Source organism: Lacerta agilis, chromosome 2 (assembly GCF_009819535.1).
Source record: "Lacerta agilis isolate rLacAgi1 chromosome 2, rLacAgi1.pri, whole genome shotgun sequence".
NCBI lineage: Eukaryota > Metazoa > Chordata > Lepidosauria > Squamata > Lacertidae > Lacerta > Lacerta agilis.
Genome location: NC_046313.1, coordinates 77,147,914 through 77,269,809, shown reverse-complemented (window position 1 = coordinate 77,269,809; position 121,896 = coordinate 77,147,914). Strand labels below are relative to the sequence as shown.

The window sequence follows — 121,896 nt, the reverse complement described above, 5'->3', positions numbered from 1 at the left end:
TGGAGTGCTCTCGTCCATGGGGTCACAACGAGTTGGACATGACTAAAGAACAATGTGTATTGTTTTAGTGCTTCTTGTTCTGGGATTGTGCAGACAACGATGAGCACATTCGAATAAACAAGTAAACAGTATAAAATAAATGATCGGTCTGGCCCTGCCCAGGGCACCCATTACTCAAATATTTGCCAGGTTTTATCACTTTCTTTCACCTTTCATAGGCAGGTGCATCTTCGCATAAGACCTGGCAGTAAGACTCTCCACCCCCCCCCCCCAGTAACCTTGAAGTTACTTCAAGAGTGCAGAACACTGAGGAAGATTTGTTGTTTTATCTTAAAGGACTAACAGAGTCTTACCACAAGACCCTTGTTGCTTTTGTTGCACCAGGCGACTCTTTGCTCTCCAACAAATGACCAAAGCCAAAACTTTTAGCTAGGTTGGGACCCCCCCTCCCCTCCCCAGGCTACTCAGGCCTTCTTTTTACCCACAACCCCCCCCCCCGACTTTGAGCGAAGCCAGAAGAGGCTTCTCGCTCTTCCCGGCTGTGGGATGGGAGCGGGGAGTGGAAGAAACCTGAACCCAAAAGGCGCCCACCCCCTTTCCCCGCTCCCGCCAGCCTCTGTGCTGCGGCTGCACCTGGCGCCTTGGCAGGCTGGGCACGTTCCTCCCCGCCGGGCCGCACGCCTTCGTCGGCCGGCCCCCAACCGGGGCAGCGCACGAGCCTGGCTCGCGGCGGCGAGGGGGTGTGGAAGACGAGGCGGGCGCCTGTGTGCGGCGAGAGCCGCGGGGACCGCGGTGGCGGGCAGCCCTGTCGGGAGGCGCGCCTCCGCCGCCGCCCTCCTCCTCCTCCCGGCCGGTGCCTCAGGGCGAGATGCAGGCGCCGGAAAGAAAGCGCGCGCGGGAGAGACGGCGAGCAGCTCCCCGCGTCCCCTTCTGAGGGCGCCTCCTTCGCCGTTGTGTAGCGCAGCCGTGCGCCTCAGGGCCCGTCCAAAGCTGCGGAGGCGCTTCTCCTGAGGGGCTGAAAACGGAGATGGAGCCGGAAGGTGAGCTTGGGGTGGCGGGTGGCAGCTTTTGCTACTCGGGGAGCGGGGGGAGAGAGTTGATAAATCTCTCCCTCTCTCCCCCCCCCCTCTCTCCTACCCCTTTTCCAAGGCTCCCTGCTTGCATGTGCTTCTCATCTCCCTGCGCCTCGGGAAAAAAAACTTTCCGTGCAAGTTGGCTTGGGACTGCCAAATCTCACTGCACGGAAGCCAAAGTCCTGCATTGTTCTCTGTCTGCCCCCCTCCTTCAAGACTTTCCTCAAGGTTTGAACGAGGGGGGAGCTCGCTGTCTGGCGGCGGAATGTGCTGGAGTGAATGGGTTTTCTCTTTAAAAACTTCCAACATGCAAGGTTTCGCTGGAAGTGTTAATATCAACCGACTCCCCAGACCTGCGTTTTCCTTGAAACCAGCCTGGATTGCTTGCTAATAAATCCGGCGGCCCACATTTTCACTCGATAGACGCCAAATGGTTTGTTCTGGCTCTGCCTTGGAGGGAAACACCTTGCTGAAAAATGTGGAAGGTTGAAGAAAGGGAGAGGACAGGGGTTTATATATTTTGGCACATGGCACATTGGAAAGGATTGGATTGATGTGCATCTTAATGATGATTGTACCTGTGGTTAGTTTGTTTGTGACATTTTTCAAACAACAATACTGGGAGACCCCTTCCTGATTAAGAATTCAATGTTGGTTAAGACTGTAGTCTTGTAGTCATGCTTCCAGTAGTAGCTTGCCACATATACTTGGAAAGTTCTCAGTGTAACACATGGTGGCAAGTGCCAACCCCTTTTTGCATTAGCACTTGACTGTCAGGTATAGTGGTTTTGAACATGGATCTACTCTCCATTGAGTGGTTTACTCCCTTTTGATAAATGAATTTAAGCTAGTGTCTTGTCACAGTACCTTGCGGTGGCAGATTTCATTAAGCCAGATCCATTGGGTGAATAAGTGCTACCTTTTGGCTTTGTCTGTGTTGAACTCACTGCCTCTCAGTTCCACTGGGTGATTTATTTATTTATTTAAATCCTCCTGACTCTGTTCCTCAACAGAAAGGGCTTCCAGATGAATAAAAGCAAGACAGCCCCTGTTTTCAGATTTACAATTTAAAAGAGAGAGAAAGAGAGAGAGGCATAAAAGGAGAAAACAATGAAGAGGGAGAAGGGGAAAGCAAAATCAGGCACCAGTTGCAGAGTCCTTATAACCAGCTGGGAAGGAAACAGTTCCGGGAGAGGAGGAGCTAATAGGATTTGGTCTCTCAGTTTATCTGATGGAGGTGATGAAATGGTTGCTGGTAGATGACAGCTGAAGGAGAGCTAAAGGCAGCTGCTGGTGTCTCAACAGAGCCAATGGACTTGGTATTATAAGAGCCTGTGCAGCCTCTCCACAACGTTTATAATACAGAAGCCCCAAATGCTTCTAACAGTGAAGATGTTCAATGTCTAGCACAGGGGTAGGCAACCTAAGGCCCGTGGGCCGGATGCGGCTCAGTCGCCTTCTCAATCTGGCCCGTGAACGGTCCGGGAATCAGCGTGTTTTTACATGAGTAGAATGTGTCCTTTTATTTAAAATGCATCTCTGGGTTATTTGCGGGGCATAGGAATTCGTTCATCCCCCCCCCATGTAGTCTGGCCCACCACATGGTCTGAGGGACAGTGGACCAGCCCACGGCTGAAAAAGGTTGCTGACCCCTGGTCTAGCATATGGCTCTGGCTTTGTGTGCTTTTAATGTCTAGCCCTTGATTGTTTAACGTTCTGTTTTTTTTGTTAGGAAGACCATTGTTTTAATGGATTATTTTAATTGGTTAGCCACTCTGAAAGCCTTTTGGATACAGGAAACATAGGAAGTCATTTTATACCATTTGTCTGTATAATTCATTGATTCCTTCAGTGGTTGGTTTAAGCTGGATCTTTCCCAGCCCTGTGCCTGAGGTTGAAGACTGAAGGCTTAAAGGGTGGGATACTAATATAATAAATGTCCAGTTTGAGGTGGGACAACCAGAATAATACATATTGTAAGACATGAGTAACCAAAGCTAAGCACAGTAAAAGAAACTCTGTATACTTATTCAATGGAAAGTTCACTTTTCTTTCTTTTTCTATCACTTCATTAATTGTCTATCATCTGTTTGCTTTTTGGGACAGAGACTTCAATGCTGTGAATAGTTATCTTGGGTGCTGCTCCTATTTTCTTTCTTTCCGCTTACGTTAAACCAACTTCTTCATTGAGGACCTGGATACAAGTCCAAGTTAACAACTGACTGCTGATCTAGCCTGCCAAGATCGTTGTGTGGTAGATTTGGCAGGCTGGAACAGCTGCTGTGTTCAATTATTGTTCAGTGGGAATGTATACCAAGTGCATATTGCATCTTGAGACATCCCAGGAGTGCTTGAAGCAGGTTCTAAAGATTTCACCAGACCTGTGAGGTTAGGGTTACCTTTAAAGGCTTGGACCTGTTATTCTCTTAGAATTGATAAGGTAGAAACTGAACCCATTTCCCCTCTTAAGGGCGCTTGCTAGTTTCTATGTGCATAAAAGATATTTTTTTAAAAACAACAACAACAATGAAAACAACTATTGACATAAAACACACAAGGACAGCCACACAGCCAGCTTGGGGGTCTTTCGGCTACGCAAGGCCCCAGATTTGCACCTGCTGTTCCTCCTCTAGTGTGTGTGTATAGCATATATTAGTTGCCCTTTTAGAAACCTGTTTGAGGTATTGCAGTGAATGTAATGCTATTTTAACTTTTCCTGTTCATAACCACTGGCTTACTGAGGTATCTAGCATATTTAAAAAAGAGCGAAGAAAACTGTTTGAGACACATTTATAGAACATTTGAAACTGTTCATGCAAACCTCATATTTCCCACAGTTTCTATTTCCGAAATGCATGTTGAAGTTCAGTGTCCAGCATATCTCTACCACTTTCGAAAAGAAAAGAGGTGGCCAATTCAAAGTCATTAGGGCCGCTCCCAGCCTCTCTAAAGGTTTGCACTTGTAATGTAATGTAATGGGCTTTTTAAAGGTGTTTTGAGGACGATGTAGAACAGCTGGTGGTTCCCCGTATAAGAACCAAGACTGTTGGGACAGCCTTGTATTTTGGGAACAACCTTTTTTAATATAGAAAAAAAGGTGAGTAAGGGAGGGGGACATGAAAGCTATAAAATTAGGTATCGTGGAGAAAGTAGATAAAGAGAAGCCCCCCCCCCTTCTCCCATAATACTAGAACTTAGTGTCATCCAATAATGGTAAACGTTGGAAGAATCAGGAAATACAAAAGGAAGTACTTCTTCATACATCACATAATAAAACTATGAAATTAACTACCACAAGATATAGTAAAGGCCACCAACCTTGATGGATTTAAAAGGGTTTTAGACAAATTAATAGAAGGCTATCTACAGCCACTAGCTGTGATGGCTGTGTACTTCCTGCAGTTTGCGTTGGGGTGTGCTATGCCCCTGAACACCAGTAACTGGGGAGCACATGGGGAAAGTGCTGTTGTGTTCATGCTTATGGGCTTTCCATAAGGCATCTGGTTGGCCACTGAGAACAAGTTGCTGGACTAGATGGACCCTGGTGGTCTGATCCAGTGGGACTCCTCTTATGTTCTTACGCCACTGATGGGCAGGGCCTGAGGCAAAAAAATGGGCAGAGCAACACATGGAACTCTAGTGTTTGTATAGTAGATTACATCCCAGCCATGCAAAAGTCAAGGGTCTACATACACAGGAATACATACCTCTCCAGCCACCCATTGAAGCAGGGCCTGGAGAAAGAGGCCTATAAGTCTGCATTTGGGTCTCAGGTTACCCAAACCTGATTTACGGTAGGCTTAGAAAGTAAAACAAAACCAACTTGGATCTGTGTTGCTTTTTTCAGTCATCAACATGGAACGGAGGAGCCAACTGGCACTTCATCCCAGGCAGGCCAATGGAGGAGGCCCTCCTGCCTTGCCACTCTCTTGAGTGGGTTCCATTGTGATTCCATCTTGTCTCCCCATTCTGTTTAACATGTATTTAAGGCCAGTAGGTGAGAGGACAGACATAATGTTTAGTGCTGTGGGCAAAATTTCCTTTATTCCCTTTCCTTTGCTTCCCCCTGCATCAGCTCACACCCCACGCCATCTGAAATATGTCTCGTATCTGGGTAAAAGTCAGAGTCAGTAGAATTACTCTGAGCCATGAAATCCACAAAGAAAGAGAGGCTGAGTACCCATCACTGTTTGGCTCCCATGTGCTCCCACCACTGGTGTTTGAAGCTGAATACACATGACATTTGCCACAATCCATATGTATCCTGTAGAGTCTTGATAAGTACTTTTGTTTGATGTACAGTGGTACCTCTGGTTACAAAATTAATTCATTCCGGAGGTCCGTTCTTAAGCTAAAACCATTCTTATCCTGAGGTGTACTTTTGCTAATGGGGCCTCCTGCTGCGTGCGCGCCTCTGATGCGTGATTTCCATTCGCATCCTGAGGCAAAGTTCGCAACCAGGAGCAGCTACTTCTGAGTTAGCAGAGTTCATAACCCGAAGTGTTCGTAACCAGATGCGTTCATAACCAGAGGGACCACTGTATTCCTTTAAGCCACCTTCCATTCAATTTGAAAAAGCAATGTGCACAGTTCAGACAGCCTTTGTACATGGACAGATAACAGCTTTTAAAATAGGTTTTTTGGGGGGTGGGGGGAGTTGCAAGTAATGGGCAGTGGAAACAGCATTGGGTGAAGACACCCCTGCTCCCTCTCTGGTGTGTACAGGAAGTGCTAATGCACTTGAAATTCATGGTGGGGGTGGGGGGGTGATGTCCCCCACTGTGTTTTGAGTTAATTTGTAAATAGTCAGAATGTGGGAAAGAGTGTCCCTCTTCCAACTTTGGCATTCAGCTGTCTATAGTTTTCAAGGGAGAAAAAGGTAACCACTCTCACCATTTCATGCCCAAGCGGAGCAGTGAGTGAGCAATGATTTTCATGTGGGGAGGGTGATGATGGCAGAGACTTCATGGGTTCCATGAAGCCCTGGCCTTAAGGGCACCACTGTGCCCGTGGAATAGAAGTTAGCAACTTCTGGGTTACCTAGTGTACAGTTGCGTTGGAAGCTGGATGCAGCCGAGATGATGGAAGCTGAAAAGCTTAAACAAGTTACGACTTATGGGATTTGAATTCTGGTTATGAAGGTTTGGCTTTCTTAGATCATTCAGGGTCACCGAGGCATTTCTACATTAACTGCGGTGCCTGGATGCTGGTTTTATAGTGGCCAGACGGGCTTTTCCCCATTCCACCTGCTAAAAAGGCTGCAGCCTTTCCTTTACAAGTCAGCTGTGTAGACCACCTCCACAGCCTTAAAGTGGGACTTACACTTTAAAGACTTACATCTTTCATGACTGTTTGAGAGGTTCAGTTTGTGCAGAATGTGGTAGACATCTCCTGACAGGGTTTCGGTACTAGCACCATACAATATTATACTAGCATTCCAGTTTATACCAGCTCCCCATTGTTTCCTAGGGAATAGCTGCTGATGTTTTTGAACTTCAAAGCCATGGACAACTTGTCCCTGTGTTCTTTAAGAACATATGCAGAACCTATAGGGCAATTGTTTCTTGCTCAACAAACCATTCATAGTATAGTTTAGGCTTCTTCTTTTTTTGCTGTCTTTTGTATTGTATTGTATTCTGTTCATTTGTCCGTGTAGCAGGCATGCTGCTCCACTTTGGTGTAATTCCTAAAAAGGCAATAAAATACACAATGATAAAATACACTATAGGAAACAGTTGGTTTCCAGGAGTCATAATGTAAGCACAGTTCAAGTCCCTCTTTTGGCAAAATATAACATCTTGGGGGCTAATTTTTGGGATGTTATGAGCAAACCTGCAATGTCTAAAACTCCTGATCAGCATTTCAGAATTATAAATGTGACAATCTTGCATTGTTACTAACTTTGCTGTTTGGCTTCTTTTGTCTGACAACTCTGTTTTAACATAACTTCCCACGACTGTAAAGGATGGAAACATTTTCTTTTGAAACTGATGAAATGTGAGACTCTGTTTTCAATGGAATGTAGGGATGTACCTTATATCTTAAACTGCAGCTGCACAATATTCCTGGCAAACAAATGCTAACTTTGTATGCATAATAGGAATTCAGTTTTACAGCTATCTTCCATCTTCCATGTATAATGGCTAAAAGAAGTAATAATGTAATCACAAGAACATCTGCTACAGTAAAGGCCCAGTTCCCATTTACAGTGCACATTTTAAAAGCTAGTTAAAAATCTTTGGAAGTAAAGTTTTGTAATATTAATATTTATAGATTAATGAAAATGGCATCACCTTAAATAGCTTGGTTGTTGCAAACTTGATTTGAGCTAGTCCGCCTGTTAAAGGTCTAGGTGACATAAGCAACTTAATTATACCGGCCATAATAGTCATGTTACAGCCCTTTATCAACTTGTAAAGCTCATAGAAAATAAGACTGTAGTCTGAACAAGACTGTTTTGTAAATTATTTATAAATGCTGGCACCATTAACTCAGAGCTCAAATGTGAGGTTCATTGATTTCAACAAAATTTACTTCAGAGTAGCTGATTAGGATCGAGTTCAAAACTGTTCTCTTGCATGCTAAAAGCTGGGGCTGGGACCTAAAGCTATGCCAGGGATGGGGAACAGCTTTTGTCAAATTCATATCCCACCCTTCCAGTGCTCAAAATTCCCCAGGCGCCTGGTGCATTTTGCTACTGATGCTGGTCCAATTGCAACTAGGTAGAGATTTCTGAGTGCCAGATTGGCAACTGACAGCCCCATTGAGCCAGCAGACTCACACTCAACAAAAGATGCACTTCTTGTGTTTCTGTGCTTCTGTGTGAATCATGGACCCTTTGCTGGGCATCATCACATCAAGGAAAGTAAGTGCAGGGGGAGCACAGATATATTTTGAGTGTGCTGCAGCTTTTCCACAGGCCAACCAAATGGAACTCCCAGACCAAAATTTAAAAACCTCTGCCATAGTTAATACCATAGTTAATACCAATATCATTTCCATTTGCACTGTGTGTGTTTCTCCTTCTTGCATGCTGGGACAAGTGAATCATTGTATAAGAGGAAGCTACAGTCTAGCAGACTAGTTGAGATCATAGAAATGTAGAATTGTAGCAATGGAAGTGACACCAAGGGTCTTCTAGTCCAAGCATCTGGCAAATAGACCTTCTGTTGTGGCGACTGTAACCATTTGGCACTCAGCTTATGTACCTGAGTTTCTAAGACTGCACCCTTCCTCCCAAAGGAGCCCAGAGCAGGAAACAACAAATGATAAAACAACAACAACAACAATAGCAACAAATCTTTAAAATAATTCCAATACAGCTGCAGGCTGGGGAAGATTTCAACACAGTAGCCTTGTTTAAAGAGGAAGTTCTGCAAAAAGACAGCAGACATGGCACCTGTGTAATATTGAAGGATGGGGGGGGGATTCCAATGGGTAGGTGCCAAAACACTAAAGGCTTGAACATATGCCCCTCCAGATGCTCCTGAACTACAGCTCCCATAATCCCTGACCATTGGCCATCCTGGCTGGGACTGATGGGAATTGGAGTCTGACAACTGGAGGGCTACAGGTTCCTCACTCTTGCCATAGATACTGGCCCTAATCCCACAAGAGAGAGCAGCACATAGAAACCAGGTTTTGTGTGTGGATTGCCCTGCTAGGTTAGGAACTGCATGTACAGGTCAGGTGTCGTTGTGTGTGCTTTAATGAGATCTATATCCACACTCATATGCATTTCCATCCATTTAGCAATACTGATGAGAACATGCAGTATACCACACCGTGTTGCACATGACTGTTGTTGGAGCAGAGCCAGTTTAAGGTTCTCCACTGAAGAAAATAGGCCAGTTGCATGACACTAAAATATCTGAACTTTTAAACAAAAAGAGCATTTTACATACTTACTGCATGCCTGGACTAAGAAGACGGGTAACTGCATTTACTGTGGTATGTTCAAGCTGCTTTACAGTGGATTGTGCTGCAAACCGCTTGTCACATTAATAATCTTTTAAAAAGTGTTAACACCTAGTTCAGTTTTCTGTCGCTTTGTTGATTAAACTGGATTTTTGATCAACGGTCATGGTTAACTACTGGTTTTGTTTTCATTGTATCACATTTAGTTTTAACGTGGAAACTAACATTTCGCTCAAGAGATAGCAATTTGTGTACACTGATGCTTATAGTTGCTCACCGTGTTTTCCATTATGAAAGTACTTGCCTATTTTTAAAAAAGTTATTTTACCTGATGGGGAAAATGCTTAAAATGCTACGCCATGGTCATATAAAGAAGAGATAACTCATTTTCTTCTTCTTCTTCTCCACTCCTCTCTCTGATTCTTGGTCAGAGTGTTGTTTGAAAATAACATTCTAGGTTTTGTTTGTTTGTTTGTTTACAGTCCCTTTGCTACCTAAGCAAGGCACTGCTGTATATTTGCATTGGCGAATGCAGACCTGAAGCCAAAACTACCACACGTAGCTGCATCTAGTGGTGACTGGAATGGTATGGCTGTGCCAGGTAGTTGCAGCAGACTGGCTGGGTGCCTAACATGATCTCTACCTGCTACTTTTTCCTGAGAGCTCCTCCCTGCAGTTCCCTTTCTACTAGCCAGAATGATCAGACATGCGGTCACTACCTCAACTGAGGGGAAAAGGAACTTAGGAAATTGCAGGAGGAAAATAGCCAAGTAGAGGAAAGGTTAACCTCCCCCTACCCTTTTGGCTGCCGCTTCTCTGCTCTTAAATCACTCTGTGTCATAGGTTAGCAGTGGAGAAGCACAACAGCGTGCTGCTTTGAGTGTAGGTCAGGGGTGGCTGGCATTTACCTCCTTTTAAAAATTCTTTTATTAAAACTTGAAAGAACAAAGAAAAGACAGCATACAGAAATAAACATCAAATATCAAGCTTTTTTTTTTTTTAAAAAAGATAAGAATTAAAAGAAAATAGATAAAGAAGAAGAAAAAGGAGGGCCATATTGCACTGGTCATATGCCACTGGTGGGTTTGGTTAAATATTTGCGCACACTCTCAAATGAACCACATACATCATACGCCAAAGCATGCATGCACGCATTGGAAAAGAAATAAGGATGGCTTCCCTAGACTCCCTCAGGTCTCATCCAGACTTGCCCTTGCCCTGCCGCTTTCCCCCTGAGGAAACCTGATCTTTACCACTGAATTGGAGCAAACGTCAATCAGGTTTTCTCCAGAATGGCATTTGTTTCCTGGGGAAGCAGCGTGGGACAAGTGGAAAACTGCTCAGAGCCATGCTTTCTAGGCATGGGACAAGCACAAGTCTGGATGAGCCCTTAGATGAGAATGGCATGTTTTGTTAAAGTTGTGGCACTGCATTTTACACAGTGTATAAATGTACAGGTGAAACTCAAAAAATTAGAAAATCGTGGAAAAGTTCATTTATGTAAGCAATTGTTTTCATTAGCTACTGGAGTTTAATATATGAGATAGAGTCATGACATGCAAAGCGAGATATGTCAAGCCTTTATTTGTTATATTTGTGATGATTTTGGCATTGAGATGATGAAAACCCCAAAGTTGAGATTGTTAATTTGGGGTTCTCATCAGCTGTACGCCAGAATCATCACAATTATAACAAATAAAGGCTTGACGTATCTCGCTTTGCATGTCATGAGTCTATCTCATATATTAGTTTCACCTTTTAAGTTGAATTACTGAAAGAAATGAACCTTTCCACGATATTCTAATTTTTCGAGTTTCACCTGTATTACTATGGCATGGCAAGACACGCCCCCCCTGAGATGTTTGGGAAAGGGGGATAGAGGGAAAATACTTTCAGTAATATATATATATATATATATGTAATTCTAAATATTTCCCTCTCAAAATTAGGAAGTGCAGGCCACAATGAAGCCTAGTGAAATGGATCATACTGCCTTTAGCGTTCAGGTTTGTTTGAAAAAGCATTAGAAATACAAATGCATACAAGATAGTCTTCCTGCCTATGACAACTCGGGCAGATGCTGCTGAATTCTATTAGCTTCTGTCAGACAGCATGGATTCCATGTGATGCCAAACAAAGGGTTTTTTGTCATTCTCAAAAGTACTGAAATAATCAGGGATATCTCCACTGGCTTTTCCTATAGGCCTTTTTTGAGTAGTGCATTGTGAATTTGTGAAATGTTCACAGTGCAATCCTGCATATGCCTCCTCAGAAGTAATTTCCATTGAGTTCAATGGTTTTTTAATTTATTGAAAAATCTCATGTAAGTAGGTACTGGATAATAGCCTCTGTGTGGGTTTGATGTAATAGTCTCAATTACACCAGTTCAGAATTACAGTGGTACCTCGACTTACGAAATTAATCCGTTCCGAAGGCGCACTTGTAAGTCGAAATCTTCGTAAGTCGAAGGCGCCATCTCGGAATGGGGAAAAAATTTGGAAGTCGAAAAAAGCGCATTCAAATTTTTGTAAGTCGAGGTATTGTGCCGCCGCTTTCCCTTCACAAGTCGAAAATTTCGGAAGCAGCGGCCATTTTTTCGCTTCCGGAGGTCATTCGGAAGTCAAAAAATATGGAAGTCGAGTCGCTCGTAAGTCAAGGTACCACTGTATAAATAAGCTTGGATTCTAGTTACAGGTGGGTAGCCATGTTGGTCTGCCATAGTCGAAACAAAATAGAAAATTCTTTCCAGTAGCACCTCTTGGGTTCCATGATCACTGCAGATGGTGACAGCAGTCACGAAATTAGAAGACGCCTGCTTCTTGGGAGAAAAGCAATGACAAACCTAGACAGCATCTTAAAAAGCAAAGACATCACCTTGCCAACAAAGGTCCGTATTGTTAAAGCTATGGTTTTCCCAGTAGTAATGTACGGAAGTGAGAGCTGGACCATCAAGAAGGCTGATCGCCGAAGAATTGATGCTTTTGAATTATGGTGCTGGAGGAGACTCTTGAGAGTCCCATGGACTGCAAGAAGATCAAACCTATCCATTCTCAAGGAAATCGGCCCTGAGTGCTCACTAGAAGGACAGATCCTGAAGTTGAGGCTCCAGTACTTTGGCCACCTCATGAGAAGAGAAGACTCCCTGGAAAAGACCCTGATGTTGGGAAAGATGGAGGGCACAAGGGGACGACAAAGGATGAGATGGTTGGACAGTATTCTCGAAGCTACTAACATGAGTTTGGCCAAACTGCGGGAGGCAGTGAAGGATAGGCGTGCCTGGCGTGCTTGGCGTGCTCTGGTCCATGGGGTCACGAAGAGTCGGACACGACTGAACGACTGAACAACAACAACAAAGCACCTTAGAGACCAACTCAGTTTTCTATTTTGTTTCGAAGCTTGGAGTCTGTGTGGCTTGCTGCTTATATATGCAACATTTTTTAATGGTAACTGCCAAGTTGTCAGGTGGCAGCATTGTGCACATAAAGAAATGGCAGGTTCAGGTCAGAAAAAGAAAGGTACTATTTCGCACAGCACACAATATATAGTGATGAGCCCTGACCTGGATAGCTTTAATAGGAAACTAGGTAAGTTCATGGAGAATAAGGTAGAATCAATGTTCTGCCTCCAGTGTTGAAGGAGGTACGCCTCTGCATTGCAGTTGTTGAGAATCAGCAAGGGAGGCTGTTGCACTCATATCCCACTTGTGGTCTTCTCATAGGCATCTGGCTGGCCATTGTGAGAGCAGAATGCTTGACCAGATTACTTCAGCAGGACTCCTTTTGCATTCCTTAAATACAGTCGTACCTTGGAAGTTGAAAGGAATCCGTTCCAGAAGTCCATCCGACTTCCAAAATCCGTTCCAGAAGTCCATTTGACTTCCCAGGAAGCTCCAGCAGCCAATCAGAAGCCGTGTAAGCCACATCGGACGTCCGGGTTCCAAAGAACGTTCGCAAACCGGAACACTCACTTCCAGGTTTGCGGCGTTCAGGAGCCAAAACGTTCGACTCACAAGGCGTTCGACTTCTGAGGTACGGCTATATGCTCATTTAATATTTAGAGATGATATTCTATTTCATCAATATTTGTCACATCTCAGTTCCTCAGTGCTTCTGCTACCTTCTCACAAATGTCCATATCCACTCTGAGAGATGTTCTTGTTTAAAGCTTTTGAATCTGTTAACCGTCATATAATAGTCAAAAATCATCTGAAAGAGACAATTGCCTTCAGAATTTAGCCCATCAGTTGCCTGCAGAACTGCTCCACATTCTTTGTGCTAATCAAAAGGAAAATCTTTGGACAAAATATGAGCACTAAAACAGTGGTTGTAAGCTCTCAAATCACTGAGGGGGGAACCTCATGCAGTCATTAGACAATAGCTATTCCATCGAAGATCGTAGTGCCACACTGTGGAATGTAACAAACCACCAGAAAACCTTGGTTACTGCCTTTTGGAATACCTGTGATGTATACTGCCGTAGCATTGTGTTTGATTCCATAATGTTGAAGAAGTAGAAGGACGCAACAGGGAGAGTATTCCTTACTGTTTCACAAGAGTTTATTGCAACCTTTTGGAATACCTGTGATGTACATTGTCATAATATCGTGTTTGATTCCATACTGCTGAAGAAGCCGAAGGGTGAAATAGGGAGATTATATTCCGGAAATCCTTGTTCCTTCTTGTATCATCTCATGGAACTATTACATCCCACGTATTTTGCTCGTGTCTAGTATTCCTATGCATGGAACATTACTGAACTTTATCATCACTCCTCCATGCATTGATTATTTTGTGCCTCTTTCTACACATGTGAAGCAGACCTGTATATATTTTATATTGTAATCCTTGTTTAGCATTTAGTTGAATTTCATACCCCGTTTGATGGTAATGACACAAAATAAGATATTATATTTATGATACTCAGCAGGTTACGTTTGTTGTGGTTTACGCTGTGGAATGTAGACAGCAGTTCATTCCTTACTTTTGGACAAAAGATAAACAAGAGTTGGTTTATTGTGAAATGTAGACTGGAGATATGATAGGACAATAATTTTGAGTGGTCTAATATATAGGCAAATCCCCATTTGCATGGGAGTTGCGTCCTGGGTCATTACACGGGTCAGTAGTTGGTATAAACACCTTCCGTCCGCCCCCCCCACAGTTCTGCCCCTGTTTTGCCCCCTTCTGAGGCTGAAAACAATGTGCATTTTGGCAATTGTGCGTCTGTTGGGTGCATGCAAAATGGTTGCCACCTGTATACACTTCCCTGGAAGTGAGCAGTGTTGAAATCAATAGGAATGACTTCTGAGTATATAAATACTTTCATACATAGCTTTATATGCATGCTGCCTTTCCATAGTTCAGACCGTGCTCAATCTGGCTTACATGAAAAAATACCTAATTGCAAACATAATAGAGCACTCAGAAGTAAACAACCAATAGTCTATCTATACATTAAATAAAGATACAAAAATAATATCAAGAACAACAACAGCCCCGTCTAACACAAACCTCTAAACAATACCGTATTACAATACAGTGGATTACACTGTGAGTTAAGAGTTTTGAAGTGACATTTAACGTTTCTGTATGTAGGAATGAATGGAAAAACATTCTGCTCTGCTTCAGATCTTTTACGGGTAGGAAAAAGCATTTCGTTTGATGACACAGTCTTCAAGGAATTAGAAGAGTAACCTAAAGCTGGCTAAAGCTACTCTGTAGTAAAGTATTGTTAAATATTTTAGGGCCTCATGATTTTTCTTTAATGTGAACATGAATAACTTGATACTTTCAGGCCATATTTTATTTTCTTTTAAAACACTTTATTGGACTGTGATGTATTGGATATTCCTTTGATAGCTTCCATTTAGATAGATGAATGTTCAGTTACAGAAAAAAGTATTTTTATGCCTGACTGAGGCATGAATGAATAAAGTGCTTGTGATTCTGCTGTCTCAGAGCCTTTCATACATATTGCAAAGCTGAATCATGAATGGCTTATAGTGACCTCTGGGATGTGATGCAACTGCAGTTTGATGGCACCATTTGAATCTTTATTTGCTGAATGGATGGGGTCTGTCTGATGCAGAAAAAAGCAGCCTAAAGATTAAAAACTATTAAGCTAGCCGTCTGAACAAGCAGTTGTATCTTGAAACTTTCAACAGCAAATTGCATTATTATTATTATTATTGGTACATGTATAAAGATTCTAAAACACCCCCCCCACTTCAGTTTAAGAGCATTAAGGCATTTACATTCATTCATGGGCTCAAAAGGATGAACACCCTGGCAGCAAACACCTATTCTGCAGTCTTACAACTCATTTACAATGGTTTTTCGTCACTAATCCTCTTCCTTGCAGATTGGAAGAACAGTGAAACTGGGATCAGTGGCGCATCTCAGACTAAATGTTGATTCACACTCTTACATCCTAACCTTCTTATGTCTAACAGCTGGCTTTTGTGTACAAAGGCAAAGCATTTTGAACCAGAAAGTAAATCAGCAAAGTAATTCTTCAGTCATTGTAAAAAATGTCAGACCTGCTGCCGAGCTCTGCTCTGCTTATAAATCTTAAAAGATCTAATTAATTACTTTGAAAGAGGGCCAACCTGTTGTAAGGTCCAGGGTGCTCACCCAGAAATACAGGATTTGCATTCTACTTTAAGTTTTGGACCTGTGTGCCATGTCATTATGATACAAGCACAAACCTCAGAATCTATCTACTGCCTATCCTGCAGAAAAATATTATATATCTATATATCTCAATCACACACACACAGCCATTAAGACAGCACAAAATATCCCCTAAATAACCATGTTCCCATGCCTCTCCATTCTCTACCTACAGAATTTTATTTGTATGCTGCCTTTCCACAGTTCAAAGCATGCTCAAGGTGGCTTACAACATGAAAAACATATATAACTACAACATAAAAGTAGTCATGAACAATAAACAAAACATTTTAAAAATACACAACTAAACTTGATTTTAGTTCTACCTTTTTGACTACTGACTCTGCAGTTGCAGTTTATTATTTATTTATTTATTTATTTATTTATTTATTTATTTATTTATTTATTTATTTATTGTGTTTATACCACATGTTTATTCCAAGGAGCTCCAGGTGGCATACCTAGTCAGCTTGTGAGGTAGTTAGGCTGAGAGTGAGTGACTAGCTCAAGGTCACCCACAGTGAGCTTCATGGCTAAGTGGGGATTTGAATCCTGGTCTCTAAGATCCTTTGTTGTTGTTCAGTCGTTTAGTCGTGTCCGACTCTTCGTGACCCCATGGACCAGAGCATGCCAGGCACTCCTGTCTTCCACTGCCTCCTGCAGTTTGGTCAAACTCATGTTAGTAGCTTTGAGAAACACTGTCCAACCATCTCATCCTCTGTCGTCCCCTTCTCCTTGTGCCCTCAATCTTTCCCAGCATCAGGGTCTTTTCTAGGGAGTCTTCTCTTCTCATGAGGTGGCCAAAGTATTGGAACCTCAGCTTCAGGATCTGTCCTTCCAGTGAGCTCTCAGGGCTGATCTCCTTAAGAATGGATAGGTTTGATCTTCCTGTAGTCCATGGGACTCTCAAGAGTCTCCTCCAGCACCATAATTCAAAGACATCAATTCTTCAGCGATCAGCCTTCTTTATGGTCCAGCTCTCACTTCCATACATCACTACTGGGAAAACCTTAGCTTTAGTCCTAGTTACATGTGAAAGAAGGCTAGCCAGTTCTGGCCAGTCAGCCTTTGTGAAAAAAATTAGCTGTGAAATCATCCTCCTAACACTGATGTTCCTGCAGCTTATCTGGACAAGGCAGGGTGGTAGTGTGAAGGCACGCTGGCAGAGTCAGTCTGGTGCTTTCAACTTCCCCCAAGAGTGTCCTGATCACTCTTAGTCTTAAGTGGTAAACCTCACCAGACTATAGGGGTTCATCACTATTACTATTCTTGAATCTTTCTGTAAGCTGTAAAGACTACAGATATGTACTGACTATTGCAGCAGAGTTTGGGATCAGAAGGTGGAGGCTATGAAATGAAGGCACTGTCTGAAGACCCCTGGCAAGTTGATGATTGTAATTGGTTTGCAAACCACGGTTTGTGTTAATTGTGGTTGTGTAGTATATCTGCAGATCCTGAAGTTGAGACTCCAGTACTTTGGCCACCTCATGAGAAGAGAAGACTCCCTAGAAAAGACCTGATGTTGGGAAAGATGGAGGGCACAAGGAGAAGGGGACGACAGAGGATGAGATGGTTGGACAGTGTTCTCAAAGCTACTAACATGAGTTTGGCCAAACTGTGAGAGGCAGTGAAGGATAGGCGTGTCTGGCGTGCTCTGGTCCATGGGGTCACGAAGAGTCGGACACGACTGAACGACTGAACAACAACAGTATATCTGCATTGTTAGCCAGTGCCAACATACTGTAACACACAGCTGTGGTCAACACTGACCATAGCTGCTGCTTCAGCTTTAGAGAAGATTCTGAAGGTGTAGTAAAATCATAGTTCAATTTGGCAAGCTACGCTTTCCCTCTAAGGGGTGTGTATCTGGAGATGTCAATGAGGAGATCTGCTTGTCAGAGAGGGTACAAAGGTAGATGGCTTTTTCACTTACAGGTATGTCTTGCTTGTGGGCTTCCCGTAGGCATACAGAGGAAAACTCTTCTGTTTCAGTTCTGCAAATTGGCTTGTGACAAATTTCTCTACTATTGAAAAGTAATTGATGGCTTAGATTAAGGTTTCCCATGGAGCATTAACAATCAAGCCATGTTTTAGTCTTACTTTCAGGCTGCTATGGAAACCATTTGATTCTTGTTTCGAACAGAAGTAAGCACAATTTTTAAAACCAGAGCTTCCACTTGTAATGGAGCCAAGGACTGAATTATAATGAGTTCAACAATTTGTACTTTGAAGCTAGCTGTTGTTGTTGTTGTTGTTGTTGTTATGCTTACTTGTTGCTTTACACTTTCTTGCCCTTACCAGGCAATGGAGGCAAAAGATGGCCTTTCAGGTAACCTGCCCCAGAGTTGTTTAGAGATTTACATATAAGTAGTGGGGGTCTGTCACCTAGTTCAGTGGTTAATAGGCAGCCAATGTAGATCCCGTAGCACCAATATGATATGCACCCAATAAAGTGCACCACTTACCACTGGGCCATGGCATTCTGCGCCAGCTGCAACTTCTGGAACATCCATAAGGGAAGCCCCAAATATAGCACATCACAGCAGTCTAAACTTGAGGCTACCAACGTGCCACAGTGGCAAAATTATCCCTTCCTAGGAAAGAGTGCAGTTGGCACACCAGCCATAGCTGGTGATAGGTGCTCTTTGCCATGGAAGCTGCCTCCATGAACAAAGATGGAACAAAGAAGCAACCCTCCTTGCATATTCTAAGTCTATGCAAGTCTTCGTATCATAAAAGGTATTACTGTTACTTTGGAGATCAGGGGCTTATTGTTCATTTTGGCTATGTTGTTGCAACTTCTAAGTTTAGAATGTAGGAATTCTTCATATGGCGGCCATACGCCATGCCAAATCAGTTGATGAAGTTCACCATGGGAGCAGCTGTAACTGTACACAAATGTGCCTTGTCGTGTTACATGACTCCACTTACTTGCTGTTACTTAAATCAGTCATCAGGACCCAGCTAACACACGTTTGATGGATAATAGTACAGCATGACTCTGATGGACCAAGCCACCTGTTCTATCTGTAGTCCAGAATGTGCCAGCAGAAAGTATACGGAATTGTTTTTATTTTGAGATGTGGCTAGCAAAGTAACTTAAACTTACTAGGGACTCATGCTGGAAAAAAAACCCTTACATTAAAATATGGTTGTATTTTGTTATTTAATGCTTTTAGATTTCATATTTTTTCTTGTACATTACTTTTCCTCTAACTTTCCAATTTTGTTTTCATGAAAAGAGATGTTGAAATTGTTGCTGAAAACCACACTGTATTTTAATGGCGCTGTACAAAACTGGAAACTTGGGAACTAGGAAACGATACAAGGAATGAGAACAGCTGTAAAAATATTCAGGAAAACAACAATGGCAGTTGGAAGTGTGCACCTCTTAATATTCAGCCCCCCCCCCACAAAAAGGCTTCCAGATCTTTACAGACAAGTAAGACAATTAGAGTAAGAACAGTTCCCCTTGAATTGGAGGTAGATCACATTGAAGTTAGCGGGACTTACTTCTGAGCAAAAATGCACAGTATTGCACTGTACTGTACTGTACTGTAATTTACACTGTATTACACTGTACTGTAATGAGTTAGTATTTTTTAAAGGTTCCAAGAAGTGACCATGCACTGTTATGCACATAATAATAAACATTGTGAAATTGTTATAGTAAACATTTCTTTCTTTCTTTCAAGTACATTGACACATTGTGCCTCATTCAGATTTATATTTTGCTAAGATTATTTGTTAATAATATTTGCTAATGTTATTCTTAAAGGCAGGAAAACAATATGCACTCACATTGGTTTAAGCAAAATAGTCACAGAGTTATGCTGTTCTTTCATTGTTTTACCATGCTGGGTATGAAAGGAGTTTTCCTATAGCGCTAATTGTTCATTCTGCTTTCTCTCCCTTCCTCCCTGTTCCATATCTTGCTCAGCTTGTTTTGCTGGGCCAGACAGCAAGGAGAGGTCACACTTAAATAGATTAGCAAAGGACACAGAGAGATAAAACCTTGTCTGAACTATTGGAATAGACAATACTTTCCATGATGTGCTTGTTAAATGGATTGAGAAACAGTGAAAGGGTTCTTAATAAAGCAGCATATTAACCTGGCATAGTTCCCCTTTGATCTCTCTGTTGCAATAATTCAGCACTGGGATGCTAAAATAAATTTGTTGAGAGTAATGCACACAATTAAGAACAAGAACGATAGAAATAAAAGTAATTATAGACATTGGGCATATTTGTAAAATGAAGGAAGGTCTTGCCAATCTACCTCAGTAGTACTGAAACCTGTGCCTGGCTAAGGAAGGATGGGGAAGTGATATTTGTATCACTGTGCTAATCAGTGGAGGGAGGTGGGATAGAGTATCCTAGAACAGGAGTTCTCTCAAACTGATCTGTCAACTTCATTCAAGTGGTCCATGCGGCATGTCTGTGGATTTGTGTTTGCAGATGGGAGAGGACACATCCATCACACTTAATATTCATATTGATTTTAATTGCTTTTTTATTTCTTCTTTTATTTTTTTGTATTGTATTGTATCATGATGTGAATTCTATGGAATTACAGTTCAAGTAGTCCATGGGAGAAAGTTTGGGAACATTGCCCTCGCCTTTACCTGATCCAGGGTTTCCCTTGCCTTTCTTCCACCATGGGAGAGTTGGCAGGTTAGCCCAAATCATTTTGTGATTAAAGATGGTGATATGGATATTTGACTGTGCTAATGTAGCTGACAGGACTATCTGTGTAGCTCCAGACAAAAGTTCATTCTGTTTGTTCTGAAGATACCTTAAAATGAGATATGGAGTGCAGTTGATAAGACCATTGTAGTCTTTCAAGATCTTGTTTAATAACAGTAAATTTGCATTCAGTTTCACAGTATTGTTTTTCAATGCACAGGTTAACTTTTCTAGAGGAGATTGCTCTCTTCCTAAAGCATTGGGTTCATATTTTGGGAGAATTGGGCAGCAAGGAGATACTGACAACAAATGATTTGAACATGTCTATCAGCGTTGACAAGTGTAATTCATTAGAGAGAGAGACAGAGAGACAGAGAGTAGAGTACTCTTTTGTGAAGTTGTACACTTTGAATCCAAGTGTACATAACTAGTCTGAAACGCTAGCCACGATATAGAGTTCTGTGCTCATGGGGGCTTCCTGTTCTTGTCTGTGAAAAGGAAAATTTCATTGTGCTCATTTGGAAACTTCTTTCTTTCAGAAGTGCCATTTAAATTCTACTTAAAATAAATAAATAAATGGTGATATGGTACAAAAGCTTATACAAAGGCAAAGTGGCGTGGGAGTCATGTAAAAGAGTGTGGTCGACTAATGAAATTTCTTAAAGCGCTCAATATGAATACTTAAAGTCCTTTGAAACATAAGTGATGTTAAAGACCACTTTTGTGGTTCTTCCAAAAAAAAAAAAAAAAGCAACTGGTTTTGGGGAAAATTCAGCAGTATGTCATGGCCTTGATGTTTAGAAGCTTTGTATTACTATGCTTTTATAAGGACATAGAAGAGTTAACATTTTTTCTTCAACCAACATAGTGGTACCATTAGGAAAAACAGAGTAGTACAGCCTGTTTTTCAGTTCTTTTTTCCACTTGTTCTTTAATTATAGGCTTGATATGGACCTTACAGTTTAGATGGCATAGTAGGTGTTTTTTTTAAAAGAGGAAGTGATAAAGTGTTGTGCTTTCTATCAGGCTACACACCCCACTGTTCCACTTGGGGAAAAAAAGTCAGTTGAGAACTTCAAACAAATGAACAACAACAGCAAAAACCTCATTTTGAGAGAAGATCATGGGTTCCCTGTTCTGCAGAGCTAAGTTAATAAGAGAATGCAGTTTTGCTAATGAATAACAGTTCCGAGTCTGGAAGAGCTGGTGTTCGACACCATGGAAATATAACTTAGTTTTTGTTCACGAGAGGCTGTTCCTGGAGAGCTGCAGCTGTGACATGTATTCCTTCAACCTGGATTGCAGATAGCATGCTTTTTCTTTGCGACAGCTGATCCAAAGGACTCTGGCTGGTAAGATTGTGGTGGGAAGAGGGTTTGAGGAGGGGGTATAATGGCTGCGAGCTAAAGGGATAAAATAATTCCTGTTTTACTTTACCACTTTGCATGGCTGCTATTACACCAGGCTCAGTTTTGAAACCCTAAACCCCTCTGCACTTGCTAGTCCTCTTTGCTGCAGTCTTTCAGGGAGCCCAGGTGGTAGTGAGGTTTGCTTTGGCTCCTGCAGTGGTTAGGTCAGCCTGCTAGATGAAAAAACAACAACAACAAAACGTGCCTGTCCTCCTCAATAACCATCTTCTGCCAGCTGGTGCTCTGCAGGAAATTCCGAATTGTTAATTTTGTTAGGGATATTTGTTTTCCACACTGCCAGTTTGACTTACTCCAGGGCTGGCGAGCATTGCTCTAGGCACTGTGACAGCCAAGGAAATCCTAGAAGAGAATTAAGACATAAAAAAAAAATGCACGTAGAGATTGAGAACAGAGAAGCAGTTCTTCTTTTAAAATGTGCTGTCTAGATTTCATCTTGTATTAATCAGCCGTCCTTTAAAAAAAAAAAAAACTTGCTTGAAGACCATGTATTTCTCATGTCAGCTGAGAAGGGATTTGTATTATGGTGGTGAATGTCTATACAAATCTTCTTTAAACTGCTGGCATGTGTGTTGATCCTTAAACACTGCTTCTAAAGTCTGCAGCTCATACGGGAACTGCTTCTTTTAAAGCTGGTTATGGGAGAATGGAGGGCTTCTTTTCCTCTTATATTCCTCCCCTGCACAGAACAGAAGATGGCAGCCTTAAGAGACCGCAATTGAACACATTGGGAACTTCTGGGGGCATGCCACCTTAGCTGATATTAGCGGTCAGGATATATTAAATGATTGCTGCTGGTTGGGTCTACTGATTTCTTTGCTAAATATCTCTATGGACTGGTATAGCAAGGCAGGTGACTTTCAACCCCTTTTTAGTGGCTCCCCTGCCAGGAAACCCATGCATGTTGCTGCAGATTTAGGACACACACTTTGTTCACTTGGGCCAGTCCTCAGTATTGTATTGCATGAACTGACAGTGTGCATGAGAGCACTCCCAGTACTACATCTTCTTACATATTTCAGCTGCATATTTCACAAAGGAAAGACTGGTATTGATAGACGATCCTGTCCTTCCTCCGAGAGCTCAGGATGACACACGTGGCTCTCTCCTCACGCCGATTTTGTCCTTACGCCAACTGTGTGAGGGGGATACGGCTAAGAGTTGGAATGGGTGGCCTTAGTTAAGTGTCATGGCTGAGAGGGAATTTGAACCCAGGGTTTCCTTGTCCTAATCCAACACGTTTTCAGCTACAACTCACTGGTTCTAAAATTAGTTAGCGTTGGTCATTTGATAACTGTACGGATGGATGTGAGGGAAGTACGGGGGAAAGGGGATCGTTTCTTCTGGGAAGATTATCAGGCGTTACTGCTAAGCTGCTGAGGCACCAAGGCTTCCCTGAAATTGCCATTTAAAAACCACTGACTTGAGATGAATGCAGAAGCGCTATTTTCTGTATTCCTAATTGCAGCCATTTTGAGAAATCCACTACAATTAATGTTGAAAACGACAGGGTTGGATCACAAGCAGCTTACCGTAGGTTTGCAAACAACTTATGGTTCAGTTGGTGTTGCGTCTGAAGAAAGGAAATGCTCCTGATTAACTGGCTATGGCACATAGAGAAGGATGGAGTGGCATTACACTAGCATCCCCTTCTCTTAAAGGGCTCAGCCTTTGCTTTACGGGGCAGGAGAAATAAAAACCTTTTGAGAATAAGTTCAAAAACTACTTGGGACATGGGTATCTGTGTTGCTCATCACCAGTCATACCACAGGCTTCAACCAATAGACTGTGATAAATGTGGCTCACGCGGTAACAACAGAACTAATAATGCTCATAGGTTCAGTGGGAACTTTAGTGAGCAGTCATGATTTATCGTTTGACGGAGGCTGAACCTGAGAAGAAAATTGGGGGGGGGGGGGATTCAAGATTGTGCTATGGCACTTGTTTTATCAGCTCAAGCATTTCAGGTTGGTGGATGGAACAATACATCCTCTCTCTGCATGCTGTTCTGAGGTTTTCCCGACACCCCCCCCCCAGCCAATCTTGGGAGGCCTGCAGGGGGAGGACAGCGGAGAAGCCCTGTTACCCTCATGGAAATCATTGTGTGGACTTCTGCCAACAGAACTTGTTAGTTGAACCCCGCCCTTTGTCAAGCAATTGAACGATCACCAAGATCCCTTGAATTTCTGAATAGTAAATAACAGTAAAATCATTGTTTTCATATAACAACTTTTTGTTGATTTCAATTTTATGAATTATTTCTTCCTTGGTTTTCTACCTGTGGACACACAAAAGCAGCTTATGGCTTTTAAAAAATAAAGTTAAACTTGAAACACAAAGTACAACAATGGCTTTCCAAAAACCTCTCACTGAAGTGACATTTGGGGCATGGTCTCCATCTGTTAAAACTTTTCAAAGATGTCATAGGGAGACTTTATAAGTTATATTTTAGTTATTAAAGTTTGAAATTAACATGTACAAATGCAATGTCTGAATCCAACAAATAGATGTATTTCACTTACCATGATGCTGGGACTTTTCCCAGTTGCTTATACTCTTGATACTTGATAGAGAACACAAGTTTCCCATTGCTTAATGTGCAAAGTAGCCCATAGAGAGCAAAGAGAGTTCTCAACTAGTATGCAAGTAAATTTTCTGAAGTAGTTTCACATAATTTCCTTGGTCTGAATAGGCTACGGTTGAATCTACACACATATAAAAAATGCTGTGAAAATGCTTTTTAAAAAAAGTTTTGAAAAATACATTGAATTTTGCATAGCTCAGTTTCGCCATCGAGTATAGCATTATATATTGCACTTTAAAACACATTTAAAACGTTTTATTTGTAGATGTATGGCTGAGTGCTATGACTACCAACCAAAATGACTTATACCATGTTTAGATATTTGCCATCTTCATAAAGAATGACATTATACAATCCATATGTCATAATAGTGCCTGGAAATTTTGAAAGTATACGGCTTTAGCCCATGAAGTTGTCTTCTTCTGCAACATCTACTTCAATGCCTTCCATATGGCTCTCCCTTAATAAATTATTGTTGGTTTCTGTCTAATACTTGTTTCAAATGGTGAGAATTACTACTTTTTCATTGATGTGGGATATCCAGTCTTTACTGCTATATGTTGTTAGGGAACATTGATTCAATTATCCCAGTTTAATATTTATATGCACTTAATTTAATTTGTGGCTAAACTTTTGTGGGGCTAAACAGTTTTGGAGACCACCCTTGTTTCACATGCTAGCACCTCAGTGAAAAGGACAGCTAGTTTGTATGTGTATCAGCCAGAAATTTAAGTGTCCAGAGTGGACATTGACAATATAATACCAGATACAAATTAGAATTACAAACAAGTTAATAGCTCATTACTACCAAAGGTAGTTTGGCCAAACTGCGAGAGGCAGTGAAGGATAGGCGTGCCTGGCGTGCTCTGGTCCATGGGGTCACGAAGAGTCGGACACGACTGAACAACAACAACCAAAGGTAGGATTTTAAGTATCTATACTCTGTTTCCATCCATATAGTTTAGGCATAGAATTCAGTCCAAGGAATGTTCATTTACCATTTATAGTGGTATAGTTTTTTCAGATTTTTTTTGCATGCTGCCACATGACATTGTCATTATTCAGCTAGTATTCTGGATTAATGTACCCCCTAAAATGCATTTTCTTCTACCACAAATTTTTTTTGGCTTGGTCATCTACTGTGTATGGAGTTTGTCTAACAATCAGTTCAGGTAGATTTTCTCTTAACTGTAATTACCGGTAAGAGCCCGAGAGCAGTCTAAGCAATTGCATGTCTCCTTCCTATTTCATGCAAAATCTATCTTAGTGCAATTAAACACACAATTTAGCAGTAACATAAAAATTGTTTTGGGTTAGACTTAGATCTATCTGGCTATAGGTGAAAACTGTATCCCAATAAAGTCATTGGTGACATTCTTATCAATTTCAAAGGTTCAGGACTATGCCTGGTCAACAATAGAACTATGCTGCCAAAAATGCTTTCTGCAATGCAATTCTGCATCAATCCACCAGATGACACTTGATGATTAAGGTTGGGAAAAAAAATTTCCGCTGACAATTGGATTCCTCCTCCCCATACATTTTCCACATTGCCTTTGCAATTTTAAACACGTGCGTTATAAAATGCAGATGTTTCGCATTTTGATCTTTCACTGTATGCCACTAATTTAGAAAAAGAGAATCTGTTACGTGTTTACTGCTGTTTAATTGGAAGGCTTAGTGATGGAAGCCGAACATTGCTCGGATATCTTTCTTATAATTGGTAATGAATGAGTTGCATCTGGGAGGAAGAACATGAAGTTACTAGCACTGCTGACCGAGGCAGATGGAGCAAGCCAAGTTGCTAGCTTACCTCTTTCAAGACTTTTCAGTCAAGCATTAGCATCCCTCATGTTGCATGGTATATGAATTTTGTCATGCTGGGCTTTGCCTTTTCTCTTCTGACAGTGAACGTAGGAGCATAGGAATCTGCCTTATACTGAGTCCTGCCATTGCTCCATCTAGCTCAGAATTGTCTGCACTGACTGGCAATGGCTCTTGACAGGGAATCTTCCCTAGCCCCACCTGGAGACAGCGGCCATAGCTAGCTGCTTGGGTGCCCAGGGTGGTGTGCACGCTCTGCACCTTGGAGCAGAACAAGCTACCCATGGGGCAGGGCGAGCCAGGGCAGGGTTCACTGCGCGGAGCCTCCAAGGAGTCCGCTTTAGGCCAGCTGAGGGGGAGGCGGTGGGCAGATACAAGCCACACACTGCTATTCTGGGCAGTGCAGAGCCTGCAGGTGCCACGATAAGTGCCATCCCCCCATGGTGTGGTACCCAGTGTGCCCCACCCCCCTAGCCATGCCTCTGCCTGGAGATGGCGGTGATTGGACCCGGGACCTTTTGCATGCAAAGCAGATGCTGTCCTACTGAGCTATGGCCCTTCCCTTGTCTAGTCCTGTTGTCTATCTCCACAACCAGTATGTTGCTGGAATTGTCTGAATGTGGATGGTGCTCTTGTAGCCTTCGTGGCAGTAGTCACCTAAATTGATTCAGTTATGATACTTATTTTCAGGCTTTGGTGCTTGTCGCTATTGCAACATGTACTGGTAATGAATTTATGTAATGTGCTGAAGAACTTTTTACTCTGTGCTTTTTCACAAACGCTTAATATACTTTGAACTAAAATTGGAACTTTGAAAAAAACACTGGTATGTTTTAGACATCTAGCTGTTGCATCGACCAGTTATATACATACGGAAGTATGTTGCCCTCTAGTGGTTTGTTCAACAATGAAATGTTATCTAGCACAACTTTTTCAGCTAAAGATTTATTGTAACTGTGGGACCTTGTCATAGACACAGCAGCCCTGGTATTTATTTCCATGCAGGCCACTGAAAATTTAGCAGGCCCCTATGATTTATAAACAGTTTTGTGCTCCTGTTCCAATCTCTTGTAGAGCTGCAGTAGCAGTGTTAAGAAATCCATATTACAAAGCCCCCTTTCCTTCCAGAAACACACAATTTGTCACAATCATCCTATAGAACTGAGAATATTTTGGGGTAGATAAAGGCACGTAAAGGATGGTGTTGTCATTTTCTTCTTTTTGTAAAAAGAGGTTATTGCCTTGAATTTTCCTTGTCCCATTTTCCTGGCTCATCAAAGATTGATGAAAGTTCTCTCCCTGCCCCCCCCTTAACCTCATGCTTGCAGTGTTCATAAATTACATAGCAAACCAGGCAGTTCAGTCTGATCTCTAGTGGATTTGCACAAAACGTGCCTATCCTCCTTTTCATGCTTTCATGTTTCAAACTCTACTTATCCTACTTTCTTGCAGTTCATTCAGCCAATACTAAATGGACTTTCTAAAGAAAACATTTTAAAGTTTAATGTACAATGCTCCTTTCATTGGCTCTTTAATGTTGGGTTCTTTTTTATTTTTAGCCACCATTATTTATAGAGATCACAGAATATACAAAATGCTTCATATACATTTTCTCTGTAATCGTTACTGTATAAAGAGTGCCAGTATTATTTTCCCCATAATATCCTGAAGAGAATATGGTTTGCATCCTAGTGTGTTTCTGGCAGAGGAAAAATTTAAACTGAGGAGTTGTCAGGTCCTGCTTTTAGCCAGCTTTCATTCATTGATTCTACAAATCATCTTGCTAGTGGCCAGCACAGTATGGCTTCCCTGGGTGCCCACACTTCAATTAAAGCACAGGAGAGGACATAATTAAGTCCCTCCTCAGCATGAGCAGCCAGGGAGGCTGCATAGTGCTGGGAAAATGTTTACTAGAAAGAAAAATTCATACACCACCCTTCACAACTTCTTAACGATATGTTAAGATCAAAATCTTGTACCCATTGGAATTCTCAAGAAATTCTAAAGTGCCCCAAGAATGAAGCAGCAAAAACGGAGGCCTGTTTTGCAGTGGAAGACAACTTTCTGGAAATAGGAAGGCAGATTTTTGGCACAGCACTAAATGATGTGATCCTGGAATTGCAAGTCTGGGAAAAGATCCAATGGATTATTTTGTCTTAATTCCCCACTCTGAAGCAGGACTTCTAAATGCCTGAAGCACCCCTGTTTAGATGTGTTGTGAGCTCACTGCTGCAGCCCCACTAAAGCACATCATAGTATCCCAGCCTGGAAGTTAACAGAGCATGGATAAGTGAAGTTGGTGTTCACTTCCATCATTCAACATGGCTCACACAAAGCCAGTATTATAAAATCAGTAACACCAATAAAAAGCAAAGCAACAACAGCAAAAACAGTGAAATGCCAATCAAATCCTATCTGAAACAAATTGGTTTTATGCACCTCTGGAAGGTGATGAAGGAAGAGCAAGTTTGATCCCCCCCCCGGGAGCTTGTTCTAAAGCTTCAGGGCCATGAGCCTTATTTCCTGTGGATAATGTCCTAGTTTCATGCAGTAAAAGAACTCTGAGCAGGACCCATTGTGCAAACCACAGATAGAGCAAGGGTTCATTCCAGGAGAAGCAGTCCCAAGTTGTGACGGACTTTAAGAATGAGAAGCTTGAATGAAGCCTGGAAGTGAATAGGCAGCAAGGCTGTAGCTGCGGAACTGGTGGAACGTGTTTTTGCCTCTCTGTATGTGCCACGGAGAAATTGGCAGCATTTCCACCAGCAGCAACTAATGAATCAATTTCAAGGGAAACTTTGTCTAACGGGCATCACCTCTGTTTCAGCTTTACCCAACTTCATCCACTCGGCCAATTTACAGGCACAACTTTCTAACAGAGACAGGTGTTCCTTGATGCGTAGTTATGGCAGGTGCCAGGCAAGCTTACCAGGAGAGCGTATTCCACATGCAAGGAGCCACCTCAAGCAACGGATGCTGAAGGGCAGAGTGGACAAAGTTGTGTGTCATGTGGCCTGCCTTGCACCCTTTAAATTAGCTTGATGCCCTCAAAGGTTCCCTACTTCAGGTGTAGGGTCTGCAGAAAGCCTTTTCCTGCATAAGAGCTCCATGCCACTGTCATCACATTTAAAAGATTCATAAGCTGAGATAAAACAGAGTCTTGTGGCGCCTTAAAGACTAAACAAATGTGTTATGGCATAAGCTTTTATGGACTCAAGCCTACTTCATTAGACCAACACCATGCACAGCAGCATGACTTCATAGACTTGAGATCTCTTGAAGGCAAATAGTACACAGGATAATAATAACTTTCTAAATGTGTTGATGGTTGATTGGTTCATCTAACAAAGGAATTTTCCCTACTCTTTCATGCAGCAAGCATCACATCTAAACTGACCCATAATTTTACTGAAGTATATTTTTTTGCTCAGTTGCCAGCAATGCATTGTAGCCTGTAGGCTGAACAAAATGAAGCAAGACCATTGGTTTTAACACTTCATTTGGCTTTTTTTCCTTTGTCTCCTTTGATGTTGGATTGAATTTGGAACGTTCAGTTTTAATACCAGTTTGACACACACACCCCTGATGTGTATTTTGTGAAATTAGGAAAGTTATAAGATGCACCATAATATCGTACCTTTCTTGAACACTGATAGATCTCAATGAAATACGACTCAATAAACATTTTTATTTTATTTTATGTAGACATTCTAGATATAAATGTGTCCATTTCTGTGATACAATGTGCTGTTAGAAGCAAACCATTTTATCTAATTGGAAGGCACTCCTCCAGATGTAAAACAAAATAGTTGAGGATCCAACTTTTGGTAGGTTAACTGATGGAGGGGGGAATATATTGATGTCAGTGTGTATGTGGTTCTGAATTAGTTTTGACAACCAGTCACCCTACAAAAGGCTGCTCACTTGTGATCTCTTTCTGTCTCAGAAATTCTTTCTCGCTTTATATATATTACCACACAGAAATGAGAGGCTGTGCTGGGATCTTTGATTCTCTCTTTCCAGCTAGTCGGCATTTCTGCTTTGTGAGTGAGATTCTTTTGATCTTAATACTCCTAGAATGCAGAGCTGTTATATTAAGGCTGCACAGAAAAATAAGGTGTGTTGAAATAGTTTCAAAGTGAGACATCACATGACCTAGTCTTGGTTTCATGCAAGGGTAATTTTAGACCAACGATTCTTTAAACGTATTGACGCACACAAACTGTTATTTAGAGCTCCACTTAATGTAGACCTTGTCGTCTGGTATGTCTGCTCACTACACACGCCACATTTCTGAACAGGGTTTGCACAGCTTCAGTGTTCTTTATAGCTCTGGAACTCCACTGGTTTTAAGTAAATATGTAGCTGTACAATTAATGAGGTGTAAGATTCAAAACACAGCTCATTATCTTTTGTGTAGATAATTCATCTTAGTTCATCATATCTAAATTCTCTAGATACAATGCTTTAAAATGGTGTGGAGATGATAGTTTATGCAGGAAAATTGGAGCTACTTCTCCTATCCCTCAGAGATGTTGAGGTGGTAACCCCAATCAAGCACTGTTAGCTTTGTAACGTGTTTTGGGAAGAGAACCTTGCTGTGCCAAATATTCTCAGTTTTTAGGTTAAGGATAGCTGTCTTAGCAGAGTAGAAATACTTGCAGAAAATCACTGTGTCTGAATATTCACCCTCCTCCAGTGTTGCTTGGTGCCATTGGTTTCCCCAGTCTTCCCTTTTCACTGCTGGATTACTCCCAATCTGGGATCATACAGTGAGCAGGATAACATCACAATTCAGCCAAAAAGACTTTGGAATGCAATAACCACACAGGCCTGGTTCACACATAACACTGAGCCAAACCATGGCTTTGCGCTAACAAGTCAACGGGCAGCCTCCCAGAGAAGATTTCATGGCTGCATTCCTTTCCCCTGGTCATTTTGCTCTTGCGCTGTGCTGAGTTAAGATGTGCTTTGGCTAAGCGTGTCACCTGTGAGTTAGCTCTTTGCAGAGAAACTGTGAGCTTTCACAAAGGCTTGATCACAGTGACTGTGCTTTCCTCTCCAGGAGCCTACACATTTGCCCATTCGTGCTAAGCCATGGTTTGGCTTTGAGCTATGTGCGAACAAGGGGCAAGTGAAACCCACTGATACCAAGAACAAGTCTGGGCAATGTAATTGAAAACTCTAACTGCAGGGAATACAAAAAAAAGTGATTAGAAAAACGGAGGCATTTCTTTACCCTGCTGAAATTTGTGAATAGTTTTGGCTTACTATAATTCCTATCCAAATTTGTAATACTAGCTCCTTCTCCTTGACTAATACAATTCACTAGAGTGCTGAAACTGACCAATTCCAAAGCAGCTCTTCATCTGGCCAATTCCTTTCTTAAGGACTGTGAAAGAAATAGAGCTGCATTGCCTCTTTTTTCTTTTCCAGTGCACATTGTGTGGATATGTTGACGACTGCACATCCTTAACATGCTGAACTTAGTTTATTTATTAATGTGCAATTCTTTTAAAAGTGATGTTGCATGCCTTTGGTAGGAAGCTCCACTCAACAGCCAAGCTGCCACTTTCTGCAATAACTGCAGCTTTCATACCAATCTTAAAGGCAGCCCTGCACAGAGCACATTACAGTAGTCTAATTTTGAGGTTATGTCCAGGAATGGCCATACCTGCCACACTAGCAGAAGCACAGAAAGCGTTCTTTAAACCATGGTAGTCGCTTCTGTCTCTTGCAGCAAAGATGGATCCAGGAACACCATTCAGAACAGACATTCTTCCAGATTTCTAGACCTGGGAACCACCCACCAACTCACAATACCTCAATTTTTCCTGGATTCAGCCTCACCGCGTTATCTCTCATCCAGCCCACCACTGTGTTCAGGCACCAACTCAGGGCTTGCACTGCCTCATCTGCCTCAGATGAAACAGAGCAATGCAGCTAATTTAAAACAAGCTTCTCAAACTTATTTTAAACCTACACTGGCTATTTTGGGGTTGTGGGCTACTGAAGAGGACAGAGTTTGTCATCCTGGGACAGTCTCACCAAAATACAGTTGTACCTCTGGTTGCGAACACGATCCGTTCCGGTGTGCCGTTCACACCCCGAAAAGTCTGCAACCAGAGCGGCGCTTTTGTGCGTACGTGAAGCGTGATAGAGCGCTTCTGCGCATGCACGAACCGCGCAGAACGCTTCTGTGCGTGCGCCGCGTTCTTAACCCAAAAAAAGCAACATGAAGTGTTCGCAAGAAGAGGTATGACTGTAATGCTATTGCAACAGCCATGAAATCTTCTCTGGGATGCTGTTGGAATTCCATCTTTCAGACTATAGTCCATCACACCAAACATCAGAACCGAAAATGACAGTTCTTCAGTGCCATCTGCAACTCTCTGAAAAGCTGTCTACCCTTAATATCTGCCACTGTGTGCTTTTGTGTCACAGCTTTAGGTAGTAATGGCACTGATTCCAGTACCCTTTTAGTGACATAATCAATCTTCAGTTCACTCCCATAGGGTGTTATTGATATGACAGGCTTATATAAGTGTTGTCAAAGAATATGGGAAAGGTTTTCCCCACAGGATTGTGTAGGGCAGTAGGCCTCTTAGAGGCACCTGCGCCACCTAGAATGGTTTTAGATTTGCATGGCACAAAGCCTGCTTTTTTGACAGATCTTTGAAAGAGGGTAATATTATGGGGAAGTTTTTGGGGTTTTTTTGCATTTTGATATGTACAGCACAAAAGCTTTCCCCCACGGTAGCACCCCATGCATAAGTGGTGGCATTTAAAAGTATTTTGTCAAGCATGTCAGCCCAAAAACATGCAGTTTTCCCTTTAATCTGGAGTAAAGCCACAGGGAGGAACCTTCCAGGGGCATTTATTGGGGGATGTAGCATTTGAGCTTTTCCTTTGAAAGGTCAAAAATTGCTGGGAGTTCCAATATAAATGTAATGAATGAAGTTAGACTAACTTGGTATAAGACAACTTCATATGTTTAAAAGATCCAAAAGCCTAAATGAAGAAGGGTGAGGTTTCACTATATGGTGCCTTCCATTCCTTCACTAGGACACTGCAGATAAGATTCTTTCTAAGAACTTCCTTTCTCTTACAAGCTCACAGTCCATGATGGCAAATATTTTCGAGATGATGCTACAAATGCTTTTTTAGCTAGCGTGTTTATAATATATATTTTTAATTTAAAAATATTCAGAGGTGTTATATGAATTTTTTATCCATCCATAGATTTCAGGAGTAGCCTTGAATTCAAGCTCTCACCTCGTAGCCATTGGTGATATCGGTGACAAGCAATTACATGACAAGGCAAGGGCATGGGCTGTTGTGAAAGAGACACAGGGCTATGCCACTCATCTGTGCCCAGCATGGAAACTAGACTGGACTGCATGAGAAGGGATACCCCCTACTCTGTGTCCAGCATGGAAATAAAGTGGGCTGCTGGATGAGGGTCAGAACTCTTCTCCCAGCCCCCTGCAGACTGGTAAAATATTTCATAGGCTAGTAACTTTTGTAGACTCATTTAGAAGATGGGCTTAGACCTCTTTGTGTGTGCGTGTCTCCATCCCACCCCTGTGTAGTCAGTGTGTGCAAAGCCCAATAACCAAGTTGATGTGTGCATGAAGATCTTCAATGCAAAGTTTTCAATCGTAACGTGAATAGTTTGAGTTGTCTTTTAATGGAAACACTGATTCGCTCCCATCTTGACTCATGATGCCAAGTATTCTGCTTTTTGTACCATGTGTGGACTGTTAAATGAACAGTGTTCACTGAATTCTCCTTTAGAAAAGAGCACCCCAAGAACACAATTGTAGCATTTCAAATACTAAAACACATTCTCAGTTTTAATTCATCTCAGTTCTGTCTAACCCTGCAACAAGTTCGCTCTCTACCAACACTGATATTTTCATCAAAATGTTATAACTGGCTGGCACAAAGACTTCTCTGTGGAAATGCAAATAAAGCACTTTTCAGGTGTCCTAGTTCTCGATGGCACTAGAGATCAGCAGCTGCTTTAAGGACCTTCTTCCTGTGTTTCTATGGCAACTCCATATGCATTTAAAAATAAATAAATTCAGCTTCATAGCGAAACAATTGAAATCTAAATCAAATGCAGGTCTGATCCTACCGGTAGTAGTAATAGTAAAATGCATTTTCTTCCCCTCTTTCACAGCCCCCATTCAGCCTCCCTTCAAAGCTTGTCTCTGTTCAGAAGCAGCATTTGTCACCAGAGAAGCCCCCTCCCCTTTCCACATTTATTTCCATGGTAACCCTTTTAAGGCATTCTGCAGCCTGAAAACTACTTTTGCTCTTTCATCATGCAAGCTGGCATTGTGAAGGGCTCAGTGTATTCCTCCAGCTCCTGAATGAATATCAGAATAAGCAGCATTTTGGATGGACTGTTTGTTTTTTGAAAATGTGGACCCTAATGAAGGAACTGAGAGGCAACCTTCCTATGACCTAGTTGTCAGCACATTGCTTGCAAAGGGGGAAAAAAAACCTTCTTTAATTGATTAATTGATTAACTTTGTGGGTAGGTGTTATTGGAATGATCGTTCTGTGAAATCAACAGGGCAATTCCCTGAATCCAGTTCAAGGAAAAAATGGGCAGATGGCTGGATGTTCTATGCTGGTGAATTGCGGGTAAGCTCTCATGCTGTGATCAACTGCAAATCTCATTTTTTTTCTTGTATACTCTTTAATGTATATCCAAGATTTGTTTAGAAAATGGTGTCTTAATAGGGTCTCATGTTACAAATCTGTCTTTTAATGTTTCCCCTCCCAAAAAAGATACATTTAGTTGTATTTGCCATCTCAGATTTTGTGTGCACAAAATGACATTTGATGCTATACAGTACATCTTTTTTTGCTGCTCTTCCTGCTTTAATGACCTGGGTTGACTTTATTATTATTATTTTTTTTAAGGAAATTAAGAAGCTTTTCTTCAAACACTTTTAACATTTTTATTAAATGCAAAAAAATGCAAATGGTGAAATTCATACAATTTCATACGCTGAATTTTCATCATATTTAAAACACATTTTGTTTCCTGTTAGTCTTTCTGCATCACAAAGTGATGTGTCAGCAGTCTTATTTTTAAAATATATATACCTTTGTTTGTTTGAAAGCATGAACTGACACCAACTGGTTCCCTGATGGGTGTTTTATACCTGTTTTTATCTGTTAATAGTATTTCATTTTGTGAAACTGGGACAATGTGTGGTCGACTTTCGTTACGGCAATAAAAACCTACCTTAAAAATGTGAAGTACATAATGATTGGAGAATCACCATGACAACATGGTTTCCATTTCACGTTTTCTTACTATGCTGTGGAAACCTTTACACATGCCTTTTTAAACAGATAAAAGTAATGGCAGTGCATAATATAAGAACACTATTCTGTCCTTAGCATAATGCTTACAAACTCATTATTGAATGTTAAGCTGTATCGTTCTATACACATCTTCATGTAATCTACCCACTTCATTCATTCCCCCTCCTTTGTATACTTGAATTGTTCTATTATTACAACTGCACGCCAGCATGTGCAAATAGAGCTATTCCTGATTTTGTATATGCTGAGAACGAAGGCGGTGTCTCTATTTAGATGAATAAACACACATAATGAAAAATAACTTTACTGTATTAGAAAAGGGCTTCTGCCAACATGAGTGAAGATGCTGAAATGCTATGCTTGGGCAACCTTCCTCAAAATACTCCTGTTAGTTTCTGTGGTTTGCCTTCTGGATTGCTATGCTCAAAGTACGGTATCAGATCCCTCCGGAGGTGATTCCACTGCCCTCGATGCTTCTACTCTGTATCCTTGAAGCTTGACCTTTCCTTCTCTGCATTCCCTGTTTCCATTCAGCATGGCTTCCTGCGATGGAATTAGAGCATTCTTTTAGAACGTGCTTTTGTGTCTATAAATATGTGTATAGGTTTTTTATTTTATCATTATTTATTCAACCGTACACATTTGCTCCATTTGGCATAGAGACAAAAAAAAGGTATATGTACCATTAAAGGCATATTGATATATCCCTGATAGCCTAACCAATCTCTGGACTTCTGAGAACAGCACAGGATTTCTGGGGACAGCTTAGGAGAAAGTTATAATAACAGCTGCATGATTGAGCCATTAAGAATATAAAGCGTGAGGTTTGATGGTTTTGCACCAGAGATGTTATGGCATCATAGACAGATGGCTTGGATGACTATTTTAAATTGGGGTGTCAGAAATGTTTCTAGATGTGCCATTCCCTAGAGTCTTAATTCCCTAGAGGAATAAAAAAAGAATTGCTGCATCTGCAACTGAATTTGTTGTTATGGAAATGATAGTGAGTTTATTACTATACTTTCCTATTAGGAGGGAGGACATGCAAATTGCAGAGACAGAGTTTTGACCCTCAGCAGCTACTAATCATCCTTGCTGGTTCCTAGCAAAACTTTAAAAGTTTCTACAATCTTTCTCTCTCTCTAAATAATGCTAGGGATTTCTTAAATACCGAAACAGAGCCCTAATTTCCATCCCATGAACAGAATGGAATTCTGTTCGCATAATCAAGCATTTCCGACTCTCCCTTCCCTTTGCAGATCTTTACACTTCTTGGAAATTCATTTCTGAGGGTTGGGGGAACCCCTGTAGAAGAATGATATGTGGCTGGGAAAACTGCCAAAAACTGGAAACCCCCTTGCTTGAATTGAAACGCCTTCTGTTCATACAAGAACACATTTTGGCTCAAAGTTCAAAATACATAGGTGCTAAAACTAATGAATTGGTTATGAGTGCTTGGAATTCAGCTGGTGTTGCCTTTGCACAAATATATGACTGGTAGATTGCTATCAGAGCAATCAGTCATAGTAAATACCAGGGGTAGGCAACCTAAAGCCCGTGGGCCGGATGCGGACCAATCGTCTTCTCAATCCGGCCCACAGACAGTCCAGGAATCAGCACGTTTTTACATGAGTAGAATGTGTGCTTTTATTTAAAATGCACCTCTGGGTTATTTGTGGGGCATAGGAATTCATTCACCCCCCCCCCCTCAAAAAATATAGTACGGCCCACCACATGGTCTGAGGGACGGTGGACCGGCCCATGGCTGAAGAAGGTTGCTGACCCCTGGTAAACACCCATGTTCCTATGCAAAGCTCATTCAAACAAACATTTCAGGTCAAGTTTGTACAGTACTGCTCAGATTGCACGCAAGAGGTCTTACCAATAATTTTATATAGTGCTTCGACAGTACTTCAACAGAATTTAGACCTCCAGCTTTGACTTACTGGTGGAAGATCCAGCATAAGTTTGAATTACTGATAGAGCAGCAGCATAAAGTTGACTCTTCACTCCTTGCTGCCCCTTTAGAGAAGAAGAGTTTGGATTTGATATCCCGCTTTTCACTACCCGAAGGAGTCTCAAAGCGGCTAACATTCTCCTTTCCCTTCCTCCCCCACAACAAACACTCTGTGAGGTGAGTGGGGCTGAGAGACTTCAGAGAAGTGTGACTAGCCCAAGGTCACCCAGCAGCTGCATGTGGAGGAGTGGAGACACGAACCCGGTTCCCCAGATTACGAGTCTACCACTCTTAACCACTACACCACACTGGCTCTCATATCTTGGTGCTTGGTGTTGCTACCTAATTGTGACTCTGTATTTCAAGACCCAGGGAACTACATATGTAGTGTTTGCTAGAATGGTACCTCAGATTTGACTATGGCACATTTGCTAAAAGCTATTTCAACTTTGTGGAAAGCGGAGAAACCTCACCTGTAATTGCTTGAATATCTCAATAATTGGAGAAGAGATTTCTCAGGCCCCTTCCCAATGAATTTTTTTAAATACTAGAAATGCAATGTGCTAGCACAAGTCCTCAGGTTATACAGAATCCAGATGACATTCTCTAACTTACTATATTTATTGCAGAGGTAGCAAAGCATCTTTCTCAGCTAGTGCTTTGTTTGTAAATTGTACCTTCCCATACTTGGACAGCAAGCAAAGTAGACATGCTTTCCTGCCAGTTAGAGAACACTTTAGGTGCATATGTGGATGGAGTTGAAGCTTTGATCCTCATTAGTGCAGTAGTTTGCAATGAGATTCTGTGTCAAGTAATCAGTAGAAATGTCAGAGAATTCATTTTAAAGACAAGCATTGACTAAATAATGGTCAATAATGGATTCATTCAGATCCTTTTCTTGACAGTGTTTATGTTTTTCCAGCACCATTTCTCTTCCCCTCACTAAACCAATCAAGGATCTCAGAAATGAGCAAGAGGACATCACATTGCTATAGTAGCAAATCCTCAGTATATTTTTGCTATATACTGTTGTTACTGAGGGCATATGAAGCTGCATCGCTCCCATTGTAAAGGAGAAGAATATTTTCCTGAATTGCTGAACCAAATTGCTCAACATATTCCATTGCCAAGAGGGGCTATGAACCCATCCTTGCAGTGTAGCATAGGAAGACTGAGAGTGGTGCTCATTTGCCTTCTTCCTTCCCTCTCCCACAGCAAGCACTTTCACCTCACCTCTGTGTGTTTGTCCAGAGGGTGAAACCTTCTCCCATTGTATGAGGAAAGGAAAGGAAAGGAAAGGAAAGGAAAGGAAAGGAAAGGAAAGGAAAGGAAAGGAAAGGAAGAAGGCAAGACACCTCACAATTGCTGAGGCAACTGGGCATGCTGCATTTCACATGCTGCACTGTAAGGAGGGGGGGGGAGTTCATTGTCTTTCACAGTGCTCAAAAGTCATGGGAATATAATGCAGTTGCTTCAGCTAGAAGGTGGGCCATTTTTGCAGGATGAGAGAGAGCTTTGCTGAACATCCATGTGAACATCAGTTTTGGCTCAGGTCAACTATTTTGGTAAACCCAACCTCTTCACATTTTAAAGGAGCTATCTAGGAAGGCTTTTTAGTAAACTACAGCTCTTGGTGTGTCTTGCAAGAGCTGCTTTTGAATCTGTGAATTATTTAGGCTATGCGTGTTTAACTGAATTACATAGCACAGATGTGCCATTCTCTGCTCGCCTTGGAAAGATGCCTTTGTCAGATTGATGCTTCACTGATCTTGGAGGCAAATATTGCTCAGTTGCTATTTACATGGTGTTGTTTTGCTGCCGCCTTTGTTATATTAGATTTGTTAGAGCTGTTTTAGTTGTTTTGAATCTGTTTGTTGTCTTGTTGTTGGAGCGCTGACAGTCTCGGGCATATGTACACTATTCTCTGCTGACTTGTTTCTTGTCTGCATTGGCACCATCATAGTGGTGGTGGGGCTGGCACATCCCTTTGATGAGGAACTAGACGAATGGGACAAGAGATTTGTACCATCCTTTTAGCACAGAAAACTCATCATTTAGAAATACTCTTTACTGAATATATGTAACAAGTGGAGCAGCCCTACATATTTCCCAGAAGAACGTGTAAGCGACTGAAAGATAACTGATGTATCCACATTTCCCTTTGCCTGGAATGGGCCTGGTGATGCCACGTGAGGCCTTTTCATATGTTCTGGCAGTGTGATGCATGATCAGTGGAGGAAGCATCTCTGCAGCAGTCCGCCTAGCAATGCACACCTTTGCTTGTGTTTCTGCAACCTGTCTACATGTTCTGCTTGTCTCCACATAATTGGGAACACTATGTGTTTACGTAGGTTTGCAGTTGTACAAAAGCATGAATGCGTGACAGTCCCATATTCTTCTTCGTGTTACTTTAAACAAATTGAGCACTACTGAACATCTGAAAAGGGGTGGCAGTAATAGTAATAATAATTTAAAACATTTTATACCGCCCCACATCAATAATGGCAGGTCAGTTCACAATGAGACAATAAATCAAAGATTAAAATGCATTAAAATACATCACAATCCAAAGTAGATTTGCCAGTCGTCACTTAGACTCAGCATTAACAGGCCACAAATTCCACATAGCTATTTTGCAGTTGAAAGAATTAAATGAAACAAAAATCTAGTGAGCAAAAATAACCTGATGATTTTGGTAATACTGAAATTTGGCTTGAATGAAGAATTCTATTGTAGCTAATAGAATAGGTTGGGGTGTGTGTGTGTGGTACCCATGCCAGCTTTTCTAGTTTGTAAATGTGCTCGTGGATACAAAAAGGCTTTCCACCCCTGTCTTATGGTATACTGTTAGCAAGCATAGTTAGCTCAAGATGTAAGCTAGCATTCTGAATCTGCAGCTGATCCCTAAACTATGTGTAAATATGATCTAAAATGTCTTGGTGCTGTGACACAAAATGTCTAGACGTTGTAGTTCACTCCTCTTTTCAGTAACTTGGATACAGTACTCTCTTTTGTTTGTGGGAGAGGATTTGGCTCTTACTCACCAACCTGAATGTAAGTAATTTCGTTTCTTTTCCATGCAGGTTGGATGAGTTCTCATTTGAAGGGGGGGGGATCCTGACTGCCAACGCTTTAGTTATGTGTGTTGGATTTACTTTACCTCCTTCTTAAATCTTGTCATTCTCTGCGGTGAGCTCATTAACTGTGGTCATAAGATGGTATGAGTCATGAACCATCACCTTGTAAAAGATGACACATGTGGCTTGGTTCTAGCTTGCTGTGTAATTTGTGGGCATTGCTTAACCAAGTTTATAATCTCTATAGGAACTTCAGTGGGTCCATAGGAACATCACAGCATCCAATGGCAATTTGGGGGTGGTGGTTTCGCATCAGGGCGAAGTGTGTAGCACCTAGTGCCTCCACCTGTCCCTGCACTGATCCATGTGGGGGCGAGCCATTGAGACGACGGGTGGGTCACCAGTACCTTTTGTACCCTGAGAGGTTTATAGGGGATGGTTTAACCCCTTCTATCCCCTTTTTTCAACCTGTGCCTCTCTATGATGTTGAAAGAGCCATCGCCATCGCCGTGGCTCAAGACAGGAACTGGAAGCCCAGAGTTCCCTATTCTCAGACTGTATTGTTCTAGACTGTTTATTTTCTATAAGCCACTTGGAGTGCACATGTATTTGTGGAAAATAGACAAAGGAAGCTGCCTTATAGCTGGGATAGCTCAGTTGGTAGAGCATGGGCCTTGGCCCAGTATACCTGAAGGAGCATCTCCACCCCCATCGTTCAACCCGGACACGGAGGTCCAGTGCTGAGGGCCTTCTGGAGGTTCCCTCACTGTGAGAAGCCAAGTTACAGGGAACCAGGCAGAGGGCCTTCTTGGTAGTGGCGCCCGCCCTGCGGAACGCCCTCCCATCAGATACAGGTAGGTAGCTGTGTTGGTTTGCCATAGTCAAAACAAAATATAAAATCAAAAAATCCTTCCAGTAGCACCTTAGAGACCAACTATATTTGTTCTTGGTATGAGCTTTCTTGTGCATAAACAACTACTGTATATGACATTTAGAAGACATCTGACGGCAGCCCTGTTTAGGGAAGTTTTTAATGACTGATGTTTTAATGTATTTTTAATCTTTTGTTGGAAGCTACCCAGAGTGGCTGGGGAAATCCAGCCTGATGGGCGGGTTATAAATATATTATTATTATTATTATTATTATTATGTCCAAGTTGGACAAAAGATTCCTGTTTTGTAGGGGCCTGGACTATCACTTCCAATTCTGCAATTCTATGACTCTATGAATTATTGGCCTATCTAACTCAGTATTGTTTACTACACGAAGGGTTGTCAACCTGGTCCCTACCACCCACTAGTGGGCGTTTCAGGATTCTAGATGGGCTGTAGGGGGTTTTACGGCACAAGCTGAATCCTCATTCCATCAAGCATTGGTGGGTGGTAAGGAAATTTTACCATCAAGAAAGATGCATTAGTGGGCGGTAGGTATAAAAAGGTTGTCTACCCCTGGTCTACACTCACCAGAAGTGGCTACCCAGGGTTTCAGACATGAGACATTTCCCGCCCTACTTGCAGATTTCAGAGATTGATCCTGGGATATTTCTACAAAAGAAATGGTGGACCACCGAGAGACTGCCCTTCCCCAAGTCTCTGGAGTATTGCTTCATCTCTCTGGTTTTGCCTCATTATATTGAAATACATAGAGTTTTATTGTTGCTTTCTTTTAGCCTGATCGTGTTCCTCACATTTGGAAAAGCACAACAAGTGCAAATTAGGTAGTTTGGCATTAAAGAACAAACAGAATGAAATTCTCCACCATCCTTCTACTTCATGCATCTGATAAAGTCTTCTTCTTCTTCTTCTTTGGCGATCACTCGTAGCCGAGTAAGATTGTCTTCCATAAACACGGTTTTAACAATGAGTCCGTAAGTGACTGTGGAGGCCAATTCTGGATCCACATGTCCTTCCCCAGTGGGGACATTGGTTTCCGGGTAGGAGTTGATCAAGGTGTGGATTTGCCAAGCGTGTCTTCCTCTTAGCACGTTTTTCCCTTGCGTTCTGAGTTGAATCTCTTCAAAGCCCATGACGCCTTTGGTAAAGGCTGTTCTCCAACTGGAGTGCTCGCAGGCCAGTGTTTCCCAGTTGTCAGTATTTATACTATGTTTTAAAGATTTGCCTTGAGAGAGTCTTTAAACCTCTTTTGTTAACCACCAGCATTACGCTTTCCATTTTTAAGTTCGGAATAGAGTAGTTGCTTTGGAAGACGATCATTGGACATTCACATAACATGACCAGACCAACAAAGTTGATGTTGAAGAATCATTGCTTCAACACTGGTGATCTTTGCTTCTTCCAGTACACTGATATTAGTTCGCCTGTCTTCCCAAGTGATGTGTAAAATTTTTCGGAGACACCGTTGATGGAATCTTTCGAGGAGTTAGAGATGCCGTTTATAAGTGGTCCATGTTTCACAAGCATATAGTAAGGTTGGTAGTACAATAGCTTTGTAAACAAGCATTTTGGTTTCCCTACGAATATCCCAGTCCTGATAAAGTAGACATAAGTTGGTGCCACAATAAATCTGTTATAATTTAAAGTGCCAACAGGCTCCTAATAAATAAATTTGTAATCAGATTGTCATATATTATAAACTAACAGAACTTTGGAGACTTTAGATAAATGGTGGATTTGTTTTTAATTTGATCTCCTTTGAGTATTATTGTTTTTTGTTTTCATGTTTCCTTTTTCGGGTACACAAAGAGAAGCTGTTTACCCCATCTATGTTATCTTCAGGTCTTCTTTTGTTCTCACCCAGTTTACTCAGTGAATAGGAAATGTACTTGCTTTTTCTCTAAGTAATTTCTTTGTATTCATGGAATATTACCATGCCAGTGGTTTTCGTTTCAAGATGCATAATTAGTCTTTAGAGACCAAGTCAGATAGTTTCTGCCAAAGGATGTATGTTTTTCTCTATATTCCAATCCAACTCCTTCCCTTTAGTAAACCCTTAGTCACAGCTGCCTTCCAAATATGGTGATGAATGTACAGTGTTGATATTAGAGGTATCTTGGGTGCCTTTGTCAAATGATTATGTTTGATAGTTACATTGTACTTTGGCTTGATAGTTCTGGAGCTTTGATGCACCTTCATGCAAAAGTCAACTGTCTAATTAACTGCAGACCTCATTTAATTTGAGCTGTTTTTGTGCTCTGGACAACATACTTATAAGTCACAACAATGGATTTCTGCAGTCAGAAGTGTGGTATGTAAGCTCAGTATGGAAGGCCAGAGCAGCTGCTAGATTTCTCAGTGGCACAGATGATTACGAAGAGAAGAAATTTAGGCCTGAATAACAAAAGACATTCATACTATGAGCAGATTATTCATCCACATTAAAAAGAAAACTGGGATCAGATTGCTTAAGTAGTATTAACATACAGAGAAGCAATGATTCTTCAGGATATAAAATTATATGTTTATAATCACCACACTGGTATGGGGAAGGTTTCAGGGGTGCAATTCTTATCTGGGTTTAGTTTCTGGTTGGAAGAAGGGCACCAGTCACAGCCATCAAACATTTTTCTTTGCCATTCCAAAATACACCCACAAAATCTCATCAGTTACAATCCCTTGCAAAGTTATATTTTTAATAAATGTAAGCATACTGGCATTCTACTGCAGAGAGCAGAACAGTGTTCCCAAATCTGGAAACAGTTCCTGAAAATAAGTGTCTAAAAGCACAGTCGCCAACCTGAAACTGCATTTTCCTGGGTGGCCTTTTGCCCAAGGGTTTCATGAAGCTTCATATCTGCACTGATTTACTGCTGCTGCACAAAGGGGTTTCAAGGCACACTCCCAAAAAGATCAAATTAAACCACCATATTTTCTCTTGTCCTGAAAATGGTCTTCTGGCCAGCCCAATGCATCCCTTGAGTCCAGCTACAACTCTAGGTACAACCACAAATCTTAATCTAGGAATGGAACAGAAACAATATTTATAAAGTCTTTATTCAGGACCACCTGGACAAATACACCAATGTTGGCATTTCTTCCCACTTATGCAAGGCATAATCTCAAACAGAGGCAGATTACTTTTGCAGCTTCCTTCCCATCCCCACCCCAAACTCACAGACTTCTAGTTTTATTCCCAGTGATTGAGCTTGTCTCTGATGTGCACTAATTGTGCATCCTGATCCCATCCACTAAGAGAGGCAGCCATCAACCCACAATGCATATGGGCCCATAAGTCCTCCTTCCCTCTGTCTTACGCTGTGTGCACGCTTGTTTGTAGCACAACAATGTAGTTTCCCCTCTATCCAGAATCATTCATGCTCGCCCCCCAACGTGCTGCTTTCAATCTAGATTGATTCTAGATCCTGCCATCCACAAGGGTGGTTGTGGTTACTTGATATGCGTTTGAAATCCCTCCCTTTGATTAGGTATCCAAGCCTTTCCTTTGCTGCCCAACTCTCAGGTAAACAAAGAAGGAAGTGTGATTGTGATCTTGGTATACATTGACCCACAGTGTCATTTGGCACGGGTCCCATTGCCACAACTGCCCCCCTCTGTTTTCAGTGGACACACTGCAGGGCAATTCAGAATCAATCAGCAATGTGTTTTTATTCCTGCAATGAAACCAGATTCTTAAGAGGATCTAGATTGTGTGTGGACTATGTCGAGGCGGGAAAAGGACTCAGTTTCCATGTGTGTACAACCTTGCTCCCTGACCTGGGTAGTTTTAATTGTTTCTTTTCATGTACACACGTAAATTGCATCAAGGTGTGTGATGGGTTTTACTACTTGAAATACACAGTGCTTGTTTCTGTTTTCTTGTTTCATGGGAACATTTTATTGATACATTCTAGTAAGTTCTTCTCTCACTTAATCTTCGTGAGTCTGGGCATGCTTACTTGTATACTTTCCCTTTATACATCTTAAACTAGGCCAACTTTTTAATCAATAAGGATAATTTTGCTCTGTCAATAGCTGAGATTAAAACATTGGTGCTTTTATGAAAGGCATTATGATACTGATGCATGCCAAAAGACTTCTTGCTTGGTCTATAATTATCCTATCTCACTAAGCAACAGTGGTGCTTCTCTCAAGCCTCCCATTTTCTCCGTCTAGCTGATCTCAAAAGTTGAAGGTTTCCTTACAAAAATATTAGTTTCCTACTTTAGTGTATTGTGCAAGCCATGTTTTGTTTTAAAACAAATGGTTTTTAAACAGCATTTGCTTCTCCTTAACATGAAATAGCATCCTTTTATTTATTAAGCAAAGTTCTTCAGGGATACAAAGCGGGTTGATTTTTATCAGTCTTTGCTATGACAACTGCAGTTCATGTGTTTTTACAAAAGCTCAGTTCCTGTTAAATGCAAAGGTAGTGCATAGAGCAAAGCAGAAGTAGAAACGAGATGTCTCTTTGGGAGCGGGTGAAGTGAAAGTTCACAGTGGAGCATGCGTTTTATATCTGGAAACAACTGAAGCGCACGTAAGTATTGCTTGCTGGCTTGCTTTCACCATTAAAGGTGCAACTACAGATTGTACTGGAATGCTTTTATTGACCACCCCTCCCTCCACCCAACAATCTTCTTCATATCTGGGTGCTCACGGTGTACTTAGTAAGTGCTGCAAGCACTTGAAAACACCCTGACCTTCTCTCATATCGACCTGCCCATCTGTGGGGGAGGAGAGACCTGATGGTGTCGCAGCTTGCTGAGACTCTCTTTGTGACAACCCAAAAACCCTTCTGTCTTGAGATATGGCTTTCACCTCCTCTTATGAGTTTTAGGCAGTAGCTGAGGACCTGTCTTTTTGTCCAGGCATTTAGTTGCTTTTTCCTTTAGTGTCTGTTGCTAATTATGTGTCATTTCCTGGCTATGAAGAGTATTTTAATATATGCGTTGCATATATTAATTGGCTGTTTATAGTTACATTGTTTGAACTGGAATTGTTAAAAGATAAAGGTTTTAATTTAAAAACCTAAACAGCCCTAAAGAGTTACTTCATTTGGAAACAAAATATTAATCCCTGAGATGATTTGGTTCCCATTGACAGATTCACTCTTGCTTCTTGTTTTCAGATGTGTGGTCTAAGTGTGAGTGTCCAAGTTAGCTGAATTAAAGAGCAACGTCCCAAATAGGATATGTAAGGCGACATATCAATAGCTCAGGCCAGGCTACATAGTGTTTGTAAGTGAGTAGTTTCTTGCTATTGTGTGACATAGTTACATGTCTTGGATAAGGCCAGTTTGTCTTAACTGTGGCTGTTGGTTGCTGTGGCTAGATAGCATATGATATGAATTAGATAATTTTGATGAATGGGCTGATTAGATGGGATAGTACCTTACCAGCACAGGTGGCACCAAGCATTTCATTTCATTTCTGTCCTTCCTCTTTCTCCAAGAAGCTCAAGATAGCGTACGTAGTTCTCCTGCTCCCCATTTTATCCTTACAACAGCCCTATGAGGCAGCTTAGGCTGAGAGGCAGTGAGTGACTGGCCCAAGGTCACCCAGTGAGCTTCATGGCCAGGTGGGGATATGAACCCTGGTCTCCCAGGTCCACTGCACCACGCTGGCTCTCAGAGGGACCTCATACAAGGTAAAAAGAATGGCAGCCCTTAGTTTTTACATGGAGGCAGCCATGTTTTCCCTAATACAGCTCCTTCTGGGAGCAATAGAATGTCATCAGGCGCCGTCGCTCCTAGGGGAACTTGCTCAATTCTTTCAAAGCACGCAGCAGCAAGGAGCCCAGCACACTTACCACACAAGGCTGTGAGTGACTGGGTGACTTCTGGAGCTTTGTAAAAGCGGTGAGAAATGGACAAAGCCAGTGCTGCAGCCCTCATACCACCTTGTAATGGTATCCACAGGACTAAAATGGACTCATGATCCAGTCTGAATCATGATCTTCCTCCATCTCTAGTTGCAGTATTCAAAATACACATGTGTATATTTATGTACATGTTTAATTGTCTTATTTTTGAACTGGTTTTCACTGTTTTTGCAAGCATAATAGTAGGGATATATTGCATATCGCTTTTTGAACTCCTAATTCAGGACTGGAATTTAACAGCACTCAGTCTTGGCATGATGGATGAACTGCTGTAAAAATATTTATTAACTGATGTTGCACTCCCAATACATTTCAGAATAATAGTGCATGAACTCTTAAATATATGTTTTTAAACATTAATTTAACTAAAATGGTTGTAAGCTTGGATCCAATGATCTTTTGTGCCGAAATAAAATAAAAGAGAACACTTAAGCAAACAAGATTTTATTGGCATTTACTTCAGAGTAGAAATTGTCTTATTGAGATTTACCAGGAACAAACTCAGTTGGTCTCTAAGGTGCTACTAGAAAGAATTTTCGATTTTGTTTTGAGATTTGAATAAAAACCTTACCAATCCTTCCAATAAGCTTCATGATTGAAATACCAAAGCCATCAAAATGATTTAGTTTTGTGTTTGTCTAAAGTTCTGGTGGTGATCAAAGTGTATCATTGTTTTCACTGGCTGATTCTGTTATTTTAGCTGAATGATTTAAGTGAACTTGTGTCCCCATCCCACCCCCAAACAATTATTTGCCAAAAGGCCATAGGGCAGTTTGCAACATAGAACATGATAAACAACGTGTGCCAATACTTAACATAATAGCTGTACAATACAAAAAAAATTTAAAACAGTAATGTAAATTACAAGTCAGAATAATAAGCAATACATAGTAAAAAATGATAGTAGATAATATATAATATATAATGAAAACATACTAAGTAAGCAGTGATGTAAAATTATTTGCACCAGCACCCCAACAATTAACTCAACAAACCCTGTAAAATAGCATGAATTATTCCATGTTTTTCTCAGATTCAGGCTAATACACATTTCTTAACAACAAACCCCTACAAATTACTGTAATAGAGGGGGAAATCAACAGCAGTACAGTGGTACCTCTGGTTACGTACTTAATTCGTTCCGGGGGTCCGTTCTTAACCTGAAACTGTTCTTAACCTGAAGCACCACTTTAGCTAATGGGGCCTCCCGCTGCCGCTGCGCCGCCAGAGCAAGATTTCTGTTCTTATCCTGAAGCAAAGTTCTTAACCTGAAGCATTATTTCTGGGTTAGCGGAGTTTGAAACCTGAAGCGTATGTAACCTGAAGCGTATGTAACTCGAGGTACCACTGTATATGTAAAGTTCAGAAACCATATGCAATATTTCTTTTTGTACAAAACTAACTCTTAATCCCCTGCAGAAAAGGCAGACTTTTCCAGCTCTCACATGGGAACCTTCCTCTCCTCTCCCAGTCTCTCTACATGAGAGACTTCCCTTCCCTTCCCTCGGGGTCCTGCCACTTTTAGGGTTGTGCTATACTTGTCCCGTAGGCAGCCCAGAAGAGAAGAGGCAATTATTTTGTTATTGTTGTGCCCCTGCTATTTGTCTCATGCACTTTAGATTGTGAACCTGTGGACAGGATTGGGAATTTTTATTTCTGTACTGTGCCTATATTTGTAGTGCAGTTATAAATTATTATTATTATTAATATTAATAAAATGTCATCATAAGTATTTTTTTTGGGGGGGTAGTGGAAGATTGTACTGTGGAGCTTGCTTGTATTGCATGATGTTGGGTTGGGTTTTTTTTTTAAAAAAAGCATTGCTTGTTTCTTGTTTTCACTTATGACGTAGGTGGTGGCTTTTGATAAGGAAGTGGCTTTTTAATCATAAACTAGGAGTTCACTGAACCGTGTTCTTTGCATTCTCCGAGAAACATTGTTAGCTGATGTGGATTGATGAGGTCCATTTAAAACAACTGAGCTGTTAGCTTGCACCATCCCAGAAAACGCCACTTTTATCAGTTTGTGATACATGGATGCATTGCCGAAGCAAGTATTAGAAACAAATAATGCTTTTAAAAGTAGAAGGACGAAAGAATGATTTTACTTCTATTGAACCACTATTTCACAAACAGCCTGTAATGATTCAATTTTGAGAATAAGCAGTCCAGGGATGGTTGCTCAAACCCTTCCACTCAGCCTGCAGCTCTGCTGAGTGACCACACAGACCCAGTTCCCAGGCCCCTCTCTCCCCCACTCTTTCATCTGGCAAGTGCTGTGTGCTGTGGCTGCAGTCATGAAGCCAGGAGTGGACACACAACTCCTTTGGTCTCCTCTCTTCCTCACCTTCTAGCTGCATTTCAACCTTGATATGCAAGTGCGATTCTTTTTAGTCTTTGACTAACAAGTGTGTAACCCTTGAGAATGAGAGACAGACAGACAGACAAACAGAGAGACAGAGGCAGAGAGATAAATGATGCTAAGTAATGACCACTGTAACATCTAAGTCATGAATTCACATGATGCATTGCAGTTACTTTTTTGTGAATGGGAACTTTGGCAAGTTGTGGTTTCAGAGTTCACAGAAGGGGGTATGTAGACATGTATGTATGTTTGTGTGACATTACACTGCTTGCATGAACCAGGGTATTGGTTTCATGGATACTTTAGTGGAGATTCCTGCATTGCAGGGGGTTGGACTAGATCACCCTTGGTGTGCCTTCCAACTCTATGATTCTATGATTCTGGTTTTTTGTGGTCATTGGTTGGCCACTTATCACTAGTATTGACTCTTTGAGATAAGCAGACAGACCACATAGAGCTGTACTGTTATTTTCAACCTGGTCCTTTTAAGGGGACATATGGGTTTGTTTTCATTTTTCTTGAAATTGAAGTAAAAATATGAATAACATTACTTTTTGAGTTGCTCATGAACATTAACCATATTGGGTTAAGGAAGAGGGCAGATCCTCAGAACTTCTGAAATGCAACACTGATGGCGCATATATTCATAATGGTTTTTTTTCTTTTCCTTCTGGTACTTTGAATGAGCAAACACACCAGCTCAGTTGGTTAAATGACCAATCAGGTCCTGATAATACCTAACTGGTAGTGTGTTATATAATATAATATTTTGAATTTTTCAACACATGGACATCAGAGGTGGGGGTTGACATGGCCCCTGTTTTGTTTTGTTTTTTAATTATTTGGGTATCCCCACAGTCATTCAAGGTTAGAATATTTTAATAAATTTAGAGCAAGGGTGAGAAATCTGTGGCCCTCCAGACATTGCCAGACTACAACTCCCATCATCCCTGACAATTGGTCATGCAATCCAACATCATGCCTTCAGGGTCACAGTTTCCGCAGCCCTTATTTGGATTATTTGTTTATTTCATAAAATGTATACACCACTTGATTGTAGAATAACCTCAATGCAGATTATGTAATACTGTTCTTGAAAAATTGTTCATGAAAGCTGTTATCTTTCTGTCATCAGCCATCCTTTGCATGATGACAGTAGGGATGGATGGATTTAAACTGATGACTTTGACGTAGGTGTGTCAATCATTAGATCAGTTCATGTGACAAGAGTCTTTTGCTTACTCATTCACAAAAGGAGGAAGTAAATACAAATTCATTTCTTTATTCCAGGTTGCCCTCATTCTTCTTTTCAAATCAAATGTCACATTGACTCAAGGACAGTGCTGGAAACTTGTAGTGAGTTGCAGCGTGTGGATCCCATTCAGTGCACTCTTCAACCTGGAAGAAAGCCTAAAACCAAATGCCATTTGGCCAAAAAGCATCCTCTGCCAAAACCCCAAGGTTTGTAATTTATGGGTGTTATTTTTTAAAAAAATGTGTTGAAAGATGCATGGCCACCCCATTAGGCCTTCTGAGAGGCTATATGAGCTAGAGGGCTTCCATGTTTGGATTGCGATAACTAGGTGGGGTATTGTTTTTGTTTGTTACTGTGTTTAGTATTTTTGTGGTGTTATATTGTAAACCTCCCTGCGATCCTTGGATGAAAGGCAGTATAGAAATTTAATAATAATTATAGTAATAATAGTGAGGGCTGGACTTCACATGGCTATTCAGAAAGTAGCATAAGTGGTGTAAGTTTTGATCTGAAGCACATTGCAGTGGCACAGAGGTTCATTACTTCAGCTGGGTTGATAGCAATGGAACAGAAGGGTACAGTTTGGGTTTCACTTTCACGTCTCTGCAGTGCACCATTGGCCCACTATTCACCTCGAAGGCATGTTTTGTATCATAGACTAATTTGCTGCCATTCTCTTCCATTAAAACCTTCTGGGATTGAGACATTTGCACATGGCAGGTGGGCCAGGACAATCTTGAAGAATGGCTGCTTCTGAACTAAAAAAGTATAGCATACTAAATTGAATTGAAATAACGTGTTAGCAGTTGAAATCCAGTCTAAGGGTAATTAATATTTTTTTTAAAAAATGTTCATTCCAAAGAGATTTCTCCGGGATCTGTTGTATGAGAAATGTATGACTGCGCACACAGTATACCTTTAAAACATATTCAAAGCACATTTTTCCTCTTCAAAGAATTCTGAGCACTGTGGTTTGTTAAGGGTTTGCTAAGAATTGCAAGGCAGTGAAGGATAAACTGCAGTGCCCAGAATTGTTTGAGGGAAAGAATGTGCTTTGAAGGAATAGTGTGTATGCAGTCTAAATTTCACAATCTGCAAGATGTATTAAATTGTTTTCTATACCCTTATGTATAGAAAAAGATGGGTTGCATCATTAATAATCAAATGATATCCTTTAACAGGATACTGCCTGGAAGCCCTTCCATCCACTCACAACCACACATTTCTTTCACCAACTCCAGGTCTGGCATACAGATTGAATGAATGATGCGTTTCTGCTGAGGAAAAAATATTGCAACTTTACCTCCTGCCTATCATGCGACCACTTTCTGCCTAGGGGTTGCCATTTTTGTACCTTACCTGGGATCATGCTTCTTTGGGACTAATAACCAGTTCCCTCTGAACCTGGAAACCAGACCCCTTGATGGATTCTAACCTTAATGCCCCAAAATGATGTCTTGTAAGCTGATGTTCTTTAATGAACTCCTCTAAGGCAGAAATCAGTGTTCCAACATATATTTTAATGGGTTATCTGACAAATTGCAATGCAAAATGTTCCTCCTGGACATCAATTTTTATATCCTTACTTTGCTTTGTCCATTGCTGGTGATATATTCATACCGTAGCACTTTCAGTGCCAGTAAGTGTTAAAACATAATAGTTTTCCAAACCCTTTCCCCCCATTTTAGCCACTTTTGTCCCATCCCCACCCAAGCACCCTTCACCTGCTTCACGTTAAGAGGAAGCTGACAACATTTTATGTTTTACTTTGTTGTTTCCTACTCAGTTAAACATTTTATTTAAATTCCTGTCTTTTTTGCATTTTTTTCTATGTAAAGTGTCATGTATGTTGATGATATTATACAAAAATACAGTGCATGGTTTTTTAAAAATGTTGAACCCAACACGCTTTAGAGAGAGGTTCAAAATTTTCAACTTTACCCTTTTCCTCATTAAGCAGTCTGAACCTGAGCGTATTTTGCCAGCAACTGTTGAAGGATGTAAACAACTGGAGTTAATTGCCCTTTTTTTTACAGTATCTAGTTTAAAGGCCGGTTAAGTTAAGTTGCTTCTGGCTGTATGGAACAGTCAGATGACATGAACCCTGTTGCTATGGGTTACCACTTGCATGCTTGAAAAACTACTATTTACTTGTGAACAATATGAGGACCTCGCATGGCTTGCTGCATTTTCCAAAAGACTGCTGCAGTAGGACTAATGCTCTTTCCCGCCCCCACCAAAAGAGTAGAGAGCAGTACTTGGTAAGTGCTTTCTTACAGTAGCATGTTTAGTGCAGCAGCAAAAGAGGAAGGAAATTTCTGCAGTTTACCGGTATACCTTAAAGAGGTGGGGGCAGGAAAAAGAAAGGAATATGGACAATTCTTGATTTGCTTTCTGAATTTCCAGAAGAATAAGCATGAGAGAAGATCTTTTAAAAAATCGCTATTAACTCTATCAGTTTTGTTCAGTGCTTTAATCCAAAAGAACTCAAAAGTTCTGGGTCACTACTACCGAAAATGCTCATTTCAAGACTGAGGGTTGTGGTAGAGCTTTTGCAAAATGCAGTGTCTATGTGTGCTGTGCATCCTGTTTAGCAACAAGGAAGTGGTTACGTTCCGTCAGTCTTTGAAAGATCTACCAAAATGCAAAAGAGAAGCCCAGTGAGTCTTGGCTTAAAATAAATTGTTCTTATATATAAAGACAGTCTGGCACTACACTGGTGGTACTATAATAAAGCAGTGGCCTTTTCAGCTTTGTAGAGGTGGAGCGATTGGCTTGGTTGCTGAAAGAGAGAACATTCCTTTCTCTCTCTCTCTGTTTGTTTTCAGTACCTCCAAAACCTGTTCATCTCCAGCCTGCTGGGCACGAGAAGATTCCTCCAGCACCATCTAGGCCTTTGCCAGCAGATCCCAAGTCAACAAGAAGCCCAGTGCCTGAAGAAGAAACAACACAGACCTCACCAGACATTAACAGACTCATTGAAAAATTCGAAAGTATTAGGTAAGTACTTTTGGTTACTTTTGCTGTCCTCCTCTCTTCTTTAAATAACTCATGGAGGGGAAAATACGTTGTAACAATGCAGAATGAAAGTATAACAATTCACAAATGTGTGTCTAATTTAATACCAACAGCAATTAAGCCAAGTCCATCTAAAACCTAGTGGAGGGTTTGGAAATGTGCCTGATAATTGATGATGGTTTACATGTAAATCACTCAGTGATGACACATTTTTGACAACGGAGGGTTACTTTATTTATGCACCAGTAAAAATGATGTTGGGCCGCCAGCCCAGATTCCAATAGGATAAATACGTAACCATACACTAAGAGACACGATTTTGTCCTGGCATAGGTGTGCTTGGACAACAAGTGATTTATTTAGGTTGGACAGATTTTCTCTAGACATGATTGATTTTAAAACTGGTTAACTTGTCAGAGAACTGAGAACTTATAGGACTGTTTTTTGGTGTTAAAAATGTTGAGTAAGTATGCTATAAATATATAATTTTTATAATTTCATTCTCTTGGGATGTTGCAGTCTGTTATGAAGATAAATATATCTGGCTAGTCTTTTAGCACAGCGTAAATGATTTATTCATTATTTAGGAGTGACTTTGCTGAAGGCCATGACTTCCTCAATATGGTTCCCTTAAATTTTTAATAGGACGAATTTGTGGGTTTCATTTCCTTTAAAAACTGAATTTTATTATGGTTTAATATAATATGAAATATTTGTGGCAGCCACTTGTTATATTTTAAAGAAATTTTAAAGAAATTTCTGTGTCCGGTTGTAGTTTTAAATAAATAAAAAGAAGAAGCTTACAGAGACAGCCAAAAGCATTTGAGGGCATGAAGCAGAAAGTTCAGTTGACGTACCTTGTAGTGGTAAGCAATGCTTGCCAATTGGCTGGCTTTTTAATGACAGACGCAGAATTTGCCACTTGAGGCAGGACACCTCACTCAATCTGAAGTTAGACATAGCCTCTGGTCTGAAAAGCACTAGAGGTTAAACCAAGGGCATTAGCTTCAAAGTGGATTTGTATGTGATGCCAATGACCCAGTGTCTTTGTCTTCATTTGCAGGAGGCCCATCCATGCTGTTCAAAGAAACCAGTTCAACTTAGCTTTTAAAATGGAACCTGAGACAGACTCTTCCAAACAGTGTTGCCCAAGCATCTGTGATGCAGTAGGTTCCACTGCATCTTCTACCAATGAAAATAAAGAGCCGGATGAGAGCGAACCTGGCATGTTGTGTAACACTGAACTGTCTAACACAGACATAATGAAAATTAAAGAACTAAATATAGATGACAGCACAAGCACTGAAGATTGTGCTGATGTGCAGGTCAGCAAAGCCCCCACGGAAGAGCTTGGGCCTAAGGACTCATCCGTGGAGCTGAACAGTAATGGTAAAATTCCCAATAGGGACAGTGGGATTGACAGCCCTTCTTGTAGTGTGGCAGGAGAGACTTTCCTGAATGAAGATGGTGTGGAGCAGAAAAAGGTCACTGTGACCGGGAACCCAGTGGAGGTGGAGACGGACAAAAAGGGTGCCAGGTTTTCTGCTGGAGAGCAGAAAAGAGACTCTGCTCAGGATGAAGACAGTGACATAGATGAAGGAAGCAGTGAGGAGCAAGAGACAGCGGAAGTGCCAAAACTGGAATGTGTGGACATTAACAAGGTAAATATTATCTTTTTTTTTTTTAAACAGAGTTTATTAGCATTTTCGTAATATAACACAAACCCAACCCCACACCTACAAATACAAAAACAAATACAAATACACATAATGTCAGGATTCTTCTTCTTATTTGTATATCTTACAAAAAAAAAATTTCTACTTCTGAATCTTGACGTTTGACTTCCCCCGCCTTTTCACCTTCGGTTTTAAATCAATATACTATTTCCTTAACAACTTTTCTCTATAAAAAAATTTAACTTTACTTAAAAATAACACAATTATCTTGATCTTTTTATTATAACCTAAATCTTAACCATATATTCTTCTAACTAAACTTATTTCTTCTATCCTTTATCATGCTGCTTTTGACTTAAGATTCAATATCTCCTTACTTATTTAAAATAAACTTATAATTAACAGACTTCACACTCCGATTTCGGATACCATGACAGACCATTTGGATTATACATTTAATACTTCAACCCACTCCCCCTCTGTCCATTGTCTTTTTCTGTCTTTCACCAGAACCGGATCTCCAATTATCTTCTTCTGAGTGTCCACAGATCCAGGCATTCACAACAAACCTAGCATCGAGCTTCAGGGTGTTCATCACTTCCTTTCTGGGCTCCTCCGTACCTTTGTACCATACTTCTTCTTCTTGTAGAAATCTTAATTCCATGTCCCTTGCCCCCGAGCTGCCACCTCGGAGTCTGGATATTATAAATTTTCCCGTTCCAGGGCTGCCACCCCCAGAAATCGGTTCCTTTTCCCGGAGTTGCCCAGCCATTTCGAACCATCCTTCAAGCACCCCTTCCAGCTCTTTGCCAAGGTTTGATTCCATTGTGTAAAACTTTTGAAAAGCCTCCTCTGTGGAAAGTGAGTCCTTTTTATTTATAATTCCACTCAAGACTTGCAGTTTCCGATTAAGCAGTTCCAGCTTCAAGACAGTGAGCATTTCCTCATCCTTTAAACCAGAGTTCAATACCAGTGGGAACACAAAGTCCAGCATTTTAGAAGGGAGGGTGAGTGTCAGATTTCAGTTCCTGTCTCTTCCTTCCTTTGTTTCAATTTTTTCCCACGACAGTCCAAGTCGTCGCCATTTCTCCGAAGCCGGAGTATAAAGACCAAAACTTCAAATGGAGATATTTTTTCCCCAGTTAACCCCCGAAGGGAAATCTCAGCAGTCTCAGTTTTCAAATTCCAGATACTTTCTATCGATTGTTGTAGCAGCAGTCACTTAAACGGTTAATTTCTTTCCTCTCCCGAAGGGAGGGAGGCGGGCTGCCTTTCTTCTTTCCCCCAGATCGTTCCAAGAATACAAAGAGTCAATCAAATACTCACAGCCACTGGGTTCTTATCAGCTCGTTAAAGACAGGTAGAACTTAGACGCTCATCACAGGCTTTGTCGCCGCATTTACATCCCGGTTGGGGCATGTCCCCTATAGCCCGGCTCCGTCGTCCCTTCACCCCCACTCCCCCTTTACAGGGGGAGCGGGGGAAGGGTTCGGAGCCACAACGGGCACAGCCGGGGAGCCCAGGGTGCGGGACGCTCTTCCCGCACCCCAACCGGAGCCCCGCTTTGCGGTAGCAGGGCTCCTAACCCCCGGGATGGACTGGGTGCTTCGCAGCCGAAGCAACCCACGACCACCCGCAATGGCGGCGCCGCCGGAAGTCCAATCGGTAAATATTATCTTTTGCATTGGTTTGATAACAGGATGCAGTGGGCAAGTTCACTTTCAGAATGATCTTCAAAATTTGCTGAGCACGTGAAGCTGCATGATTTTGAGTCAGATAGTCTGTGACACTCTCCCCCCCCCCAGTAACTGAGTACTGCTTGGCAGTGGCTCTCTAAGGCCTTCAGTAAGACGCCTGTCACTTGTATGCAAAGTGTTGTTCTGTTGCTGAGGAGTGAGCTCTTTTGTTTCTCTTATTTTTCTCTTTTCTTCAGTCCTAGTCTATGGTGGCTGTGTAGTTAGTTTGAGTTTCAGACCCAGCCTTCTTTCTTTCTGAGGTCTCCAACATCCCCTTGGTTTGTTATGGTTTTCTTTTCTGGGAGGTGTTGATGTTGGCCTTTTATTTTTTATATATATATAATAATTTTTATAAGTTTTCAATTACAGTCCAATAATAGCCTCATGATAACAATACCAATTCAGAATGCAATTATTAATGCCAATTGTTCAAATACCAAACTATTTCATTTAGATAAAGTGCCCCCCCCGTGTGCTAGATTTGATGGTTTGATGATTTTATTTATTTCTGCATTCCAAAATCTTATTAATTTCAGTTTCATTCCGGTCAAAAAAATAATCCCTTATACAACAACTGCAATATTAATAACGTCTATTCATGTTGATCCATTAAATGATTTATAAAACTACAAGTGAAGAACTCAAGCTGTATCCTTGTTCTTCATTTGTGTGGCAGTTATTCTGTCCATGGTGTTTCTTCCTGTCCCTGTAAGATGTTATGTCTTTCTTACCCCCGGTTGTTGCTGTTATCCATCATGCCTTTGGCGGAGCTGATATCCCATTGTTGTTCCAGAAATTTCTCCATCGCTCCGTCCCATACTTTGTTGTTTTACAACTTTAACAGCTGCAAAAGTCACTCTGTCCCAGTAAATAACCTGTTGTCACCATTTTTCTTCTCAGCCTGGGAAGAAGAGCAGTCTGTAGAACTGCAGATGACTCAGTAAAGAACACTATCAGTTCCTTTGGCAGTTCAGACTCCTTTCATCCTTCCGTCTAACTGAAGATATATGAGCAATTATACTTCCAATTAAATTAAATTCCAAGTCCTTTTAGTGTTATTCAGTTCACTTCATAAATAATAAAGGATGGGGAAGAGTCAACCCTAAGTTTCCATCATAAACCTTTTGCAAAATAGAGCTTTCCTCCCTTTTTCCTTTTTTTACACACACAGTTCTGTTTGATGTTATATTCCGTATTTATAATCCAATAGAAGGTACAGAAAGAATAGAATTTTTAAAAGGAATATCTAATGTAATAATAAAGTATCTCCTGGCAGAACTAGAATGATTCTTGTAAAATAAGAAACATATCTGATAAAAATAGAGAAAGTAATACAGTAATTTGGAACTGTGTGTGAAAGAACAATAGAAATAACAATACAATGAGTCTAATCGGAAGTCAAATGTGTTTATTCTTTCTTTAAAATCTTTTTTAATTAATTTCTTTCTTTCTTTTTGTTTTTTTTCTTTCTTCTCACCTTCTTCTTTTGGTCTTTTCTTTCTGATTTGCTAAGAAAGAGATGAAGTTAAATATGAAAAGCTAACTAACTCAAAGTGATGTTTTGTAGTTTGTTAATTATTGTTAAAGATGGTCAGCTGTAATGAATTGATGTATTAGTTACTACTGATTTATTATTGTTGAATCTTAAATAAAATTTATTTTCATTCATATATATACATACATGTACATATATATATGTATGTATGTTTGTATGTATGTATGTATATGTATTCCAATTTCTTCCATTCTCGCTTGTACAAATATAATTTGATCTAACATTCAGAGGAGGTTTGCCAAATCATAAATTTAGAGAAGAAAACTTTAAAGAAAGAAACCATAGGCTCCCCTCCTCCCCACTGTCTTTTGCACCATGTCTTTTGAACTTAACTCAAGTTCAAGCCTTAAAATCTTGTAGCTGATTTCTTCCGCAGTTTGTGATCTCATCTCTTCTAGCACGCACCTGTACTTTAGTCTAATTAATAGAATTAAGCTCTAATTAATAGGAGAACCTCTGCTTCTTAATGGCGGCATTGGAGGGTTTTCGGCAGGCGAAGTGCTTTTCCACTCAGCACCTCCCTGCCCCCCGCATTCCATATTGGAGTGAGAGCCGGGTCCCAAGACAAACTCTGTGTGAAGCCTGTCTCTCCCCCCCCCCCCCAATCCTTGGGAGGAATTTGCGGGGATAATTACCCTCAATCATCCTTGTTTTTCCTTCACCAACAATCTCTCGCTGTCGTGGTGGCTGCCTCCAGTAAGGCAGAGCGAAACCGGAAGCCTGTTGTTGGCCTTTTAAATCTGCCTCTTAGACTGAAATGTGACTGCTGTTGTCATTTTGAAATCTGCAGCATATAGGCCAGCAGCTTCATGGTTGATATTCAAAACTTCCAGACATGCAAAGGGCAGAGGGAAGGGCAGACAAAGCAAGCTGATACCACAGTTTCTTTTCACTCTCCATTAAGCACCGGTTTATTACTGTTCTTTTTTGGAGAACAGGTATGTGTCTCTATTCAGAGGTTCCCTTTCCCTTTTAGCTCCTGTCTGTGTCACTGATATGATTAAGAAGTAAAGATTTTCACATATACAAATTTTTACATGCACAGACTTCGGAAATATTATTATAGAATATACTCCTTATACACTGATTCCTGGAGCTGCTAGCAGTGCCAGAAACCACAAGTGGAGGAAGTGTTGTTACACTCATTTCCTGCTTCCCATATGCATCTGATTGGCCACTGTGAGAGCAGGATGCTGGACTGCATCGCCCTTATCCTGATTCTGCACGGCTTTTCTTCTGATGACCTTTTCCCAGAGATCAGTAACCATGCTGTAAGAGCTGTTCAACAGTGAAACGGTATCCCTCAGGAGGTAGTGGACTCACCTTCCCTGGAGGTTTTTAAGCAGAGCTTGGATGCCCATCTGTCATGTATGCTTTAGTTGTGAGTCCTGCAATGCAGGCGGGTTGGACTGGATGTCCATTGGGATCTCTTCCAAAGCTACAATTCTGTGGAATACTCGTCTCACCGTATTGATAAGTCAATGATGGCTCAGCTGCCCCAAAACCTAGAATAATGTTTTCAATCAACAATAATAAATTATGTGGCTTCTTTTTGCCCTGAAACTTATCATGTACACCTGCAACAAGGTATCCATAGGAATGACTGTATTAATAGTGTTTAGTTGCAACAACAAAGATACTACAAGGCTCTTGATTATTTTCAAGAAGATGTCATTCAAAATCCAGGTTGACTCCAAACTAGCATTAAGCAAGGGGCCACCATGGAGATGTCTTGATTTATTTAACTCATTGATATACAGCTTTCCATCAATAGATCTTGAAGGATTTGGGTCTACACAGGAAATCTAGGAGGAGATGTCATGAGTTAGAAAATGAGAGGATGAAATGAATAATTAAGATTGAAGTATGGGTACTTGCACAGCTTCTAGTGATGGAGTGATTTAAAAGATGTATATACCATATTTAGGCAGAACTTCTGAAGCAGTTTACATTTTTGTTAGCAAGCATAGCATTAATAGAATCATAAGTAACATTATGAGTTCAAATAGCCATAAAGACATAGTTTGCTACCTTTCCCCATCAGAGATATAGTAAGTACGGCAATTGACTCACTTGGGGTTAGGCTCTGGAATAGTTTGTTTCTTTATCCACATGTCTTAGACTAATCTGTGTATTAATATGAGTCAAGTCAGAAGAAAGGGCAAGAGACATTGATTTTGGTGTCATTGCAACCATTAATGGTAGAGTAATGGCCAACATTAAGGCAAAACCTGGAAGTATATTCTGAAGAATGCAGTCTCTCAGTGTGTGTGTGCTTTGCTCTAGAATACTGTATAGCATGATGAACGAACACAGTCTCCAGTATAATAAAATATGTCATGGCAAAAAATTAATTTATAGATATGGAGCTAGTAATATCTATATAGTGGTAGTCCAGATTTAATTACGACCATAGTTGATTGATCTTTAAGTACACATCTATCCTTAGGATCAGTTTTCCAGCTATTTTATTTAACTATGCATACCTAGATGCCCATACTTATCTGAGATGCATTATATAATCAATACATTTTATTAATAATCATCTTAATTGAATAATACATTTTATTAATATACATATTAATATAATGCATTACTTTAACAAATAATGTTATCTGTGGGGCCTTTTCACCTTTCCCACTGAATAAAAATGGGAAATAAATAACTTTACAACTGCAATATGAAGCTTAGAATATTTTTGACCTGAACCTTTAAATTGGCAATATATATGGAATGAATTTTAAATTAGTTTGACCAGATGTTTTGAATGGCTTTCATTTAGTTGGAAGTTAAATTTCCCGATGTTCAATTATAGCAGCATCTCATATATGTTTGGCCCTTTCCCTCCAACATTGTATGATACTGGGCTACGTTTTGCTTGTATATTATGCAGAAATAGCCATGGCATCTCTGTTCAAATGCCTTCTTCTATAGACATGAAGATGCAAAGTACAGTGAGGCTTTCTCTGAAGCAGAGATTCACAACTCATACAATTTGATTTTTCTCCCTTTTTTAATCTGCTAACCTTTTTCCTTCTTTGCAACCCATGTCGTTCCATCCCTTCCATCTCCGTTCACCTTCTTTCTCAGCGTTCTGTAGAGCATGCTCCACAAGGGGGTGTAGAAATAGACAGGGGAGGGAGGGAGGACCGTGGGCCTTAGGTATGCAGGACTGATATAAAGTCATACTCTTCACTTCCTGCTGTTGAGTGGTAAATGCTAGGAGTATTACTGTTTGGAGAACTAGAATTGTAACATTAAAGGCAGATTTCAATCAAACTAAAAATGGGAAATTATTTCTTTTACTTTGTTACATTTCCCCCCTTTCCTTTCTTCTTTCACGGAATCCAAGGTAGCCCACCTAGATACTGGCTAGAAGCAGACCTGCTTAGCTCCAACAGGGTGGCAGCTTCATTTGCCTTCAGACAATACCCTGAGGCCCAGTACATTCCAACTGCACGTGAATCGCCTGTGTTCTTCTGCAGTGGTATGGCATGTCCTGAAATTAGCTAAATGAGGAAAGTAAATCCTGTGTTAACCTAGTTTCTGTTTCCCTGTTTTGTTTTTAAAAAGTGCACTTGGATTTTGGGCAATTCTACATGCAGGTATTATCATCACCATCGTGTTGCGTACGCTAATAATTCAGTACACCTGATCCATGCAAGCCACATAGTCATCCTGGGCATGGCCTCCACCCTCTACTCATGTCCACAGAGCTGAAGTGTGGAACTGCTGAATGTGCATATGCTCTATTTCCCAATTCATGGGGAAAGGATTAATACTGATAGGCAAAACATTGCATTGCATTCAATGCACAGCAGCTGCTTTCTGCACTAAAGCTCTGGACAGGAAGTGTGGTAAGTTCCTGAGCAAATGTGTCTGATAGCCTGCCTTGCTCTGGGGACTCCAGAATGTTGTTGACATCACTTAACCAGAAATGACACAGTTGAAGTAATTAATATAACTAGCTTTGGGGAATAAAGGAGGACCAGCAATGTCACAAGAAGAGTCTTAAGTGGAGCACTTTAGGGGCTACATCCACTCCCACTCCCACCCCAATTTCAAATTTCTTTACTCTTTTTTAAAACCAGGATAAGGATTCTTGATCACATTTACGTGTGCTGTTTTCTGGGCACTTCCTGGTGTGATGTAGGCATTCATAATGCAGAGAGATACATTGTTGCAAGTTTGATGAGGCCTCTTCAAAGGACTGAGCTACCCTTTATAATTATGAGTAGAAACCTCTTGAAAACACTAATTCAGGTTTTCATTTGCTGAATTGCACCTCTTCATCTCCTGAACTAGTGTCTTTTTGTAGTGTGCATAACAATTATTTTTCAACAGCATTTTTCAGTTGTTCTTTTTATATTGCACTCTGTTCAAAATAAACCTTTCTCTGTAGTCATTGCAACAGTAGCTGACTACTGTGATGATAATTGGCAGGAGCTTCCTTATATGAAGGCAGGTCATTGATCTGTCCAATCCAGCACTCTTCAGTCTATTAGACTCAGAGCCTCCTTTAATCCAAACATGTGTTTGGAAGCCTGCTCCTTATCCCCCCCCCCATATATTTGTATGTGGTAGTGCTGCTGTTGCAGCCCATCCATGGAGGATAATGGCTATGTTCTGCTTCCATTCTCACAAGCAGCATGTCTCTGAATACCAGTTGCTGCTGCTGGTGGTGGTAGGGCTGTTTTCTCAGGTCCTGTTTCTGGGCTTTCCAGAGATATTTGCCTGGCCACTGGGAGTACAGTGGTACCTCGGGTTGCGCATTTAATTCGTTCCGGGGTGTCGCTCGCACCCCGAACAGTGCTCAACCTGGGTGAGATCGCGCTTCTGCGCAGAACGCTTCTGCACATCCATGTGTTTCACTTCCGGGTTTGCGGAGTACTCAACCCGAACGTACTCAACACGGAGCGTTCGCAACACGAGGTATGACTGTATAGGATGTTGGACTAGGTGAGGGGAGAGAGAGTTTCTGTTCTTCATCATGCAATGGTTTCTCCAGCTGCCTTGCCCCGCCCTCCAACCCAGGAAGCCTTTCCTAGACCATGACTTTGAGAACAGCAGCAGCAGCAGGTGGGAAGAGCGGAGTTCGGGGATATTTTTAAAAAATAGTTTTATAAGTTGTGTGTCCTGGTTTCTCAATTTGATCTTTTTACATGGTTTTGTATGTTTTGTGGTGTTTTATGCACTGTGATTTGCTGTTATTTTTATTGATCATAGATTGGTAATTCTTTATTGTGGTTGATAAGTGTAAACTGTTTAACTATTATTTGATGAAGTTTAATTTTACTGTTTACTATTAGATTCTGATGGATTTCTGAATGTTGCTTTGTTTGATATAAGTTGTTTATTTTAAAGTTATTGTGACTTATTATTTTGGATCAGATTGCTACTATTAATGTTTTATTATGTTTTTATATGTGTTGGAAGCCACCCAGAGTGGCTGGGGCGGGGCAACCCAGCCAGATGGGCGGAGTATAATTATAGTTATAATTATAATTTGCCCTGGAAAGACCCACCAGGGTGGTTCTTATGCTCTTATCAAGTCATGACTCAATAATGGGCCTGAACCCACCAGTTGAAAACCAGTGGTCTAACCCAATGCCAGTTATTTTGACTGCTGGCCAAGGTCTCTGAAGAGAGGTATTTCCCAGCCTGTTACCTGAGATCCTTCAGTGTGAGTCATTGAACTTGGGAACTTGGGCATGAAAAACCATTTGAGCACATCATCCAGATTATTTCACAAAATGATAGGTTCATTGTTGCCAGGATCACTGCTCTTTTTCACTCAGCTTAGTTTGAGTGTTGATGCTGGGGTAGAGATGCCATTCCATGTCACTTTAGCATGTCTTTACCCATAAATCTCCTCTGTTCTATTTCTGCATTAATCTGTGATTCACAACATTAAAAGAATACCTATTTTAAATTGTATTTTCTCTCAAAATACACATGTTAAGTTTTTTTTTAACCTGAAAGAATTGTTGCAGATGGTCATCTGTCCTGTATGATCTAGTTGAGATTCCTGCAATGCAGAGGATTAGATAAAATGACCCTACAATTCTAGGAAATGTGAAAACTGGTGGATTACTGAGTTCTTATCTACACATTAGTCAAGAGGCAATGATAAGGTCAATTCATAATGGAATTCAGAAAAACAGATACTTGAGAAATTCAGTGTTGAAATACAGTGGATCACATTAAATTGTTTTTCCTTAAGTTATCCACGGTTTCTATAAGTGGAAAGATGAAGAGAAATAAATTATTGATATTTTCTTTTTAAAAATCCAAATAATTAGCCAATTTAATGGCATTATTCTTAAATTACTCTAATTTTGGCAGACTGATACTTTGCTGTGCATTCTATTTAGACACCCCCCCCCAAAAAAAACATAGTGAGAAAATGGGCAATAATAAACAACTAATGGGCACATTTGTGTGTAAAATGCAGAAAGCCACTACCGCATCAACAGGAGGTGGATTTGCGGGCATCACGACCCGATCACGCGCGTAGGGGCTGAACCTAGCCCCTGTGCGATTGGTAGATTATTCCCGCGCCTCCCACAGGCTGACCAATTCGGTTGGCCTGGGGGGGCATGTCTTAGTCCCTTTAAACTAGCGACGGGCGGGAAACTCGCCCTCTTTGTCCCGCTTCACTCTGTATCGTGAAGATGGTGTGCATCTTTCAGATGCAGGGAATGATACTTGGTTGGCAGATATAATAGGGGTTATTAGGAATTGGTTGCGGGTGTGAGGGTATTGGCGGCGAGCCCATTAGGCTCGAGTGGCGGTTAGGCATTGGAAATTTCCATATGAAGTGAGGAGGGGAGGTAGCGTCATCAACTGCCCCTCAATTGAAGGGTATTCCAGTAAAGGTTTCTGGGGGCGTGGCCCTGTCCAAAGCCCGGGGAGCTGAGGGCCTAAGGCACTCCCCTTATGGTGATCACAGAGGGAATTCTGGGAGATGTTCATCACTGGGGTTCCTTACTGGTGGTTAACCCTTCACTGACTCCCAACACACGGGTTGGGGTCAGATATAGCTAACAGGGTCCAATGCCTAAGCCAATACCACTCAACATCCGTAACCAATAAAGTTGTGGCCTTTACGCCCATTAAAATTTGCATAATGTGTCTGTGTCATTACTTCACGGGGAGGGGAGGGGAGGGACATTGACACGCAAATGAAAATACTGATTAACCTTGCTAACTTTTAGAGATAGTATTCTTGAAAGTAAGAAATGCCTCATTCCACATCACTCTTTTATGGAGTCTTATTTTATGCTGTAAGGCATCCATGTCATTGAGCATTTATTAGAACCTGAACACACATGACTGAATAATTGTGTGTCTTCTCTGTCTTTTGTCCAATGGAAACTGACAAGAAGGAGCTTATTAGTTTCGATAATGTCTCTCTGACTGACATTGCTGACGTTGTATATGGGATATCTCAGCCTGGATACTTCTGAAAGAAGAAATGACATGAAAGTGATTAATTTCAGCGATTTTGCAAGAGTGTGCCCGTGTTCAAGCACAACTGCCATACTATTTTATTTGGTTAACTGGACTGGTAATAAAAAAGTGGAAAGAAGAGATATGGAAATATTCTATATTAGTGCTAAGTGGTAGGAATGAGAGAAGCCCAAGCATATCTTGTATAGAGATGAATAACCTAATCAAGTGAAGGCTTTCTTTTCATTGAAGCCTATTGTTTTTGGAGATGAAAGACAGTTGCCATGTATATGATGAACATTTCAGCTGACCAAGTTACCATATTTTATTAGCTATCAGCGTGTAAAGAGCGGGATTGTCTCAGTTCGGTTACTCGGTCTTCACTTCCTTTGCCCTCTTCTCTTCCTGCTGGTGAGCAGCATTATATCCTGAGGAGGAAGCAGAATAGTTGTGAATGTGTCTGCATAAACCCTGAAATCCGGAGATGAAGTTCTGGGCTGAGAATTTAGGCTGCTTCATATCCTTGCTCTAATCAAGTGTGATGCCTTGCTGTTACCATCAGCCCTTAGTAACTAATAAACTTGGCGTGTGATGCAGTGCTTAGGAGGTGCAGGGAGCCTTAAATTGAAAAGTCTTTGGGTCTTGTTCCAAAGCCATCTGTTACAGTTTTGTCATCAGATTTGCTCAGACCAGAAGTCAATAAGGAAATTTTGAAAAACCGACATTGCATTGCAAGGGTTAGGTATTTTTATCTAGTTTTCTGAAACCAGTAATTTGGAGCCTTTTTTTTTTTTTTTTAAAGCCGAGAGTGTTTTTGTCCTTTTTTGGTTTGCCCTAATGCAGGGACGTCCAACTCCCAATAGACTACGATATGCTCACAGTATATAAAAAAACTGGCAGTGATCTACCCATTGTCATAAAAAAACTGGCAGTGATCTACCCAAAGTTGTTGAGCTTTTTTTAGGAAGCCAAAGTTGTTGTTTTTTGCTTTTGCTTTGCTTTTTTTGCTTTTCTGTAAGGAGATCGCTGAGGGGGGCAAAGTTCAACCAGTAACACCCCGTGATCTACCTGTTGGACATGCCTGCCCTAATGCATGGACTATAGCTTCTTTTTTCCTAGTGAGAAGGGATTTCAGGGCTAGAGAGACATAGTAACAACAACAACAATCCATAAACACCTTTAAACTTTTTTGTTCCTCATAAAAGCATTTGATTAGCTATTGACTATGCAAGATCACAAATCAATAAGAAAGTCTGTTTTACTTTGCTCCTAAACATGTTTGCTTTTCCCTTTTCATTTCTTGGGGGTTTTTTTATGAAGCAGCAGCAGTAATGTTTTAAGGCCATATGTTGAATTTGGACATTTTCTGTGGTGATTACCACTAGCGAACCACAGGATAGGCATACTTTGATTTCTTCCCTCTTTTTGCTCCACATCGTACTAAATTTTACTAAAGGATGCCTCATGAGAGGGTTCCATAGTTCACATTTGATGACAGTGAGTGAAATATGCAAATTAGATGGTTGTAACTATACTGTAAGAGGTTGCTCTGTACTAAATTGCTTTTAGAGAAACAGTGAAACATGTACCATCCATAAAGAGATTCATGAACCATCCAAATGTATACTTCATCAGCTCAGTAAAATGGAAGGCTTCTTTTTACGGTAGTGTGCACTTCATCAGTTGCAAGAATATAATATGAAAATGATTACTTCCTCAGCATTTGTAATCTTGACTGAAAATTCACATTGCCTTTTTCATGTTGTCTGCAGTGTTCAGAGCCACAGAAGCTGTTTAACATTGCAAGTGAACTTCTTCATACGGAAGAAGCTTATGTTAAAAGGCTTCATCTTCTGGATCAGGTAAGTCTACTTCTATATGGGAAATCAGCCTTGCTAAAAACTTGTAAGAAAACTTCATTTTTCTCTACTACCGTGTTCCCCCTAAAATAAGACACCATCTTATTCCCCCCCTCAAAAAACACACACACAGTATGGCTTATTTTCAGGGGATGTCTTATTTTTATTAGGCCTCGGTCTGTCCACCTACCAGTACCTCTCCTCTGTGGTGGGGCAGTCTCTTTCCTCCTCCCCGGCGTGGCGGCACAGCGAGATCGGGGTTTTCCCTCACACAAAAAACTTATTTGGTTTATTTGCTCTGGCGGTCCTTGGGGCAAAGCTAAGAAACAGGAGGAGGGAGGGAAGGAGAGATGCTTTGGAAGTGCCGCCAAGTTCCCACCATGGGTTCCTTCTTGTCATTTACTGGTATTTATCTCCTCACGCGTGACGGCGCTTCTCGCTCCCTCAGTCGTTGTCAAGGGGGGGCATGGCAGTCTCTAGCTCGCTGGCTGCCTGCGCGCCAGGAGCAGGCGGGGCAGAACTTGGACGAGAGGCATCTGTTTGTGTGCGCCTCTCGCTCGCTGGCTCCCTGCAAGGGGGCGCAAGAGGGGCTGAGGTGGTGGGGCCGGGCCGGGCCGGGCCGGGCCGGGCCGGGCCGGGCCGGGGGTGTCTCCAAGGGCTTTGTGGGAGGCTTTTGGCACCCTCCAGAACTGCGCCTATCACTATGGCTTATTTTTGGGGTACGACTTATATTTCGCAAATGCGTAGAAATCCTGCTACGGCTTATTTTATGGCTACATCTTATTTTAGGGGAAACACGGTAGATCAGTTCATTTTGAACAAGTATGTCTGTATAGCTGCTGATGGTAGTTATTTTGGACAATTAACTTCCTCACAAGTCAAATTTATCTGTAATAGCTGAGTCAGATGTCTGTTGTCTTTTAACCAATTGTGCAATGTCTAGTGCGGAAATAGAAAAATATATAATTGGACCACATTGTAAAGAAACCTTTCCATTTAGCCTCTTTCTTTCTTTCTTTCTTTCTTTCTTTCACTAGTTTTTTCCTCTGGCCAAATGTTAATTAAGAATGATACTTGAAAATATTTGTAAAGCACCTTTTGATTTATATGTTGAGGTACTCTTTTACATCCATTGTTTTTCTTTAGCTGGCTTTCACTCTAAATGGCTAACATAACAAATGACTTTGAAATAAGCAGGTGGCAGATTTATTGGAAATATATATGGATGTCTTTAGTTGAGGAGTCCTTCTAACAAGCTAGACATGTCTCTTGAATACATCTTGGGGAGAAATTCAAAAATCCATACCCGTTATCTGTCAACATCCAGCTGCTTAAATTAGTATAAATAATATACTTTTGGTTCTGATGTTGTGTGTGTGTTTTGGTGCAGGTTTTTTGCACTAAATTGTTTGAGGCGGGGATTCCACCCGATGTGGTAACAGGGATCTTTTCAAATATTTCTTCCATCTATCGCTTCCACGAACAGTTTCTTCTGCCTGAGCTCAAAACAAGGATTACAGATGAGTGGTGGGTAAATGAAGGACTACAAACAAATGTTTCTATGTTAAGAATTTCCTAGAAACTAAAAACGTCCACTTCTGTAACATGCTAGCACAACGAAATATAATGCACTGTTATATCTGTATGTCGCATCTTTACACTCCTGAGTGTTCCATGAACATTACAGAATAAAGTTCAGGAGATGACCCTCCTGAAATAGTTCCATCGTGTGGTTTCACTGGCTTTGAAACCCCTACTGCATCTGAAAGTATAGCACCTACTAAGCCTCGCCCACATTAGCACAAGCTTCTATCTTGTTTTGCTTTCCTCTGTCTTTTCAGAGACAGGGATCAGCAGCTGGTGCAGGAACAATGCTCTTTCTCATTGTCTTCAGTGTTAGGCACTGTTCCGTGCTTGCATCTGAACTGCATGCTTGGAGCTAGCCCCAGGGAAGCCCATCTTTGTGAAAGCTCCATTTCCAAATCTAGCATACAAAGCCTTGGGCCAAAGCCTTGGCTGGGAAATAGAGTTGCACCATAAGCACACAAATGTCTTTGGTAAAAGTATTCCCTAATAAGAATTCATGCATGGAGATAACTATCTGTTTAGTTTTTTTGTGACTAATTCACATCCGCAGCCAAAAACGCAGTGAGGCGAGTGCTCAGTCCCCTTTGACGTGTCCTTTAAAAAGACATTGTATACTTCGCTTATTGAAAAACATACATTTAGATCGTTAAAAAGTTTTGGTCGAGTTCCTCCAAGGAAATAAAGCTGTCCTGGCATAAGAGGACAGCTCCTCTTAAGGATGAGAACCTGGTTAAAAGACGGGCAAAAGATATGTATAAAAGAATTTTCATAATGAACAGGTGTAACCATGGCTGTCCCTTGTGAATCTTCATTGCTATTTAACTTGTTATTGAAAAATGTGAATAATTTGGTAGCAGCCATAATTGCAGAAGACACCAAATCATTCAGATTGGTCAGTCCCGGGTATTAAAGCATGGGGGAGAGAACAAAGTTTCATAGAGAATGGGAATACAATTTCCTAAACGTTTATGAAACTACAGCAGCAATCCTTGAGAAGGGGCAGAGTGGCTGTTGCTCCCTACTTGCAATAATGCTGTACATGCTAGGATGGGGTGGGGTGAGATCGGAGGAGCTGCAACGGCATCCTAGATCTCCCCATCTTCATCACTGCCAGCTCCAATGCTAGGAGGCTGCTGCTGCTACTGCTCCCCCCATACACCACTGCTTTAAGGACTCCAACTGGTAGAATCATAGAATTGTAGAGTTGGAAGGCACCCCAAGGGCCATCTAGTCCAACCCCCTGCAATGCAGGAATCTTAACACACGACCCCCCCATCCAGTTTGAAACGATTCTGTGCCCTGCTTAGCTTGGCAAACATGCTAGTAGCTTTACTGCCACACAACTTGATGCAAGATAATTCAAATATGCACTTTTTACAAAACTTGTAATTTTGAATTCCAAATGGTGTAATAATAGAAGCACTTGTTTACAACACAATAGAAGTGTTGTTTTCAAACTCGTGTTTAATTTTGATGCAAGTGAGTAAGTAGAATTTCCCCCCATCCACGTCATTTTAACTATATGGGGATCAATTATATCAGACTGCATTCAAACCTAGAATGTGCACTTGCAGTTCCCAGCTGATTTCATCTTCCATTTCCGTGTTTTTCTTTAAATTTGTTTTGTTGTTTCTTCTGTCTACAGGAACACAAACCCAAGGCTCGGAGACATCGTCCAAAAACTTGCTCCATTTCTGAAGATGTATGGAGAATATGTAAAGAATTTTGACAGAGCAATGGACATGGTGAACACATGGATGCAGAGATCTGTTCCTTTTAAAGCTGTTATTCAAAACATACAGGTATAAATCATTTGTCCATGCCTTGTTGACATTACACATGAGAGGGAGTGAAACCAGAAAAAGTTCCATCCCACACATTTATTTTATGGTATTATATTCTGCATAGGTCTGCCTGTGTAGCTCTGTAGCCAAGAAAACCTTTTGGGGAAGGCAGGGTTGATTTCAGTGACATGTGATTGTGCCAGCTAGATCTCTGGCCAGCTCGTTGGTTTTACACAGAGACTATTGTAATAAATATAAACCATTAAATGGGCATATGAAATTTATTATTATTATTATTATTATTATTATTATAAACTCTGAATTGAAGCCAGGCTGCAAAGGAAAATAACTTCCTTGAAGAAGCCACTTATTATGGCTTGACTTAGTGTTATGTCTGAACCTGAGATCATGGTTTATTTCTTCTAGACAAGCCATGAAAGTAAGACCTTTGTTTCAGGTCATGGTTTGTCACGAGCAAAATAAACTACAGTCCTGGATTCAGAAATAATGCTAAGCTAAGCCTGAGGTTGCAATAGTAGGACCAGAGGAGAAGCAAAGCTGCTGCAACCTTCTATCTGGGAACCATCACATTTGCTGGCTTGCATTAATCCATAGTTTAAGATAAACATCTTTTTCTCTTCATGCATAGTCATTATATTGATCAATGTATTCTATCTTAATTAACTTGCAGACTTTGAGTTGAATCCAATGTTAGTTTTACTTAGAGCAGACTAGTTTAAATGAATGGACATGTGTAACTTAGGTCCATTAATTTCAATGGGCAGGATTTGTCAATTGAGTCCCAGTCAGTAGCAGAAGCCCTGTGCAAGGATTTCTTCCTGCACAGTGAGCCTCCTTCCCTCTCCTCCCCCTGCATGCCCCCCTACACCTCCCTAAAGTGACTGGTGGTGGTGGTAGGGTGGTCAGGAGAACTCCCAGAACAATGGATGGTGGGAGGAGACAGGGGGTTGTTCTGCCCAGTAAGGTGAAATGTTTGCACTGGTGGAATGATCAGAAGAGCTTGATGTTGACTTCCTTCCATTGGGTCTATTCTATATACAACATTTCGTACTTGTTGTGATGAACATACCACTGAGAAATAATGAAATAAATAATACTGTTACAGGAAAGGAACATAGTAGATTAAAGGTAGTAGATGTGGGGATGGACTGCTGTAGTGGACTGAGCCTAGGTTGAAACCAAGGTATCAGTAAGAGGTTCTTCGGGCCTGGATCCAGCAAGACATAGTAACTAAATGTCCTTTCCTCTCCTTCCCGTTTTTATTATGATGATAATTTATACACCTGAAAGCAGTTCTATAGAACACTTTGCTTGATTCTGTATTTACCTTGCTATGACTGCCAGCATCTTTATGATAATTTTAAAAACTGACTAATTAAGCATATGAACATCTTTCTACAGTCCTGCATCATTAAAGGATTTAAGTACATGGATATGGACAATTGTTCAGAAAATCAGCCTGTTTTCCTTCAATTACAGAAAGAAGAAATATGTGGAAACTTGACGTTACAGCATCACATGCTGGAACCTGTACAGCGGATTCCACGCTATGAACTTCTCCTAAAGGATTACCTTAAAAAACTTCCTGAAGAGTCACTAGACCGAAAAGATGCTGAAAGTATGTACAGTTTTCATCTACATGGTTCAGCATCTTATTCTGTGTGGGGTCATAAAATATGCATGAAGTTATAGCTTGATGAGGCAGGAACTCAAGAGGCAATGGAGCTGGGAGAACAATAGGCATGGGAGTGAGAAAGGAATCTGAGACAAGGATATAGACAGTGGGTCACAATGGCTGCTAGGTTTAGATCCTTAAAGTAATTGATTGGTAGTAATCATCTGTGCCCTCCAGATGTTGTTGGACTCCAAATCCCATCAACCCAAGACTGTGTGACCATTTTTGTGTTTTTATATTGTAAACTGTCTTGTGATCCTGAGATGAAAGTATATAAAATTTAATAACAATAACAATAATAATTAAATAAATATGGAGTGGCATGGGTTCCCCATCTGCTGATCTGTATCTTTTTAATGCCACAATACAGTATTCTATGTATTACATGTAAAGAACGTATCTTTGGCCATTTCCCCACTAGGTGCTATGAGTTGGATGTAGGATTCTTCCTGTTCAAAAGTATCCAGGCCAGTTCATGCAATCCTCCCACCCACATATATAGACTCAGCATGTGCTGGGACAGAGAAGCAAGCCTTCCTCCCATAGCTTGCCACACGCTCAGTCTTGCTTGATCTGCTTCGTATGCTTAACTGGCTGAAAGTCTAATGTGATATCGGTTCCCCTGCAGGTTTCCTTCCACAAAGAAAAGTACAGACAAAAGGGGAGGACTGCAGTGCCTTATGCCGATTCTGGGCAACTGAAGAGAAGCATTTGCTAAAGACAGCTTCCTTCTATATAATGAATATGTGCCTTGGAAGCACGCAACCAGAAAAAAGCACAGATTATGTTTCAGATGTGAAACACCTTCAGAGATGTGTTTGAGCCTGGGCTTGAACATTAAGAACCTACATTAAAACCAACCATAAATTAGGGTAAAGAAATTCCTGTTCCTGCACAGGAAGTTGTATAAATAGGGCTGTGCCTAAGCAAAATAACTGTTCATATATGCTTTCCTTACTTGGTAATTTACTGGGTAATTTACTGTTGCCCACTGTATACAGGGGACTCTTGACTTACGCGGGAGTTACATTCTGGGCAGAGCTGTCAACCTTCCTTTTTTTTTACATTGGGAAATGACCATAGCTGTCAATTTTCCCTTTTTTTGCAATGGGAAACGGCGCTGGAATAAGGGAATTTCCCACAAAAAAGGGAAAGTTGACAGCTATGATTCTGGGTATCACACATAAAACCAAAATCGTATATAGTCAAAACACATTGGGTTCAATGCCAAGTAGGATTGCCAAAGTCATTTTTCCTGGACCAGCCCCTCCCCCCCCTTTTATTTTTTAATTCCTTTGCCAATCATGTAAATCTGAATGCACACAAGTTGCAAGTTATCTGTGCTACTTATTTCAGTTTTTAAAAATGTGTCCTATGTTAATACTCTTACATACACACTTGACCCTCACAAGCACAGGAATATGATGCAATGGATTTCTCCTTCCAAACCTGTCATTTATGTGCAGCCGCATTTTTGCAGAAATGCTGTACACATCAGGGAAATAAAAAACTGCACTATTAACTGATAACGATCTCGAAAATGTGTAACTGCTGCTGCTTTATTGCAGAATCACTGGAGCTCATTTCTACTGCGGCAAACCATTCAAACGCAGCCATCCGAAAGATGGTGAGTAGAAATTGCGTAACTGAATCATCACCTGAGCCATTAACTGAGCTGCCTATTTGAACCAGTGGTTTTCTCATTACTACATGAAGCCTTAATGTTGGTTTTTCATACTTGTTCAAACTATCTAGATCAAACTTGAAGTATAAATTAGTGCCTTTCTATAGTTATTATCTATTATTTATGTATATGAGGTCTGTCCCCCCGGCATTTTCTCTCTTGTGACTGATACTAATTTATGTAGCCATTTTCAAAAACTCATCTTTTGTTGTAGTTTCTTTCCTGTGTATTCTAAAAATGTTCAAAAGTTTTAGCATACAGTACTTAAAATATTCAGCCGTTGTTCTTGCAAATGAAACAGGCCAATTAGGGGGTTTGACCCTATATATGGCAGAGAGCAGGTCCATATATTTACCTTTTTACCCATATATGAACATGAACATATATGAGATAGCTGTTGCAATTGCCTGTGACCCTAATATCAATCAATCAATCAATCAATCAATCAATCAATTTATTTATTGCATTAGCCATATGGCCATAGCACATAGTAAAAGACCAGGCAGTGGCCTGGCGCGATTTTACAAAGAATACTACAGATACAGTTAAAACATTGGATGTAAAATCGTGCTGGATAATACAGATAAAACAGAGAACAATAATAGGGCATGACGACAGTGTCCATGTCAGGAAGATACATAGGACGAAGGCTAAGGCAAGTTAGCAGAAAAGGTGGTCCTGAGTTTCAGGGCCTGTAATGTATAGATGGCCACTCGTGAAATCAAGGGGTTGGCATCCGCCAGTAAGTATTTCATGCGGTCAGCATCCCTGGCGATAGTCGGCGGGATTAGAAGGAAAAGCCTAGGTCTTATTGAGACATATAGTGGGCAGTAGAGGAAAAAGTGAGTAAAGTCCTCTATCTTTCCTTTGTTGCATGGGCAGAGTCGAAGATCCAGAGGAGTATTGGAAAATACACCCTGTAAGAATGCTGTGGGAATGGCATGAAATCAAGCTAGTGTAAAGGCCCTTCTTAGTGTAGGATTTATCAGATCACTCAAATAGTGGGCCAGAGATCTAACTACCTTCACGCGGGGGAACCACGTGGAGAGTCTGGCTGCATTAGATAGTTCTTGATCAAGGGCAGCGTCCCTAGCAAGAATCCAGTCACGAATTTTGTCTTTGTCCCATGAGGATAGGGCAGAGAAATCTGGAAGGGAGTAGTGATCACAGATGGTCTCCATGCCCCTTGACCAGGTGCTGCTGCCGGTGAAGGCTAAGAAGGCTTGTTTAGCTAATAGAGAATTTGGAGTTTCAGCAAGCGATTTGTAGAAGGTAATTATCCTGATATGGGCTCTTGCTATGATGGTTGGTAGGCCCAGTTCCATTCTCAGTTGGGCCACCATTGTCCCATTAGGGAGGCCCAAGATCTTTCTTGCCAAAAGGTTTTGCAGGGACTCCAGTCGTTGGAGGATATTCAGGTTCCATCCCCATATTTCCACCCCATAAAGCAACATTGGGGGTACTTTACTTAGGTAGATCTTTCTGATTGGCACCACCAGCTGCCCACCTTTTGCGAAGAAGAATTTCACCAAAGCACCCACGGTTAAGCGAGTGGCCAGGGTGGTCGTGTTTAAATGGGCTGTCCAGGATGATCTGTTCTGGAAAGTAATGCCCAAGTATTTGAAGACCGAGCATTGGTCAGTGGTGTGGCCCGCGAGATTCCATGACTTGGACTTGGTTTCATCGTGCCGAAGGGGACAATTTTGGTCTTAGAAAAATTAATTTTTAGGAAGTTTTCTTCGCAAAATATCATTTTGGGGGCAGAAGGCATTCTGGTCATTAGGCAAATTAATGTATGGCTCACAATGAGCTTATTCATAGTGTGGCAAGTGAACATGTTCCTAAGGTTCATTCCCGCTATGCCAAGTGAAAAATAAGTCAAACCCAAATTAAAGACCATGTTTCTGTCATTAAGAAGACATACTGTATATAAAGACAGTAACTGTAGATCCTATAAGAAATGTAACAGTGATGGAATAAGCAACAGAGCATATGCTTTGCCTGCAGAAGTTTCTGGTTTAAATACCTGTAGAGCTTCTCTAAGTGCTAGTGTTCATATGGTTGAGCAGATGACATCTAAGTTAGTCAAACTCCGAAAGGCAGGCTTAATCTGGTTTCCAAAATGGCAATGTATGCACTAACTGCAATAAGAACATTTACAAAGATAAGCAATACTTCTTTGTAATCGTGTTGAAACACTGAAAATCCATAAAACTCTCTCTCTCTCTCTCTCTCTCTCTCTCTCTCTCTCTCTCTGTGTGTGTGTGTGTGTACACAATACTGAGACAATTTCTATAAGATCCAAGCTTTGTGTATGTGTTTATTTAATAAAATCATCCTGCCTTCTCTGGAAAACATTTTAAAGATGCAAGGTTTGTTTTAGATGTTACATATTTAATTGTCTAATTTTACCTCCCAGCAACACTTCTGTTTTGTAAGAAATAATTATAGTCAATGTTTTAAATGAACCCACTCGTTTCTCACTCTGGGCGTTCTTTACAGGAAGTAGTTGTGGCTTCTTCTGTTTCTCAGATTCACAAGTTAGAGGTGTTTTCATCTTCCTTATTGAGACACCATTATTATTGCACAGGAGTAGGGAACATTTGCATTCAAAGGTCATCTTTCAAAGTCATCATTCAAAGTATCTTGTCACTGCTCCGAGTGCCAAGTGGATGGGATCAAAGGCTGGCAATAATAAAGAAACCATGCAGCTTGCAACACACACGTATAAGTGTGTGTAGTTTTAATCCTATCAATGTTTAATTGTTTTTTAGTTATTGTTTTTAGTGGTTTTTAATGTACCTCTAAGCCACCTTGAACTATGTCAGGGAAAATGAGATGGGGGATTCACAACAACAACAACAACATGCTAGTTGTACTCAGAATGCCAGTGGGTCTACCCTGAGAAGAATTTGGATGTCAGGAAAAATTTACAGTGGTACCTTGGTTTACAAACTTAATCCATTTCGTAAGTCCGTTCTTAAACCAAAACAGTTCTTAAACTGAGGCACGCTTTCCCTAATGAGGCCTCCCGCCACCGGTTCCCTTCCACCATTCGGCTTCCGTTCTTAGACCAAGGTAAAGTTCTCAAACCAATTGACACTATTTCCAGTTTTGCGGAGTTTGTAAACCAAATAGTTCATAAACCGGACTGTTCTTAAACCAAGGTACCACTGTAATGGCTGCGCTGGAAATTGGTGTACAGACCTTTGTGACATATATAAGGCAGCCCCTGCTTGCTAAAATTCATATGTGGGCATCAGATCCCCATGAAGTATCTTTCTCTAGCTTCCAGCTCTTATTACTGCTGCTATGAGGGCTGGAATTTTATCTTCTTTATGATCTTAGGAATCAATTTCCTGACTACTTTGACAGAAGAGCTATTTGGGATTCTGTGGCAATGCAATGAAGTATCAAGAGATGATTAAAATAGAGAGGATTAAATGCTTTATGTTGCTAGAGTGCATTCTGTTTTCATGGATTGCTTTTTTAAGGCTTTGAAAAACCACAGACTTGCACTGTATATTTCTTCTTTCATGTATTTTTTGTTGGCTCATTGTTTTTTATTTTTTAATACCAATATTTAGTAATTCTTCAGTAGGTAGCATTTCCCCCGTTAATTCATTGAATTATTTTTTTCCTTCTAGTGTGTGTATCATAAAGCAGTAGACAAAGACTAGCTGTTAGCTGAGTTGGCATTTCCCTTTTGTGCTTTTAGGAAAAGATGCACAAGCTGTTAGAAGTGTATGAGCGCCTTGGAGGAGAAGAGGATATTGTTAATCCAGCCAATGAATTGATTAAAGAAGGGCATATTCAGAAACTGTCAGCAAAGAATGGCACCGCTCAGGATAGGTATCTATTTCTGGTGAGTTACTTCATTTCTCAGGAGTAAAGTGTTCACCTACTTTGTAGACACAAAGTCTCCTTTCATCTGATTGGTCAGGTCTTGCTTGTGGAGTTTGCTCTGCATTGCACATGTAGGCCTACACTCCTTCAGGCCCTTGCAGAGCCAGGCAGAGGCCTGGGCCAGGTAGATAATGTGGCCCTTTTTCTTTTCTTTTTACCCTGGGGATCTCCGAAGTCTTATAAATAAGTAAGTATATAAATATACTTGAACCGTATCTGCAGATAAAGACAAAATGGAAAATATAGATATACAATAGTGCTTTTAAAAGATACATAGGGAAAATGATTATTTTAAGTATTTACATTTAAATGATGGTGAGCGATTGTGAATATGCTGACCGAGGCCCCCTTTGGAATCAGAGGTCCGGGCCAAGTGGCCCATATGACTGTTTGGGCCGACTCCTTTCACAAAAGCAGGTTCTGTTCTGTTTTAAAGAAAATGTTCTTTCTGTCACCATACCAGTATTTGATGGTGCTTTGGTTTTTGTGTAATTGGCACTTTTCTTTTTATTAGTTTATCCCAGGAGTATTATGCTGCTGAATATTAAATAGTCCACAGGCATTAACCTGACAAACCCATTGCCACCAGACTTAAGTATAATCTTCTAAATTATCATTAACAATCACAGGCTCCTGTGGACAGCGTCAACCATTTCGTGCAAAAAACAGGAGCAGCCCTTTGGAAATCTGAGGTCAGGCCTGGCCAGCCATTAGATGTTGATCTTCTGACATGGCTCTCTGAATATAATATCCACACATAGTTTCTCTCTGTGTGAGTCCTCATGTGACATAGAAAGCTTTTCTTATTTTTATAGTTCTGCAGAGAGTACTACTGAAATATCTGCTGGGAAACAATCTGGCACCTTCCCAGCATGTTGTGGGTTGGTGTTGCACAGGTATATTGTATATTGCAGGTATAGGGCAGGATTCACCTGACTCCTGTTGTCACAAGCCCCACATGAGGACTTGTGCTTGTGCAAGGGGTCTTCCCCCTCCCTGGAAATTGACTCTGGGGTGGGTGATAAGGAGAACAACCAATAGAGTGCGGGTGGAGAAGAGAGTGGCGGCGGCGGGATGTCATTGTGTCTTGCAGTGGCATTGAATTTCACTCACGGTTTTTGCCAGGCAATTTTCCCCCCTCTGTAACCATGCCTTTGACCTTTAACAGTATCTGTGGCCTTTTGTACATGGCCAGGATGTTTTTTTATGTGTTTCTTTTTCCTCTTGCTTTTAATGTATTTATTGTGGGGTGTTGTTTGGTTGTCTGTTTGGTTGTAAGTTGCTTTGGGTTGCCCTGGGCAAGATAAAGCAACCAAGAAATTTAATAATAATACAGTAATAATAATAATAATAATAATGAATTCATAATGAATAATGAATTCATCATGCGAAAGGCTGGACTGGATGAATCCCAAACCGGAATTAAGATTGCCGGAAAAAATATCAACAACCTCAGATATGCTGATGATACTACCTTGATGGCAGAAAGTGAGGAGGAATTAAAGAACCTTTTAATGAGGGTGAAAGAGGAGAGCGCAAAATATGGTCTGAAGCTCAACATAAAAAAAACTAAGATCATGGCCACTGGTCCCATCACCTCCTGGCAAATAGAAGGGGAAGAAATGGAGGCAGTGAGAGATTTCACTTTCTTGGGTTCCATGATCACTGCACATGGTGACAGCAGTCACGAAATTAGAAGACGCCTGCTTCTTGGGAGAAAAGCAATGACAAACCTAGACAGCATCTTAAAAAGCAAAGACATCACCTTGCCGACAAAGGTCCGTATAGTTAAAGCTATGGTTTTCCCAGTAGTAATGTACGGAAGTGAGAGCTGGACCATAAAGAAGGCTGATCGCCGAAGAATTGATGCTTTTGAATTATGGTGCTGGAGGAGACTCTTGAGAATCCCATGAACTGCAAGAAGATCAAACCTATTCATTCTCAATGAAATCAGCCCTGAGTGCTCACTAGAAGGACAGATCCTGAAGTTGAGGCTCCAGTACTTTAGCCACCTCATGGGAAGAGAAGACTCCCTAGAAAAGACCCTGATGTTGGGAAAGATGGAGGGCACAAGGAGAAGGGGACGACAGAGGATGAGATGGTTGGACAGTGTTCTCGAAGCTACTAACATGAGTTTGGCCAAACTGCGAGAGGCAGTGAAGGATAGGCGTGCCTGGCGTGCTCTGGTCCATGGGGTCACGAAGAGTCAGACACGACTGAACAACAACAACAACAAATAATAATAATAATAAATCACAATTCATAGGATGTAGATGATTCACAGTAAAAATCGAGCTTTCCTCAATCCCCCCCATGAGCTCTTGATATAAAAATGAATTCCTAATAAATTTCACATACCACAGTGCTAGAAATTTCAACCTTTCTTGGATTATTTAAGTTCTAGAGCGCCTGAAGAAATGAACTATTACAACTGATTTTGCAATTAAGGGTGTGGCTATGGTTACTGATTTTATAATGAAGGGTGTGGCTGAATATTAGAGTGATTTCCACATACCATAACAAGAATTTTCCATCAATTGCAGTTTAACAGCATGGTGTTGTACTGCGTGCCCAAACTGAGATTAATAGGCCAGAAATTCAGTGTGCGAGAAAAGATCGATATAGCAGGATTGCAGGTTTGTATCATTTGGTTGCATTTATAATATACTTGTATAACAGTGCTTGGATAGCTCAGTTGGTTAGAGCTTGCTGCTGATAATGCCAAGGTTGCAGGTTCGATCCCCATAAGGGACAGCTGCTTAGGCCTGCATTGCAGAAGGTTGGACTAGTTCATCCTCAGATTCCCTTTCAACTCGCATGATTCTGTGATTCAGGATTTGTCATTCTTGTTGAGAAACAAGCACTTTGGCCATCCCCAAATGCATAAGCAAAGTAAAACACAGGCAGCGTGGAAGGCGGAACATGACATGCTGTTATTGAAGATGGAACTGCAGGAAATGAGTATGCAGTATTGCAGACTTCAACAGGGGGACCGTGCAAACAATAACAACACTAAAGCCACAGTCAGTTTCTCCTTTGGCATTGCAGTACCATCAGTGCCACTTGAAAGCCGGTGAGCTTAAAACATAGTGGATGTGAACCCATACATTTCTCCGTGCCTAGACAAGTCGCAGATACAGTCTAGGTTGGAACAAAATAAAAAATAAAAAAAATCCTTCCAGTAGCACCTTAGAGACCAACTAAGTTTGTTCTTGGTATGAGCTTGGTATCTGAAGAAGTGTGCATGCACACGAAAGCTCATACCAAGAACAAACTTAGTTGGTCTCTAAGGTGCTACTGGAATGAATTTTTTAATTTTTTAATTTTTAATTTTGTTTTTACTATGGCAGACCAACATGGCTACCTACCTGTAGCTGAGTCTAGGTTAGAGTTTAAGTCTCTTCCACCAAATGCTTCTGCACCTCACAGCTGTCAAACCTTGTTTGTATCTCAGAAAAAACCCTTGTGTAAATAATGCCTCTGAAAGCATTGCCATTAAAAAGCAGGCACTAGGTGCTATTTTTAAACAAACAGTTCATTATTATTAATAGTTGCCACTGTTTATTTAGAGAGAGTAAAGGTTTGTTTGGTAATCTTAAAAGTGTTGGGGAAAATTACATTTTAAATTATAGCAAAATGTTCTTGGTTTTCTAGGTCCAGGAAATCAGCAAGCAAAACGTGGCTCATACATTCTCAATAACAGGAAAGAAGAGATCACTGGAGCTACAAGCTAGGTACGGAATTTTGTTCATTCATTCTGCATGTTTTGAGCAAGGAATGTTAGGCTGTAGGAGCAATTGGTAAAATAATTCATTCTAGTAAATTCTATTGTTTTGAATCATTAATAAGGAAAAGGGGAAGCAAGGGGTAGTTTTGAATTATATGCTGCTGAGTTTAGAATAGGTGGCATATCAGATTCCAGCAACAAAACAGTAATTTACTGAAGAGATGAATAAGACTATTATCTGCTTATAAGACTGCAGATGTTAAAACAGCTTCTGAATATACTACATGTATACAACATGTATGTCTTTTCTGCATTTTATAGGACAGAAGAAGAGAAGAAAGAATGGATCCAGGTCAATATAAGCCTATTTTACTTAGCCTTTGTGCCAGCCCATTTCATTTTCTGTGTTCTTCTTTGCTAAGTACATTAAGCTGCATATAGGAACTTTTTTCTCCATTTCATTATTTCCAAGCTGTTATACCCCACCGTGCCGAAAAGACACCTTTCCTTGAGCAACTTACAATAAAGCAATAAAATACAACTGTACAAAGATAATTAAAGCTGAGTAAAATAACAATAAAGATAGCAAAAGTTGTTGGTTTTTAAAAAATCATTATTAAAAAAAGACACTGGAGATGAAAGCATGCCATTAACATGCCTGAGATAGTAAAAAAAAGAAAAAGACTTTGGTGCTAAGGTGACATCAGAGTAGGCAAATTTGAACATCCCGATGGTATTTCATAACTAGGACTGTGACAGATAAGGCTGCTCCCTAATCATAATCATAATCCACCAAGGGGTGTATCTAGCAGAGCTGCTCTATTAGTGCAAGGACTTCTGCTTCAACAACAGAACAGCCTTTCTGTCCCATGTGACGCTGCACTCCACCCAGATCTGCTCCAACCCTCCACAGCAGATTGGTGAGGGAGCAGAGGGAGAGGAAGTCCCGTTATGCAAGCAGAAGTCATTACGCAGCTTGGTCGGATACAGCCCTGTATTCATGACGGGTATCCAAAGTCTCCTAGGATTATCTTAAGGCACTCATGTGAAGAAAAAGGTCAAATATGTCCCAAGCCTTGAAGAAATAACTTTAAAAGTGAGCATAATCACTTTAATGTGAGCCTGGACGTAGACAAATAGCTAATGCAGATGCTTCAGAACAAGTAAGATGGATTCTTAATGCCGAGTCCCAGTTAGCATTTCCACAATAGTATTTTACACTAACTGCATCTTCAAAGGCAGCCTCACATGTACTCTATTACAGTAATGGAAAATATTGCTTTGGGGTGAGGAACTGATGACTTCTGCATTGAAATCTTATTGGTGTTTTAGCAGAAGACCCATTGCCTACCTCTCCCATTACATTTATATAATTCTGGTAGTGCTTTTATTCCTTATAGTTAGTTAACTGAAGTGACCCTTCAGTTTTTACAGAATACATTCTTAATTTGAGGCTCTACTTTTGTAAGTCATACTTTGAAATTCTTCATCTTATAGAAACAACGCTCTTAAGTAATGACATCTGCAAACTGTTTTGTTTTGTTTTGTTTTTAAAAGGTTTTGGGTTTTGTGTTCTAAATAAGATTTTGCAGGTTACTTTTACTTACTGCATTTCTTGGAATTTTATTGCAGGTCATTCAAGCAACAATTGAAAAACATAAACAGAACAGTGAAACTTTTAGAGCTTATAATAGCTCTTTTTCTCAAGAAGACGAGCATCTCCCAGATTCATCAGTAAGCATTTAGTGATCATTATTCCTGTGGGTCTTTGCTGTCATATATATTGCACATAAACTTGCATGTTTTTTTTAAATTTTAATTTGTAGCCTGTGGTTTTGATCCAGAGTTCCCGTAAGTGGAACTTCACTCCCGGGACTTTCCATTGGGGAACTGAACAAAGGGAGGCAATTTTCTCCATCTCTTGACACTTGCTTATATTGAGTTACATTAGCCACTTTATGAATATGCTTAAAAGCACAGGTTCTAGTACCAATCCTTGGTGGCATAGGAACCAACTCCTACGGGTCAAGGTCCTTTTGTGCCCCCCCATAAAATATTTGAAGGCCCACCCCCACCTAAAGTAGATGGGCATAACCATTCAAATAGCATGTGTGTGCTGTGTCTTTGATTGATTATGCAAGGTTGGCTCTCTTGCTTGGTGGATTCCACTTTCAGCTTCCATCCATTAGGAGAACTATCCATTTATTCCTGCTCTCTGCTTCCTGTTTCTTACCCAGTTACTGATTCTTAATAGGACCTCTCCTGTTATTCTGCGACTGATAAACTTACTCAGGAATATTTGATGATGTACTTTTAGCTATATACTTGTTGGCACTCTCAAAGTACTAAGAAAGTTTAGTGAGACAGGACCTACCTTTGCTGAAACTTGTTCTTCTGTATGCTTGGACGTTCTACCTTTAATAAAGCTTTTCACCAGTTTTCCAGGAATAAGTAAACTGGTCTGTAATTTGCTGGATTCCTTTAAAAGAGATTCATGTTAAATTGGCTACTTTCCATTCCTCAGGTATGGGGATTGATATTAGGCACATGTTACATATTTTTCTTAGAAGATCAGCAATTTCACATTTGAACTCTTTAAGAACTCTCAAGTGGATGCCATCTGGACCCAGCGATTTGTCAGTTTTCAGTTTGCCCATAAGACCTAGAACGTAGTCTCTTATCACTGCTATTCTCACACTCCTTCTCTAAGAAAGTTTAGGCACAGGGATTTATCCTACATCTTCTGTGAAGGCAGGCATAATAATTCATTCAGCTTCTCTGAACTTTCTCTTCTATCCTTTAACAGTCATTTAATACCCATGTCATTCAAAGATCCAGCTGCTGTCCTAGCTGGTCTCCTGCTATTCATGTATTTAAAGAGTTTTTTGTTGGTGGTCTTTATGTTTTTAACAATGTGCTCCTTGAATTCCTCTTCCTCCCCTTCCAACAAAGCTGCAATTTTCTCAAGAAAATGGTCTCTAAGAGCCTCTAAGAGCTTCCTTTTCTCTGCTTGCTAAACATGATGACATTCCCTTGGCCCTGGTGGTACCTTTCTTCAACTGTGGTATACATTCTAGTTGAGCTTTCATTGTGGTTTTGAAAACCCCCAAGCATTCTGGAGAAATTGGGTCCTCTTTACTTTGCCTCTTAGTTTCCTTTTTACCAGTTCCTTCATTCTGGGGAGCTTTTCTCTTTTGGAATCAAATGTGACTGTGGAGAACTTTGTGGGCAATTGTCCGCTTACATATATGTTAAATTTTATAGCATTATGGATCACTGTTCCCAATTGGCTCAACAGTACTTATATCTCATACCATGTTCTGAGTGCTACGCCTCTAGTTGATTCCATAGAACACCATCATTTAGAATATCTAGAAACAGATGTTACCAGTTTGTTATGTTTGGAGCATATAGCCTGTCTGTATGAGGGTAATTAAAGTCACCCATTACTACAGCAGTTCTCCTTTGGGTGTCTCCTGGATTTTATTCTCCATCTCAAGATTTTCTCAGCATTTTGGTCAGTGTGATGATAGTACACCCCCAGTACTAAATTGCTCTTGGAAGCCTGTATTACCACCCACAACAGTTATGTGGAGGAGCCCCTTTGGGGATTTCTAGCTTGTTGGACACTGTACCCGTTGATGTGCAGAGTGACACCCCTTCCAGTGTTGCTAGCTTTCAAGAATTTTAAATACGATGATTTTATGTTCTATTAGAACCAAAATGTTATCATATCATGGGCAGATATATGTTGGTGTGCACAAAAAGAGCCAGTGCGGTATAGCCTATGACATGTTTGTATGAGCCTTCTGAATCCAGGTTCAAATCGCCACTCAGATATGAAGTTCACTGGGTCCTTGAGCAAGCCATATATATCTCAGGCAGTCCTAACATGCAGGTGCTTTGCTGGGAAATGCTAAAATGGGAACTCCCTGGACAAAAGGTGGATAGACCATAATAAAGTATAACTACTGATATCCTGTATATATTAGACAGGGAAGTTCTATTGTGGTGCCTCATTTATCATTCCACAATGTCAAATTACAATGTTGGGTATAACTGTATCCATAGTGGCTAAAATACCTCTCAGGTATTTTTTGTTGCCGCCCATTGTCTTTAACTGTTTCTGTGTATGTTTCACAACAGCTCTTTCTTCATCGGTGTCATATACCATTATGGTCTGGTGCCCATGTAGCAGTGCAGACCTTCATTGCACCTCTGGGTCACCTTGCAACCACAAGAACAGTGTAACAGCGGTCATAGTGACCCTTCCCAAACATACCTTGGCCATAGTATTAAGCTATTAAAGAGCTAGGTGTTTTATTGGTATTCATGTGCTTTCTGATGGCTTTCCCACAACAGATAGCGAGCACCAGTTCTGTCGAATCCATGCCAGGAACAGATGGTAGCAGCACATCTGGAGGGGTAAGCGATTGCAAGGAAGATGCCTCATTAAATCAAATGTTCAGATGTTTTGTTTTGGTGAGAGGGGAGAGAGGGGGGGAGCAGGCCCATTCCAGACATGGTCATGCATTAGCCTATATTCTCTATTTGAATTTTATTTACTTGAACTGTGTCTTTTTACCATTAGTGAAAATTGCTCCTGACCTTTTCTAATGTAAAACTTTTAACACTTACCTCACTTCTGAAACACGAGTCCATATGCAGACTGAGCTAGCTTCCTTTGAATGCTGTTGGAAAAGAAATCGTTGTCTTCTATTTCAAAGCGAGTAGGACTCCTGAAGCTAGCACAAAATAAGCCATTGCTACTTGACATACCGTATATGTTCCCCTAAGTCTGAGCTGAAGACTAGAAAGATAAGCTCGTCCATTCTGTATTTCACTAGAAGTCTTTGAATTATCAGCAGAAACGCTTTACTTTCAGCAGCTGGGAAAGGCACAGTAATTTCCCCCCTAATGATGGTTTTCAGTGTAAGCACTGCAAATCATGGCCCCCATCCATAATATGCCACAGATGTCTTTTATTAGGAAACAAGTGTCTTAGGTCTGGTTCGGATGTTCACCAGTTAAGATATCAGATAGTGCTTCTTTTACATGAAAAGCTGCCGCTCTAGGCTAAACTGCTTTAATTCAGTGTGCTGTACTTGGCATTCTTTATAATTAGGGCTTTCACCTGATGAAAGAAATTGTAGCCAATTAATCAGATGAGTTTCAGTCTAGTAAGATTGGTTGATTAAATCTGTGTAAATTTGCATATGAATAGTAATGCTGGGGGGGCATATCTGTCTTGTTTTTCCAATGTCACACTCATATGACATCATCTTAGAAGAGGCATCCTTCGAGAGAGAGCAGGAGGTGGAGTCCCCTTTCTGAGATGGTGTCTGTCACCTACAGTTTTTGGAAGCACTTGTATTTAAACCTTTTTCCATTTTAAAAATCTGCTGCCTGCTTAAATGAAGGGCACATTTTTAGGCACTCAAATGGTAATTGGGTATATTCACTGATTACGTACTGCAGTTTAGCTTGCTTCAGTTACCCCATAGTATTCTCAAGCTCAAAATGTCTTGTTGTAAACGAGCGTTCACTCCAGAGATTCATACAGGCCATTTGACTAGGCCCACTAATTTCAGTGGTCTACCCTGAAAGGAATTGAGTTAAATACCACCCATAATAAAGTGTGTGTGGCATGTTATCTGCAATGTGTGCTGCCAGAATAATTTCCGATGAGGTTTTGAAGAAAGAGACCATGTGGCTGAAATTGAGGGGGGGGGGTTCCATGCCACAGTCCACAAGACCATTATGCTATGTAACTCAATGGAAGGGGTAGTCATTGTGGTACCCTCCAGAACTCTGTCTCCTATTCTCCTCAGTCAGCATAGCTAATGGGAGTTGTAGTCTAGCAACACCTGGAGACATAGTTCCAGGCCCTTCAGAAAACCCAACATGCAATACCTTTCTTAGAAAATCTGCATTTGCTGTCCATCTACTACCAAACCAGGTTCTAGATCCTTGCATTACTTAACAGAGCCCTGAAAAACCTGGGTCCTGGATTGCCTAAACCCTTATAACCTAACTCAGTCATTGAGATCATCTGTAGAAGCATCATTGGTCATCCAAGTTGGGACGGTGCTCATCTAACAAAAAGAAACTGAGCCTTTAGTATTGTTGGCCCAGTCCTGTGAAATGCTCTGCTAATAGAGCATCAGCGGGTGCCTTCTGTTTCAACCTTTAAACTGAGAACTTCTCTATGCTATCCTATTTCCATAGTGGTCAGTTGATGGTCTTTGATTTTAAAAATTTACATGTTTTTATTAGAGGTAGTTGCTGTTGCAAACTGCTTTGATTTTTTTAAATGATCCAGCAGTGTGTGTGTGTGTGTGTGTAATTTGGGCTGGGAAACAGCATACTCTGTTTGCCATTCAACAATTGGAGATGCTGCACAACTGCCTGGCATTTTCATAAAAGGCTTGGTGGACAACTGTAGGGACATGGCAACTTAATTTCTTGGTTGGGATTTGTTGCAACTGCTCTAAATAGTAACAGCAATCCCAGCAGTTATTGAATGACAGCTGGTGGCGATGGTAAATCGCTGTTACATCTGATGTTTGCCAGGGCTTGGCTGCTTGCTTTGGTATGGGAGAGGAGGAAATGCATAAATGCCATGGGGAGTTTTTTTTGCCATGGGGAATTCTTTGGGTCTTGCTGTGAACAGTGGTCATGGTTACTTTTTATATTAATGTACAATATTATTATAAGCATCAGTTATGTTTTTTGAACTACAAAAACATTAAAGAAGATAGCAGCTTTATATATTTTGCATTATAACATTTCTATACTTAATCTCAATTGTGTTACCCATTTAAATCTTTGTTGGTTTTTTTAAAAAAAATCTGTATATTTTGCTTACAGTAGACATGCTGCTTTTTCATAAAAAATCCAAATGGCTTCTCTGTTTAAAAGGAATGCCACTTAAAGCTTGCAGTAAAAGTTGAAATCAAGATTCATATTTATACATTTGTGTGTGAATCTTTCTTCTAGCGCTTGAAAAGCACCCATCAACGGCTAGCTGGATTGTGCCATCCAAGAGCTTCTGTGTTAAGCACAGCCTTTTCCCTCTCCTTAAGTCTTTATACAGCTGAACCACTTGGTGGTGGTGATAGGCAGCAAACTAGAAGCTGCCTTCTTTTTTCTGCCCAGCTTCCTAAATAAATGCTTCAGACATTGCTATATGGCCAGTATTAATTAAGAAAGCTATACCAGATAGTTAAAATTGTCGGGTGGGGTATTCAAATGATGTAAAATACATTAGTAAATACTGCACAGTGGTTTTGCATCCCTAATAATAATAATAATAATAATAATAATAATAATAATAAATATCCTGGGGGAAGCTGAATTGGGTTCTGACGACATTTGCCCAATTCATTTCTGTGGGATTGTTTTGGCAGTTAAGGAGGGCTGAGACCCGTTCACTGCATACAGAGTTGTTGGGGAATGTAGGAACTGGCAAGGCATTTCTTTCTCTCAGTGTTATTTGCAGGGCTCTCTAATAGATGTTGCACCTGATAAAGTACAGCTTGGTGGAAATCCCTAGCACTAAGGCTGAGGCAAATCACAGGCCCCAGTGACAGGAAAGGTGCAAATTGGTGGTGGTGTAGTCTGAGCCTGTATGATCGGCAACACAATGCTACCTTGGTGTGGAATGGCCCTTTATTTGTTTCAAAAGCTTTTGTGTACAGTGGTACCTCGGGTTACATACGCTTCAGGTTACATGCTCTGCTAACCCAGAAATAATGCTTCAGGTTAAGAACTTTGCTTCAGGATAAGAACAGAAATCGTTCTCTGGCGGCGCAGCGACAGTGGGAGGTCCCATTAGCTAAAGTGGTGCTTCAGGTTAAGAACAGTTTCAGGTTAAGAACGGACCTCTGGAACGAATTAAGTACGTAACCAGAGGTACCACTGTACACCTGAAATAAATGTCATCATTAGCTAATATTCGGGACACTTGTATTTGTTAGTTGCTATAGTAATTGAGAGCTTCTTTACAACCAAGTGACATACTGAAACGGCCTCTGATTGTGTGGTTTGTAATGTGAGCAGAAAAGGCAGTGCATGGAAGACTGTTAGGGTAAAGGTAAAGGGACCCCTGACCATTAGGTCCAGTCGCGGACGACTCTGGGGTTGCGGCGCTCATCTCGCTTTATTGGCCAAAGGAGCTGGCATACCGCTTCCGGGTCATGTGGCCAGCATGACTAAGCTGCTTCTGGCGAACCAGAGCAGCGCATGGAAATGCCGTTTACCTTCCCGCTGGAAGACTGTTAGCAAACCTATAATGGACTCCATAAAGTTTAATTACAGGCTATACCTATACCTTTAAAAAATGATCTTTGTGCACTTTGGGGCAAGAAATGAATGTTAATATAAATTAAACAACTTCTCTGAAATGAATCATATGCTCGGTTCTGAACTGGGTGGTGTTACAGTTGCTGCTTTGCTTGTAAGCGATGGGATTGAACGATTAAAATCTGCTCATGCACACGTACTTGGCAGGCTGAGGTTCTTGGCTGTGCATGCAGCCTAGTTGTTTCCACTTTGCTCCTTCCCAGTGAGACCAGGTAAACAAATCAGGAAAGGAATTCCTGAATGCTATGTCCAAATGCAGGATCGTAATTTGTTTCATCCTAACAGATTATGATTTGTAGCCATTCTGAAACCATGACCAGTTGCTGGCTTTCCAATATGCTTGAAATTCTCCTGACATCTGCCTGTAACTGCCTGGGAAGGGCTGCATTCTTCCTTTTGAGTAGTTGTCTCAGATTCTTCAGACAAAGAAGTCTCGCTCAAAATATACATCCTTGCAGGTAGTTTACTTGCATGTTGCTTGCACAGCAGGAAATACTTTCTGAGGGAGAAGGCAGCTCACATATCAGGAAGGGTAAAGAGACCTTGAGCATGCAAATAATAGAATTCTTAGAAAATCTATAATTCTTAACTAAACAGTGTTATTTCAACCCTTGTTAGAGGCTTTTAAAATAGCTGGTCTAGCCATCATTCCAAATGTCTAGAGCTGTTTGGCTGTGAAAGTTTTATTGGCCCAAAACAACTGGCAAAACTTGAGTTAAGGTATATCTGGCACTCTAAATGCAACTCTGCTAACCACGTGTGTTAAAATCTCAACATTATAGATACCGAACTTTAAAATAATAATGATAATACACTTGTGGGACTCAAGATGCTGGTTCACTGGTTCGAAGTCACATTGTTTAACATTTACATTTTATTTTTTCATCCCAGCCTGAGTGTTGCAGAAAATCTTCCAAATCAAAGAGAGAAAAGGAGAAGCAAGCTTGCAAAAGCTGCAGTGAAAGCTTCAACTCCATTACAAAAAGACGTCACCATTGCAAGCAATGTGGGGCAGTGAGTATTGGAGTGAAAATTATATGTATGTGCATTGTTACTCATTTGGAACAAGCTAGGTTTTCTTTATAAAATTCGGGCGGGGGGGGGGGGGAGAATATCATCTTCTCAAGTATTATACTGTCCTTCAGTTCCCAAGACTGTCTGCATAAGTAGACTGATTTACCCCTTTCCATGTTTTTATCTTCTGGTATGCCATGCTCCTTAACAATGGGGAAATCAGGATCAAAAAGCATCTGGATGGAGCTCTTAGGACAAATTTCACACCATTTCTAAATAAGAAAAAAAGTTCTTTCCTTTTTAAACATAGATACTTCAAATTAAATTGTGTTGAAATCCAGTGAAACTTTAATCCAAGGTTTATTGATTTCATTGAAATTTGTTTTCAGTTTTTTCCAATCACAGCCATTTTGCCCATGTTTTGCTTAATTTAACATGAATCATCCAAACATTAAAACTTGTCATTATTTAAAGTCGCAGATTATCTTTCTCATCTAAAAGAACCCAGTGTCAGATTTACCTCTCATTGATAAATAATCAACCCCAACTTTTAGATAGCTTTGTTCCTTAAGCACTTACATTCTAATATAACAACAACAATAGTTTTAATAATTTTAATATTTTTACCCCACCCATCTGACTCGGTTGCCCCAGCCACTCTGAGCAGCTTCCAACATATATAAAAGCATAATAAGTCATTAAATATTAAATACATTCCCTATACAGAGCTGCCTTCAGATGTCTTATAATAGTTACTTATGTACTTGTCATCTGATTAGAGGGCATTCCACAGGGCGCCACTACCGAGAAGGCCCTCTGCCTGGTTCCCTGTAACCTCACTTCTCTCAGTGAGGGAACCGCCAGAAGGCCATTGTAGCTAGATCTCAGTGTTCGAGTTAAACAATGGGGGTGGAGACACTCCTTCAGGTGTACAGGGCTAACGCCGTTTACAGCTTCAAAGGTCAGCACCAACACTTCTTCTGGTAATTGTGCAAATGAAGGATGCTTGGATTATCTGAGCTCAGTAGAGTAATATAAAGCAAGCTAATGAGGCTAAACACTCTTGTTAAATTACATTGGTGTTTACTAGGCTACGGTATGTTTGGTTTCCTTCAAATTATCTGAGTAAACCTGAACCTATCAAGACATCTAATATCTGTTGAATGACTTGGTACTAATCTAACAAGAATTTCATAGCCATTTTTGGAGAATCTATTTTATTTATCAGTAAGTTGTTTTATTTAATTATAAATAAATAAAAAACAGCAAGTCCAAAATGCTGAGTCAAAAAAGTATGTGCAACACTGCAAGCATTAGCCAGTGAGACGCAGACATGGCCTAAGAGGTGAAGCCAGGAAATGTTTTGCAACATCTGCCTCTTTCAGTACCTCTTTCCTTTCATCTAGGAACTACACACTGTTAAGAAATAGTTACAGTAATCTTAATGTATAGTTTGCTGCAACACATTCTTTACAATGTGGGAATCCATTAGAAAGGTTTTAAGATAAAATGCATACCCTCATTTTCCAGATTTTTATAGCAAATACTTCATCATAGACCATCCCATCTCTGTGTAGTGGATTCGTGGAGGTCAGGGGTGGATGAGTGAAACATACCTGTTGATAGGGCAAAAATGAACAGCTTTGTAACAGTTTTAGCTGATAATGTTTGAAATATCAGCGGTTTCCATGCCTATTTCAGCCAGAGTTTAAAATCTCATACTTTTTGAATCACAACTACGTTGCCAGCTTTGCTGTATAGATATTTTCCTTTTTCCTTTTTTATTATTAAAAAAAAACTACTTTCTTGATATGCAGTTCAAAGATTAGCAATGTGCATGCTTCTAGAAAAAGAAAATGCATATATTTTCATATTCCTCTTTTCAGGTCTTGCTTATTGAAAGAGCACAATACTTCTCAAGCAACTTTGAATAATTGGGAATATGTTGTTCTTTCCCTTGATTTGCAGAACAACAGAGATTCTTAAAATAGAGAGTTTCCCTGACCCCATTTATATATCTCATTTTGGATGGTGACCATCTTTATTTCCATTCTTTTGTTTTGAAATCGAAACCTCTCCATCTTTTGGCATCTGTTTGTTTGGTTCATTGTGAGATAGAGACGTTATCAGTTCACCATTCTCCTGATGAGCATTTCATTTTCTTACATGCTATTTGTCCTCAGGAGTACCTGCAATTACAAAGCAAACATTATGTCACTCTTCCTTGATGACTAGATTAATTGGATTGAATATAGGAGCAAGCCATTTGCTCAACCGCTTAGCTATCCCTCTTCAGTATGAATTACCAATTGTAGTGCAGAATTGAAGCAAATAGGCTTGAGGTGCTGGCAGTGCCCAAGAGAAGCAGAGACCAATTCAGAGGCAATGGTGATGGAAGGGAAAGAGTCTAGAGAGTCCATGGATCTCATGAGGCTTATGGGCCGTCTCTTTAAGAAGAGTACTCTAGAGAATATTGCTAGGAAACTGATCTTACTAAATGGGAAATCCCAACATGTTTAGTTAACTAGTGGCCAAAATTGTGGAAACCTTTTGGGAAAAGTGTATTTACGAGGTTTGATGGCTCATAACACCTGATTGGCTCTCTAAAAACTCATGCTCATTGGCTACATTCAAATGAAGGAAAGCTACTACATGTCAGCCTAAGCCAGTTGTGCTTCCTTTTTCTGGTTATTTGGCTATAGCTTTTGATAATACAGATAATTGAACAAACTTTGTTGCATTACATTCTTCATTAAATTATCTTTCCATTGATATATAATTTTATGGTATTGTTCCCTCAAAAAGTGGTGTTAGGAGCCATCAAACCTCAGAAATATAGGTGGGTAGCCGTGTTGGTCTGCCATAGTCAAAACAAAATAAAAAAAATTCTTTCCAGTAGCACCTTAGAGACCAACTAAGTTTGTTCTAGGTATGAGCTTTCGTGTGCATGCACACTTCTTCAGATACACTGAAACGGAAGTCTGGTCTCTAAGGTGCTACTCGAAATAATTTTTTTATTTTGTCTCAGAAATATAATTTTTCCTAAAGACCATGCCACTAGTGTACATTGCATGGTCTTGCTCCCAGATATAAGCCGGCTAAATGAGTCCCTAATTACCAACTACTGCAACTAAAAGATGGTAGATTTGCCTTTCTCTTTTGTTAATCAAAACTCACTGAGTTTTATATGTTAGCCTATACCAAGGGTGAGGAGCCTAATCTGTATTTGGGCCTTGGGACTCTCCTATGGCCATTCCTCCTACACAGGCCATACCCCTCGTTGCTCACCCTGCTCACTTGGCCCCCTTGGATGCTTTTCCCTGGCAGGATTGGGTCCCTAAACTGCAATGATGCCTCTTGCTTGTCTGGATGGAGAGCAGAGATGTGTGTTTGTAGATAGAAACATCTGATATCTGCATGTAGCCAGCTGTACAAAGGCAGGAGTCACACCCATTGCTCCACCTTTTTCCTCTCTGGCCCTGCCCACCACTGACATAGCTCCCAGAAGATTCTCCACCCCTGCCATATAGCTATCCAATTCCCATCTAATGAATGACATCCTGTATTTCTCCCAGAAAATTCTCCAGAAAATTCACAAGCTCTGATGAGGTTTGATTTTCAAGCACGTATGTAGGCTGAATATATAGAGACATTTATGACCTGGGGAAGAAACCCGCTTATTGCCAGTATCCACATATATTTTTGTACAAGATAAAGTGTTATTCAGCTGATATGCCAGATTCCTATCCAAAATCATAGTTAGACTTTATTTCAGCCTTTCGTGTTCACTCATTTCAAAGTACTGTACTAACTTCAATTCATTCTGGACATTCTATTGATAAGAGAACGTGCTTTGGGAAAGTTTAGCTCCACCCTTGTTATAGGATCTAAATAGGGTATGATGAGCTTTCACAAATAATTTACGTATCACATTTTTCATGCATTCTATGCTTAGAAATTATTGAGGTATAATCTTCCCCTGCATCCTGCAGCCATATGCTAGGTCAGTGCATTAATTGTAATCTATTTTATCAAGCATTACGTTTTGGATCTAGCTGCAAGTCTGTGTTCCAGACATGAAAGGCCATTACCTAAAAGGAAGCTTTCAGTTAATGCCTTACCAGTATGAGAGTCAGTTAAGTGTGTCAAGACATACTGTCTTATGGATTATCAATGCTCCAGTCACTCACAGTCCTGTACAAAATAGACTGCTGTTACTGCACCCAAAATAGCAGTATCAGAATGGTTTGTACGACTGTCATCGTGTCTCTACAGCAATAATAGTTCTAAAAAAACCCACAACAGAAATATCTCTCTGGGGTGCTTCCTGTTCCTTGCTGCTGTTCCTGTTTCAAGTAGTGTTCGGAAGAATCCTGTGAAAAAGCAGCTCGTTATTTACCCATCAGTTTGCAGATGTAAATTCTTATGTCCAAGTACCTTCTCTCTCATGGTTTCCTGCATTGTTGAATTTTTGTTGCTTTGAAAAGAATGATTTGCTAATTGTTGCTCTGCTGTTTGGAAAAATTTCCAACAAATAAATATGGATGCCCTTACTTGTTCAAGTTCAACGTGGCCAAAATGATTGAAGTGCTGAATTTCTACCTCTCCCCTGCATGATGCAGAACTTCAGCTGGTGTAAACAAGATGTCATGTTTATCAAGCAGCAATTAGCACCCTTTCATTAATGGGGTTCTTATAAATTTATATTTAGATGGGCTTCTAGGAACCCTGATAAAAAAATTATCCAGTGTAAAATGCTTTTTATAACACTGAACAGGAAGGCAAACCCATATAGGGTGGCCTTGTTACCCCCCCCCCCCAATTGTAGGTAGAGTTTTAACAAATAGCATGGAATAGCAAAATCATTCTCTAGTGCCAAGCAGGTGGGAAGTAATCATAACTTGGACATAATACCTGAAATTCCTGTGTTATTATCATTCAAAATCATTGCTTTTGGGAACAGGAACCAAAGTGGTTCTAATTTTAAAGGAGTTTTTTGTTGTTGATGATGTTGTTTCTAGTAATGATTTAAGAATAAAGTCCTGTGCTTTTTCATCCAGGTTATCTGTGCAAAATGCTCTGAATTTAAAACACTTGCTGATAACAGCCGCCACAACCGAGTGTGTAAAGAATGTTTTCAACTGCCGTCAGCAATCCCGTGTGTCTTGGGCAATGAAGGTGCAGGAGAACAAAAGAAAAAAATGGCAACAGAGGTATATTTTGTCATATTAACACCTAAAACGACTAGTTACCTCAGCAGAAGCATACCTTTCATTGTTAAAATCATTTCATGGTCTCGCCTCACAATACTTAAACATTCAGAAATCCATCATTTATTACATATACCTTACCAGAGGGCCATTTTCATGGTTCCTGCTGCATTATGTCTTTCAGTCCTTTCAATTTTATTTTATATGCACCTTCTTTCTCCCTGCACAGAACCCACTCCTGTGCACATAATTTTCAGCCATTGTTGCTTTCAGCATGAACAGGGGGGGTTGCACATTATGGAATGAAGCCCAGTTCTCAAGAGCAGAGCTGTAGATGTATAATGAAATTGTTTTATGTTAGAGCAGTTATGAACTGACACTTGCACATTAGAGAATTCTGCCTTCTGAAATCTTCCTTTCCTTTAAAATGTGGATTGTGTGGATACATGAGAGTAACAAAAACAAAAAAAGGCAATAGCAGCTGCTATATTAATAATTGGTTTGGCACAGCAGACAAGGTGTTGTGCTAGGATGTGGAACTTGAAGATTTCGATCCAAGCTAAGCATTTAAACCTATGCCAAGGCTTGTTCTGTGTGTGGCAGTTGCCCTTTCACTTTTAGCTATATGGCCATACACAGGGAGAGATGTGTGTCAGCATGCATCAAGGATAAGGACTGTAAACACTGAGCATGCAAGTCATTGATAATATAAAGTTGTGCTTAAAAAATTAGAATAAATTCTCAGTGCAAGGAGGTACACAAGGTTTTAATAGATGCAAGGAACATAAACCTGATGAGTGTACCAGCAGCACTGATTATATATTTTGTATCTGAAGAAGTGTGCATGCACATGAAAGCTCATACCAATAACAAACTTAGTTGGTCTCTAAGGTGCTACTGGAAGGATTTTTTGATTTTATATTTTGTTTTGACTATTGCAGACCTACACGGCTACCTACGTACCTGTAACTATGTATAATTTGTAGTGCTTCCTCTTCCGCTCCCTTCAGAATTAGTTTTTCTGCCCAAATTGTTCTGTTCTATTGTAGTTCTTTTATATTCTGCGGAGTCCCTCAGACGGTTGGATGGCACCTTGTACGCCTCCTTCCAGCAACTCCTGCGGCTAAGCTGGTGCCAGACATATTGCTCTGGACCACATCAGCAAGGCTGAGAGAGGGGACTTGTCATCTGGGCAGCTCGGGACTTCCATACACATAATAATTTATTATTTATACCCCGCCCATCTGGCTGGGTTTCCCCAACTACTCTGGGCGGCTTCCAACAGAATATTAAAATACAGTAGTCTATCGAACATTAAAAGCTTCCCTAAACAGGGCTGCCTTCAGATATCTTCTAAAAGTCTGGTAGTTGTTCTTCTCTTTGACATCTGGTTCGCCAGAAGCGGCTTAGTCATGCTGGTCACATGACCCAGAAGCTGTAGGCCAGCTTCCTCAGCCAGCAAAGCAGGATGAGCGCCGCAACCCCAGAGTCATCCGCGACTAGACCTAATTGTCAGGGGTCCCTTTACCTTTTACCAACACTTTGAATTGTGCCTGGAAACGTACTGGGAGCCAATGTAAGTCTTTCAAGACCAGATGTGGTCTCGGCAGCCGCTCCCAGTCACCAGTCTAGCTGCCGCATTCTGGATTAGTTGTAGTTTCTGGGTCACCTTCAAAGGTAGCCCCACATAGAGCTCATTGCAGTAGTCCAAGTGAGAGATAACCTTATATTTACTAATACAGTACTGCTGACTTATTTTTGCTTCTCTAATCCCCATCCATAGCTTTCACTGCAGATCAGACCTCCCTTTGCTCCTATCAAATGACTTAACCTGCCATGGAGAAAGAATAAAAGTCTTGGCAATCCACCAGCCAGAAGCAACCTGGCATGGAGGGAAGCCCCACTGCCTCACCCTCCCAGCAGCAGCAGCACTTCTGCTTACTGGAACTGCCTGGGGGTTGGGGCAGGGCAGGGACAAGGTTGAGGCTTCAGGGGCACCCCAGTGGAGCCAATCTAGTGTTCCCATTGTTGAACCTATGCAGCTCTGACCTCTCTGTTCCATCCCTGCACCATCTCAGAAGCAGCATCAGCACCACGGTTGGGAGGGCAGCAACACCCCACTATATGTTGCTGCTGGTAACTTAAAAGTTTGGCTCCTGTTAGTAACTTGAAGTTTGGTGGTTTCAGCAACAAGAGGCAAAGAGAATATATGGACCCACCAAATGGCTTTAATAACCTTCCTTACTCTTCTTCTCGGAAATATGCTCCTCGTAATGCTGTTGCAGAGGAACTGTAATGGGGGAATCGTTGCCCCAAATCCAAGTTTTTGGATAATTCTAAAAGCCATGCAAATGCTTAAAGTACAGTGAAATATGACCTGCTCTCTCAAGCAGGGCAGCATACTGTTCACATTCAGGAGAATGGAAGTTCTTCTCCTTAATAGGGTTAGGCATTTAGCTCTGTTCTAAGTCTTAGAGATTCAGGTAAAACACACAAGGGAATAGCACAGAACGCAGCCTAATCTGGGCTGCTGCCTTGTACTATGAAGTAATGGATGGACGTCTTTGGGTTACATCCAAGGAAATTCTCCTAGGATTAGGGGTTCAAGTGTTTCCCCTGAATTAATATTTCATGAACTCAGTGGCTCTTCGAGGATTTGCCTTTTTCCTGATCTATTAGCAGATGTGTAGTTTCTCTGGAGATTTGTTATACAAAACGTATAACAGTGTTTCCATTCCTAGAGGCTCTTCTGCTTTTTGATATTTGGTTCTGGGGAAATTATTGATTTAATTCACCACTACCATCACCATTTGCATATCACAGAATAGGATTTTCTTTTTTTCTAAAGACTCCAGTGAAGTCAGTGGCAGGACACCAAACCCTCTTGCCATTTGCAGTTTGCAGAACATAGCGCTTCTATTATTTCTAATGGTTTTTCTTCAGTGGTATTTTTCCATCTCATGTGTTCTCATTCAGCCCACCCTTGTCTCGTGCCTGTTCACATAGCCAATGCAAGGATTTGTAGACTGTAAATTTCACACAGGAGATGCCACAGTTTAAGCTTTAAAAAAAGTACATCTTACTAAGGGGAGCAGAGCATATCCAACTCCTCACAGTTCTGTTTGCATGCTAAGGCGCAAACTGAAAGTTGTCAGCACCTGACACTCGGGCAAATGCTGCTATTAGATGATGCAGTCTCACAAAAACCATCCCTGTGCAAGACCTATTGAAACAAATAGGAGTTTTGCCCTTGCATTTTGTTATGACAGTCACACACACACACACACACACACGCACACATTAATTAATTAATTCTGTTTTACAATTTAGAATGTTTATTTAAACAAACTTAAAATAACAAAAACTTCCTTTCCTCTCTTTCCATGGTTCATTTTGCATATTTTATATAAACTAAACCATTCAGTATTCCATTATTAAAGGTAAAGGACCCCTGACAGTTAAGTCCAGTCGCAAACGACTCTGGGGTTGCGACGCTCATCTCGCTTTACTGGCCGAGGGAGCCAGCGTTTGTCCCCAGACTGTTTTTCTGGGTCGTGTGGCCAGCATGACTAAGCCACTTTTGGCGAAACCAGAGAGGCGCACGGAAATGCCATTTACCTTCCCGCCGGAGTAGATACCTATTTATCTACTTGCACTTTGATGTGCTTTCGAACTGCTAGGATGGCAGGAGCTGGGACCGAACAACGGGAACTCACCCCGTCGTGGGGATTCAAACCACCGACCTTCCGCTCGGCAAGCCCTAGGCTCAGTGGTTTAGACCACAGCATCACCCGCGTCCTGATTGCATTATTACATCCATCAAAACTTATTTATATTGTTGAATTTATATTAATGTTGCCAATGTTTTCAAGTGTACACAATTTTCCCCAATATATTCAATAAACATTTTCCAATCTTCTTTAAACCTATTTTCTTCTTGTTTTCTTACTCTGTTTGTTAGGTCCGCAAGGTGTGCATATTCCATAAGTTTAAGTTCCTATTCTTCTTTAGTTGGGACCTCACTCGTCTGCTATTTTGGGGCTAACAAAACACGGACTGCATAAATAACCTTTTTTTGACACATGGGAATTTCAGTCTGAATTATCCCCAACAGAAAGGAGTCTGGTTATTTTTGGGAAATGTTTTTAAACATTTCCCCCCTCAATTCATTATAAATTATTTCCCAGTACTATTTTACCCTTTTACAGGTCCATGGTCTTAACAATACTAAGTTTTGTTTGCTCACAAATTAATGAAAGTCATATATTATGGAAAGAGGAGATGAATGGAAATCTCAGCATTACAGACTTCAAAGATGTCTGGCATCTCTGAAACAGCAGTGTTATGCTCTGCCTGGCAGCAATCCTATGAATACTTGCCTGGAAGGAAGTCCCACTAAGCACTGTGTGTTACTTCATAATAAATATACATCGGATTTGGCTGTTCTCACTGATTTGGAGTGGATTTTTTTAAAAAAAAAATCTCCTCCCTAAATAATAATTTAAAAACCCTGGAGATTTTATTTATCCTTGCAGCAGCACTGCGCTGTGACTCTATTCACTTGTGCTGAAGCAGCTTCCTAATTAATTTTCATTCTCCTTCCAGCCTACTTTACGTATGAAAGTAGCTGTATCATCTTAATTGCTGTTCTCAACTTTGACTGTGGAAGTGGGGTTTTCAGCTTAACGTTCTCTAAAAACAGTTCAGCACCTATGTGCGAGTCTTTTAATCCTGATTGTATGTAATGATGATTAAACCTCTGTATGCTTAAGGATTAATACCTTGGTAATCACACTTCTGCTCCCATGGACCATTCATGAACAAATATTTGAACATAAACCAATAAACCATTAAGGTGCATAATAAATTGTACAGTAAATGCCTTCAGCACAAGCGCATGAATAAACACTGCTTGATTTGTTTGTTATATATAGAAGCAAAGCGTTTTGGGAGCAGAAAGCAGCCTTTTCAGCAGTCACCTCCTGTTCCAAGAAAAAGGAAAGACTTGGTGTAAAGTTTGGGTCACCATCCCTAAGGCTGAACCTCTCGTCTTATATCTACAAGGAGGCAGTCAGGTAAAAAGTAGAGCATCTTACATAGCAGTTAAAAATATATATTAAACCTGTCATACTGAGAAATGGTCTGGAACAGTTATTCCTAAGCTGTGTGCCAGGGCTTGTGAGCGTGTTGTGTGAGAACTGTACAGGTTCAGGAAACTAATGGATTAATTTGTAGGCTTTTGTACATCCCACTGAGGCTGACTGCCACTGTTGATCCAGCACTCTGCCCTTTTCCTTTCTTCAGTCAGCTTCCTCTGGGGAGAATTAGCTACCCTCTAGGGAGGCAGCTCATTGTACCTTTTACTGTAAGCGCAGATAACTCTTACACTTCTTCAGCAGAGCAAGTACCCCCAATTTTAATTTGTAGGGGGAAGTGTGCTCTGATATCAGATGATTTGGATAGAAGGATTTGGCTTCCTTTCAATAACAGAATGTCTTGCAAGCATTCAGAGAAAGCATTCTCGTCCTTTTGAAATGATAAATGAACTTCTTGCTTTCATCAAAAAGGTGTACAACTATGATAATTATTTACCCCACCCCCATTTTTAAGAGATGCATTTCCCCCCACCAAAAAATGAAGACTTCAAAGGGTTTATTGAGCTTTGAAAAGCATTCATCCTCCCCAAAGATAAAAATCACAAGGCAGAGGCAGTAAGACCGCATGCCTTTAAATCTTCATTTGATTTATGAAGCTCAGCGTTCTGACAGCATTAGATCTGTGCACTTGCAGAAGTGCTGAGAATGTGTTTTGATAATGCATGAGACAAGTAGATTTCCTCAGCTCGGGCATACTTACAACTAAATCAAATTCGCCAGATACATACAGGATTAATACAGTAATAGAAGCAATCTTCAGATCTCTCCCTGGCGTTTATACTGGGATGATAAAGAGGAGCAATATGTTGACTGACAGAATATGTAGAAAAATTGCTTTCCTATCCCAATTGGGTTGAAAATCACTATGTGTGCAGTGTCAACATATGCGCATCAACAGTAGCCCCAGGAGCCAGTGAGAGCGAATAGAGAGCGAATTTGCTAATATTGTTAAGAAAGAAGAATCACAGTGGATGCCTTAAAAAGCCGAGCAGCTTGGTGCATCTCTGTGCATGAATGCTCCCTGGTGCAAAGTGGTGGTGGTTCTTCTCTGGTTATCATTCCTGCATTCCCACATGGATTTGTGAGGGAACTGCAGGGCACGTCAACTAATGCAGTCTTAACAGTAGCTGCTCTTGTAATAAAGTGAAGAAAATGTTGCTTTCTTTGAAATATGCCTCTTTGCAGAACGCTGGTGGAATGTGCGCGTAGAATCACTAGAGAGGTTGTTATTGAGAGAAGGCAATCTGGGCCTCATAACTCTTGAATCCAAACTTTGTAACATTTGTTGTGGTTTTCTTTTAAAACCCCTCAAGGCAAAACAAATACACGAGTCAACCATTTTTGTGTTTGTTTAGTTCTGTTGAAAAACAAAATGAAAACCATGAACTAGATTCTAGATTCTTTTTATTTTATTTTCTAAAAACCCAAGGCAGTTTACAAGTTAATACTATTCAAGACCAAGAAGTGCAAAGAGGCCACTGCATAGCGAAGTCTATAGTGACCACTCGCCACCCCAACTGTAGGTGGTTCAGCGATTAGGGACAGGCAAGGCATCTTTCTGAATGCAGACTGCTGTGATCTGTTGTATTTCGCAAGTAAAAATCACTGGTGTCTGAGAACATGGACAGGGAGGAGGCATCCCCTCAGGGAAGCTCTTCATCATCCCAGGAGGTTTCTGCAAAGAGGAAGATTCCTCAGAATCATCCTAGCCCTGGTCCACAACACAATAATTCAGTCATCATGATAAGATGACCTCTCACTAATAATTTCTTTAAAATAAATGCTGATAAATGCATGTGTTTTATACAGTGTTTTATCTTCAAGTACTACTCATTCCTAGAAAACTATTGAAATCGGGAAACAATGGCTATCCTCTTGAATTTTTTTCACCAGTTCACCTGTTGCCTGCTTTCTTTTTATTTCCAGCCAGTTTTTGGTTTTGACTCCTGCTTTTCTTTTGTGTGTGTTTAGGATGGACGGATTCCACGAAGCATACCCCTACCAGGATATGAAGTTGAATTTCTGCATTCTGGTGAGAAGTTTGACTCAAAACATGTTTTCAAACTCTGCCAGTCCCAACAGACTATGTATTTCAGTGCAGACGATGAAGAGTTGCAAATAAAATGGATGGATATTCTCTCCAAAGCAGCTAAAGGGGAGATTTATGATCCAAGTGAAGGAGCCAGTGAGCCCTAAAGCCTTTTTCTGGGGTCCAAGATATATTTCGGGAGCAGGGGGCTGAACTTGATAATCATGGCACTTTCAAAATCTGTATGGTTTTCTCCCCCCCCCTTTATTATTGTACATTCATCACATACAGTTCTGATTGTCTGGCATATATGTTAGATGGGAAAAGTAAGTGTAGTAATTAATGGTGTTCTTGTTGACATTGATGGAAAAGAAAAGAAGGAGCAAGCATTAATTTTTTGAGAGTAACTGCAAAAAAATCATAATTCAAGATAGCCATCTTCAAACAACCTAAAGGGCTGTCACACGGAAGATGGAGCAAGCTTGTTTTCTCCTGATCCGGAAGGTAGGACCCAAACCAATGGCTTCAAGTTACAAGAAAGGAGATTCCATCTAAACATCAGGAAGAACTTTCTGACAGCAAGAGCTGTTTGACAGTGGAACAGACTCCCACCAGACGTGGTGGACTCTCCTTCCTTGGAGGTTTTAAAGCAGAGGTTGATATATGATCTAGTTGTGATTCCTGCATTGCAGGGGGTTGGACTAGATGACCCTTGGGATCCCTTCCAACTCTACAGTTCTATGAGTCTCTTACTCCACTCCCTCACCCTGTATTTTTGTTCCTTTCAATTGCTGTTGGAGTGAAGGATATGTATAGTCCGTGCGTTACAAAAGTGCTGCCTTTAAGTTAAATGTTGTACAAGGCTTGTGGCTGGCCACTGACATGCTGTTTTCTGTCTTCTGTTTTGGGATTTTTTTTTTTTTTAATGGTCTCCTCTGTGCTGTAAGAACAACGTGATGGATCTGTTTCTTTTGGTAACTGTCCTTTCTTACAATGATTTTTTTCACTAGACAGATACTGTAGAATATGTTTGTAGAGTTTTTTGGAAGGCATTGTGGAAGACACCTTGAAATCTCAAATATCAAGTATTCCTATATATATATATATATAAATATGTTTTTGTTTTTTTACTTTTACCGACACTTTTCTTATTTCTTTATACAACCTCCTTTTTAATGTATGCAATCAAATGTTTTACACTGCAAACTGGGATGTTCCCAATAAATGGACAGTTTTAGTACACCCAGTAAAGGTGACTTTTTTAAGGACGATTAACTTTTTTGAGTAATCAAGGATTTATTTATATAATTTGTAAATACCACATATTAAGCTTTTTTTGTTTTTTTTACCAAAGTGATCTAACTGAAACTTAGTCTGTCAGTTAAGACACTTGTATAAATTGAATTTGTAATTCGTTTCCTGTGTACTTTTGTTTGCAAAAATATTTATGTATGCAAATAAAAACCCATGCCATTGATTCCTGAGCCAGGTACTCCATTCCAATGTTCTCAGTATGTAGGCCAGGACTTCATCGTGGGCTCCTTTTGAAACACGATACCATAAGCGAATGAGACCACATGCCCTTTCTACCAAACCAGTCAGAAGAAAAAGAAGGAAGCAGCATGTTGAGGCACTACAGAAAAAATGGAGCTGGGGCAATTGTCCGAGTAGGTGAGGAATTGCTGCTGGAGCCGATGTGTTGATCAGCCATTGATTCTTCTCTGCCCTCATTCATCATCCTCAGTAGCTACTACAAACCTGGTCACAAGCCAGACCCGTCTCATCAGCCACCTGGGTTAAATGAACGGGGCATGACAGGGAGGGAGGTGGCAGGTTACTTCTTAATAAATATACATCGGATATTTATTAGTCAACTGAGGAACATAAGTAGTGCACATAGCTATGGCTGTATGAAAAAGCAAAGCAACTTGCACAGATACAATTTAAATTTATTTTTTAAAGGGGGAATCCTGGTGCAAGGGGTTGCTTTGGCTAAATGGATTAAAAGCACTCTCCCTACAGTACCCAAGACCAGGAACATGGCAGAAGTGGTGGGAAGGAGCGGGTTCCTTTCTCAGTTGCTGAGGAGTATTGGGCTGGCTATTGGTGGAGTCAAAGCTTTTTATCACTGTAAACAAGATCTAGAATGAGCTAGACCAAAGCAGTGTTTAACCGCGTGTACTCTTGTTGCTACGTGGGATCTTTTAAACGTTTCATTCCCTTCATAAGGCCATTTGGGCTAGTCTTCCTAATCAGATCCATCCACCCCGTAGGAATTCATAGAAGAAATAGATTTGGAAATTTGTTGCTTTTGACTAGTATTCATTTAAGATGTCTCCTTGTGCTTCCCGCTGAAACGATGCAATCTTACTGTAACTGAGCTTGGTATTAAAAGAGAAAACAGGATGGGAGGGGGATATATGCATGATGAGCTTATACAGTACACGGGAGAAGATTATTGTGAGTATCAGTATATAATAGTGGGCTTATCTCATCTGAAACGCAATATGATAAAGAAGCAACAGACTAAGAAAGTGAGTAAAACAGTTCTATAATTAGCATTGCCAAACAAAGCAGTGACTCCAGTTTATGAAACAGGATTGGTCCATCTAGCTCAGTAATGTCTACACTGGCTTGCAGGGGCAATCTGGGGTTTCAGACCAGGGCCTTTCTCAGCCCTCCCTTGAGATATCAAGAAGGAGTTGAAGTTTCCAGCATTTTTTATAACCTGAGATAGGAGGCAAAATGTACAGACACCATTGTTTTCATTTTTTTGGTGAGAAATTATCTCGCTCCACTCTTTCACTGTTATACATACTTGCCTGCCCCTTTGAAACATCTACACACACCCCTTGAAAGAAAAATCCTGCTGATGTCCATGTGTATGAGAGGGAGAGACACACTTGGAGGACAGTGGTATGTGTGAGAGAAAGGGTGTGTGGGCTTGTATATGTGCATGGTCTGCAAAGGTGAGATGTGAGTGAAAGGGGAAGGGGGTATGCATGAATGTATGGCCTGCAAGACAGGGAGAGATGCATATGTGAAGGGTGTACGTGAGTTTGTGAGAGAGAAGCATGTGCATCTGTGGTCTGTATGTCTGGTGATTGCACATGCGCAAGAGGGTGAGGTCACCTTATATATAATATATTTTTCTTGTTACGGGTAGGTAGCCGTGTTGGTCTGCCATAGTAAAAAAAAAAAAAATTCCTTCCAGTAGCACCTTAGAGACCAACTAAGTTTGTTCTTGGTATGAGCTTTCGTGTGCATGCACACTTCTTCAGATACCATTTTTTCTTGTTACTGGGAAGGCTTCCTGTTTTTCTTAGGCAGCAAGGCCACTCTGTGGGGGGAGGGGGGGAGGAGAGAGAAATCACACAGTTGGGACATGGCTGACTTCCCAGAGTAAGCCTAAGGTTGTCCAAGGAGGGGGGGGATGAATGTTCTCTTCTATTTTTTATATATGCCATGGCTCCGTAGCCGTTTTGTAAGCAGTGCCCACAGCAGGTCATGTATCCACAGCAGTGACCAGAAGAGGAATGGCCACCAGGAGGAGCACACCATGGTTTCGGCAGCAGCAAAATCAAATACCCCTTCACCTGCCCCACCTGCAATATAACATTTCTCTCCTGGATCGGTCTCTGCAGACACAGCAGGTTCAGTAATTCTCCAACAGTTTGTCTTAACCCCTGAAGACACACTCTTCCATTGTCTCCAAAGGCAGGTGGACGTCTCCGCCAACAACAACAACTTCCTCAAAATATAGAATGAGCCTATTGGTCCAAGAAAGACAGGTTTCAGACAGTTACAGCGTCTACTGCTGTCTGCTTCCTTGAGTGGACAAAGTATGTTTTTACACGCATCACTCTATAGAAAAGGCTCACAACCCCATGACAGACTTTTCTTTTTGGTTTGTCTTCTCACAGACATGTTTCTTCCGATCTGGGTTGCAAAGAGCTATTGGAACAGACTACTTTTTGCAGTCGTGTACAGAACAGATAAGGCAAGTCCCTCCCCATTGGGAAAGGAACGCTGAGCTGTTCTTGCATTCCCACCACTGCCAAAAAGATTCCTAGTTCAGTTAGTCATCTGAAGCCCAGAATCAAATCCATGTTTGGTTTCCGAAGCTTCCTGCTTAGCCTTGGGGCAAGCTGCAGTTTCTCTTCCGAAAGTGCCGTGGTTCTGTGGTTAACACAGTGCTATGAGTTTCTGGGAGGAAGAATGGGGGTGGCCAGGGGAGAACTGCAAACTTATAAATAACAAATAAGGCATCTGCTGAAGGGTAGACCTACGCGCGCTCAGACTAAGCAAGAAAGGAAAGTTAACTTATAGGTAAAGTAGCTGTGAAACATGATTATTTTAGAATATACAAAATAAAAGAGTCAATGGGGGAAACGAGGGAGAGAGACAGAAATGTGAGTAGGTGCTGTTACACTTACTAAATGATTATAGCTGGGAAGAGGAGAAGCCAAAGGCTAGTATGAGGAATAGATGACCAGGACCGGATTTAGGTTGATGAGGCCCTAAGCTACTGAAGGTAATGGGGCCCTTTATATGTCCAGCTGTCCTTTGTCAACAACAAATTGTCGCTGTTTTTCTCTGTTGAATATATGCTGTATGGTAATTTATGGACCTAATAGGTATCTAAAGCCATTTGCACGTAACAAAATATGTATTTTATCAAAGTAATCGTTGAACTGAAATACAATTAAGAAGAAGTATATTAATAGTGAAATACAATTAAGAAATTAATAGTGAAATAATTAACCAGTGATATTTTAGGGAGCAGGGTAGCAGGCGGGACCCATTACTTACATCATAGGAGCCTACACAACACAAAACACTGTTGCTGTATGTAGGTTTTATTTTATTTGTTTTTTATCTTACATTTTGGAAATGTACATCCAGATTTTTTTCACCTATAAGTTTTTGGGGGGCCCCAAGAGAGTGGGCCCCTAAGCTATAGCTTGTTTAGCTTATATGTAAATCTGGCACTGAAGATGACTATCAATGGCAGTCCACAACTAAATATCTAATTATGCTAAACAATATTGGAGGTCTTCAATTGTAGATTCTAAATGGGTCGTCTCCTAATCCATTACAAGGTCTCTTTAAACTGGACGGTGTTAGTCATGTTAAGCTCCTGTGACAAATTCCCTTTCCATTCTTGGCCTTGACTTTCCTGCACTAGTTTATTACAATGAAGTTGCATGGATGTAACTTTCCTGACTTTTCCATATATTCTTTCATACATCTATATTGCTTCTCTAGCATCCACAGGGTCTGACCAGATGCCTGTGGGATGCCCACGAAAAGGACCGGGGGAGCAATAGCCACGTCCCACTGTCGTTCCCCACTTCTGCCTTCCTTCCTTTCATTGTGTACAATACGTGTACTCCTAAATATGCAGTGGCTGGGATCCAGCAAGCTACTTTAGTATGCCCAGTGAGATATTGACTTTCCTTTAGAGAGCAAATCCACAGTTCCACATTGTAAGCTGCTTTTGAAAGCCCACTTAGGAGCATTTGTACCATCTTGGGAACATTTACTTATTATTGTTTTATTATCCTCCTTTTCAGTCAAATAAGAGTTCCAGAGCAGTCAGCAATCTGGTGACAAAATTATGCCAGGCTGCCTGTCTTCCTGGAAGAGTGCGTGCCATAGCCATCCAGGGATGTGCGTCTTTCAGAGTTGTGCTCCTGCAAACGTTGTATGACTCACATGAGAGCACCCCCCCCAAAAAAAAACATGTTTCGGGGCCGTGCTTTCACAGGAGACAGGTGGCTCATGCAAGAGCATGGCCCTCCAAAATGGGTGTCTTTTGGGGCCGTACTCTTGCAGGAGCCAAAACGGGACATCCTGGGATCCAATCAGAAGCCAGGATGACCTCTGTAATTCCAGGATGTCCCACTGAAATAGGAACAGTTGATGGGTATGTGATGAACTTTTGATTGTCTGTTTTTATCATGGCCTGGCATGCAAGGGCTAAAAGTCTGGATGTGGTGTGTTAAAGGGAACAGAAGATAAAAGGGATACTGGCAGAGGATTGGGGGGAAATACAGATAGCATTAGTTTTTTCTTAAAGCAGATCTGACTATTGACCAGATTCCAATAAACCATACAGCCAGCTGATTTAAAATACAGTGGCACAATTGCTAACTACGACTGGCCAGTCAAAAGGAATAACCCTTGCCAGTTCTGGTATGATAACGAGGCATATTGGAGGGTATGCCATCGATTTTGATTTTCATATCCTAAGTAGAGCTTTCTGGGAACCGAAGTATATATTTTTTTAAATGTGTGAATTATTGAGAATGTTCCCTCCTTCCACTCCTCTCCCCATTGCCATTATTTCTTCTCTCTGCACCTGCAGTAGGGGGGAAAAAATCATCCTTAGTTAGGGTTTCTTTCTTATCCAAAAAGTCATTTCAGCTCTTCTGCAATCTGCATGTTCCCCACGACATGCAGTGGATGGAAATTGTGTGTGTACTTACCGGTATATGCATTCATAACTGGGGCTTGTAAATAGGTGAACCCATTAGTGCCTCCCTCTCTGCTTGTTGCTTTTACGGATCATGAAATAAGTGGATTTTAAGCTGATTTTGTGACTTTTCCTCCATAACTTTTTCTTTTTCTTTTTTTTTTTTTTTAAAAAGAACCTTTTAAATCCAGCAGTGCATGTTTCTGTTGACAGCAAGGGAGGCAGACTTATGGATACTGTTTTAATATACTAAAAGTTAGGAGCTTTGGTTTCAAATATTTGATAACCTCAAATATCTGTGTCTTCACTCAAAACCTAATCTCATTCTGGAATCCAGATTTATTCTGCAGGGGCTAGATGTTGGTGGATAATGAAATAACAGGATGTCTGTGATCGAAAAGGTAGTTTATTGGCACAGTTTGTAGCATCAACAGCGACCTGGGCCATAACTCTTGCTCAAGCATGAAAATAAATCATTTTCCTATACTTAAAGTCCCTTTGCTTCTACCTCAACCCTCAGCCTTTCCACAGTTCCATATTGAAAGCGAAACAATCTTGGTGTGTTTATGAGGCACAGTATTTTTTTTAATGTACAGTTAAGCTCAACTCAACTGCAGACTGTTTTAACTCTACAGAGGCCTTAGAGACTCTTATTGGTGACTATTCCAGTGTTTACATTACAGTCATAAAAGCTGATACCAGCTTGTCATTAGGGGATTGTAATCTATCTGCAGCACATGAACATTTGAGCTTCCTTATACTGAGTCAGACTATTGGTCTATCTACTTCAGTTCTGTCTACACTGACTACCAACAGCTCTCCAAGGTTTCAAGCCGGGGACATTCCTAGTTCTACCTGAAGATGCTGGGGACTGCACCTGGGACCATAGGTCTGTAAGGCAGATGCTCTTACCACTGCACCACAGCACCCCTTCAGACATGCAGTTTGGTCTGGAAGATATCTGTGGATCTTCTGAAATTAAAAAGCCCTCAAAATTTGCCTATTGTTTTGGGTAGATGTTGGGTAGACAAAGTAAAATGGATAAGGTGGAATTCTTCTTGTTGTTACATCATTATGTTCCTTATCATTTGCACTTGAGATGCTCCATCTAGTACAGGGATGGGAAACCTGTGATGCTACATACGCTGCTTGACTGCAACTCCCATAATTCCTGATCATTGGCCGTGCTGACTGAAGCTAATGGGAACTGGAGTCTCAACAACTTCTGAAAGGCCAAATGTTCCCCATCTATTATCTAGTAAATTAGACATCTGCACCATTTTCTAAATTTGCAAGATGCATAGCCAGATCCTACGTACTGTAGCTTTCTTTTAAAGCATGGAAGTAATCTAATCTTGCGGTCATCTACCCATGTCAACTGTATTGAAACCAATGGGAAGTGAAGTAAAAGGCAGTAATTCAAAATTACTTCTGAGCAGTAGCTGTGGAAGCTGGCACTTAGGGCTAATATTACTGTGTACTCTCATATCCTGAACTCCTTGTAGTTCACTACTTTTTGAGTACATTGTTCAAAATAATTGTTGTTGTTCAGTTGTTCAGTCATGTCCGACTCTTCGTGACCCCATGGACCAGAGCACGCCAGGCACGTCTATCTTTCACTGCCTCCCTCAAAATAATACATGACTGTAATACAGTACAAAATAATAGGAATTACTGTATAATCAAGATGGCAGTTTCTGGAAACTTCCGACTGCGCTAAGTTTTAGGTATTGTAGTTAGCTTTCCATCTGAGTTTCTAAGCATGATTACAAATAAGTATGATTCCACAATACTACCTAAAATTAAGGCATTTAGCTTTGTTTTGCATTGTCTTTTCTATGTACTTATCACAAATTGTGTACTTATTTTGTATGTGATAAAGATTGTGTGTGTTTTAAGTTGGATTGAATAAATGAAGCACCCTTTCATCATACTCTGAGATGAAAAGCAGTTCAAACTAATTTCAAAAGTTTTATGAATATTTTGTGCTTTTGCTCATCCTATGAATCTCTCTCACCCTCAAGCCTTGCTTTGTTTTTCAAGGTTATTTCACTGAGTTCCAGTAAACTGGGGGGGGGGGAGAGCTGTTAAAACACTGCTGAAATCACATCTATCCTTAATCCAAATGCATCCTGATAATGCTGCAGGCGGTCTGTTTGATATATTCAACTAAAGCCATTCATATGAATAAATATTAATTGTAAAGTTTAGACCACATTCCAATGTGTGTTTACTAGAAATTAAGTCCCACTGAAATCAATGGGATATACTAAAAAAATAAAATAAGCATGGCTATGAAGAATTTAAATGGTATGCTTTAAATCTAGTCCATGGAACAAAATGAACAACTCAAACTTTTGCTTATTGGCTCACAAATTCACAATGAGTCTTTCTTTTTGTAAACTTCCAGCAAGTGTGCAGCTTTGCTTGTTTGGTCCTACTGAAGAAGTATCTGAAGAAGTGTGCATGCACACGAAAGCTCATACCAAGAACAAACTTAGTTGGTCTTTTAAGGTGCTACTGGAAGGAATTTTTTTATTTTTTTATTTTGTTTCGAATATGCAGTTTGGTTCATCTTATTACTTTCCAGTCTGGGTGTTCCATGATAGCTGTTCATTTGCAGTATTTGTTCTGTGTGCTGGCTGCCACAAGCAATCATGTTCAAGATCCCTCATGGCTTTTTAACATGTTAATATTTAAAGTTACGACAGAATGCAGCCCCTGCAGCACAGAACTCAGCCACAGAAATGCCAGGCCCATGTGCAAAAAGGGAATGCAAATGTTCAGCTATGCTACCACAGAAGTGAATGGAGGGCACCAATAGGACATGCAAGAATTCTGAGTGCGCATGGGAGTTTAACTGAGTTTGGCAATCATGGCAAATGGACAAAATCTCTGTAGTGGTCAACTTTCTCAGGAGCGTAGTCTTCGCAATGATGTGTCAACACCTCTTTGAATGATACAGGATATAACCATTCAGAACCAGTTACGGGCATTTTTCAACACTACACTCAGAAGAAATGGATGTGGATCAAATACAGCAGTCATAATGGATTGTGGGTGCCAGGGCAGCTTTGTAAAAAACAAAATAAAATCGGACAAATTCCTTGGGACTGTCTATATAAGTAAAGCTTCCAAAAAGTTTCCATGACTTAGCTCCCACATTAAACAGTGTTATAATTACTTGCAGGTCAAAATATGCATCATGCTTCATTTACACATATTAATAAAGCTGTGTCTGGGAGAGAACTATTTCTTCCATTAACTGAGGGTAATGGAAAGGAAACTCTTTAGATCAACACATTCCAGCGACAGTCTCTGTAGGGCACTTTGCAACCTTTCAGATGTACTGCCCCAAATCATTTTTCTTCCTGACTAAACATTGGGTCTCTCTATCTTTCCACTGAATTAAGCAAGCTGTCTATTTCATACAGAAGCCCACACAGAATTGGAGTAGGATTTACAACCTATGATTTGAGGATGTGGCAAACTGAAAATGATGAAATGTACACTTAACTCTTCCTCCATCTGATGCCTTTCAGTGACTGATCTGCCATTGCCATGGACATAAAATCTGAGGAAAGAACTAACAATTCAATTTTCTTCTCATTTTCCCCCCTTTACCTTGCAGAGAAGTTATAGACTGAACATTGATTATGTATTAAAAGAAGACATTTGTTCTCTTTGGAAAACTGCCCCGTACCCAAACTGATCTCCCAGAACACTTGTGTGATTTCTCTCAGTCCTTCCTCTAAACCTGCTTTTTCTGGAAAGCTTTTGGCATAACCTCTCAACCTCACAATGGCTCTGTGACTGAAATAAAGGAAAATTCTACCCCCCAGCTACCCTCTGCCTCCTTTTCCCTCCTTCTTCCCAGTGTCAAATTGTAGCCCGAAAGACCATTGTTAGAGGAGCGTCTCCTCTTTTACTTTGTAAACTGACATAAATATTGATCAAATAGAATTCATATGAGGTGCTGATTTAACTTTCCAGTATGGTTTGGAAACCTTTTTCAACCTGAGGGTCGCATTGCCTTCTGGGTATCCTTCCAGGGGGCGTGTGTCCTCTGGTAGGGCCAGAAGGCAAAAGGGGGCAGAGCCTTGGTTCCACACACACTTGCATTGTCAGAGTTGAAGGACACATTCCAGTCAGGCAAAAACACTCAAGGGAAGTGCAAAGCAGAACTTATAACACACCAGCCAACATATCCCAGAGGAAAACCAGGATGTGCGTCTTTTGGGGACAAGCTCACACGTGAGTCATGAGACCCACATGAGGGCATGGTGCCCCAAAATGCATGTCTTTTGGGGCCACGATCACACACAAGAGCACAGCCCCACAAAACTGAATGTCCCAATTAAACTGCGACAATTGAGGGATTTGCTGTAAGCAGGTGGCTAGGGAGGGTATGTGGCCCAGGGAGAGTCCTGAGGACAACACAGACAGGCTTGCAGAGCCACATTTGGGCCCCTGAGACCTTTGCATACAAAGCAGATGCTCTGCCGCTGAGTTATGGTCCTTCCTCAAAATAAGGAGTGGATAAACAGTAAATAATCTTAAAACACAAGCAACACACATTGCAAATTAAGCAGTAAGATTAACTAAGAAGTGGCACTGCAAATCATGTTAGGCAAATTGTTTATTTTGCTTCCTTGGATTGCTGTTAGATTTTGGAAAAGTGAGAAATGAGTTGTAAAAAAAACATTTAGAATATCTTAGGAAATATGCAGGTTCAAAAGCACACATTCTGCTGTGCAGGTTTTTAATGAGACAGCACAGTAGACAATGTCAATCGTTACAATATCACGCCAACCTTTTATAAGTTCTTCAGTAGCTCAGTTGCAAAGAAAGAATAAAGCATCTGAAGAATGAATGAGTAGGCAGGCCTGTCCTGTTCTCTGGTGACATTAGAGCCCCACAACCACAAAATCAATGTATGCATTACAATATAGATTACCACTGTAATGCAAATAATAAATTTGTTCAACATGCCCTGCCTGTACAGTTGGAAAAAAACTGCAAATTTTCTTGCAAAGACTGATTGAAATTGATCTCTGTCTGTAAAACAAGACCTTTGCTCTGTACACATTGGGTTTGTAATGAAGATCTGTAAATCAAATCAGTTTGGTGTGCAAACAAGTCTTGAGGGAACTTTTTTTTTAAACAAGTTAATTCCCTCTCCACTTCTTTCCCACCCACCAAAAAATGTCATTTGCTGGCAGCTGTGACGACATGCTACAAGTGGGTACAACCTAGTTCGTCTTAGAACAGGTTTTGCCTGGATGTTTTATTTCTGGAATGGTGTCAGTAGAAATATGTTGAGCATGTCAAGCAATGTAACATGAGGCCTGACTCTCATTTGCTACAACTTTATTAATCTGTCACTAAGAGACTTGCTAATAAATCAAGAGGAATGTGTCTAATCAAAAAGAATATCTGAGCAATGCAGTAGTGATGGAGAAGGAGTATCAAAATTCCCTTTTTAAGGAAGAAGGAGGAGAAGGAGAAGAAGAAGAAGTGTAATACGGTCATCTATCCTTTCTGGATCCATCACTGTGCCTTCGATCAGCTTCAGCTGGTGGTTCAGCTATGACCCTATCTGGACAGGTTTCATTGGTCTAAACTTTTATTTTTGGATTATATCGCTGCAGTTTGAGGACATGTGTTTGAGGACAGTTTTGAAGCTGCAGCTAATGCAGAATTCAGCAGCCAGATACTGATGAGCCCGGGGGGTGGGGTGGGCAAACATATAACTTCCCTTTTGTCTCAGCTGCACTGAATGACAATTTGTTTCCAAGCCCAAATCAAAATGCTGGTTTTAATCTATGAAACCTCACAGGGCTCAGTATACAAATACCTCTTGGATTCCCTGTCTCCACAGGAGCCTATCCAGATCCTAAGATCATCCTTTGACTCCCTTCTCTGCATACCCTCCTCCACAGGGCAGCAGTGATAGAATGGGTCTGTTCAGTGGCTGCCCCCACATCTGTGGGATGCTCTCCTAAGGAAGCATAACAAAAGAACGTCAGAAGAGGCCTGCTGGATCAGGGCAAAGGCCCATCTAGGCCAGTCTCGGTTCTTGCAGTGACCTACCAGATGCGTGTGGGAAGCCCAAAAACAGGACTGGAGTACAACAGTGCTCAGCACTGGCACAAAGTTTGACATCTGTTTGTCACCAGCTGAAAAGAGGTTTATTCTACCAGGTGGTTGGGCACCAACTGAGGCTTTTGTGGCCATTTTGGATATTCTTGGCTGTTCATCCCAGTGCCGTACGTTTTTACTTTGACAGGTATGTAGTTACAAATATTACATTGGTACCTCGGGTTACATACGCTTCAGGTTACAAACTCCGCTAACCCAGAAATAACGCTTCAGGTTAAGAACTTTCTTCAGGATAAGAACAGAAATTGTGCTCTGGCAGCGCAGCAGCAGCAGCAGTGGGAGGTCCCATTAGCTAAAGTGGTGCTTCAGGTTAAGAACAGTTTCAGGTTAAGAACGGACCTCCGGAACGAATTACAGTGGTACCTCGCAAGACGAATGCCTCGCACTACGAAAAACTTGCTAGACGAAAGGGTTTTGCGATTTTTTAGGTGACTCGCAAGACAAATTTTTCTATGGTCGTGCTTCGCAAGACGAAAATTTCAATGCATTCCTATGGGAATTAAATTTCAGTGCATTCCTATGGGAAACCGTGCTTCGGAAGACGAAATTTTTGCAATACGAAACGACTCGTGGAATGAATTAATTTTGTCTTGCGAGGCACCACTGTAAGTACGTAACCAGAGGTACCACTGTATTATTCACTTTACTTTTATGAATTGCGTCAATACTTTTTGTGAAAAGAGACAAGTATCTCTAATTATGATGACAATGACTAGAGACAATTCTATGGTTCTATTCAGTGCTTTTTTAAGAGAGAAAAAGGTGCCAGTACTTACCATGAAGTTGTTACAGTAAGTGCCACATTTTTACCATGGGGGGGGGAGAGAGAATGGCAGTACTATGTGCCCTTGAGTACCACCAGAAAAAGCATTGATTCTATGAGGTGTCTATTACCCTGGCTGCTAGCTCAGTTGGTAGAGCATGAGAGTCTTAATCTCTGGGTCGTGGGTTTGAGCAAAAGTTTCCTGTACTGCAGAGGGTTGGACTGGAACTCCCTCGGGGTTCCTTCCAAGTCTACAATTATATGATTCCATGATTCTAAGAGCCCAGTTCTGGCCTGCAGCACTGGCATGCATGTTCTATGGGAATGCACAAGAGCTTTTCCCAAGCAGGGAGCTTGCCAGAATTAGCACCGCAATGCGAGGACTCCCCATATGTCTGGCATGATTTGTGCCATAATTCATTTAACCCCTACGTGAAGGTGCTGGTTTTCACAAATGGCATCTTCACATGTCTGGATCCTGCTTTTAGCTCACCAACAGTTCCCATTTGCTTCCAAAATGTAACATTTTAAATTGAGGATTAGTTTATTTTAGCTATAACAGCATATTATATTCATCATAATTATTACTAATCATTTTTTCATACCACTTCCCCTGATGAGACACAAGGCGGCTTACATAAAATAAGAACTGCCAAAAATATAGGGGGGAAAATACCATGTGCTGTAAAGTCCATGCCCTCATGTTTACTAGAAGTCAAACTACCGGTATGTTTTAAAACAAATTTTCACACACTAAATTGCAAAACTGCTTATGAAACAAATTAGACATCCACAGAGCAAGCTTTGAAATTCCAAGCATTGCCTGTTGTGTAGGTTAACCAAAGTTTAGTACCTGACCAACACACCTCATTTTCACCCCATGCTTCTAAATGAAAGCCTTTTGCCTATGCAGGACACAACTGGGGAGAAAAATGGGAAATCCATTTTGTTCCTGGAGGCATGGATTAACAAATCAATTAGTTGGACTTAATACTGTTGCCACGCAATTTTCTGTGTGAGTGCTTTCTATTAATTTTTCCATCTAGCTAAATGGGGGGGGGGGGTTAGTATGGTGGAGTTGGGAAGCAGGCCGAAGCAAAACAAGTTACCTCACAATGATAGGCAAAAAAAAAAAAAAAAGCTATGAGGGGAGTGAGGGGTCCTAGTCAATTATTTGTATATTCTCATGGCTTTGGATAAAATGTGCTAATGACAAGAAAATCATTGCCGTTCGAAGCCACTCGAGAGCACCTTTTACCATGTTTGGTTCTCTAAGGTCTGGCCTTGTTCCGAATTGTTTAAAAGAAGTTGACAAAGTAGCTTGGTGTGTGAACTTGATCTAGCTCTCGGTTGCACCTGACAAAGTCATCATGAACTTCCTCTCCCTCTCCTTTCCCTGCATGTCCCACCCTCCAAATCAGCTCCAGGGGGCTTTGGAGACCCCAGAACAGATTATTGGGGCCACACAGGGAGCATGAGCAGGCAGAGGTCCTTACGCTAACAGGCCAACTTTGCTGAATGCAAACACAGGTTTGTGCATTTACGTTCAATAGAAACTCATTGATGGGAACTCCCTTCTGTGTTTTGCTTTACATGTTTTCTTTACCTTTGTGGTTGCTCCCATGCTGCTCTGAGAGGCTCATTGCCCATGTCTTATCTAATGTGCAACTGAATTGTCAGGGGGAGAGGCAGGATAGAAATAAATAGAGTAACAACAACAACAACAACAACAACAACAACAACAACTATTATAGTACTCATTTGTTCCTTTTCTCTGCTACTTGTTATTCCATGGATGCGAAGTCTGCTCAGTACTCATTGGTGAGAGACTTTGTGAAATGCTTTCGACTGCCAAAAGTACACCATGTCTATCAAATCATCTGCTTGTTGAAACTCCTGATGAATTCTAAAAGGTTAATGAGACAGGACTTACCTTTGCAGAAGCCATGCTAATTCTTCAGTAGCACTTTTTCTTCAGTATTCTTGTATATTCATATCTTTAAAAATGCTATTCACCAGTTTACCTTGTGTGGATGCTAGCTGCCCAGTCTGTAATTTCCTTTCATTTTCTCATCATTTCTGGGAAGATCTGAAAGGGGGAGGTTAAGCCTGAATTACAACAGCTCTTTTGATCCTGCAGGAAATGATTCAGTTCGTCCTGGGGGGGAAGCAAGCTTTTACTCTCTAGGTTTACAATAATTTGGAAGAAACCCAGTTTGATGTGCAGCTTTTATAAGGAACATTTTGATATTATGATTTTTAAAAAAACTTTTTTAAAAAAGAAGTACAGTATTTTACTCATCTATGAATCATGTATTTTTATTTATTTTTATTCTACAGCTTGTGACATTTCACACTGGGCTATTGTAATGCAACATGAAGCTCTTGATAAACACAACCATGTTATTTTCTCTTTCGTTCAACTTCCAAAAAGCAGAATTAACCATGCAACATTGAATCCTTATGAAACAAACCTTACTTGCACCTGTATCATTCCCTAGATTTTCATGGTTCTATGCTGTAGCATCTGTTGTTACTTATTATTCAAAAATTGTTACATGTTCTTCAAGACAAGAGTGTTCAAGAGTAGGGAACAGTCACGCTGCTGTGCAGTGTTGTCTGACATGCAATTGGTTAGGTTAACAGAAAATGTATTGCATGAAATAAAGAGGAGACAAGGTTAAACAAAATATGGTTTAATAAATACTACTGTGAGGGCTGCAGATGTGAACAAATCAAGGAAGAGAAGATGCATTATAGGAACAATATTTTTAATAAATCAAATTATAAAAAAATAAAAGCCATGAACCCCAGCCTCAGTGAAGACGATCCAGTTGTTTTTGTTTTTGTTTTGCTTTGTATACATTTTAAGACTGAAATCAAGTCACCCCCCCCCCACTTTTTTGTCCAATGTTAAAGGTAAAAGTAAAGGGACCCCTGACCATTAGGTCCAGTCGTGTCCGACTCTGGGGTTGCAGCGCTCATCTCATGTTACTGGCCGAGGGAGCCGGCATACAGCTTCCGAGTCATGTGGCCAGCATGACAAAGCCGCTTCTGGCGAACCAGAGCAGCGCACGGAAACACCGTTTACCTTCCCGCTGGAGCGGTACCTATTTATCTACTTGCACTTTTGATGTGCTTTTGAACTGCTAGGTGGGCAGGAGCTGGGACCAAGCAACGGGAGCTCACCCCAATGCGGGGATTCAAACCTCCGACCTTCTGATCAGCAAGCCCTAGGCTCTGTGGTTTAACCCACAGCACCACCCGCATCCCTTGTCCAATGTTATTTCATCCAAAATAACAGATACTGCCCTTGGTGCTGAAGTCAGTGTCACATGTACTTTTTTTAATGTAATGTTTATAATGGGGCTAGAGAAACTCTGGTTTCACAGTCCTTCCAATGATGAATTTTCAGAGTTTTCTTGAGAGGGCTGTCATTTTTTAATTACAAGTTGCAAAATGTCTAAACTTTGCAATTCCCCATAGACATTCTACGATTGCTTTCTGATTCCCCCTCCCCCCTCTCTGAAGAGTCTTTTGCATTTTACATTCTGTAACTTTTTATCCTGTGCTTCATGGACCATAAATAGATTATATTTTGTATTCATTTGGCCAGGTGGACTTTCATCCTTTGTAATTTATGCTACAATGAATCTAGTGGTTTTTAAGGTACCACAACACCCTCTGTCATTCTTTGTACATACACAATGCTGCATAGGGCTGTTACAAGATAAACATAGTAGAAATTGTTTTTCTTTTGCCTGGAAAGAGCTGTCTTCATTTGTTGCTCATACATCTGTCTGTCTTTGAGATATGGGTGTCTGTCACAGAACTGGAGCTGGAGCTATAGCAATATCCTCCTAAGCAGGTGTTGTTAGCTAACATGCTTCAGGGAAAGCCAGGAAAGCCAATGAAATAATTTGTTTTTTCAAGTGCTTTTACAGATGCTTAATTCAAAAACATTAATCAAAAAGCATGTAATAGGTGCTGCGGAAATTTTTGTAGCAGGGGCACAGATGTTCCTTACTTGTTTAGAAAGCAACCAAGAGATGTGCTCTTGTAGCACAGAATTTTTCTACA

At 40.8% G+C, this 121,896-nt stretch overlaps 1 protein-coding gene across 2 annotated transcripts; it reads left to right on the top strand.

The window, feature by feature from the left end:
* Positions 1 to 809: 809 nt before the first annotated feature.
* Positions 810 to 104,846, top strand: FGD3 (FYVE, RhoGEF and PH domain containing 3). 2 transcript variants are annotated; one of them, XM_033140883.1, is made up of 19 exons: positions 810 to 1,040; positions 50,996 to 51,166; positions 53,789 to 53,960; positions 55,042 to 55,639; positions 68,170 to 68,259; positions 69,743 to 69,783; positions 71,489 to 71,645; positions 73,128 to 73,266; positions 74,892 to 74,950; positions 78,726 to 78,872; positions 81,457 to 81,549; positions 82,568 to 82,647; positions 82,962 to 82,992; positions 84,273 to 84,374; positions 87,003 to 87,065; positions 91,896 to 92,018; positions 97,079 to 97,231; positions 102,163 to 102,303; positions 104,356 to 104,846. In XM_033140883.1, the coding sequence occupies exons 1-19, from the start codon at positions 1,028 to 1,030 to the stop codon at positions 104,578 to 104,580; spliced, it is 2,598 nt and encodes an 865-aa protein (XP_032996774.1). In that variant the 5' UTR covers positions 810 to 1,027; the 3' UTR covers positions 104,581 to 104,846. The 2 variants fall into 2 exon arrangements, with proteins under 2 accessions (XP_032996774.1, XP_032996773.1); XM_033140882.1 differs by having other exon boundaries at positions 812 to 1,040; positions 69,647 to 69,783.
* The last annotated feature ends 17,050 nt before the right edge of the window (positions 104,847 to 121,896 follow it).

Coding starts and splice junctions, on each gene's coding strand:
- FGD3 (XM_033140882.1), top strand. Junction 87,066..91,895: donor GTAGCAGCACATCTGGAGGG/GTAAGCGATTGC, acceptor TTTTCATCCCAG/CCTGAGTGTTGCAGAAAATC. Junction 102,304..104,355: donor ATCTACAAGGAGGCAGTCAG/GTAAAAAGTAGA, acceptor GTGTGTGTTTAG/GATGGACGGATTCCACGAAG.